This window comes from Amblyomma americanum, chromosome 3, assembly GCF_052857255.1.
Source record: "Amblyomma americanum isolate KBUSLIRL-KWMA chromosome 3, ASM5285725v1, whole genome shotgun sequence".
In the NCBI taxonomy this organism is placed as follows: Eukaryota; Metazoa; Arthropoda; class Arachnida; order Ixodida; family Ixodidae; genus Amblyomma; species Amblyomma americanum.
Genome location: NC_135499.1, coordinates 84,154,920 through 84,299,098, shown reverse-complemented (window position 1 = coordinate 84,299,098; position 144,179 = coordinate 84,154,920). Strand labels below are relative to the sequence as shown.

The 144,179-nt window shown below is 46.6% G+C and overlaps 1 protein-coding gene across 1 annotated transcript; it reads left to right on the top strand.

The window, feature by feature from the left end:
* Window positions 1-32,484: 32,484 nt before the first annotated feature.
* On the top strand, window positions 32,485-123,208 carry LOC144123868 (alcohol dehydrogenase [acceptor]-like). Its single transcript, XM_077656594.1, has 11 exons — window positions 32,485-32,611; window positions 53,387-53,589; window positions 62,256-62,442; window positions 80,341-80,472; window positions 93,789-93,913; window positions 94,093-94,260; window positions 95,559-95,703; window positions 96,376-96,530; window positions 99,235-99,412; window positions 103,254-103,473; window positions 123,070-123,208. The coding sequence occupies exons 1-11, from the start codon at window positions 32,485-32,487 to the stop codon at window positions 123,206-123,208; spliced, it is 1,779 nt and encodes a 592-aa protein (XP_077512720.1).
* The last annotated feature ends 20,971 nt before the right edge of the window (window positions 123,209-144,179 follow it).

Genomic DNA, 144,179 nt, shown 5'->3' with positions numbered 1-144,179 from the left:
AGCCTTCAATGCTTCAGCAAAGCTTTCGATGGCGCGTGCCCAGCGCTCACTTGCGGTTGTCCATGCTGCATTTCGCTGCTGCACTGCTGGCTTCACTCCTGCTGTCTGGCGTTCTATAGCCTGTATCAGTGAAAGATTGGGATGCAAAAAAAGATATGTAATTGTGTAAATGAATCAAGTAAGCATCAGACCTCCAATTAAGTGCATTTACAAATGCAAACAGAGCAGCCAATTAAGTTCGGTCAATATAACACAGTATCTTTGCAATGCTGGACAGTACACATATGTTAATTTGTGCGGGGATGGCTCACTGTTGCCGAAATTTTTGGTGAGTGCTGCTCTTTTTGTCAATGGCAAACATTATCGAAAGTTCTGGCACCAGCTAAGGCCCCTCTACACCCTCCTTTCGTAATATTTCTAGATTAGTTTCCAAATTCCCCATCTGAACCGGATAGTATTGAAAAATATGCATATTAGAATCATCTACGCAGCTTGCGATACTTTCCAGTTACAAATGCAGGATACGCAAGGCGATGTGTTACTAAGCTCAGAACATTCTCCACATTGTGGCTTTAGATTTTCTTGATTCACTACTGTACATCAGGCACGATTGTGCCGAGGTGTTAGCAACATGAAAGGCACAAAGAAGGCCAACGTAGTGCCCCTTACAAGTTACACTAGTAACCGAAAAGTCCCTAGGGAGCATGAAGGCCTTAAAGTGTCGTTCCAAAAACTAAACAAATTGCTTGCTTGCGGATTGGTTTGCAATTGAGCATGGTACATGCCTATGCAATATTGATCCGCTGACCCTCCACTGCCTGAGCCAATCTCTTCTGGTCTTAAGCCGTTGTTTCCAAAGTGTCTGCCTTTGATAGGGTAGATGTGGCAGTGTGATGGCCCCTTATTGTCTTTGTTGTATCCCGCGGAACTGCAGTTATACTGCGGCACTGCAACTAAGGCTAAGCACGAACTGAAAGGAGATGGGATTTGTCTCCGTGCCGTGCTACTGTGCTAGGTTTTTCGGCTAGTAAATGAAGCTTGTCTCCTCAGCCGGAAAGCGGAGACCTGTATTCCACCTCACGAGTACATTGAAGCAATGTGGAGCCAACAGCTCTCTGGTCCTATCAGGGCTGCAGGAATACGATATAAATTTCCTGGAATACATGAACAGTGAAGAAATTATTTTCGGACAATTAACACGGTAGTTAGTAACAAGTTAGGCTTGGCGTTTTTCAAATACAGCGCACGATTTAATCACACGCTTAAATAACATAGGAAACTCGCACGAACATAACTCGGTGAAGGCTTGCTGCTAAGTGGTGCGTGCCTATTCGTAAACGTGGCATGCACCGAGTCGGCAGTGTCTCCTGCGCGTCGCCCTTTCAACAGTTCAGAAGCGCAGTTTTCGATAGCAAGCAAGCCAGTTGTCCTTGAAAGTCTTCGATTTGTTTTGCATACAATTACTTCGCATCTAAAGGAAACTGTAGAGACTCCAAGCACTAATTGCTGCGAATGTATAGCCGCTGACTACTGGTGCTGCGTCCTCCTCACAGATGAATCCACCAGTCAGAAGACATCATAGAGTTGATATACTGACTCATGCGGAAAAGATGTGCATTGAGCTCCTTCTTGTAAGTGGGAAACGTGACTCCGCAGCAATGGTCCAATGGTTTGTGTATTAGCAGCTGCTAACACGGTTGATAAATGTGGGCGTATGGACAACCCTATGGCCGTGACGTCCAAGAGATGCGGCGGGACTGGCGTCAGCAGTGACTTTAGTTTTTTAGGCAAAAAGCAGGACCGTCCGCACTGAGTGCTCCACGTTTGCGTGTTTTTAGGCATAATTCACGGCGTGACGATAAATTGTCGTGCAGTTGGTTGAGCCGCAATGAAGAAAGGAAGCGGCATAAGTTTGCACACGTTCATTGCACTCAGATAGGCTCTAAAGCGGTGGGCAGGAGTAGACGAGAAAGACAAGTTGGGCGGCGGATCGGCTTCGCGGCTACAATTGCGTCTTTGCATTGAAATCTAATCAGTCGGTTCGCGTCTTCTAATCCCCATCGCTTCTCTTCGGTCGTATTCCAAACAGAGCAAGAATCAAGTAACGCCTGCAACAGGATCACTCTCATCCCTTCGGGCTCTCAGCATAAGTTTTGGCGCGATATTTATTTATTTACATTACCCCTCAGGGCCAGTGGTAATACAGAGGGGGAGTGGTAAATATGCAAACAACACAGAGAAAATATTGTTGGTTACAAGAATCTTTAATTGCATCTCAAGTGTCAGCTAGTGCTAAGTGGCACTGCTCATAATCTACGATGCCAGCAACTTCTGCAGGAAGGTGGTTCCAGTCGCTAGAGGTTCGCGGCAAGAATGAATGCGAGAAGCATTTCCTGCTGCTTGACACAATTCCGACTTTGTAATTATGATCAATGCGGCGGGATACATAATTTGGCTGGGGGATGAGGTGACCATGATTAGTGGAATGATTATACAGCTTGTGGAACAGGGCGATACGAAGCACTTTTTTACGCGATGTCAGTGTTGGGAGGCAGAGATTAGACTTCACAGCAGTTATACTCGCTGTGCGGTGGTAGCTAGCAAGGATGAAACGTACACAGTTATTTTCCACCATCTGAAGATCATTAAGTTGTCTTGAGCAGGGTCCCATACAGGTGTTAAATACTCGAGTTTAAATCGTATTAGTGTTTTATAAAGCAATAGTTTCAGATTCGAAGGAACATTAAAAAAGTTGCGACGTAAGTAGCCTGGCATGCGATCAGCATTTTTAATTACGTTCTCGGTATGAAGAGACCAGTTAAGATTTTAAGTAATATGAACGCCTAGGTATTTTAATCACGAGACTGATTCCAACCAATTCTTATCGATATAGTAGTGTGGCGGGGCGGAAGTTTTTCTAGATATACGCTTGACTTTGCATTTGTTAGTACGAAGCTGCATCAACCAATCTCTGCACCAGTTCCCTATTGTGTTGAGGTCTGACTGAAGTAATGTAATGTGGTTAGCGTTGGCTATTTTTCTAAAAATGACGCAGTCATCAACGAATCGGTGAATATGAGAGTTCACAAGAAAGAGAAGATAATCAATGTAAATTAAAAACAGTAGGGGTCCAAGAAGCTGAACCTTGTGGATGGATGGATGGATGGATGGATGGATGGATGGATGGATGGATGGATGGATGGATGGATGGATGGATGGATGGATGGATGGATGGATGGATGGATGGATGGATGGATGGATGGATGGATGGATGGATGGATGGATGGATGGATGGATGGATGGATGGATGGATGGATGGATGGACGGATGGACGGACGGACGGACGGACGGACGGACGGACGGACGGACGGACGGACGGACGGACGGATGGATGGATGGATGGATGGATGGATGGATGGATGGATGGATGGATGGATGGATGGATGGATGGATGGATGGATGGATGGATGGATGGATGGATGGATGGATGGATGAATGGACGGACGGACGGACGGACGGACGGACGGACGAATGGATGGATGGATGGAAGGATGGGTGGATGGATGGATGGGTGGATGGATGGATGGATGGATGATGGGCGGATGGGCGGATGGACGGATGGACGGACGGACGGATGGTTGGGGAATCAGGTTGGCTTTTCTAAAAATCGAGAAGCTTTTTACGAGCCATACACGTTCCGACTGAACAATCTTCAGTAAGTGTGACCTTGCTTTCTTTGTGGTTGTAGCGCTTGGAGAAAATCAAGTTTTTGTTTTAAAATTTCACGAATTTCGCACTGATCAGGCGACATTTGTCAGTACTGAAGGTTCCTGAAAGCTGCGCGCGTTGAATAGCATGGGGCGAAGCGGAGTCAGAAAGGCAGTCGGTAAGAATAGCAGTTCGTTTTTCCTCAGTGCCCTGCCAGGTTTCATCGGCACCTGGAATGCCGTAGAAAATTAAGTTGTTACGCCGTGATCTGTCTTCAAGCTCATCCTGTGGTGACGGTAATGACCTGACCTGCGTGGAAAGTTCATCTGTTTGAGTTCGAATGTTTGAAATTTCCTCGCTCAGATCTTGTATTTTTTAATTTTCCTCGAGCACCCCTAAACGGTTCTGAATTGCAGTGATTTTGCCTTTTGTTCATTTTTTATAACTTTAAAGTCAACTGCCAATTCTGTCTGAGCTTTCGAACTTTGCAGCGAATAAGTGTGAACGTTCATTACAAACTGAAATTTAACTTTCATCTGTTCCGCGGGACTAAAGGTTAAAGATTCAATGTCTTGGAGCAAACCTGAGCGTTTGGCTTGGCGCCCAGGGTTTCTCTTCACATCACCCGCACACAACAGCAAGAGGATGAAAGAAAAACATTTACAGAAAACCTCGCACCACACTTGTGGACACGGGAGCAGTACTAAGCAGACGTTATTTTTCTTAGCATATAAAAGAAGGGCAGTACACACCTGAATAGCAAAATGGAAGCGGTTCGCTGCCAGATAGCAAGTACTGTCGCCCATGACCACTGAAGCGGAAGTTTCCTTGGGGGCTTCCTAAATACTTGGACGAGGATGATGTTGCTGTTCATCCGAAAGGTGGTTTGCAGGCGAGTTGTACCAGGCCGGGTGCGTCCAGGTAGGGCGTGAAAGCAAGGTGCGAAGAAAGTACCTCGTCAGACGCACAGACGCCGTAGAAATCCACTGTCCGTGGTGCCGAAGGATGGCATATCAGTCCGCACGAAGTGGCCGTTAGCCACGGCACGAAAAATGCAAGCAGGGCCTGCACAGAAAACGGGATGCGGTTCAATGCCAGATTAGAAGTACTGTCGGCGTGTCCACTGGGGGCCTGTGTATGGTCAATGCAGTTGGCCATTTTCATATGCTAATCAGCAGGACAGCGTCTTGAGCCTCACTTCGCGCAAAAAAAAAAATAAAAAAAGCGGAAGCTTTGCCGGTCGCCTTCAGCGTACAGAGCGTGCACGCTAAGTGCGCAACGTTTGAAGCAGCATTTGACTAGGGTAATTGTGCTCACGACGCGTAGTTTATTCTGTTTTTATTTTCGCACCTTCAACAAGTGTGCCGCTTCAACACCGGTCCAGCGACGCTTGGCGCAGTGTAGGCATGCTGTGGTTTTGCCTACACCCTTCGTCGTTGCCGACCGCAGCGAGACCTTTGTTTACAAAGATTATGCTTGCCTATAAATTGCATTAGAACATAGTCGAATCTTTCGCTGGAGATCGAAATCTCATGTCAACATCCCAGTAATACCTATAACAAGAAAAAAAAGTGTCTCGACGTTGTGTTATGAGCACGAAGCATATAGCTCTACTATTACTCGGAGGCTGGTGGCCACGCGCAAGGAGATAAAAGTCGAAATCCAGTTTCTTCTCCGCCACGGCTGTGATACTCAGCTGGGGGTTAACGACACAACTATCTGATTCGTTTTCTGAGCACGCTGTTCAGAGACTTTCTCCCCGAAAGTACATGCCCTCGGGGTCCTACACAAAATTAAATTGTGATGTGCTGGCGGCGGTCTACAACGAATACTGTTTTAGGGTCATGCGTAACAAAACTAGTGCAAAATTTTCAATCTCAAGCTGTTCGAGCTTGCTTTTGTACTGCGTGAACATAGCTTCTTTCAGAAATTTTGATTGTAACTGTTAGAGTCTCTTGTTGAAATTGGAGAAGCTTGCCCACAGAGATAGCAAGCTTTGTCGTCAATAGCAGCACATGAATACGCCCACTGCAGGGCAAAGGCCTCTTCAACGTCTCTTCAATTAGCCCTTTCGTTGTCGTAAGGTGGCACAATTAATCTTAAGTGTATACAGGGTGTTTCCCATAAGACTTTAAACAACATTAGAAATAATCTTTTTCATTTAGAAGATTGTTTTTCTGCCATAGCAATCTCAGCAGTGTAATACATCAGAATACCGTTAATATGTGCTAGCTAGCAGGTTGGTTAACTATTATTCGATGCTTAACTTTTAAGCTATTACTGTTGGGCCTCTCACTATTGATAGGCTCTATCCCACTATAACTAGTATCCATATGAGTTTTTAGACCATCGTAAACGTAGTTACTGTCCCTGCTGTGGCCCAACAAATTCTGGCTAAGTCGCGCCAAAATGCATGCGCTTTCGAAAAGCTTGCAGGAAAAACAACGTCTATAGTGCACGTAATTCGTCGCAATAGGCAAAATTTGTTGGGCCAAAGCGCCGAGGGTAACAGCGTTTTCAAAATCCTAAAAACTGCTGTGAATATTATTTATGGTGGGCTACATGCCTCTTAAAAATTATCAGCCTAACGATAATAGTTAAACATAACCAATCAATATTAGTTAGCAAACCTGCTGGTTAGCAAATCCTAACTCTATACTGATGCACTACACCTCAAACAATGCTTTGCCGAAAAAAGTGTTTATCGAACAAAATTTCTCGGCCAGAAATTTTGTCAGTTGAAAAATCGTAACATACTTTTGCAGATATATTGACGGTAATGGTTCATTTTCCTATAAGGGAGCAAAATCTTCCTTTTCAAGTGTTTCCATCGATCACATCGAACAGTTAACACTGCCCTAGAAAAGCAATGGGGAACGAATTTTACGATATCGAAAACGTTTATAGAAAGCAAATTTAAGACGGCTGTCGGATTATCTGAGCACATATTCACTGTTACAGTGAAATCTTGCATTATATGAAAAAAAAACTGCGTTCCTAAAAACGAATTCCCGCTAAAAAATGCTTTTTTCCAGAATTATTGGATATGTGTACTTTTTTTTTTAGTTCAAATATTTTTTTGTCGAGGTAATGTGTTTAACAATGTTAAAGTCTGTATCTTGTATCCTCCCACACCCCGCCCCAGCCTTTATTTCTCACGGACGATAATTAGGCCACATAAGTAAAGTACACAATGCCGCTTTATAAGGCTTGCAAAAAGTCTGGTTCCATACGCGTTAGAATAAAATAATATGAGGACCTTTGACATCATACGCTTAGCTGAGGGTACCCCAACACTCATCAGCATAGAATTTAATTAGGCCCACCAGGCGTTTCGTTTGTGGTACAGAAGTATTCTAAGAGGTAGCTAGCGCATATTTTCAAGTTCTAACCTTCATGGCTAAGCCATATTTCCACTACGAAAGGATATTAGCGTTACCATACGTGGATTGTAAAGCGGCTGTTTTTCGCGTATGCGCCATCAACATCATCATCAGCCTGACTAGCCCATTTCAGAGCAAATTCCTTTCCTATGTCTCTCCAATTAACCCTGTTCTTTTCAGCTGCAACCATCGTATGCCTACAAACTTCTTAACCTCATGCGCCCGCCCAACCTTCTGCCACCCCCTTCCAAGCTTGCCTACTCTTGGAATCCACTCCGGTCACCTTGCCTTCGCATTTCATGCCCTGCCTAAGCCCACTTCTTGCTCTTGATTTCGACTAGAATGTCATTAATATACGTTTCTTTCCTCACTTACTCTGCCCGCTGCCAATTTCTTTACGTTCATCAATCAATCAATCAATCAATCAATCAATCAATCATTTTTTATTCAAGACAATAATACAAGACTATTGTCTTGGGGGACGTGACAAAAGGCGGAAAAGTGCCTGACGAGGTCACGCCACCCTGTGGCAAGCAGCGGTTTGACACTCATGCAGAGTTTCAACAGAGTTTACATGCAGAGAAATGTCTTAGATGAAACTGTATCCCCCAACCCCCTTATTATATATTTTTTTTTTTACAGTGCAAGAATATGTACAGGAAACAGAGTACAAGAATAAGTGCAGCAAACTTCTGCTAGCAATACATGTTAACAAAACACTTCCAAACATAAAATACATGTAAACTATCGAACTTGAAGCACATGGAACATAAAATTGAAAACAAGAAGAAAAACATGAAAACATAACACACTAGTCTTCCGTTAAGAATAATCCCTTGAGTGTTTTCTTAAACCTGCTTAATGAAAGATTTTCAGTTAATAGGTCGTGAATGACGGGATAGTTGTTTAATAAATCTGCTATCTGACAGCTTAATCTTTGATGTCCATAGTTTGTTCGAGCTCGGGGCTTGACTATGATGCTTTTTCTTAAATCGTACACACTTCTTTTTTCTTGGTATTTTGTTTCAAAGGTAGATTTATCCAACCGGTATTGGCGGTAAACTTCCAGGCTTAGTCTGTATTTGTAGAACTGAGGCATTTGGAGTATTCTATGCGATCTATAGTAGGGCGCACAACTAGAGGACAGCTCTAAGTTACTGATAGCGCGTATTGCTCTTTTTTGTATTGATAGTAAGGAATCTAAATTTGTTTTCGTTGTGGTTTGCCACACAAGAGAACAATAGCTAAAACGTGAATGTATAAGGGAGTAGTACACTAGTCGTTTGATAGAAGCTGGCAGGTAACACCTCAGTCTGTTTAAGATGCCTAAGGCACGAGAGAGATCAGTTCTAAGTGTGTGGATGTGAGCATTCCATAAGAGATTTTCGTGGAATGTCACACCTAGAAATCTGGTAGTAGAAGACTGTTGTATGTCCAGGCCATTAAATTTTAAACACGGAATTGTATACATTTCTGTACCTTTGGAACGAAAGAGTACATACTTTGTTTTGTTTATGTTTAATGCGAGCCGGTTACTTCCCAGCCATGAGGTTAAGCCCAACATCAAATTGTTCGCCTTTCTGAACAGCGCATCTAAATCCCTACCCGAAAAGAACACATTGGTGTCGTCCGCATATAAAACCAAATTCGAGGCACCCGGTATATTTACAATATCATTAATATAGATGAGAAATAAGACTGGCCCTAGGATGGACCCTTGTGGTACACCATACAACAGAGTGTTTGTCTCTGAACATTCACCATTGATGACAGTATACTGCTCACGTGAAGTTAAATAACTCATGAGGAGAGTACCAGCTATACCCCTGACACCGTAATGCTGAAGCTTTTTTATAAGTATATCATGTTGGACACTGTCGAACGCTTTTCTAAAATCGAGGAATATACCCAGAGTTAATGCCTTGTTTTCGATATTGTGCAGAATTTCATCTTTTATTCCAAGTAGTGCTGTTTCTGGAGATTTGTTTTTCTGGAAGCCGAACTGTTGCCTTACGATAATATTTTGCGAGGTTAGAAATCCAACAAGCCTTTTGTTTATAATATGCTCAGCTATTTTCGAAAATACAGAAAGCACAGAGATCGGCCTGTAATTGTTTACGTCATCGAAAGAGCCTCCCTTGTGTATAGCCGTCACACGAGCAAGTTTCATTTTGGCTGGGAAAACTCCCTGTTCCATTATAAGATTGCAGATGTGTGCAATAGGAGTACTAACTATTTGACTCACAGCCTTCAGTGGTTTTGGTCTGATCTCATCAGTGCCAGATGCACAACCGTCTTTTAGAGACATAATTATATCTTGCACCTCGCTGAAATCAGTGGGGGACAAAAATATTGTATTCGGATTACTTGCAGTGACATAATTTTCCCAAGGTGTAGAAGAAGGGACATTTGTTGCGTCGGCTAAAGGAGCACCAGCAGCGAGAAAATGCTCATTAAACAGGTTTGAAACCTCTGCTTCAGACAGATCGGCATTCCGAAATTTCACTTTTTTTGTTTCTGCATTCTTATAGATTAACTCTCTCATGGTTTGCCATATCAGTCGTGTATTACCGTTCACCTGTGTAAATTTATGTGTGTAGTATTTGAGCTTTGCTTTTTTTAAGTCTGAATTTAGCAAATTTCGTACTTTCTTGAATGCATGAAAGTCACTTTCATCTTTTGTTTGCAAGAATGTTTGGAAAAGTCGGTTTTTCTGTTTGATTCTTTGAAACAATTCACGAGAAATCCAGGGCTTTCGTACTTTTTTGTTCTTTTTTCGGGGCTTGAGGGGAAAACATGTGTTATAAGCAGATACAAAGCATGAAAGGAAAGCGTCGTAAGCGGCATCGGGGTTCGAGAGCTCCAAAATTATGTTCCAGTCAACATTTGTCAGCATGTCCCTAAACTTGTTAACATTGTACTCGGAGTAATCTCTAATTAATACTTTGTGTTCGGGGGCGACTGTGTGTTTGCAGGGTAACACACAATATATTGGCAAATGATCGCTTAAACTGCAGACCAGGGTGCCTGATTTTACATTCTCACGAGGGAAACTTGTAACGCACAGATCAAGAATACTTTGGGAACTTGGTGTAATTCTTGTCGGTGTGGTGATTACGTTGGAGCAACCATAAGACTCGTATAACTCTTTGAATTGTAAGTAGGCTTGATTGTCAAGGGAAGCATTCAGGTTGAAATCACCCACAAGAACGCTTTCAGACTTCAGCTGAACACTGAGTTCAAGTATCTTTTCAGTAAACTGCATAAAGTCACGGAGAACGCCTGATGGAGGACGGTACATGACAGAGAAAATCATACCACGACACTGTATAACTATGCATTCATAATTATCGCCAATTATCTTGAACTCCGGAAGTACCTTATAATTAAGCTTTGATCGGATGTATACAGCGATACCACCACCACGCCTCCTACAGCGACATGCAGATACAACATCATATCCGGAAAGTGAAAAACTCTCGTCATCACATGAGAACCAAGTCTCTGTAAAACAAATGATGTCATAGGAATGATTAGGTTCCGACAAAAAAGAAATTACTTCATCATACTTGTTGCGTAAACTCCTGGCATTAAGATGAAAAACTGAAAGTGTGGGCAGGTTTTTCATTGTGGAAGAAAATTTCAAAGAAAAACAAACTTGCCAAGAATAATCACTGCAGATCATCAAGATCCTGAACCGTGCGAATCACCACAGCATTATCTCCGCTCTTCTTCCGGACTAGTACTTTTCCGTTCGTGTGCCATACGAAAGCGTAGCCTGCGTTCTTCGCCCACTCCTTCGTTTTTGTCAGAAGACTACGGGAAAGCCTTGTCATGTTTTCGCACATAAACATCTCACCAGGTTCATTCCTTAGTGTCTGTCGCTTTGCCAGCCAGGCGTCACGATGTTCATGACTGACGAAGCGAGCAATGATGCCCCGTGTTTTGCCTTGTTTCGCAGGAAGCCGATGTAGTGCGGTGATATCTTGCTTAGTTAGTGGCTGAATATCCAGTCTATGGGCTAATTCATTTATTTTTTCGAGCAAGTTCTCGTTTTCAGTTTCAGGAATGCCGTGAAATTCAATGTTGTTGCGACGGCTACGCCACTCCAGGTTATCTACATCTTGCATTATCTGTTGCAGTTCACTGGAAGAGTCGGCCTTTTCTATCTGATCCATGCGTTCGGCTAGTTTTTTTGTCGCTTGCTCTTGAATTTGAAGACGATCCTGAAATTCATCGAACTTGTCTGACAGGAACTTCACGCTGGAGTCAAGTGCGTCTACCAGTTTAGGGAGAGCTAGAAGAGTATCGAGTTTGGTCTGAATTGCTAGCAAGTGCGCTGCTAAGTCGCTGTCTAAGTTGGGGCTCTCCGAGTCATCGCTTCGTGAACCCTTGCTACACCGGTCACACTTCCAAGATTTCTTGAAAGAACCGCGTTTGGAATTCCATGTTTCGTCACTTATACCAGAACATGCACCCAGATGAAAAGTAAATTGGCATTCTGAACAGGTCATATGCGGCCCATTGTCGGGAACCCGCGATCGGCACGCACAACAACGCGACATGGTTAAAACCATGGCAAAGCAGAAAAAAATAACAAGAGGTCTTTGGCAGCAGCGGCATAGGCGGTGATAAAACAACAAAAAGAAAAAAGCAGTACAGAATAATATCAACCAACCTGTAAATACACAGAGGAGAGGCTCAGATGCCGTGCACGAGGGTTGATGCCGCCGCTGCCAAATGACGAACGACGCCCCTCGCGGGACTTGTTGCCGGTTGTCGCTGTCGGCGCTGGTGCAATGGCGATGGGTATTCCCGGGTTTGCCGAGCCGTCTCGAATATGTCCACAGCAATTTCAGGCCGATGTGGCCGCGTGTGAAAGTGTGAAGTCGGTGGAATCAGTGCATTGCCGCAAATTGCTGTCCTTCAGGTTCCAGAACACCGGGTCGGGGAAAACTGTAAATACACAGAGGAGAGGCTCAGATGCCGTGCACGAGGGTTGATGCCGCCGCTGCCAAATGACGAACGACGCCCCTCGCGGGACTTGTTGCCGGTTGTCGCTGTCGGCGCTGGTGCAATGGCGATGGGTATTCCCGGGTTTGCCGAGCCGTCTCGAATATGTCCACAGCAATTTCAGGCCGATGTGGCCGCGTGTGAAAGTGTGAAGTCGGTGGAATCAGTGCGTTGCCGCAAATTGCTGTCCTTCAGGTTCCAGAACACCGGGTCGGGGAAAACTGTAAATACACAGAGGAGAGGCTCAGATGCCGTGCACGAGGGTTGATGCCGCCGCTGCCAAAATCATCATCCACATCCCCCTCCCTACACCAACCACAGGGCAAAGACATCTCGCATGCCTGTCCAATTAACGCTGTCTTTGGCCACCTTCGAACACCGTATCCCCCCAAACTTCTTAATCTCATCGTCCATCTAACTAACTTTCTGCCGCCATCCGCTACGGTTACCTTCCCTTGGAAAGTTACAATTATTATTTTTCTTCCTAAAGCTGGATGCGTTTTCCTTAACTTAAGCTTTAGCCATTTTGTACAGTGCGCACGAAAAGAGAATACTGCAACCGAGGCTGTGGCAGTAGGAGATGACGACACGAGGTGCTGCAGTCGCTGTCGGTGTTGGGTTGCTGGATATGGTCGCACAGGGAGAAGAGTTACGTGGAGCTAAGACGCTATGTTCCAAGCTCTGCGAGAAAGCAGATTCATGGAAATCTGCCCATGCGAAGAAGCAGCGCTGCACCAATGAAGTCGCCTGAGCCGGAACTAATAGATTGGCAGTTTGAAGGCACCCTTCCTCCTCCCAGAGGTGGCTGTACAGTAGCCCCTCAGTCAGATAACAAAGCAGAATGCGCTCAATGTAGGAGCCGCTGGCACTATCCGGCTCATACGTTGGGTACTTTGGGTTTGAACTGAAACGATCTGGCACATTTGACATCAGCTGGTTCATGAGTTCGCCGCCCCGCGATTAGTGTTACGAGCGGCGCAGTCGAACAGTCCCGCAACTCTGCTCTCTGCGAGAGCACATACAAGAACACAAGAACACGGATGGAAACCGCCGCTTTCTAGCGCACAGTGCATAGCCACTGCGGAACATGGTTTCTCCACCTACCATGCCTGACTGCTCACACAAGCTCACAACTTGTCTTCTGTAGGCAGCCGCATTAATCACTGTTTTACTTATGGTGAAGGGTTACACGACGCTTAACTGCCTTCTCTGATACAAGATAACATCCAAGGATGACGCTGCAAAAATGCAGTTGCATTTAATCACCGGGGCACTTACACATTACGACATACGTAAAGCTTGATCTCATTCGGGACATCGTTTCATACGAAAATAATCGCTCCTCAAAGAATTTTCGCGGCAGACTGTTGTCTGTCGAAGCCGCGACACATCCCGCCTCCAAACAACAGCAAAAAATGTGGGCACAGCTCGCTCACCCTCATATCGCTCTTTGCGTTCCTCAGTTTCCTCAATCCGGCCGTCGATTACTTGTAATCTTTTTTCTTGTGCGCTGTTCGCAGTGTAAATATCTGTACTTCGATCGATGTTTATGGCAGCAATAATAAAAAGGTACCACAGTGCGGCTTCGCCCGCAAAAACGGCAACGCTACGGCCGCAGCGGAAACTGCACACTTGGTTTCGTGAACGGCTCGAAACAAGCGCCACACAGCTGTGCCTTAGTGCTTCTTAATCAGTGTGTAAATGCCTCAGTTCTGCAGAATCGAAGCTTCTGCTGAGTGGAGTCTCTTTCTATAATGTTTTTAATCTGTCCTGCCAGCGCATCCCTAGCGCAAAAATTTTGGGCTGCTGCTAGAGTAAATGCAATGAGTGAGTGTTTTTCTTATTATGTGCTGCTAGTATATCTGACCTTTGGCGCCAGTTTTTTCCTAATTTTAACGGGGCGTTTTAAAAACTTTCGCCATTAAAAAGCGGAAACTGTACACTTGGCTTCGTTAACGGCTCGAAGCAACCGCCACACAGCTGTGCCTTCGTGCTTCTTAATCAATGTGTAAATGCCTCAGTTCTGCAGAATCGAAGCTTCTGCTGAGTTAGTCTCGTTCTACCAGGATTTTTTTTTTTTGTCGTGCAAGCGCATCTCTAACGCAGCCATTTGTGCTGCTGCTAGGGTAAATATGTTCAGTGAGTGTTTTTCTTATCATGCGGTACTCGTCCATCTCAGCCTTGGTGTATATATTTTGCTAAATTTAACGGGACGTTTTAAAAACTTTCGCCTTTAAAGATTTCTTCCCTACTCTACACCCAAATAAACATTTAGAAAGTTTAGAAACATTACGATATAAATAACAACACTTGTGAGATCACGTTTCCCTCCATGCGAGGCTATATGTAATGTGCTTCGCCCACTGATTTTTCCGAACGTGTGCCCCGTGGCCATGTTAATAGAGATCTACGAATAGCGAACAACAATGCGTCAACAACGCCTCGAGCTTGGCGTATGGTGTCCTCATTTGCTGATGTGCCTTAAAACTCAACATAACGCAACGAACTACGACGCGTTAGAGTTGAACACCTTTATGAAATAAAAATGCGTTCCATAAAGCATCTCTCACGCATTACAGCAGGTCCCGAACTATATAGTGTCCTCTAATGCGTCATCCAATTGTAATAGGGATAGATAAAAATCAGCGCAGAAACAAATGTATACTTGGATTATATTCGCAATGGCCAGCAGGTAAGGCTGTGCAGAGGCACGACATACTATGACATAATAGATCTAGGCGTCGCCGTTAACTCTGAATGTGTTAGCTTTGTCTGCAGCTTAGTGCCTTCAGGTGCAAGGTGAAGAATACTAAAAGAGTACAGCTGCCCATTCAATAATTTGAAGCGCCGCACAGGCGTCCGGTCGCCGGTGGAGCGCGCCTTCGGAACAATGCAGTGAATTTCAGCGCATGCATCTGTCTCTGTAAATGGCGTAGCTCGTTCCTTGGTTGTTCTAGATTAGCGCAGTAAGTGCAGCGCTTCTCCCCAGAGGTAAACGCTAGGGGCCATTTCGATGTTGCGCCGAGAGGTGAGGAGTGAATGAGATTTCGACGCTGGCTCGGGGAATACGCGTGCTGCGCTCCGTTTGGACTGTCAGGATGTTGTGACCGACTTGATGGATGATAGGAGCCCATATCGTGACAAGCTTCACCCCACTAACAAAAGAAGAGATTCAGACTGCTGACCTGCGATAGGAGCGATACCTCATCAGCCATCGACCGTAGGCATGAGGCGTCGACAATTTCAGTAGCAAACACAGACCTTCAGGTGGAAATCAATAAAGAAATATTTCAATACTAAGCCTACCAAGAAACAGCAGGCCAGGAGCCAGGTGAATAAATAGAACATAACTACGACCCCAAAAATCCGTTATTGTGAGAAGAAAACAAAGGGGTAATGGCTATACAACTAGACATCACGAATAAAGAAATTAGATACATCAGAACAAAACGCGAGAAAAAACGAGCGACGAGGCAAAAGGAGTTCGAGAGAGCGGATAGAAACTGTGGCTTAGCTGTGTAGTGGTTGTTGAAGTGTGGTCACTGGTTGTGGGGCTGACGGGGTGCAGTGGATACGGGTGACCTTGGACCACGCGTTTACGGGGATCCCGTCACCGCGCTCTACGCGTCAGACCGCCGCCGAAGGCTCGCGTGCTGACCACACCCTTGGCTTAGCCACGCACATCCGCCCGCACTGATTTCTTCATTTAAACTGCTCGGCTCGCGTTTCTGCCACCACCGCATCATCGTGACATGCATAGCAGCTCTTCAGGCACCACGCACAAACGAGACGCAGATGTTGAAGGGAAAAGAACGCAAAGAAACGAAGAAGGATGGCGCGAGGAAGCCTCAGTCCAATTTCGTCGAAAAAAAAGCCTCTGTCCGAAAGGAAGCGTATGTGGAGAGTGCCGCGGCCTACATCCTCAAGTGCCACGTTCCTTGATATGGCCCCCCTCTTCGGCCGCTTGTATGGCCATTTCTGACCGCATGAGGCTGTATAAATGCCCGCGACCGGGCGACAATACGGGGAGGGGTAGGAATGGCCTTGAGTGACCCCCAGCGTCGCGAGGGAAACGGTCCACGCTGGAGCTTGGAATCGTCGTCGACACGGCTCGGTGTGTTCCGGAGGAACAGAAGCGCCTGGTTACCTCGGGCCCAAAAGTGAATGGAAGATTAGGGCAGGCAGAAAATTCGTGACATGGAGCGGGTCATCTTTTGGCGAGTGAGGCTTGCGGAGAGTACGGCGCTGTTAACGGAACGATGCAGTCGCTAAAAGGTGGAAGATGGCCGTGTCGAAGTTGCGGCTGCTGAACGCCGACCACTTTGAGGAAGCGCAAGTGTCATTCTCTTGTACACTTTTTTTTTTCGTAGCGCAGATAATAAAATCCAGATTGATTTCGATCACATAGTCCCACTGTGCTCTTCACCCCACTTCCTGCCATGCTGCCCGTCTCGACACGATTTTTTATTAATGTTTGTGTGCAGTGCGACCGAAATAACCGCAGGATCTGTGCCAACAAATGCGCACGTGCGTGTGACCGTAAAGCTGCTAACAACGGTGAGCATGTGGCCTTTTAAATACATAGTTAATTTAGGCTGGAAATCGGAGAATCTTTTATGCAAGTACTCAGGGCTGAAAAATGCACTGTTTAATTTTTTTTTCTATCAACAGTCTCCTCACCACTCTGCAACCCCCTAACGGTACACGTCACCGGGGCCCAGTTTGTGCCGATATGTTGGGCTGCTAATATTTATTGTTTGGAATATTGGTATCTGTTCCGTCTAGCATGTTTTCTTTCAAATCGCAAAATATTTCTCATTATTCTCACCATTTCGCTACCACCTTTCCTCTGTGGTCGCTTCCACCTTTCGCATGTACATGAGACACTCAGCACAATTCGAAGAAGCGGACAGGCCGCCGCTGACCGGCAGATTGCGCCCACAAGACTACAATGACAGTCTGCGCATATTTATTGCTAGAGTAGAAAGAAAACACCTTCGACAAAACGGATACCAATATTCCAACTAATACTTATTAGCAGCCCAACATTTCGGTGCCAACTCGGTCCCTTCTTCATGAATGAGAGATGACAGAGCAGCAGCAGGGACCGGCCATCTCTTCCACTTTGTTTTTATGTGGCGAAGGCCGTTAACATGTGCGAGAAAGAGCATTACCGAGGACCTATTTACTATCGCCTTTGTTAGCTGGATGTGCCACGACCCGACGGGACGCCGCTTGAAGAGATTATGTTCTACGACTAACTTTCCTAGTTCTTCAAAGATGATATTGTAGTGAGAGCGCCCGCGGTGCGCGGCGAATTGATTGCTTTCTCTGTTCATTTACAGAATGCCATTTTTGGACTGCGCGAATCTCTGATTCAGTTTAATTTTCTTGCCGATGTATGACGTCCGGCCCTCGCAACATGGGGTTTTGTAAATGGCGCCCAACTAATTCGCTTTGTGGACGCTCTCGTTGGGCTTGCGTAGAAAGCGGATGATCGTTACACCTGCTTTGTGAGCCACGCAGATGTGTTTTCGTATTATCAGTGCCAGAGCCTCGCTGGCACTCCTCTCGCATTGAAGCACAATGCGGGTGCGTTTCATTGTATCGGTGATCCCTGGCCTCCCGTCCACTACGCCTAACGACGGGAAGGGGGTTGAGTAAAACAATGTGTTTATCCGTCGTTCTGTAGATCGACTAACACAGTGGCTTCTTCCTTTTCCCTCTCCTCTTCGGTGGAGCACACGGGCTTCGCCTTCATCAAAAGATTGGAGTCGACTGATGCCTGGTGCTTAATTGCACAGTGAGAATTTAAGCTGAGAATTTAAGTTTAAGCTGTGGCCGGTATGTGTGTCCTTCCTATAGACACGGAATATGTCTCAACCTTGTCTTCTTGTGAACACGACAAGCAATGGCAAAACGTTGTCCTCTTCTCATGCCCAAGAAATGCACGGGGGCCCGTCCCGAGCTTGCCAAACTCTATATGAGGGCATCCACAATAAACTCTGCCCGGAAGGTGACAGGGTTGCAAACATTGTAATCAGGAACCTGAGCACCGACCACCTGACGGACCTAACCATGTATGTCAACGAATAACTGAGGGAGAAGGGCCTGCTCCCATTGGCTTGGAAACACGCGGACATCAGCACTATACCTAAGGCAGGAAAGCCTCCAGCTATAGAGTCTCCGTCCAATCTCCGTCACTTCTTGCTTGGGAAACCTCTATGAACGTGTAACGCACCTGGCGCTTCAAAGCTGCATAAACGTAAACTACTTTTTTTCTTTCCTGCATGCTGGGATTCCGCAAACAGAATCTGCACTCAAGATGCCTTCCTCTGTATTAATGAAGTCATAGATACCCCCCCCACACACACACGACGAAAACCTCCCACTCTCACTAGACTTGAAAGAAGCATTTGTGAATATCGGCCAGCACGCCTTATTACAAAGATTAAACAATATCAACTGCTTGAAGAAAATCTTAAACTACGTGAAGGCATTCCTATCCGATAGCACAGCCACCGTAAGAATTGGACTGATTCGGTCACCCACGGTACCCATGCCCATCAAAGGCACCCTGCAGGGCTCTGTAGTCTCTCCAATGCTGTTCAACATAGGAATGCTAAACTTAGACGAAAAGTCTTAACCCGCGAAGATATCGGCTTCACCTTATACGCGGACGACATCACCATAGGGGCTACACAGGGATCCTTGCCGCAGAAGGAAGCAGCTCTGCAAGCAGCTATAGGTATGGTCAAAGAATTTGCCGAAGAGAGCGGTCGTCAATGCTCCCCGTAGAAATCTGAGCTTATCAGGCTACACAGGAAAAATTACAAGCCACCAGGAGAGATTGAACTCGACATAGGAACCGAAAAATAGAGGAAACAGAGTTTTAGGGTTATGGTTAGAAAGCAATCCGAGAGCAGATTATACAATCAAAACTCTGTAGGACATGGTCAACCAAATATCAAGAATGATTGGAAGGATGACCTGGCACTGGAAAGGAATGAAGGAGGAAGACATCCTCCACCTAGTCCCAGCCCTAGTCGTAATCAGGTACCTACTGGCTTCGATATCAAGATATTAGTATAGTTGATAGAAGGGCCAATGATACCATTATAAGAAGAGCCTATAAAATTGCCCGAAATATCCCACCAACAACATCAACGGAACGTCTTTGGGGACTCGGAGTACACAACACTTTCGAGAAACTCAGGGAGATGGTCCTGGAGGTTAAAAAAATTGATGATGGCCTACCTCTGTTAGGCCAGGATATACGTAGCGAAAGCGCGTCGACATCTGGTTCGGAAGAGTTAATATTTGAAAGGCGCGAATTCACCACATGCGCCTTTATTCACGGTTAAACCTTGAGCCATCGATGCGGAAGAGGAAGCCGTTCTGAACGGATGTGTGTTGAAATGCTTCTAGCTGGAAACAGCGCATCGGCCGTTGGCTGAGGTCTCCCGACACCTTAAGTTGCCACGGACTCGTACAAAGTTGTCCTCCCTCGACTACCTACCGGTAATGTTGTCCTCAACACCATCTTTCTGCATGCTGACCTCAAGGGTCGCGCCACAACGTGCTCCCGACTTCCGAGACGCGCTTGCGCAGATTGTGGACCTCCGTGAGATAATGTGTATTTGCCAGTACCAAATGAGCCACGTTTGGATGTTTACCTGCGAGAGCAGTTCCTCAAAACAGAAGCTTATTGACAAAGCAGAGTTCCACGTCAAAGGTCTGAACTGTATTGTGTTTGACCCCGACACCGAAAATGTGAAGCTCAAGCTTCTTTGGCTCCTGCGCAATATGGAGCACAGGAGGATTGCCGAAGCTTTGGAGCCTTTTGGAACTGTACAAACTATCGAGCATGAGTAGTGGCGGTGCCCCGGAATGGAGTACATGGAAACAGCGAACCGTGAAATCTCGCTCACGCTCAAGGACGGAGTGTCAGCAAGTACAATACCTCACACACTCAACGTTTTTGGGGTACAAGCTTTAGTTGTGATATTAGGCAGGCCTCCGCGGTGTCTTCTTTGTAACTGTGTGGACCATGTACGGCGTCAGTGCCGTACGCCTCGATGCATCCAGTGCCGACGCTTTGGGCACACAGCAGACAATTGTGTTATGAGTTATGCTGAGGCTTGCGCCGAGTAAAATGGGCACATGAGGACGAAATGGTGTCAAAGCACATTATGGATGTGTCGGATGTTATGGAAGCGTCGGGTGAACTGAGTCATGAGCTCCATACAGAAGATGGACCAAATGCTTCTGCACCGAATAACGGCAAGGGTCCGCCTGCAAGTACGGACAAACAGGAATCCCCGTCTCCAGACCGAAAGCCACCGGACCCAGGTCTGTACGGGTCTGTTACTTTGATTCCTGTGCTTGCCGCTCAGGAGCCACCTGTCACCCTACGAACACGAGAGCAGAACACCCCTGCTGTAGTCAGTGGAGGTGCTTCAGCCAGTGAATGTGTCACATGCCTTCTGCGCCGGCGATGCCTCTTCGTCGCCGGAGTGCAGCAGCGTGTCGCCTGAAGTGTCAGTTTCTAGTGTGTTCCGTGCCCCGTCGGCTGTCAGCGTGGTTGCAAGTGACGTGGTCCACCCGGCTTCATGCGCCGAAGCCTTGGATGCCTCGGAAGAGGCGATGTACAACAGCGTACCTTGGAAGCGTCCTGCTGATGAGGTGTGTGTCGATGGCAATGTGCAGAGGGCACCTGGTGTGGTGGCATTGGGAAGGGTCACCTCAAAACGCAGGGCGATGTCTGCCCTATAGGCCGCCAATTTGCAGGCCGGCCGCCCCAGTACAGGGGATGGCCTTCAAAAAGCGAACACCAAAAATAGCGGGCGTCTCAGCATTTCAGGTCGCTACCCTTAGCATTAGGTGTCTGCGTAATTGTCGAAGGCAATATCAATTACGGCGTCTTTTAAGTAAATGAGGTGTGAGTGTGGCAGCCATCCAGGAAACCAAGCTGTCCTCTGATGAGGAGACTGAAGCTGCTGTCGAGCCTTTTTTGTCAGAATTCCATGTTATCGTTAGTCACTCGATAGGCTTATCAGGTGGGTGCATGCTATTCCTGGCCAACACACTGGGCATTACTGCCGTGTCATATAGCACAGATGATGACGGGCGACTTATCTTCTGTGACCTCGCAATTTCGGGTGTACAGTGGCGAACTGTTTGTGTTTATGCCCCTGTAAAGCAGAGCGATAGAAGGCTATTTTCCTGTCATTAGTCGTCCATTTGTTCACCGATCGTAAAATAACGCTGTTGGGTGATTTCAGTTGTGTTCGTAGAGATGAAGACCGAGCAGCGTTAAGTAAACGAAATGACCATAGTGCTGCCTTACTCCCTAATTTGGCATGCGAATACAGCCTGGTGGATGTTGGGTAAGATAAAGGACATAACATCTATTTCACTCATTTTCAGTGCTCCTCTAGTGATCGGCTTGACAGGATTTACGTTTCAGCAAACATGTTATCCAGCGTTTTTGGTTACTGGGTGCTGCCCATGTTCTTCAGTGATCACTGCATTGTGTCTCTTCAGATAGTGAGGTACAGTCAGCGCATACTCCATCCTCGATGGGAGCTGTGGAAGCTGAATAGCTGCCTGCTCTCAGTTGAAATCTTCAAACATGCTGATTCTAATTGCTTGAAGCACACGTGGACACGCGGGAACCTCTCAGGTTTGCAAAAAATGGGGCTTATTTGAACAAGAAACAAAAAAACATTGCTATTGAAGCATCTGCAAGAATCGTGTTTTTGAAGAGACATCACCTTCGAGAGCTCGGCCGTACTTTAGTTGAGCTACATGAGTTAGAGAGGATTAGTCCAGGTGCCTATATAGAAGATATCACTGCCGTAAAAGCAGGGCTTCAGCAGTTTGAAACCGAAGGATACAAAGGGTCCTTGATTATATCTTGGATCCGTAGAATTATTGATGAGCAACCATCTCGTCGGGCCCTGAGTGATGAAAGGCAGACTGCGCTAGCTAAAGAAATATTGGAAATTCAGTATGGCGGTTGCACATAGAGTGACAGTTCTGATATCACTGAAGCTTTCTTTGACTATTATCTGAAGCTGTTTGGTGGCTGTGCAGGCACAAATGCGAAATCAGATTACAGTCGCTTATTCGAAGCCTTGCCCCGACTTGACAATGAGCAGCGTGCTGTAGTGGAGGGGCATATCACTTTGCACGAAATTGAATCTGCCGTATCTGACCTGACGGCTCAGAAATCTCCTAGGCCAGATGGCATTACTAGCGAGTTCTATAAAACATTTTCCACTTGCCTAGTGCCTGTCTTGACGGAGGTTTTCCAGGCCTCTTACGATGTTGGTTTTTTCCCCCCACCTTCTATTCTGGGCGTACTATATTAATTCCAAAAAGCACAGATTCAAATCGGTTGAAAACAATTGAGGGATATCGTCCAATTTTCTTCTGTAATGTGGATTACAAACTTTTTGCAAAGGTCATTTGCAATCGTCTGCAGCTAGTCGTCGCTCATGTAATAGGCACGCATCAGGTCTGCGGTATCAGAGGCCGCAACAACCAAACCCATGTTCATATTGCACGTTCAGTAGCGGAGACAGCATCAGATGAGATCAGACAAGTAGCTCTAATTCAGATTGACGTTGCAAAGGCCTTTGATGAAGTTCGTCACGATTTCTTGTTTGCGGTCTTAGAGCATGCAAATAATGGAGATGTTCTGCTCAGGGGCATAAGGCTATGCTATAAGGAGTCCTATACAAGGCTAATTGTTAACCAAGAGCTACCCAAACCTATTCCTTTGAAATTATCTGTCCTCCAAGGCTTTCCCTTATCGCCTTTGTTGTTTGCTCTATATCTTGCACCCCTTTGCCTCAGTATTAATAACTGCACATCTATCCGTGGTTTCTCCCCGGCGCAGTGTGAAATTAAGATTTTAGCCTATGCAGACGATGTCGCCCTCTTTTGTTCTGACAAAAACAGTGTGCTTGTGGCATTGCATTTGACTGAACAGTTTTGCGAGGTATCAGGTGCGGCTCTTAATCTAGATAAATCCAAGGGGTTTTGTTTGGATCATTGGGGTACAACGCCAAGTCATTATGGTGGCATAAGCTAGGACTGCGGGCCCCTCCACTACCTAAGGGTTCCTCGTCACCAAATTCGCAGCAGGGGCGCCTACTGGAATTCATATATAGTCTCCATGAGACGACAAACCCAGGGTTAGATGGGTAGGGAACTACCAGTGTTTGCTCGGGCTCAAGTCTGCAACATTTCTTTATTTGCAAAACTTACCTATGTGCGCGGAGGTTTGCCACTGTGCGAGGAAGAAAGTGCAGGTGATGCACAGAACATTTGCTACATTCGTATGGCATTCCTAATGGGAACCCATGCGTCGCGATAACCTATTTCATTCTTTAGAGTCTAGTGGAATCGCCCTTGTTCACTTATTCGTGCATCGGCTTGTTTCGCGTTGTTCTTTTTCAAATCGTCATATCACCCTTTTTTAGTAGCCGTGCTTATTAGGCGTCTCAGAGCTCATTTACCTTTTTTATTCGAACCGACGGAACGGACTCGTGAGGGGCCTTTATGGAGATTCGTTAAGGAAATTGCTGACACCGTCAATTTCCTCACTGTGCACTTTTCTATAGACTACCTGTATAGCCTCTCCAGAAGGCAGATGACTCAGACACAGAGTATTTCTTCCCTCTACCGTTGTATCGGGAACTTTTTCTGAAGTTCCTTGACGCCAGTGTTTTAAAACGTGTTAGGCGAATATGCATATCTTCTGCCGCGAAAACATTTTTTTAAGCTGCACGCTTCAACACTGCCTGTGAAGGCAAGGCTTCATGCTAAGAAGTTGCTTGCGGCGTGATGGTGAATTGTCGCCTATACAGGGCAGGAGGGAAGAGTGGAGGGCTTTTGGTGCTCGAGCTCCCATCGGAAAAAAAAGCAATAATACGGCGACCGCTCGCGGAGGCTTCGAGTAGTACTGAATTTGTTCGGCGGTAGGTTGGCGTAGCTGTTACACAAAAAAGTGAAGGAACGAAGTAGCAGCGAAAAAGCAAGGCTCCTACTTTCGGAGACATTTGGCCGTGGTGGAGCTGAGAAAGCTCGGGCGGAAAATAAGATCAGCAAACTGAGGGAGACGGTTCAGGGGGAAAACGGTGGCAGCCGCCGCAATGCGCGCCATGCATAACAAAGCGCACTGCTTCTTGTGTCTGGATACATGGATGCATGAGCCACGAATGCATTTCTGAAGGTAAACATATCCAACAGAAATCTCGCTGGGCAAGTAAAACGCAGGGCATTCAAAGCCTCGGTAGTTTTAGGCTTATTCCCTGAACAAGCCCACTTGCACTATACTCGTGGTCAACTTACTGTCGCACTGCAATCAAGGCTAGGCACGAACGGGAATAAGATGGGCCTTTGTCTCAATAAAGTGCCACTATTAAAAGTTGTTCGGCCAGTAAATTATTGTCTCTTGTTCACCCGGAAACCAAACAACTATATTTCATCACACGAGTAGTTTACAGCACTGTCGAACTTACAGCTCTATTGTGCTATCAAGGTTGAAGGAATACAATGGCTCCACAAAAATCCGAAGAATTTAGAACAATTTTTGAAGAATAAATGCTGCAATTTAATATGTATTTCGGTGTGGCGTTTTTCAAGTACGGTGCAAGTTTGCATCACCGGTTTAAAAAACTTAGAAATCCCGCACAAACACATTTCAGTAGAGGCGTGCTGCATAGTGGTGTGCTGGCATTTGCTAACTTGGCATCCTCCGTGTCGGTCCTGTCTCGTGCGTATCTTCCTTTGAAAATTTCGGAACTGCACTGCTTCCAATAGCAAGTGAAACAGATAGCCTTGAAAGTCCTCGATTCACGTTTGATATACGTTTTAGGGGGTCTAATGACCCAAAGCGACTCAGGCTGTGGTGGACGCCGTAGTTGAGGGTTCTGGAAATTTCGACAACCTGGGTATCCTTAACGTGCACTAACGACTCAGGCTGTTAGGTACGCCGTAGTTAAGGGTTCCGGAAACTTCGACCACCTGGGATTCTTTAACGTGCACCGACATCGCACAGTACATGGGCGTCTAGAAATTCGCCTTCATCGAAAATTCACCGACGTGGCCGGGATCGAAACCACGTCTTTAAGGTCACCAACTGAGCAGCAAAACCACAAGCCACCGCTGCGACACGCGTTTCGCATGGAATCACTTCGCATCGAGAAGCTGAGGAGACACCACCTGCGAAAGTATAGCAGAAAGAATTGAAAATTCTTTTTTGAGGAAAGGAAATTGCGAGTGTTTTGTCTCACATCTCAGTGGACATCTGAACCGCGTCGTATAATAATTGATTTTTGGGGAAAGGAAATGGCGCAGTATCTGTCTCATATATCGTTGGACACCTGAACCGCGCCGTAAGGGAAGGGATGAAGGAGGGAGTGAAAGAAGAAAGAGAAATAGGTGCCGTAGTGGGGCGCTCCGGCATAATTTCGACCACCTGGGGATCTTTAACGTGCACTGACATCGCACAGCATACGGGCGCCTTAGCGTTTTTCCTCCATAAAAACGCAGCCGCCGCGGTTGGGTTCGAACCCACGTCGTATTGGAAGGGATAAATGACGGAGTGAGAGCAGAAAGGAAGAAAGATGTGCCATGGTGGATGGCTGGGGATCACCTGGGAGATCTTGGGCTGGGAGAGTTGTGCTCACACCACACAGCACATGGTTTTTTTTTTACGTTTCGCCTCTATCGAAACACGGCCGCCGCAGCTGGGTTCGAACCCTCCACTGCGGCTTAGTAGCTGAGCACCTAACCACTGAGACACTTCAGAAGATAGTGAAGCAGCTCACTGCTGGTACTGCGTTCGCTTCAGAGATGAAGCCACCAGTCAACTGACACCAAAGATTTAATGTAATGAGTCTAGAGGGAATTTAGCCCATGTATTGAGCCCTTTCCCGTCAGTGGACAACGCGAGAACGCCGCCGTGATCCAACAGTTTGTGTGTTGCCAGCTTTTGAGACGCTGGTAAATGCCGGTAAAGAACTGAGTTTGAGCCTGGCATCGTAGTTTTTGAGAAGATGGCACATGCCGTCATGCTGCAAAAAACTGCAAAATCGTTGTGTTTGGAGCATTTCTGGTGGTATGCAGCGTCGCATACCTAATGTAAGTATACAGGTTCTTGTTTCTTCTAAATTTTAAAGGCGAGTACTGCTGTTCTGAGCGCTTGGACTGTATTTCATCCGTCGATCACACGGGATTAAGCGCGTCCTGTTTTCTCGATTGCAAATACATGGCTGAAAATTGCTTTGGCACAGCAGGGCGAGCACAATACCCAAAATAAATGGTGCCGATGTTCTTAGAAACTGCTCGGAAGGGTTGGTTTTATGTGATCAGCGTACTGCCACAATAAATGCTGAAGATTTCTTAAATTGCAGTGGGCCTCACGCAATTTTAACGATATATATAGCGTAAGGCTCCCGTTGTGCAAAAAATCTCCTGTCCTCGACGTCGTCATTGTCGGCATTGTGCGCGATAAATAGGGTGGCGCAGGGCGGGCCAGGCGGCCATCCCCGGAAAAGCAGCCTAAGTCATAACACATTGTACCTGCTCTGGAAGAGCAACTTGTGTCGCGCAAGACCCACTGGTGGCAGCACCTGCCATCGCAGGGCAGTGGCACATCCCCTTGACCACCAATTTATTCCGAAAAGAATGCTATGAGGACTTACTGGGACATATGAATATAAAGTTGAGAATGACGTTTCAGTTCTGTTATATGAGCATTAGCTACCTAACTCTATCGCGTCACACCCATAAGGCGGTCAAGTGTCCCCTCATTTCTTTTACCTTTTTTTTACCGATGATGACATTGCCGAGTCTTTTCTGGCACGGGACGAGCTCATAATGGCATTATTTGTCCACAGCAACTCTGACAGCATCGTCAGGAACGATTGTAGCCGCATTTTTGTCGGTATACAGTAAGAGTTAGCTGGAACCAGAAATGCACGCAGCAGTGTCACCTTTGCTTACCGCTTCCATTAGAGCTGCAATACGTAATCTGAAACGCATTAAAGCGCTGTTGAGAACGCCCATTTACTTTTTTAAGTAGCATAAATATGTACTCCGCAAAAAAGACTGAGGCTATGCCTATAAGAAAGATGAATGCGATGAAAAAGTAAACGGCAGCAAGCTTAATGCGCCTGGTGTCATCTGCGTCTAGAAAGAGTTCAGAGTCCAGATTTTTGTTCACGCGCTTTGTAGTGCGTAGTTATGTAGCAATTGTCATGGAAAATAAACCATGTTGGGAATGGTTTTATAGGCTTTAAAGTCGCAAAGCGACGTTGGCTATAAAGAACGCCATAGTGAAGGTCTGAGGATGATTTATATTACCCGATATTCTTTATTGTGCATTGACATCTCAGTGTACGGGCCTCTACGATTTCGCCTCCATCGAAATGCGATGGCCGTGGCTGTTACCGAAGCAGCGTCTTTCGGGCCAGCTCCCGAGAAGCATACCCTCTGCGCCACCGCAGCCTTTCTCGTGAAATGAGACGTGTCATTTGGCCCGTTTACTCACAGGTGATGCCTCATGTCATGTACGTTTGGAGCTTTCGCCTTGCATACAACACACGAACGTGGCATCGTGGTGCATGAGAGCGCGAGCGACGCTGACATAGGCGGCTCTTTGCTTTAAGTCCTTTGTTTTAAGTCTAAAGCTTAATCTCCTAAAGTAATCAGAAAGCATGCCCAAAAGCAGAAGTTTTAAACCAAAACTCCAAGAGCGCTTGCTCGTTAACATCGCTTACATTCATCTGATATTAAATGAAAGCGCAAGAATCATTATGCTAAATATACTTAAAAACGTTCAAAAAACGCGTAACACTTTCATATAATTATTTGCTCCCAAGTTTTCGCGGTTAAAAAACTACACACACTTCATTTGATAATAATAAACTGTGCTAGCCACGGTGATGTGTTGCAAGGTGGCGCAGGGTGACTGGCGACCTATTGGTGCGCACCACTTTGATGGCGCCGCTTTAGTCCCTGGCACAACGCATGCCTAAAGAGAACTTTGGCAGTTTTTACAACCAATCTGGCAATGAAATAAGCTTTATATGGCTTAATACGTTGCTAACGTGCAACAAATACTATGTTCTAAAATTTTATATACAAGTTGGGGAGACAATGTTCAGTTTTTACTGCTGCTTTGGGGACCAGAATCACATTTACGATCCCTCATTTTTTCTCGTCAGAAAAAAAAGTCTTAAACATCACTGTAATGCTATACGAGAAAAATATTGTAAGCCACACACACGCACACACACACACACACACACACACACACACACACACACACACACACACACACACACACACACACACACACACACGCGCGCGCGCACGCACACGCACACGCACACGCACACGCGCGCACACGCACACACACACACACGCACACGTGCGCACACGCACACACGCACACACGCGCACACGCACACACGCACACACGCGCACACACACGCACACACACACACACACACACACACACCGAGCTTCGTCGTTTCGCACTCGCGATCGATCCATAAGAGCAGTGGGTAAGCCTCTCAACTCTCTGAAGGCAAGAAGTAACATTGGACATTACGGCGCCGCGTCGGTCAACGCACTTCTTACCAATTTAGGCTCGTCAGCCGCGTCGTGATCCCAACGCGATCTGCTCAACAAGTCGGAAAGCGCTTCAGCTTAGACAACGTGAGCAGCTGCACTCGACACATCGGATATCTCGGCGCCGAACGGGCCATTCACAGTTCTAGCTTTCGGCCGCTTAATTTCATTGAGCGCAGCGGTGTTAAGCGCGCCATAAAAATTGCGCTTATGTGCGCTCACATCGTGCGGCGGGTTCCTTTCTTGCTCGGTCTATATCGGCGTAATTAGCCTACGGCTGACTGTCACCTGGCGCGTTGTATGTTGCGAACGACATTTCGAGGTCCGCAAACCACCATTGGACGTCCGATTTATCCGGAAATTTAAGTGTGACTGCGCGGGCACGTGAGGACCTGAGCCCGGTGGTGGCCACATCCTTATACCTTCCCGCTTCAAACCTATATTTAAATGTTCGACGCGATTGTAAAACTGATTCATTTTCTTCCGCTTCCTGTTTCTACTCTTCAGGCATCTGCTTTTGCCTTTTCAGTTTCTACTTTTAGCTCAACTTCTGACCTTCGAAGCCGCTCTTCAGCTTCTAGCACCCGAGCCTTCAACTCTTGTAGCATCAGCACGTAATGTAGCAGCCTTATTATTTAGTTGCGGGTCTACTCGTCAAGACCTCCAACTCCCGCTTTTAATGTCTGAGCTACGCATGCCAACGGATGCAAAAAATCCCGCTCACCTAATCCATCATTGCACCTCTGTCACTGTGGGTGCACTTCTACACTTTGATGCCTCGGGCCGTCACCCATTGTGGTTCCTGGGTCACTTGAAGTTCCGTTACCTTCCTGAACGACCGGGAATGTCGATGAGCGCAGGAAGAAGCTGCCCTGGCTTGCGTGAAGGGATGGCCCTTGCGAAGTGCTGGCAGTCGCCAAATTTTCTCGTCGTACTCAAGTGAAGATTAGCTTTTTTTCTCCTATCTCGCCACTTCGAGGTTCGCGGTGATTTGGCGTAGGACCGTGTAGCATACAGTCTCTCAGACGCAGTATGGGTGATACACAGACACAGAATAATGGAACTAGATTTCAAAAACAGGAGTGGAATACTTCACAAAAGGTACTCTAATAGATGCACAAAAAAGTGACAAAAACTTCACTCTGGTACCAAAGCTGGCTAAACATTCAACTCTGAGCTACCAAAGGTAACACTCAAGTTACACTTGAGCATAACGCTCGCTCTTGAAGACCTGCCGGAAGTGGGGGCCGCCAATTTCGCTGCGCGAATTTTTGACCTAGAACCGCATAACTCTACGCAACACCGTCTTAAATGACCAAGAGCGAAATTTCTAGAAGCGGGCGGCGGCACTGAGAGAGGAAGCAGTCGCCTCTGCTTGAGTCAAGCTCCGTCTTCCTCCCCCTGACTTCTCAGCAGAGCTCCAACCAACTCGAAACATCTTTCCGCGCATGCCGCTTCGACAAGGTCGCAAAGTGAGGAGGACCAGAGCCTTGACCTGGGACGCGCTCGCGATCCCTTTTCAGTCCGCAGGGGAAATTTCTCTTTCTCTTTTTCCGGCGTTAACGCAGAAAACCCTGACTTTATCCATTGCTACCTTATAGCGACAAAAAATGCTCTGGAGCAGAAGAAGTAATTGAATTCTTCACTGTTTTTCAATTTGAGCTGATGATAATAAGTAAAGAGTTTTGCTTTTATTTTGAAGAAAGGCACTGACAACTCGATGGGACTAAAAGGTACGCATCAGGTCGAGAAATTGGACGGTTCATTCTTTTGGAAGCTGAAACAGTAAAACCAGCCCATACCCGCTCTCCTTGAACACCTTCGTACTGTCTACCGGACGTCGATTGAAATCACAAAAGTGAGAAAATGCTAAGCAACCACCGATATAACAAAATATGTGTTAGTGAAGCCCACTCAGGTTGGCTTCCAGGGACCTATCTTCATGACTGAGGTAAGTCTTACAATCACCTGAGGCAGCACATGAACAAATAAATACGCCATAGAGTTGAAGACACTGTTGGCCGATCCAGTACTGTGTGCAGCAGCTAAAAAGACAAACGCTAAAGATTAGCTTCAAAATGAATCACACATTCCAATAATTACAACTGCCTTCTTAATGTAGTTCGGTGACTATCTCAAATAACATCTGCGTTCAGCAACATATGTTTTGGTCGCTTAAGCGTACATTTTGGAAGAACAATTGCTACGCATGCATAACAGAGTGTGTACCATGTAAGAAGGCGTTCAGACGGGTTACATACTACTGAGTGTGGACGTGTTTTTCCCATGGTTGTTTTAAAACCAAGCAAAGCGGATTGCACTTTGGCTTCAAAAACGACAGCGATGCATTTAAAGCTGCGGGCACACAAATTGCTCATTCCATCGTTTATATATGAAAGCTTCACAACCAATGAAAGTCATCACTATGCACCTGATACTTATGAGGTGATTAGCCATAACACACCATTAAACACAAGATCACCAACATACAGATGAGGCAAAGTTCGCTGAGTCGGAAAAAAATAGCTGTAGTTTAGCTTTGGTTAAACATGGAGTCACGCGATAGCTACAGCTGGCCAAGTGGAACTTGTTCAGTCGAATTGCAAAGTCAGTCTGCCGCCGCTCCGTTTCGCTGGGCGTACCTCTTCATCTTCATCCCAGGACGCGGATTCACTCTCTCCCCTCCATCTCTCGGCTCCCCCCCCCCCCCTCCCAATCGGCTTCGCCAGCGCGCCGCCAGCTGCTCCGCACCACGTGAACAACCACGTGACCAGCCACGGCGCCGCCACGGGCAACGGGGCGGCCACGCTGAAGGGTCGAAATGCTAGCGTAATGTAGCTATCGCTACAAAGCAGTCATGGAGACGCATTTCAGTGCAAATCTGGGTGATAATAACTTCCTATCTCAATAAACCGCTCAAGTGTGTGTTTTGATTTGTTTTGACTGGTTGCCCTTTATCTTTTAACACCTTCTAAAAATGCTAAGCCAGCCTTGAAGATGTAACAGACAATGAGCCATTTTTGTAGTAAAACGGCAAGTGGAAAATTGAGATGCTAGACCGCTCTGTAGTGTGTCGAAAGTGAACTTTCTCATGCTTAGCCTTGCGTGAGATATTTAAGTCCATTAAAATGCTTGTCCTCCATAACCTGGCGTTTCCTGTGCGCCTGGGGCATATTCGAGGTTTTTCACCCGGCGCGAAGACAAAATAAATTATGAGGCCACGAGGCGCATAGCTGTGCTGCACGCGCGACAAATTCCCCTGTTGTTGCAGCGAAGGAGACTGCTAAACTGTACCGACTTCGGCCGGTTTGGTCTTTCTCTTTTTAGATCATCGGTCGGAAATATAAGACAGCAATGTGTGCGTCGCACATAGACTTGTCCGGAAGTGTTATAGTTAGGAGAATAGAACTGTAGAAAGCTCGTCATTTATAATCGGACGTCACACAGACGTTTGTGCCTATACCACGCAGCTCTTTAAAGCGTCTCTTCCATTGACACTTGCAGGAATTAAAATATAAAAACGAATAAAACACAATATACAACTGTCGGGTTTTCGCCACGATTTGAATGGCTCGACACCGGATGTCTTTTATGCCGCCATTAAAATTCAGCGCCGCTATTAAAGTTTACTGCTACATTCAAAGAAAACGTTGCCTGCCACTCGCCTAAAAACTGGAATAGATGCATCAGCTGCAGATGCATCTATTCCTGGTCAGATTCAGTTGCAATGCACCTAGTCCCAAATATCTTGCTCATCTTTCTGAATATTGTAACAGTGCTAGTCATCTTTGAATTACCGGACCCGATTCTGTACGATACTCTCATCTTGGAAAAGGATTACGATTACATTGTAGGTAAGTCAATCGTTCAGAAGCGCAAAGTTGTTTTAACACACCTCGATTCCGTAGCACGCAACTTCGCTTCTGCATTATGGATTAACCACAATTAAAGAGTGCAGTAACCTTGAAAGCAGTCTGGCAGCAATTTTATACTCGCCCCCCTTCAGGATCTAAACGACTGCTCAGCGAACATTGAGCATGCGCAGTTTCAATAACTGATCCCACACTAAATAAATGTAGTCAGCAGGAACTAAAAACGCAAGTACCGCAATTTAAAACTGGGCTATCTGCAGATACGCGAGTTTCGAAGCTTTCCGCAAGCACCATGCTGTTCCCAAGTTAAATACTAACTCAATGAAGTTCTTAATGGTTGATTTTTCAAGGTACGTCACCCAGAGGTAACCTAATATTTTTTTTATATAATTTATAAGGGTACCGAAGCACAGGCGCAGTCTGACGGAAACAATAGAAATAAAGAAGGGTTGGTCAAAAAGCAAAGCTGAACAATTGGCACTAGCAAAATGAAATTTTTAGGAGTAATAATTGGCGCTCGATACTCTAATTCATACCTAAATTTTATTCCCTTTTTTCACGTCAGCCATTATGGATGATCAATGTAACACCCTACAATGCCAGCGTGCAGTGATGGAATTCTTCCACAACTCCGCAAAAAACTTAGAAATATCATTTCGGTGCAAGCTCTTGGCAATCTATGGGCCCCACAAAATGCATCGAAAAAATGCGTTCCGACGGCTTACATTTTTGAACGTGATGATTTTAAACTCCAAACCCTTCCATGGTCATGTACGTAGGTAGACCTTCAAATGCCACAACGAATTGGAATACAGAAAAATTTGTGCGCACTTGGTCCCAATGCTCTTGACAAGGGAGAGGGTGCAAATCATGAGCAGTGCTTGTGATGATAGGCAAATTTTGGAGGAGCTTTTCCACAACACTTTCATCAAATAATCCGATCTTAGAGGGCTATGAAATTTTATCTGTTTGCATTATTTTAGACTTATCTGCACGGCAAACAGGTTTGAAAGGATTCCGTGTTCATTGTGCATGTGAAAGAGGTTGTAATGACAAACATCAAGAGATTCACGAACGCATCAACGTGTAAAAAAAAATCACTGCCATGCAGTGATTGAGATGCACAAAATATTCAGTAGTATTTCCAAAGAACCAGCGCTTCAGTCCCCCTACCAACAATATTTAGTTTCTGTGGTGCTCACCATTACCGAGTTACACTTCATTGTGCGTTACTTTTTGAACAGCCCTTGTTGTATTGTGTCGTAGTGGTGACTGCAGTTCGGAGAGCAGGAAGACACCGAAAATGGCTTCTAAACAAAAGTTCATTTGGGGTGACGCGCCTGCAAAGAACTGAGTGACTCGGCGGCGGCGTAGCAACAAGCGTGCTCGGCGGTCGTCGAACAGAATGTCCGCCGCTCTCGGCCGCGCTCAATTTAAACCTCATAGTGAACTTTTGAGCTACAGCGTGCAATGTTACTGCAACATTCAGGAACAATGTAGAATAGGCTGCACCTGGATGCGATCAACGGAGATAACTCTGGTCGCATCTTGCATCCCAAACAAAGCGATAAATTGGTGTGCGGGAACCTAGACGAATGAACAAACCATACAAAGCTTCGCGGTATTACTGCTTTCTGGAAGAAGAATCCAGAAGATGGCTTGAAACAAATTAGGTGACTAGAAAAAAGTAACACGGACTCTGCTCAATAAACACCGAGAGACGAAACACAGTGTTCCTTAGAACGCATAATAGGGCTTTAGACGCACGACATGGACACTTATGGTCGTACGCGGAGTCGCTGAATTGCAATCATATCCTCAGGGACGACTTCATAGTCAAGATTGCCTACCCAACTAAGAACCTTGTAAGGAGCAAAATAGCAGCGCAAAAGTTTTTCATACAATCGCGACAGGCGGTCGGCGTCAGAGTGCTTGCGTCCGGACTTGTAAACGACGGTGACGTCAAGCTCCAGCACGTGTCGGCTCCATCGAGTGAGGCGGCTGGAAGGGCATTTCCACTGGCCAGCCAGCACAGTGCGGGTCGATCGCCAACAACCTAGGACGGTCGTCCGTCCAAGTAAGGTAGGAATTTCATCATTGCCCCGATGATGGCAAGCCACTGCCTCTGAGTTGCAGAATAGTTAACCTCGGCGTTTGACAGGGAACGGCTAGCGTATTCGATTACTTTCTCCTGTCCTTTGCATTTCTGAACGAGGACGGCGCCTAGGCCCAGGCTGCTTGCGTCTGTATGAATTTCACTCTCGGTGCTTTCATCAAAGCGTACCGGGATTGTTGGGGACTGTAAACAACGCTGAAGTCATTGGAAGGCTTCTGCTTGCGGCGCTTACCATTTAAATGCCACTCCTGCCTTTGTAAGTTGGGTCATGAGGCTAAGCGATGCGGGAAAAGTTCTTGACAAATCGTCGGTAATACGCGCACAGTCCGAGGAATCTGCGCGGAGCTTTCTTACCGGCCGACGGTGGAAACACTGCGATGAAGCGGTTTCCTGTGGGCCTGGGCGTACTCCCTCCTTGAAAACGATTTCCTAGAAACCGCCGCTCTTCATAGGCAAAGTGGCACTTCTCTCCTTTCGACTTGATTGCCCCTGGTGCTGTTCGAAGCCTTTTCAGGTGTTCTTCATAGTTCGATGCGAAGACAACGACGTCATCTAAATATACCAGACAAATTTGCCACTTCAGGACTCCCAGCACTCTATCCATTCCTCGCTGAAACGTCACTGGTGCTGAACAGAGACCAAATGGCATCACCTTGACCACGAAAAGCCAGTCCGTAGTGATGAATGCGGTCTCCCTGTGCTCGCTTTCATCGACCTAAATTTTCGAATAGCCGCTCTTAAGGCCCATCGATGAGAAACACTTAGCGTTACAGAGCCGGTCCAGTGTGCCGTCAAAAAGGAGGAAATAGATGTCGTTGTTTGTTATGTAGTTAATGAGGCGGTAATCGAAGTGAACTGTCTTTCTCACTAGAACAACCAGTGTCACCCAGGGGTTCTTTGATCGCTGAATGGCGTCGTCGCGAAGCATATGGTCCGCTTGGCTCCGGATGGCTGGTTGTTTTCTCGGCGACACACGGTAGGGGGTCTCGCGGAAAGGTCGGGCGTGCTATTCGGCTTCAGTGTAATGCTTGGCAATCGGCGTTCTTCGACCTCCGGCAATGACAAGAAGCACTCACTGTAGCCTCGAAGCAGGTTTGCGGATAAGGTCTTGTTTTTTTCGGGGCACAGCTTCGTTTATGTCGAAGACGTGCTTGTGACCTTCCTTATGTGAATATTCTGGGAGTCGATCGTAGGGAGCGAAGGAGTCGCGAATGCCGGATAGTTCATGGTTGAATGCAATCGTCGTTCCTTTGATAACGTGCGGGATTCTTCGCTTAAGTTCGTCAGCAGCACTTGAGCTTGGCCATTGCTGAAATGCGCAATGCCCCTTGTGATGCCGATTCCTCACTTTAGAAGCACCTGCGTTTTCGTCTAGATGAGAGCATTCATTTTTTTGAAGCGATGTTTATTGCCTCAGGGCATAAAAACTATGAAATGAGAGATGAGCAAGATGCTTAAATAAATGAAAAAAGCTGGGCTGATCGGAAGAAATCAAGAAGTGAACAATGACATGGACCCTGTGTCCAGGCATTATAGGAATCCCGATTGTCAGGTGAGAGACCAACTGCCGCCAGGTGCCGGATTCTCGTCGGCTTCAGCGCCGGGCAGTCCCACAACAGGTGGTGGATATCCGCCTCACAGTCTCTGATCTTGCAGTCTGGACACCCGGGTCGGGGATATAAATCTTTGAAATACGGCCACTTGCGTGTCAAAGCTAGAGTTAGGGCAACACTGACCCGTATCCTCCGAAGCGCAATCTCCTCTACACAGGTAAGACCACGGGGGAGGGTTACCGAACACGGAGGGATTAGTGCACGTGTGCGGCGCCGGAGGTGTTCCTTTCTTGTTAAAAGGAGGGTGGTGTCATCCAGAGCGAGGACTCGAGGCAAAGACGAGAATTCATGTTCTTGGCATCTGTGGTACCTCTGGGGTGGGATGCTCACTTGCTCATCCAGGACACTCCGGGAAACAAGCCGCTTCATGATTGTCATCGAATAGATGGCTTCGTCCATCGAAAGCGTCATGAGCTTGGATTGAAGGTTGATGACCGCCTGATTTTGTTTGTGGGAGTTTAACGTCCTAAAGCAACTCAGGCTTTGCGGGATTCCGTAATGAAGGGGGGCAGAAATTTCGATTACCTGGTGTTTTTAACATGCACTTACAACGCAGACTACACCAGCCTCCAGAATTTCGCCTCCATCGAAATTCGACCGCCGTGGCCGGGATCGAACCCGCGTCTTTCGTTTCAGCAGCCGAGCTTCATAACGACTCATCCAGCGCGGCGGCTTCATGACCGCCTGATGTTGGTTTAGTAAACCATGCCCACTATGACGTGGCGGGAACATTACTGTATCATTATGCAGTGCGTATTTGTAGGCCATCCTAAGTGAAATTTAACAGAGTATACTGAGGGGCCAGTTGGTCAGACATATTATAAACAAAAACGTAGCATATGGACGGGACGAAGAAGGGCAAGGACAGGACGGTTGCTACACTTACAACTGAATAGAATGAGACGGTAAACCACACCCCATCCCAGAGCAATAACGCGCATGCGCATGACTTAAAACAAGGTGAAAGCAAACTGATAATCTTAAAACGTGTGGAAAAAGAGCAAAAAAGAAACGAGAAAGAGCGATAGATGATAAAAGGTGCTAAGAAAACTCAAGTGCGTTTTAAAAACTTCAGTTCCTTCTCCATCAGATACACAGATGGGGTACTAATGCACGTGCCTTCACTGTAAGTCGAAATTTCCTGGGCTTCTAAGAGTTCCCTAGCCGATAGGTCTTTACCATGCCCGACAGTATTAGTACGATTAAGCAGGGGAAAACAACCATTGCACTTCTTGCAATGCTCTGCTACGTGTTCCTCAGTTTGTTGGCGAAGTAGTTGCATTGGGTGAAGTGTCACCCCTGTGCTTTGTGAAATTTTACTGGTTACGTTTGGACGATTGCTTTAGTCTCAGTTGAGTGACGAGCACGTTGTGCGTATTTTTAGATATATCGATGATTTTCTTGTTGTCCTCAAATTATCTCCTAGAGATGACTTGTTGTTAGTAGCAGACTCGATCCTAACTCCTTTCAAAGGGATCATGAATTTATTGAACATCTCCACTGAACTACCGGCTCATGATTCCATTCAGTTTTTAGATATTCAAATGTATTTTAATACTGGTGTGAAAATTTGCTCGGCTCACGAACCTCGATCCAAAAAAGCGCTTCTGCCTTGCGACTATTCCCCTTCGAAGCTTATGAAGCGAAGCATAGCAGCTACGTGTTTTAGGTCAGCACTTCTATAGTCACGCCCTCACAGAGTGGGAAAAAGTTTTGACATTCAGGTCCAGAGACTTTAGGAAGCAGGCATCCCTGCCGATTTTCTTGTGGCAGTTGCAGAGGCTCTCAGGACGAAACTGCTAAAAGAAAAACAAGAGCTCCTGTTACGACATATCACACCAGGTGTACAAAAGAAAAGGAAGTTTGAGGTTATGCCATACGTACACAGGCCCTCCCACAACTTGAAAAGAGTGGCAGCGAAATTTGGGGTTGTAGTGTTTTCTACGCCCCTCAAGCTGGCAATGTTTGCTTTAGCAGATCGAGAGAGAGAAAGAGAACCAGGTTGTGGAACAAAACATATAAAACTGCATGTCTCATGCGCAACAGATATTCTTTATCAGTTCCCTCTCCATTGTCGGTCTGCGTACATTGGGTAGACGGGGAGGTGTATAAACGTGAGGCTGGGCGAACATGCCTCTTCACTTCGCCAACAAACTGGGGAACATGTACAAGAGCATTGCAATAAGTGCAATGGTTGTTTTCCCCTGCTTAATCGTACTGAGATTGTAGGGCGTGGTAAAGACCAATTGGCCAGGGAAATTTTGGAAGCCCAGAAAATATCGATATGCAGGGAAGGCACGTGGATTAGTACTCCATCTTTGGATCTGATGGAGAATGAATTGAAGTTTTTAAATCGCACATGAGTTTTTTTGCACCTTTTATCATCTACCGCTGTTTCTCTTTTCTTTTTTGCTCGTTTTCCTCACGTTTTAAGATTACCAGTTTATTTTTACCTTGTTTTAAGTCATGGGCATGCGTGTTGTTGCTCTGGGATGGGGCGTGGTTTACCGTCTCATTCTATTCAGTTGTAAGTGTAGCAAACGTCCTGTTTTCGCCCTTCTTCGTCCCGTCCATATGCTACGTTTTTGTTTATAATACATTCTAAGTGGTCGTGGCGTTCCTCAGCTATATGGTGAATGCTCTATTTAACACATAATAGGTAGCTCATATATCTACCAGAACGATAACTGCGTGGCCGTCTACAGGCGACTCCAAAACCGGATATCCTGGCTCTTGGCCTGCACGTCGTCCTTGGCGTTGGTGAAGACGCCGTCGAATATATGGATCATCGTTAGGGCGTCTTGTGAGTGTTTTTCTGGGAGGCGTCCTTTAAACTTCGGTTCGCATCGTGGTGGAGGTTGTCATTGTATGCGGCGTCGGCGTTTCGGGGGCAGCCTCTTCAGACGGCGTGGTAGTTGGGGGATCTTCTTTCGCTTCTTCTGTCGCTTCTTTCACCTCCAGAGGTTGCTGCCCTTAGTTTATCCTACTTGCTCAGAGACTTTCCTTGTACCTCTGCTGCGAAGCTGCGGCGTTGCGACGCAAAACGCGAGGATGACGGCGATGGTGAGTGTGAGAAGCGCTTTGGCCCATATTCCTGTCGACGCAGATACTCGCTGATTTCTTGCGGACGTTTGCCGAAGCGCGGTGTTGGAGCGTCAACGGCAAAGACATCAAGAGCTTTACGCCGGTATGGGCAGTGACGAAGAATATGACCGGCTTCACCGCAACGGAAGCACAGAGGGCGTTTGTGTGAAGTCCTCCAGTCACCGCATTTCCTGGGACTTGAGCGGTGTTCGTTGGCTGGGCGGGTGGGAACATGAAGCGGCGTTCGGCAACAGCTGATTCACGTCGAAGAGGCTGCCTTAGAGTGTCATTGGAGCTTAGTGCTGCGTACTGCAGTGGAGTAGGTCAAAGTTGGAGCTTCAGCTCAGACGTCGATGACGGGGAGCCAAGCGCATGCTCCACTTCTTCGGGGACGATTTCCTCCAGGGTCTCTACTTGAGGCTGTTTCGAAGATGGTAACAGGTGACGGAGCTCTTGCCGCACAACATCGTGGATATCATCCCGCAGGTTGCCTCCGAATGTTGTGCCATCCGAGAGAGTAGTTTCGGTCACTTGGAGCTGTTGAGGGAAATTACGGGCTCGTGATTTCAAGGTTTGCTCTGAGGTGGCTGATTCACTGGTCAATACAGCGACCGTCTTCGGTGGATTAAGGGTAAGACCACTGAAATGTCTCTCTAACACAACCCATCAAAAGCTCAACCTTATTCTCATCCGTCATCTCTGGATCGACACGTCGAAAAAGGCGCTTCATGTTTTTTACGTATGTCGTTATTGTCTGATTTGGGTTCTGGATGCGAGACTGTAGAGCCAGTTAGGCTCTTCATTTCCGGACGATGCTTGTGAATGCCTTCAGGAACTCTCGCCTGAATGATTCCAAAGTCACCAGAGAAGTGTCCTGGTTCTCGAACCAAATTCAGGCTGGTCATTCCAGGGCGAAGAAAAGGTGGCTTACTTTCGGTTGGTGATTTCAACTGCTGAACACGGCGGCATGGTCAAACTGTTCCACCCAATCTTCTGGATCCTTGCCCAGTGAACCGCTGGACGTTCGCCGCAGTCGGAGCTCGTGCAGAAGAATGGGGGCGGTTGTCGTAGGCATGGTTGACGCCGGAATTGAGCATTCCTTCCTTACTCGCGTGCGGTCCGGTAGTAGTTCGCACTCAGGTGAACGCCTCTGGAGGCCACGGGAGATTCGTACTTCGTCTTCGGTTGAGACGGCTTCTGCGGCTTTCTCCGGGTAGCTTGGGCGACTCCCAGAGGTGCAGGGCGACAGGAACACCCGTTAACACCTCCACCAGATTTAACAGAGTGGAGACTGCAGTCTGAAGAGCAGGAAGACAGCAAAACAAATTTATTTATTTGGGCTACTTGCGGCAACAAAGAACATAATTACTCAGCGGCATAGCATCAAGCGTACTCGGTGGTCGACGACCAGAATGCCCGCCGCTTTAGGCCGTGCTCAATTTAGACCTGATAGCGAACTTCTGAGATACGACGTGCAAAGTTACTCCAACATTCTGGAACAACGTAAAATCGGCTCCGCCTGGATTCCATCAATCGAGATAAATCTGGTCGCCAAGCTTACAGGTTCAAATGCTTTTATGACTGAAGATGTAAGCGCGCCTACAAGGTGCGACTGAAAAAATCTTGAGGAATTTGAGAATCACACTGCGCCTAGCGCACTTTTTAACTTGAGTCATGCAGTGAACAGGAAAGGTTACTCCCGCTGCTCTCCATGCTATAGCATACATGAACAGGCTACTCGCTCCTTGATTACAACGCCATGAGTCCTTCTGATGTTTCGAGCTAGCGGACCGACACCCTAGTTTTTTTCACCAATATACGCACAGTTCGCCATCGCGGTGACGTTTCCTAAGCCGTCGACGCCGCATCCGATTACAGAACCTGGCCGAATGTTACTTTAGAAAGCACTGCAATGTTCACCACGCAAAGTGCTCCGCATTTCCTTGCAATCGCAAAAACACGCATGAGAGGAGTCTCAGAGCATGCGAATAGCATTTACATTCACGTTCCGTCTGTACTCGAGATTGCATGCAAAGCACTATTAACTAATAAAAAATAAAATTATGCACGTTTTATCTTTCGCCCTCTACTCCTCTTTTTTTGCAGTGAACATAAGATGCGCGGAGTGTTTTCTAGGTATCAGATACTTTTAGCAATGCGCGTACCGCTACCACTTACGGAATACCGCCCCCCCCCCCTCCACCAAGCATGCGCTCGTTGGTCCCGAAGTGGCAGGCGGGCACGCTGTTGAGGAGAATGTGGCGTCATCTGGCGCCCTCAGGGCGACCTGCGCATGTACAATGGTGGGGTGCGGTAGACGATAAGCGGTAGCGGTACGCGCTATGCTAAAGGTTTCTATCAACTAGCTTTGCACACCGCGAGACACAGTTAACTGCTGCTCTCAGTTCTCAAACTTCGAAAACATTACTTTCGACTTTTGTTTAACTCAGCTATAATCAACCAGTACTCTAGCCTCACGAGTGCAGTTTCATATGCTAAACTTGTCAACCACAGCCTCTGATATTGTCCCTAATATTGTCTATCGGCTATAACCTACACCCCTTTACTCGACGTTAGTCGAACTTGCTCCAGCCATCTTATAACAATGCGAAAGTAATATATGATTATGCTAAGAGGAATTATTCAGCAAACAATAACGTGGTTCACGACCTCATCACGAATTTCTGGCAATCACTGGTGGTGGTGGTGAAAAGCCTTTAATGAAAGAAAGAGGTGGGGCTCTCTAAAGAGCCCCGCAGTGGGTGGAGTCCTTATTCCGGGACCCCATTGGTCGAAGCCGCCAGCTTAGCCCTCTTGACCAAAGCCTTTCGGGCCGGAAGGTCCGAACAGCCAAGCAGGGCCGCCTCCCATTCCTCTCTGGTAGGATTAGGGTGGGGGGAGAGATCTGAGTTGCGCTGGCAGGCCCAAATCATGTGGCAGGTGTCAGCGACCTCCCCCCCACAGTGTCTGCACCTGCCAGTGAACGCGGGATCGAAGTGTTTTAGTACTACAGGGCACAACATTCTGTTCGTGAATAATCGGATTAGAACGGCTTCGTTTGATTTCCACAATCCCTTTGCAGGGGCCGGGTAGAGGCGATGCCTATCCTTATAATAGGATGTGATAGCTTTGAAGGAGAGTAAGCAGCTACCTTCAGATTCCAGGTGCTCATGAGCCAATGGGAACGCCAGGTGAATGAGTGCTCGTGCCGCCGCGTCTGCAGCTTCGTTTCCTGCTAGGCCCTGGTGGCCTGGAGTCCAAACCAGGCAGCGGGAAGTATGATCGGTATCCCGGCTGCAGTTCCTTAGTATTCGTTAAGCTAGTAGAGTTATCCAGCATAATTGCGACATGCCAAACGCGAGACTGTTATTGCTTTTTATTTTGAATCAGAAGCAGCTAGGGCGATGGCAACCTCTTCAGCTTGTGTTGTGGCTGGGGCTCGAAAGGAGAGCCTATCCGCCTGTATTTCTTGATGTATGACCGCGGCCGTGTACCGCCCCCCGTGGGTCGGCCCAGCTACATCTACGTAAAAGACACCATGTTTGTTGCCATAGTGGTGCGCTAAGGCCCTAGCCTGACGACGACCACTATGATCCTCCTTGTCCATCTTAGCGGGGAGGAGTCGAACTCTGACGACGCGTCTCCAAAGTTCGGGCACTCGGACCCGCTCCTGAATGTGAAAATCTGGTTGGATGTGAAAACGGGCTAGCAAGTGCCGACCCGACTTCGTTTGGGCTAGCCTCGTGCATTGATTTGTGAGATGGGATTCCTTGAGCTCCTGAAAAGTGTTTACCACTCTCAATGCAAGAAGTCTCGCATTTGAGGTGGACACAGGAATGTCAAGCGCCCTCTTCATCATTTTGCGGAGTATTACCTCAACTTTGTCTTCGTCGTGTTCCCGCAAGTGTAGATAAGGCACCGAATAGAGGATTCGGCTGATTACGAAAGCATGGGCCAGTCGCACGGCATCCCTGCTTCGTAAATCCCTTCTCTTGTTGGAGACGCGACGGACCACACGGCCTACTTGGTCTCCAACTTTGCGGAGTTTGTGCAATGTGGTGTCTACTCTTCATTGGTTATGGATGAAGAGCCAGAGTATTCGAATCTCTCGTGTATGGGGCCAATTGTTAAGGAGAGATGTATTTGGGTTGTGTCCTTAGGAGATGCCCTAAGGTGCACAAATTCAGACTTGTTGGGTGCGCATTGGAGACCACAGTGCCTTCCATAGTGATCCACTACGTGAGCGGCTTTTTGCAGGCATTCTTCCATGCGGACTAAGTTTCCCTCTGTGGCCCATATCGCAATATCATCGGCATACAGCACATGCCGTACGCCTTCGATACCATTCAACTGGTCCGGGAGATGGAGCATCGCCAAATTAAAGAGTAGGGGGATAGCACCGCGCCTTGTGGTGTCCCCCCCGTACCCATTTGATATGGACCAAATTCTGCCTCTTGGATTCTGATTAGTGCGGCTCGATTGGTCAGGAAGTCTTTGACACACCTGAAAGTGTTGCGGCCACAGTTGGTTTCATTGAGGTGTGTCAGTATGACGCTGTGTTTGATGTTGTCGAAGGCTCCTTTCAAGTCCAAGGCCAGGACGACCTTGTCATTATGTGGGTGTTCGACTGGTTGTATTATGTCTCTGTTGAATTGGAGGAGTACGTCCTGTGCCGACTTATGCGGGAGAAAGGCGAACATACTGTCTGGAAATGTGTTTCGTTGTTCCAAGTATTCGGAGAGCCTATCGCGCACCATGGTTTCCACCAGCTTGCCCATACACGAGGTGAGCGAGATAGGCCTCAAGTTGTCTGTGTTGATTTCCTTTCCCGCCTTGGGGATGAAGGTTACGAGAGGTGTTTTCCAATCAAGGGGGAGCGGGTTCTCGCCCGTCCGTATAGTGCTGATGTATTTCAGAAGGGCGTCATACGCCTGGTCAAGGAAATTAGCCAGCAGCTTAACTGTGCCTTGTCCCGTCCAGGCGCAGTGCCTCTCCTCATTTTGGTCAGGGCTGCCTTAAGATAAAATAATTGGAACGATTGGTCCAACTCATGATTATCTTTGCCTGCGTAAAGATACTCCTGACCGCGAGGGTCCTGATTGCAGCAGAGATACTTGTCCCTGAGTGTCTCTGCAAGTTGTGTTGTGCTGTCCTTGAAATTATGGAGTGCTCGTTGTAAGTGGCGCTGTGTTTCGCCCCGGGTCTGCGCAGGGTCTATAAGGCGGCGGAAAAGCCTCCAAGTGTTCTTGCCGGAAATCTATCTGGCAGCCGTATTACAGCGATCTATCCAGTTGGCGTCAGCAAGCTGGGAGGCATACTGAGCTGCTTTGTGAGTGAGATCTAGGATGCGCTTCTTGAGTATTCTGTTATGTTTCTGTCTTTTCCAACGTTTGGTGAGGCTGCAGCGGGCTTCCCAGATGTGTAGTAGATGGTTTTCTACTGCCGGGCAGTCTTCCGTGGTCTGAATCTGTGTTTCGTGTTGCTTTAGTGTTGTCATAAGTGTTTGGGCCTAATTATCGTATCCATCTTTAATCAGGTTGGCTGAGGGCAGGGACTTTCTGAAAGCCTGCCAGTCTGGGAGTCGAGCTTGTGTGAGCGACCTTTTGAGGGGCCGCGTGTGAATAAGTGTGTTAATGATGCAATGGTCACTGCCTAGTGTCTCTTCCGTGTTGTTCCATTCCACATGTTGGGTGTGTTTCGAAAGTGTGAGATCAAGACACGTGTCCCGAGTCACAGAGTTTTCCATTCGTGTGGGATGCGCTGGGTAGGTCTGGAGGATGATGCCTAGCGTAGAGATAAGCTCCGCTAGCTTTCTGCCTCTCGCCTCCCCTTTTTTTTAGCCCCATAATTGGCTGGCGGCATTGAAATCTCCCACAATCAAAAATGGGTCCCGACCTGCTATCTTCAGTGCCCGGCTGAAGATATCTGCGAAAGTAATATGTTGGAGCTTGGGCGGACAGTATATGTTCAATATGTGTACAGCGGGGTCAGAGAGTCGCAGAGGTAAAACGGTGACCACAGTGTAAGAGTATGTTATCTCTATGTCGAGATCTGCCTCCTGTGCTGTGTACGACTTATGAACAAGAATACAGGTTGATGGGTCGCGCTGAAAAGTGTTGTATCCAGAAATTTTGGCCAATTCCCCAGGTTCTTGAAGCGCGACAATGGCGGCGTGAAAGTCCAATGTTTCAAGGTAAAGGCGTAGGTGTGCTCGTTTCGCGCGGTTGCGAATGCCTCTACAATTCCATTGTATTATGCCCAAAGGCTCCTGTTTTATTTTACGAGGTGTCCGCTTAGTGCCCTAAGCCATGATGAAGGCTAGAGGCTGGCTGGCTCACCCCAGCCACTGCGCTGGGTCCCTGCATGGTAGCTAGCGGTTTATCCTGATTTTCTTCCTCAATAGTTTCGTGGCAAATTTTGGATGAGCGGCCTACTTTACTTACGTGTCCTGCCCGCCAAAGCAATTTTGGGTTAGCCTGCATCCAGGCTTCAATGTTTTTGGTGACTTGCTGCGTAGCGGACACAGTCAGTTGCTGAGTAATGGTTGTTAATAGCTGCTGCATTTGTGTTTGGATGACTTGTGTAATAATCCCCGGCAGTTGGGTCATATGATCGGCCACATTTTGCTCAATATCCTTGATGCGGCTTTCCAGATTTGCAGTGAGCGGAGCACCTGACAACGGAGCGACGCTCGAGCACGCAGACGCCGTCCTCCATTGTTTCCGAGAAAGGTGGCTCGTCCCTAGCGTTTTTTAGTGCTTCAATTTGCATTCTAGCTGAGCGTTCTGGTTTTTGAGAAACGCTAGCTCTTTTCTCAGCTCAAGTTCGAGGGGGGAAGGGGAGAGAGAGGAAATAGAGGCGACGCCCGCCCAGCTGCTTACCTTTGATTTTGAAGTTGGGCTGTTGCCAAGGGGGGGGGGGGGGGGGGGAATCTCCGGCTTAGAAAGCTGGCGGTTTGATACCGGTCCCAGATTTCGCCTTTTTCGAAGCGGGAGGTGGTTGTTTCCTGCTGCCTTGTTTCCTGGCAGCTTGGCCGGACTTGCCCGTCTTGTTCCCAGGGGACTTGCTTGACTTGTTTGGTTGTTCCCCTTGGTGCTGCTGGGCTAGCGGTCTCGGTCGTTGGAGAAGCCGAAACTTGCCCTTGCAGTCAGCGGAGCCAGTCAGGTGGGCTTGCCCCCAGATCACGCAGCATAGGGTACAGTCATGTTCGTTTAGACCCTGCTCGGAGGCGCCTACATGTTGCCCGCAAACTCCACACCTTCCGATCTCCGGGTGTGGGAAGCTGTCAACCCGGTGGCCGATGGTCCCGCAGCGGAAGCATGCAGAGATCGTCCGTTTGTATTCGAGCACAAGTGTGCATTCACAATTGTAGTGCACGTAGCGCGGCACCTTGCGGTCCACAAAGGTGAGCACCACTAGATTTGATTTTCCCAGTTTGCGCACATACCCGCCGCGTTGGCTCAGTGGTTAGGGCGCTCGACTACTGATGCGGAGTTCCCGGGCTGGAACCCGACCGCGGCGGCTGCGTTTTTATGGAGGAAAAACGCTAAGGCGCCCGTGTGCTGTGCGATGTCAGTGCACGTTAAAGATCCCCAGGTGGTCGAAATTATTCCGGAGCCCTCCACTACGGCACCTCTTCTTCCTTTCTTCTTTCACTCCCTCCTTTATCCCTTCCCTTACGGCGCTGTTCAGGTGTCCAACGATATATGAGCCAGATACTGCGCCATTTCCTTTCCTCAAAAACCAATTATTAGCCAATTGCGCACAATGGCTATCTCACCTTCGCGCCCCTTAACCTTGTTCTTGAGAATAGCCGTCGTCTCATCAGCCCGCACCCCGATCACTCCTCGGCACACGTAACATTAAGCTTCACGTGACCCCGAAATGAATGGGAGTCCGCTCCGGTTTTGAGGTCAAAGTATTTAGTCAGCTTATTGGCTGCTTCGACGTTTTGGGTCCCACAAACGACGAGGTTCTGGGTCCAGACTGCCCATATGCTGAGCGCGGCGCCAGCGTCTCCTCCCACGTACTGAGCAATAGCCGCTCCCAACTCGCCGTGCTGGGAAATTGCCTTGAGGTCCATGGTTTGCCTTGGCTTGAGAACCACGATTATATCTCCTGAGCTCATTTTTGGCGTCTGTCTCGGGCGCCATAAAGCAGTCTTGTTATCCAGTGGCAGCGCAGCGCGATCGCTGCCGGAGAAGAGGCGGCCGGTGCGCCCAGCTTCCTGTGTTTGCTTGAGCGACGCCATCGTGGTACCGTCCTTGGATGTCTTGGAACGCTGGGTCCGCTTACGCATAGAAATCAGCGTAAAGAGTCCTTCATCTTCAATCGGTGGAGACCTGTCTTCGGGTTGTTGAATATCGATTTCAGCCCACGCCATTGCAGTGGGATCGTAGCCGCGATGAGTAGTGGTCGCCTTAGCATTCTGCGGCATGGCGATGATGAAAAAATTTCATAGAACAGCCAGTTTCGGGCCTACCTTCTCAAGACCAGGACCAGCAGGTTCCTCTCGATGTTGGGAAGGTGATAGTGACGGTTTCGGTGGGGTCACACGAAAACTTCCGCGGTTCCTGGGGAAAATAACAGGAGCCGATACGCCGTACGTCTGGTCGCTTCGCGCGCTCGCAGCGCCCCCAATCACTGGCAGAAGACACCTAGATAGCAATATATCTGCTGAGAAAACGTTTTGCGAGCCGGTGGACTTATATTGTCACGGGCGCTGACCAATTCGTTCATGACGCAAAAGCCGCTCACCACCTTGCTTGACTACGGATTCGACAGCTGCAGAAAACTGACGTCCGGCGTTACAACCTCTGCCACAGGAAGGCGGTTCACAAACTCGGCGAGCACGTCTGGGTATGGAGCCCAATAGGTTTGCGCGGGCGCTCTGGAAAGCTTCTGCGCCGCTACTTCGGCCCTTACGAGGTGCTACATCAATTCAGCGAGCTGAACTCTGAAGGGTTGCAGCAAGGAGTTGCCCGCTCTTCTCGACCACCCAAGTCTGATGTTGTCCACGTTTCTCGCATCAAACCGTATCACACCCGTTAGCCCCTGCCGGGGTTCACATTCAGTTCCGACGCCACACGCGCCTTCACAATTTCAGTGCCTCCATACTGTTTTTCATACTTGCCGTAGGCACCGAGGCGATGCCTCTTGAAAGGAGGGGGGCAATGCCGCACTGCATGGATGGATGGATGGACTGACTGACTGACTGACTGACTGACTGACTGACTGACTGACTGACTGACTGACTGACTGACTGACTGACTGACTGACTGACTGACTGACTGAGGGACGAACGGACGGACGGACGATTGGATGGATGGATGGATGGATGGATGGATGGATGGATGGATGGATGGATGGATGGATGGATGGATGGATGGATGGATGGATGGATGGATGGATGGATGGATGGATGGATGGATGGATGGACGGACGGACGGACGGACGGACGGACGGATGGATGGATGGATGGATGTATGTATGTAAGTATGTATGTATGTATGTATGTATGTATGTATGTATGTATGTATGTATGTATGTATGTATGTATGTATGTATGTATGTATGTATGTATGTATGTACGCACGCACGCACGCACGCACGCACGTACGTACTTACGTACGTACGTACGTACGTATGTATGGATGGATGGATGGATGGATGGATGGATGGATGGATGGATGGATGGATGGATGGATGGATGGATGGATGGATGGATGGATGGATGGATGGATGGATGGATGGATGGATGGATGGATGGATGGATGGATGGATGGATGGATGGATGGATGGATGGATGGATGGATGGATGGATGGATGGATGGATGGATGGATGGATGGATGGATGGATGGATGGATGGATGGATGGATAAGGCTGAACCTTTTAAATAGGGCGGTGGCTCAAGCCACCTAGCCATGACTTATGAAATTTTACTCTTGTCTTGATTTTAGCCACCAATCAGATACCGTCGCTTGGTTACTTCTACCCGCTTAAAATCTACTTTCACTTCACCGTCCCTAAACCCTAACGCCTTGGATAAATCAGTCCCGCTGCATTCCACTGCAGGGTGAAGCCCTTTACAGAAAAGTATCAGGTGCTGAGCCGTTTCTTGCTCCTCTCCGCACGCAATGCACGTGTCTATCTCGTGGTACCTGACTCTATATGTCTTAGTCCGCAAAACTCCTGGCCTGGCCTCAAACAACAAAGAGCTTCCCCTAAAATTATCATAGACATTTTCTTTGGCAATTTCCTGCTTAAATATGCTGTATGTTCCCAGTGCCGATTTCGTAAGCATCCCTGTTTTCCACAAAGCTCTCACTTTTTCTTTAACCTTTTCTTAACCGATAATTGCTATTTGCCTTCTAATGCTGTCCAGATATTTCCTTGTCAATTTTCAAGTTGCATTTTTAATATCGTGTCAACATTCCTTAGGTACACGTATCTGAACACTTTCTAAGCCCACTGCTTTTCCCCCAATTTTCTCAACCGCTTCTCAAATGCTGGCTTACTGCTAGCTTTTCTGCTCTCAAACGACGCCCATCCCATGTCACCCTGTACCGCCTGATTTGGTGTATTGTCATGTCTTCCCAAAGCCAGCCTCCCTACGTCGCGTTTTTTTTTTTCATTTCTAACCTTGCTTGAACATCTGGTCTCATGCACAGGAGCGCATTACCGAAAGTCAGGCTAGGAACCATCACGTCTTTCTCGATCCCGCTTACCACTTCATACCTATTGTAATTCCACAGTGCCCTATTTTACATGACGTCTGCATTCCTACTAGCTTTATTCATTACATATTTTTCATGCTCTGGCAGGTACTCAGCACCGTTATTTATCCACACCCCAAGAGACTTGTACTTATCCACTACTTCTAGCGTGAACTCTTGTATTCTATGCAGCCGCCCTCATCAGTAAATATCAGACTGCAGATTTTTCCTTACGAAAATTGAAACCTAAACTATCTCCCTCTGTACCACATATGTCTATCAACTTCTGTAAATCTTCCTTGTTGTCAGCCATTAGCACTAAATCATCCGCGTATATTAGTCCCGGTAATGACTGTTTAATCCATTCCCCTTGCTTGATAAAAGAAGGGTTGAAGCCTAGTCCTCTCCTCTCTATCTTGGTCTCCAACCCTTGCATGTACAACATGAACAACAAAGGAGACAGAGGACATCCTTGCCTAAGCCACCGCTGTATCTCTACAGGCTCTGATATATATTTTGTTCTTATTTTATAAGCATTCTGTTACCTTTATACATATCTTTCAAAAGTTAATTGCTCCATCTTCAACATCCAATGTGCGTGTATGTCCCACAAATACACTTGAATAACGTTGTCGTAGGCGCCCCTAATAACCAGAATTGCTAGCCATATGCGCCTGTGTTCCTTTTCAGCAATCTCTTACACTGCGTCAATGAAAACCGATTGTCCTCCAACCTCCTTTGTTTCAGGAGCCCATTTTGTAGCTCCCCTAGCACCCCCTCGTTCTCCACCCAGGCCTTCAATCTGTCCTTTATAATCTGGATCACCACCCTGTAAACCACAGATGTCACTGTTATGGGACGGTAGTTACGTCAGCTTTGTCCCCCTTTTCCTTATATATCATGTTCACTCTATTTAATCGCCATTCATCGGGGACTTTGCCATCCACTATCATTTTATTCACTACCTGTATTAATATTTGCTTGGATTTTGATGCTATCTTCTTTATTAACATAATCGGAATACCATCTGGTCCTGTTGAGGTGCCACTAGGAACCTTCTTCTCTGCCCTTTCCCACTCTCTTTGCTCAAGTGAAGCAATTGCCGTAACTGGTCTATCCTTCGGTAAATTATGTGCAACATTTCTTTTCCTTGTTCCTATCGTCGTTCCTATGTGTTTCATTGCTTCATCCCCTTTTAGTCGATACCCTGATCTACAACAATAAATGTTTGCTCTAGCCTAATCTTATTACTCATTGCATTTAGATGTTTCCAGAATTTTTTAGCTGCTTTTCTATCCTTTTTATTTACTTTTGACATCCATTGGGCACCCTTTCTTCTAATTTTCTCATTCATCACATGAGATGCTTCCCTTCTTCACTTTATGAAGGTATCCCCTTTTCTGTCTACATCAACTTGTGGTTCCTCCCTCTTCTTGGAATATTTGTGTTCCCTGGACACTTCCAGACGTTTCTCTATCGCCCTTTTGAGCTCATCATCCCACCAACTCTTACGTTTGAGTCTTTTCCCTTTTGGCTTTACTCGCACCTTAGGTAGCTCTAGCTCAAGTATTCGAGTTAATTTGGTATAAATCCATTCTGTTTCATTATCCTAAAAAATTACTTTCTCAATTTGTTTGGCTCCTGCTTCCATTTGCTTTTATGAGTAAAACTTCCTGTCTGATTGTTCATCTCGCTTCAGTCCTACATTGGTCACATTCAGTCCTACATTGCTCACATTCTGTGAGCGCCGCAATGCGGCGTAGCGGCATGACTTGGCTCGTGACGACGGTGCAAGGGTACCGTGCTCGTGATGCAGCCAGGAAGACGACGCTTCCGCTCCGGTGCGCGCTGCTGGTCTACTTGGACGTTCAATTAAAAAGCTCCTTTTGAGTCGCGCTACGTTTGTGAGGATTTGAACTAATGGCCACTTTTCATGCTACAATCACCCTTTAAAATATGCGGGAAACAATAAAACAACGCTTCCGTAAAACTAACCCTTCTGAAAAGCCTGAGCACTCGTCAGCACTGCAAAAAATTGTGAACAGTTACGAAAATCATTGAATCATTCTAAATATTAGTAGTTTTTGTAGCCCCCGCTGTGGCTGAGTGGTTATGGCGCTCGGCTGCTAGCCGAAAGACCCGGGTTCGATCCCGCCCGCGGTGGTCGAATTTCGATGGAGGCGAAATTCTAGAAGCCTGTGTTCTGTCCGGCGTCAGTGCATGTTAAAGAACCCCAGTTGGTCGAAATTTCCGGAGCCCTTCACTACGGCGTCTCTCATTGCCTGAGTCGTTTTGGGACGATAAATCCCCATAAACCAAACCAAAAGTTTTGTGGGAATGACAGCGCTTATAACAAGCAAGCCGGAACGTTTTGTAGCTCTGTTAATGAACGCGAGTAGCAATTATATCTCTTTACTTAGTCAAACCCTAGTCCAAGCACTGACGGCGTTAACATCCTTAACGAGACATGCAGTGCAGATTTTTGAAGTACCCTAATTGACCTTGCGGAAATTAGAGGTTATGCATGCAATTTTAACAATCCAAGGTATCCTATCACATTTAGTTAAAGCCGAATTATCAAAATAATTGTCAGTTTGAAAATCTCATCATCTTAATTGTGGTACCGGCAACGCTGACATGAAAGTTTCGAAGGACACTGAAGTGTGCTCTGCAATATTCTTACTGAAGTTGAGCAGTCGCTTGAAGCCGGAAGTATGCGTGACAAATGGAAACTGGATGAAGTGATCACTCTCTAACAGTCTGCTTACATTCTCTTTTCATTATGTTCGCGTATGTTTAACTAGAATTTCCTGTAAAATGAATGGGGCATATAATGTTGTTTTTTTCATTTAACATGCTATCTTGACACCTTTTCTTTCTTTGCGCATACGCAACATGGCTTAAAGAAGATATCTATTTATTATCTTTTAGTAACAGAATTTATCTCATTCTTGGTCAAAGCTTCAAGGTCGATGAAATAGCCACCCAGCCTTGGTTTCGCGTTTGGCGTAATAATTTAGTGGCACGTCTCTCTATAAACACCGGGTATGTTACCACTCAAACAGCGTGGAAAAGGTTTCCTCTTAAAATTCTGGTAAAACCGCGCTCTCCAATAACAACATTCAATAAACTGATGAGAAAGGTTCTGTTTCTCGCCTGATAAGTATTTGTTTTTTTTTTGCTGTTTTGTAGATGCCGGCCTATAGTGATTTCTAATCGTGATTCCAGTGGGCGCAGGCTCCGCGGGGTGCGTCGTCGCCAATCGGTTGTCGGCGGACGGCAAAGCAAAAGTGCTCCTCATCGAAGCTGGAGGTCTCGAGGACGTTGCTGCACGGGTTCCATTGTTCTCGGTTTTGCTGCAGCGCACAGACGTCGATTGGGACTACACTAGCGAGCCGCAGCAAGACGCAAGCTTGTCACTGGATGGTCGTGTGAGTTTTTCTGCAACAGGAATGGCGCACTGTCTGTGCTTACGAAACACACTTAACGAGAGGAACTTTTTCTTACACTGGGACTCGGGGAAAACCGTTTATGCACATAAGATTGGCAGGAGAGTTTGGGAAGGAGCAAATGTGGGAAACTTTAAGGAGCTCAGCTTGTCAGTGGATAAGCGGATTCAAGGTGATCTGACAGAGCCATCAGGAGAATATGGACTACGCAAGACCTCTCATGAGCGGTGTTTTTAGCTTAGGTCTCCGAGCGCGGCAAAATGAAATGTACATTCCAAAGGATTAAGATTTAGCTCTAGGGTAGCTGGATGGGAGTGGGTGGGGGAGTAACACGGAATGAAGTTTGTAGATTTCTGAGGCAATCGGTCACGGCAGGTGATAGGCAAGCCTATAGAGAGATTAATGTTGAGTTCTTCTATGGCTAATGATTTAAACCTGACTAAGAACGATGTAAGCTGAATGGAAGCCAGAGTCAAAAGTAAGTCATTTCCTAAACAATAATAAAACGAACATATGATAGACAACGCACAAGAAGACCTGAAGCGAGCTACTTTTGCTCGTATGTCTCCTAGGCGAAACTGCAATAACTACTTGAGTTCACAGATAATAACTAGGTCTTTGCATTAATAAAATGCATAAAAAGGAAACTTTTCCAGTGCAAAGCTAGATAACAATTTTTTTTAAACATATTCTCTCCCGTAAGTATATACTGTGTGCTGAGTAGCAAACATGGAATCCAAGTTAAGCGATTTGCTGCGCGTCTTCTGGCATTCAAAACGGAACGTTTCCAAAAGACCGCTCTGGACATTCCATGAAAAATCTGAAGCGTGTGTTCGTAGAGTAACTGAAAATTCGCCGTCCGCAATCATTTATTCGTCTCTTTGAAAACAACGGCCCTTTTGAACAGAGGCCTACAAACACCTTTGGCTAAGTGTCAGTGTTGTAGCAGTAGTACTAGTTGGCCTAAACTGAAAAGGTAACGAAGGTTAACACACGGTGAGTGGTTATCGCTAAGGAAGGAGAAGGAGGGTAGCACTGACATCGCTCATGGTGTCATTAGAACTCTCCGCGCTGACGTACTAAATCCGAACCCAGTTGCAACATCTGCGACATCATAATTATTCTCCATCAATACTCATTTCACTACCACAGCGGCTTTTAGAAAGATCTGCATATACCTATTTTCGCAATCAGCCACTGGCCCAGTACCTCGAACATATCTGCCATTGCTGTTCAAGTCACAAGAGTTTCTTCATGGCCATCAAACACTGTTCGAGAAGTGCTACATGAAAAGTATGGGCGTCAAAAAGTGAAAAGAGTGGCCTTTAGGTGTTCGCACACGCATGTCGCTTTCAAATTCTTCACGTCCATATAACTAGTAAAAAAAATACCGCGACAATTGTCGCTAAATCAGGGGTTACGCAGTGGTAACCGTCCCGTAAGTTTTGTCATGATCGTTCGACTCATTGTACTGATTTTTGGTTTTCCGTCCTTAAGGTAATACCACTGCTGGAATATATTTAGGAAATAAATTGAACTCATCTGAACGATAGAGTGACAGTATTTTTGGCGTGTGGAACCTGTGCTGTCCAGATAGCGCTTGTACTGGACGACCGCGCAGGTAAACCTGAAAACCGCAAGTGTTTGGTGTTACTAGGGATATGAGGCAGCACTATGCGTGACGAGGTGCGCATGACGAGATAACTCACAGTGTTACCATCCTGGCAGACTGAAAGGTGGTGAGGAAACGAAGTGCGTTCTGTCGCCTCCTCTGTGGACACCAATCCACTTTGCATGGCGAGGAATGAATCAGGCCGAAATGCCAGAGAGAGAAGCGAACGGAACTAGAGGCTCTGTCAGATGTACTCACTCCAAGAGGCTTTTTAGCCCTGTAAGTTAGCTTTTTGACACTTCTGGAAGAGACTAAACACCAGAAAGTTGGGCACACAAGCTACTGGCATCGTGGAGAGACTTTAGCACTGACAATGTAGACTGAGGCACCCTGCATGTCCTTGAAGAAATCTCAGAGGACTTTGCATTTGTTTCGTAGACTGCAGTGACAAAACCCACTTGTGAAGAATTAGTTCTTTGGTCTCATTATATGTTTCGCCATGCTGGACATCCTTGTAAAGTTGGAATTTAGGTGTGTAACATAAAGGCATTTCTTCATTATTTTACCTCGAATGTCCCATTTCAAGCGCCGTCCCTCTGATGTGACGCCGATCTTTTGTAGCTACACTGGCTACACCAGGGTAGCCAGCGTAGCGTGACTCCAATTATTTTTTCCTGTGTAGAAAATTATAGCCGCACCCACCTCCACACACACTTATCTTTTACGCAGAGGATAGTACCAGCGCTACATTTTCTGCGCTGCTTTTTTCGGAGTTGAACGCTAGTGGACGAAAAAGGAAAGCGGGCGTTTCAAATGCATGACATAATTTTCAAGCCGCAGATGGTGCTATGGAGAAGGGTTGCTGCCTTATTATTCCTGAAACTGCCGTCCTCTGGGCAATAGAAAAGACGTAGCGCGAATTCGCGCGTTGCACACAGCGGCAAGATTATACCCTACGAAAGTAAAATCGCCACTCTATTTAAAGTGCGTATTTAAGGCATCTGTACGTTACAAGGCTTGTCGATTAGATGCTGTGCGTTGGGTGCCTTGTTGCTGTTCGTGCTGAGTGACCCACGTAAAATAAGTAACCCTCAGGACATGTGTCGTCGTCTGCATGGTCAAGTTTGTTAACCTGGAGGCGTAGGCTCCATCGAGGGAGGTGCACAGAGGGGTCCTTCAAATTGGCAAGCCAGCACTGTGCATGGTGAACGCTGATGACTACCTTTAATTGTCGTCCGTACAAGTAGGGACGGGACTGACGTAGCTAAGATGATGGCAAGGCACTCCAGTCTCGGTCGTCGAATAGTTATCCTCAGCTTTCGACAGAGAACGGCTGGCTTACGCGATTACCTTTTGCAGATGTCACTATTGTCACTTTTTTGAACAAGGACGGCAACAAGGCCAACGCAGTGTGTGTCGTACGATTTTGATTGACAGCCTTTGCATCAACGTGATAGGAGACCAGATGGGACTGTAAACGATGCTGGAGTTTCTTGAAGGCTTCTGTTCGCGGCGCTTTGCGCTTAACTGCCCGTCTGCCTTTGTCAATTGGGTCGCAGGCTCGGCGAAGTGCGAAAAATTCTCGACAAATCGTCGGTAATAGGTGCACAGTCCGCCAAATATGCGCACAGCTTTTTTTGACCTACGGTGGAAACTGCAATAGCAGCCATTTTCTCTGGGTCTGGGCGCACATCCTCTTTGCTTACAATATGGGCTAGAAACAGAAGTTTTTTGTAGGGGCACTGCCATTTTTCTTGTTTCAAGGTTAGACCGGATGACTTGATTGCCTCCAGGACCATTTGAAGCCTTTTTTGGGTGGTTATCAAAGTTCGAGGCAAACATAACGACGTCATGTATATATACTAGGCAGAATTGCCACTTAAGACCTGCCAGCACCGTATCCATTACTCCCTGAAATTTCGGTGGTGCGGAACACAGACCAAAAGCTCTCATCTTGAAAACAATGAGGCCATCCGGAGTGATGAACGCAATCTTCTCACGATCTCTTTCATCGACCTCAATTTGCTACCAGCCGCTCTTGTGGTCTATCGATGAGAAATACTTGGCGTTACAGAGATGCTCCAGTGTGTCGCCGATGCGGGGAAAAAATGGATATCTATCTTTGGAATGTTCTTGAAACGGTGGTAATCGACACAAAATCAAAATGCGCCTTCTTTTTTCCTCACCACCACAAACGGTACCGCCCAGGGGCACTTCGATAGGCGAATTATGTCATCCCAAATAATTTCTTCAGCTATGTTCGAATGTCTTGCCGATCTCGCGGCAAGATACGGTAGAGACATTGGCGGAGATGTCGGGCTGGCAGGTCGGTTACAATGCGATGTTTGGCAATAGGCGCTAGCCGCACCGTCGGCGATGACGAGAAGCACTCGCTGTAGCTTCAAAGCAGATTGTGGATCTGATCTTGTCTGTTCCGTGGTAGGCCTTGGTTTATGTCGAAGGTGCGCTTGTGATCTTTCTTAGGTTAATGTATGGGACTCGGTCGGAGAAGGCGAAGGCGTCGTGAACTTTGGATAGGTGGCCAAAGAAAGGAATCGTCGCTGCTTTGTTAACATGCCGGTATTCTTCGCTGAAGTTCCTCAGCAGCACTTCACCTTCGCCATTGCGGAAGTGTGCAGTGCCTTTGGCGATGCCGATTCCTCGCTGTAGGAGCAACCCCGTGTTCCCTTCGATGAGAAAGCACATGTTCTTGGCATACGCGGCCCCCAGTGTGACCAAGATGCTTGATCTGTATGAAACGCTGACTGCATCATGCAGAGCACGCAGGGCAGCCGATTTTCCATGGTTTTTATCGAAGGAATGGCTTCGTCCGTCGAGAGCGTGGCGAAATTAGATCGAAGGTTGATGATCGCCTGACGTTTATTTAGAAAAATCATATCCAATATGACGTCGCGGGAACATTACTGTAACACTACGAAGCTCGCAGGATAGGTATGTCCCTTGACAGTCACAAGCGCTGTGCATCGTGGCGATGGCGTAATGGGATGGGCTTCTGCGGTGCGAATCTTCGGGCCTTCCCAAGCTGTCGTACTCTCTAAAGTTGCACAGTGAGTGGTCATCACCGAATATTCGGCTCGCATGTCGACTAGTGCAGTAACTATCTGGCCGTCGATAGCCACTTCTGAGTCGGATTTCCTGGCTGTTGCGTTGCATGTCATCCTCTGTGTCAGTCACAGCTTCTTCGGGTATATGAATGAAGGGTAGGGCGTGTCCTCGCGGATGTTCTGGCTGGCGGCGTCCTTCAGAAGTCTGGTCACGTCACAGTCGAAGACGCAGTGCGGGGTCGGCGTAGTGGGTGCGGCTTCTTCATGCGCATGGTCGATGCACATGGTTTCGTCGTTTAACTGGCGAGCAACCTCAACTCCAAAGGATGCATTTCTTTGATTCTCTTGCTGAGGTCGGGAGACCTTCCGCGAAGAACCGCTGCAAAGCTGCGGCCCAATGACACAAAACATAGTGTGGATGATGACTATGAGCAGGACAGACGGCTCGAGGACACGTAATCCGGTCGGTACAGATACTTGTCGACAGCGCGTGGTCGCTGCACGGGGTAGGATCGTGCGGCATCATTTGAAAAGCCACTCATGCTCATTCTCATTTAGGGTCAGTGCCGAAGAATATGGCCCCGTTCATCATGGTAGAAGCAGAGCGGGCGGCGCTGATCGGAAGTCCTCCAGAGGTCTACCTTTCTTGCCTGTGTTTGCAGCATATCTGTGCGGGCGTTTCATTGGGATCTTTGAAACGATGCACATGGGCCCTGGCGCAGAGTGACAGAGCGCCTTTGGCAGCGTACAGCGGAGGCGTAAATTATTGCCAGCGGTTCTGTGGCCGTCAGAGTGGGTGTGTGAGGTGTTCTTGGATTTCTTACCGTACTACATTCAAATGATTCACTGCTTGCGTTTGGGGGACGATGGCAGCAGTCGTCGTAGCTGCTCGCCAACAATCTCGAGGACAACTTCGTGCAAGTTGTCGTTGGTGGTTGTCATCCTGTCGGGAGGAATTTCACAGACATCAACAGGGCGGTTATACTGCCGAGTCCGGAAGTCGAGCGACTTCTCGATCGTGGAGGCTTCTTGCGTGAACTCATTTGGCGGCTGATGGACGAGGCTGACAAAGAGTCGCTCTTTTACGCAGCGCATTACAAACTGAACTTGCTTCTTCTCGTTCATCTCAGGATCAGCGCGAGGAAAAAGGCGCTTCATTTCTTTATGTATTCGTGGACGAAATCGATAGAGAACTGGGTCCTGGACTCAAGGAGTCGATCGCCTCTTTCTGTCCTCACGACGCTCGTGAATGCCTTTAATAGTTCATTCTTGAATGGGCCTCATGTCGTTTGAGAAGACTCGTTGTTTTTATACCACGTACGTGCTGAGCCCTTCCATGAAAAAAATGCGTCCGATTTTCGACGCATCATCCCAATTGTTAAATGATACCACGAGCTCTAACTGGTCCAACCATTCTTCGTGGTATTCGCCTGGGGAGATATTTAATGTTGGCGGTGCCCACGAATGCTGCAGGATGATCGTGATAGGCGTCTGTGGCGAGGTCACAGCGGCTGTTTCTGTGGTCTTTACGCTATAGGGTACGATCCTACAGGATCCCGAACTCAGGTTGTGCTCCTTGGAGACGTCGACTAGCTCGGCGAACTGGTGGGAGGTCTTCTGGTTTGAGCGCACAGAGCTGGCATCACGACTTGCCGTGGTCTGCAGTCCATAGATCAATAATGCGTACCTCCACCAGATGTCACGTAGTTCTGACAGCCGTCTGGCGAGAAGGAAGACAGCCAAAACGGCTTCTGATAGAAATTTATTGGACAAATCTGCGCACGCAACGAACTCAATGACTTGGCGGTGGTGTAGCAAGCATGCTTGGGGGTCGTGGAAAAGAATGCATGCAGCTCTCGGCTGAGCTCAATTTACAGGTGTCTACGAGTTTTCGAGATGCGGACGAAAATTAGCCACAACTGTTTGGAACAATCTACAATCAACTTGAAATAACTGAATGAACTTGAAACTAGTGAAAGAAATCTGGCCGTCTTGCATCACGAACAGTGTCAAAGCCGCTTGCTGGTAGATTTCAAGAATGAACAAACTTTAAAAAGCTTTGTATGAATATGGGCCACTTAGGTCACATGACTATTTGACGTCATCGCAACCTGCCCGTCAGATAGTACGCAAATCGCCCACCGTGGCATGTTGCAGTTAAATTAACTATTGGTCTTCCGGAAGAGCAACCTGGGCCGCAAAAGGCCCACCGCTGGTAGCATCTTCCATCTCGCGCATCGCTTAAAGACTTGGTCGGCAACAGCACTCCCAACTGCTTACCTTAGACTTAGTCCTTTGACTTAGACAAACAGGCTCTTTTTTAGCTCTATTACAGCGTCTCGGCGCGAACAGCCCTTCCGGGTAATTATCTTAAGGATCTGAGTTCCCTGCGCTCGAGAGGAGCAATTGGAGGAGTTTGCCACGTAGGGCACACCGCAAAGGCAACCCTTCTCGTTCTGCTCATTACAGGTGTTCGTAACATGAGCGTCCCCACACTTGCAAAACCGCAAGATGGACTTGCAACCACAGGCGCTATGGCCCCAAAGCGAGCAATCGTCGTTGCACTGCAGAAATCGAGGGGATAATGATTTTACACGAAAACGAAAAGGGCGTGCCTTGATTTCAGAGGTGCAAGAAGTGCCGGGAAAAGTGTCAGTCGCCGACTCAGTAGGCAACCGCACGTTGTTGAAATCACGGCTACAGCGGCGCACTGCAACAACGCCTGCTGCGGACAGAAGTTCGTCAAAGCTATAGTCAGACGAGAATGAACGCCTCGAACAATTCCTTTCGTACAGGCAAAATGGGAGGGAATAAACGAGCTTACACGAACACAGGAAAAGGATTAGGTGTTTAGAAGATCTCTTACACAGGCGAGATCTGGCGAACCGCAAATAATCTAGCCTCGTCCGAACTCACTTACCTCAGAGATTGCTTCGTAGCGAGAAGTGGCTGACTGAAGCGTAGCCCGAACAGCCCCAGGATTGCACATCTTGATTGCTCTGCCAACCTTAAGCGCGAGCGCTATGGTAATGTCGCTGACGCCGCTGCGCAAAAAGAAAACCTTCCAAAGGCAGGAGGTCAGGGGATAGGGAACCCGAGCAGGAGTTCCCCTGGCAGGGATTCTGAGTAGACATAACGCGGGTTTACGACCTTACCGCGTGCGTTATGCCCCCGATCCGAGAAGCGCAAAGACCAAGGGAGAAAAAGGCCACAACCAGCCACCCAAAACTTAGCCGATCCTTCCAAGAACGGGTCCTGAAGGCGGGTCCAAAGCACAGGTTGGGCACAGCTTCACTTTTCAAAGAGGTGCTTTGGGGCTGCCGCGTGCTTGAACGCATTTTCTTCTTCCTGTTATACGTAAGCCTGTTATACGTAGTGGCACAGGCAGGAGCTTATTGGTTTACGTTTTTTTATGGCAGCTCCACCATACTTTTTGTACAGTACGCGGCTTGTTTTTTTCTATCTATCTGTATTAGACTTCATCCTTCTCAACTGCGTTTATTCACCGTCATCTCTTGGTGCTGTTCGCTTGGGGCGCGCTGATGTCCGCAGGTTGGAATAAGCCCGGTTGGTTAAATCCTGCCTTAAAAACTGTTCCCATATTTTTCGGATGGACCATGAAAGTTTAAAGAATGATCAGCTTCAAGGCTTCTAAAACTTATCAAAGAAATCGCGCAAGAAATAGAATTCATCACAGATGGTTCGCGTGCCTCAGCAAGTTGACGTGATCTCTAACGTGTCGGCATTGAAAAACAGTAGACACAGAATTAGTGTCTACTATGGGTTAATTGGAGAGACGTGAGAGAGTCCTTTGCCACGCAATGTGTGTCGTGAGGCTGATTATGATGATGCAAGCAAAGAAGTAGTGCCGTACACTACCAGCCGAACATTACTTAAATGGATCACATTTTGTATGACACCCCTTTATAACTATAGCCCTACTGGTGACCACAAGTGACTTCCGTTTGCAGATAAACCGACTCCCGCGAGGTAAAATCCTGGGTGGTTCAAGCTCAATCAACAACATAATTTACGCTCGTGGAAACCAGAAGGATTACGACAAATGGGAATCCGAGTATGGCGCAGAGGGTTGGGCCTTCACTGCGGTCCTGCCCGATTTCAAAGCCATCGAGACTTCGTACCTCGGAGTAAACAACGGTAAGAAATAAGTGCAAACCTTGTGGCACAACCTGCCCGTCACAAGAAAACAGCGATTCAGAGGTCGCTACACATGCTTTTCTCTATCAGAGGGCGTACTTCTTTCAAGCAACAACCGATTTCACCCGAAGAACAATGTAATCAGCGTTGGCATTAAAAATAGGGTTCCGGTTAATATCCAATATTATAAGTACAGGATGTTCTACGTCTCAAATAAATGGTAAACGATGGTGGGTATTTCTGGGGCGTAATTCGGACGACTCAGATGCTAATTTTCCGCCTGACGTGCGTTTACTGAAATTTACAAAGAACATCTCGGAATAATAATGTCTTGCTTCGAGCTCGCAATACCAGCATGTTCGTAAGCCAAATTGTAGCAAGATATATAATACGTATAATTCAACTAATAAAAAAACTAACAAATTGCACTCTCCGTGATTTGACACGACTGTACAATAAAGCTACTTCGATTACATTTCTGACGGTTCCAGCTATTTCTTCTTAATTACCTTCGTCGTCTTGTCCGATAACCTGCAGAACACATTATTCACTGTCGTAAAGAATTTAGCTGAAAGCCGCGGTCCACGCTCGAACTTGGCCCTAAGATTTTAGTACTAACGCAAAATTCAGCGACAGTGGTTGAGCCACAGGACTGTGGTGAGCTCGGGAATCACAGATGCCTCCTATAACGCACAATGCGGAGGTGATGCTAATACCGCTTGGTCGGCTTGGCATCGCATCCTATCATAAAGAGAGCAGTTGTAAAGAAATATGTTATCTAGGAATCGTATGTGAAACACTGTGCTTGCCACTTAGAATTTAGTCTCGCGTCTACGCCTGGTTGTTTCGGTGCTTGCGTTAAGCCCAGCGGGGTCTTGAGATCGATTCCCACTGACATTCACGGGTCGTCACGAGCTTTGCACTTTCTCTGCTTGCCTTGTGCACCCTGAGGCTTGTGCAGGAGAAGGTTCATCGTGTAGCTTGCTTTCTCATTGTTTCTGAAAAAGGGCACGCTACGCACCTGGTCAACTAGACAGGTATCGCTGCAGCAAGCCTGCACATGTCGCGCTTCGACAGTGGGGTGCTCGCTCATATGTCAGTGCCTCCTTCCACAGCTGCGCATGTCTTTTGCTTGTGAGCTTTCTTTTTCGATGCCAATCTATGCAGACGTCAATGAGGACACCCCAGCTTTCACAGTAGAGGCATTAAGATATGTCAGCGTTATTATTGTTTAGCATCAAGTACAAGCACAGCGATAATAGTATTTTCAAATCGGACATGTACAAAATTTCTAAAAATATTGGCGGAATATAAGCTCGAAAGAAAGAAAAGCACTTGTGCACGCAGTACTGTGTGCTCAAAATGTCGTTTAAAACACTTCAAAAATTCATATCATCAACACACGAAAGCGTTTTTGGCACTTTGGTTATACGACCAGGGCGCCGACATAAAATGCAGGGTGAGAGTCGCCTCAATCGCCCTACTTACGTAAAAAGTCGGACACTTACGATTGCTTACGTGCGAGAAAGCTCAACCTGCCCACTCACTTCGCTAACGCAGTCGCCGCGCGCTGCGGCGTGATGTAGCCCTATGCCACGCAGCTGGCTTTTCCATATAGCTCCAAGTAGCCACCGCCGCGACACCATCACACCCCTTCTGATCTGCGCGCTAACCCCGTGAAGCAGCCGCCGCTGTACTGCAGCCTGCGCTCCGCCTTAAGGGTATGGCGCGATAGCTAATGGGTTAATATCACATAGATCCCTAGGAGTCATTATACCAAACCTGGTCCAGTGGTGCAGCGGTTAAGCGGTGCGCTACTGCCTTGGGATTGCAGATGCTGCGCCGGTGCGACTTTTGCGATCCAGGTTATCCCGAGAAACCTCGAGCGACCAATCATTAATTTTACTCTCAGCTGCCGGGTTGCACGAGGGGGTCATCTTTTTATAGGTTGCGTCGAGTGTACATATAACTTCATGGGCAAAAGTGTACCTACAACTTCATGGACTTTTCGGTAGCACAACCTGCTGTATCGTTTGTCCTGGACAGCACTGGAATGATCGGAATAAAATTCCGTCTTTGGAGTGAGACGTATAGGCGGTGTTGTTCTTGCTAGGATAAGTATCGCCGACTTTCTTCCGGCACACACCCAATGTTGCGTCCTCCTCTCGTTTCCTTCCGAACGTAGGTCTCGACACATAGAACGAGCTGATGGACGCGCCCCTGCACGCCATAGGAACCTACGCCGTCCCCAGCATGGCAGAGCCTTCAGTCTCTCCCATCCCATTCGGGACAATCAGATGTCTCAGTGGCACCGTCCACCTGATGGAGAATGGGTCCTGAGTGCCTGGTACATTTCCAATGATGACGTCGTGCAGTGCAGTCTTCAAGCACCGAGCGGTGGACTTGCTCGAAAAATATGGCGACGAGATCGGGACCTCCACCTCTGGGACCTCCAAACTGCTGCCATCCGCCAGGAGCAGAGTAGTTCCATCACCAGTAAAAGCTGCTTTGGGAACCAGGTCCCTACGCACGACGATACTGTTGGTACCGATATCCCGCAAACCAGAAACCGGCTGCCCGAACAGCTCGCCTTGCCGCATAGGCATGCTGACACTGAAGACCGTTGGCCGGTAACCCGCATCCACACTGGTGACATCAGGCGCACTTCAACCGGAGGACTGGCAGGATGCATACAACCGGCTGACGCCTCGCGGTCTCCTGGGTTCTTGCTCCTGCATGACTGTGCATCGTGTCCTTGCTTGCGGCAGAACGTGCAGTATGGTTGCTTCGATCGAGTCCGGCAGCCTGACGCTTTGTGTCCCACTTTATCGCATAGAAAGCATCGCACCTGTGATTTGTATCCCGGAGTACGGTCCTTCGCCTTCGGGATGTTTGGTTCTAACTGATCCTTGAAAATTAACAAGTTAGTTTGCCTCTGGGCCTTCAAAAAATTATCCGTGGAAACCGCGATCTCGTTGAATGTCTCACAGTCGCGCTCGCGAATGAATATCGCAAGCCTCGTGTGGCAGTGTTTCAAAAATTCTTCGGCGACAATCATGTCGTGAACCTCGTCGAACGTTTTGCCTCGTCCCCTCATTTCGCCCCAATGATCAAAAAAACTAAAGAATCTCGTAGCGTACTGCCTACCGGTCTCGTCGTCATGTGTCTTACTGTGCTGAAATTGTTCTGGATACCCCTCCGCCGTTAAACGGAACCGTCGCAGGGACGCTAGTTTAGCTTTTGCGTAATCCACAGAGTCTTCCTGTGATAAGCTTCCGAAAACACGAAGAGCTTCTCTTCCCAAGCATAGACTCAACGCCGCGGCCCACTTGTCTCTTGACCAACCCTGACCAGTGACCATGTGCTCAAATCGCGTAAGGTACGTGCCAAGATCATCGCGACCTTCGTTGAAAACGGGAATGAGCCCATGAGGGTTGATGGGCCCAGACCATTCGGGCCTGGGAACAGTTGGTTCAGCATCTACAAGTCGCTCCCTCGCCCTCCATAAACCTCACTCATAACTGTAAATTATGTGCCTCTTTCTCCAAACGTTGTTTGGAAGCTTCCTGCTCAGCGGCCCTCTCATCCCGCGATCTCTTGCACTCCTCTTCTACTCAAGCACGCAAATCTGCATCTTGTTGCCCCATGCGCTCTTCTGCCGCCACAAGCTCGGACGCGCTCACTCGGTGTAAAAAAAATCGGTAACAAAGTGATATCAGCCGGCCTCGTCCTGTCGTGAGCGCCAAAATTTGTGATTGAAAAGACTGCAGGCTAAATTTACCACGCGTTAAAAAGGTAAAATAAATAAACTAGGTGGCATGTAGAGTAAAATAATTCTAATTTAAGTCATGAGAGGACATGAACTAACAAACAAGAAAGGCAAATCAAAAGAAAAAAATTCGCGAGAGGTAAAGGACACAGCTTAGTAAAAAGAGGAAAGGGCCCCTCAAGTTTTTCGTGTCCCAGTGATGGGCCTGGTAGGTGGTTGCTGCGTCGAGCGAGGAGGTGTGGCGGGGCGTCGGCGCAGCCTGTAGGCTCCGATCGGTGCCCTGAAGGAGACGTAATGTGGACGGCTGTGTCCACGGCAGGCGTCAGCGTCACAGCGTTGGCGTACGGTTGACAGCGCTGTCCACGACGGGCCTCGACGCTGCCGCAGGAAGCCGTCACACCTGTGGGATCCGGGCGCGGCCCCCAGGTTAAGTAACCCGGGCAAGCAGCGGTGGCGACGGAGGAGGCCCGTGTTCAGATGCTGCCGCACAGGAAGGGAACAGCGGCGTCTAGGTCTGGTGGCTACGGCTCTCGACATGCCACCTCTACATGCCGCCTCGTTTATCTGTTTTACGTTTTTAACGTGTGGTAAATTTAGCCTGCACCCTTTTCCGTCCCAATGTTTTTGTCCAGGTCTGATAGCCCGGACTTCTGCGACTGAAGCCCAAGCCTGGGAACGCAAGGAGCCAGCAGATATCGTACACATCCGTCGCAGACCGCGTTCTTCCTGTTCTCTCTGGCATGCTCTTTACGCTACGTTCCACTTCCAATTTTACTTCTTCGTCCGCCATCCCGTGCGTCTTCTCTAGCCGCAGTGTGGCGCTGGCTCCTTACAAGGGCACCCAGTATAGTATACTATCTTATGAGCAGTGGGTCGAGGGAAGGCTGGGCACTGAGGCCCTTTGGACTGACGCCGAGAGATGGTGCTGCCGATGCCTTCACCAAAAAGCACGTCCGCAGGGATAGACGAAATTCCAGTCAAGCTAATTAATGAAGTTAGCCCAAGAGGCAAAAAAACACTGATGAAAGCATTGGAGGCAGTCATAACAAATAAGCAAATTCCGCACAGCTAGAAACAGAGTAAAATAAATTTGATTTATAAAGAGAAAGGCGACAAGATGAACATAAAATCTTCCGACCGATTATGATAACATCATTCATATACAGGCTGGCGATGTAGGCGGTGAAATTAAAAATGCAGTCATGGGTAGAAAGTAACAGAATACTCGTAGAACTTCAGAACGGGTTCAGAAGTGGTAGGCGCTTTGATAATAGCCTGTTCGGGCTTACCCATTGCATATAAATAGTTGAGGCGGAAAACAGACCTCTGTATTTAGCCTTCCTGGAACATAAGCGGTCCATACGACAACAAGAACAGGGAACTCCTGTGGATTATATTAATAAATGAAGGCGTCCCTCATGAGGTAATTGGTTTTCTACAGGCAATATATCGAGAAAACACAGTCGAAATAACATGAGAAGGAACTACAAGTAGGACCACTATCAATGTACACTAAAGATTAAGGCAAGGTTGTCCTTTATCACCTCTGCTGTTCATGCCTTATATGATAAGTATGGAAGCAACCAAGGTTATAATCTGCCGTACAGAATAGGCGGAAATGGTATTGAGCAACGACTACGAGGCTAAATGTATGCGGACGATATTGCACTGTTAGCAGATAGCCAGGAAGACTTGCAGAATCTGGTTAATTGATGTGGAGACGAAGGAGGCACTTTAAGATTAGGTAAGGCAGGTGTTATGATTTTCAACGATACAACTGATCAGGTACTTATAACAAAAGACCATGAAATATCCCGAGTGGCCGAATACAAATATCTCGGGGTATGGGTAAACGAAGGGCAGATGTACACGGAAAAGCATGAACAGTCTCCTATAGCAAAAGGGCGAAGAGAGGCCGAGATAATGAACCATAGGGCATTATGTTGGTACAACAAATATGAAGTACTGAAAGGTATTTGGAAAGGAATAATGGTGCCTGGACTTACTTGCGTAAATGCTGTTCTGTGCTTAAGGGCAGAATTTCAGTTGAGATTAGAAGTAATCACAGAGCTGTTAGAAGATTAGCACTAGGTGTCCACAGCAAAACCACAAACGAGGCAGTACAAGGGAATATGGGCTGGGCATCGTTCGAAGCCCAGGAAGCTCAGAGAAAAATGCTATACGAAGAACGCCTGAGGAAATTAGACGATAAAAGGTGGGCAGCTAAGGCACTTAAATACCTATTCAGAAAAAGCGTTGACTCACAGTGGCGGAAGAGATCTAGAAAGCTAACCAGTAAGTATGCCAGACATTGAGGACGGAGAAAGAAAAAGCATTAATCTACTGACAGGTTAAAAATGCGGAAAGTAAAAATTGGATAAATTCAAAGGAAAAGAAGCACAGTGTAGAACTAGAACTATATGGATACTGGAAAAGGCAGGTCAGGAAGAGAGCATTTTATAACTCAAGAGTCAGTGCCCTACACTTTGAAGCCTGGTCAGGATATCTTAGAACGCGCAGCTATAAAAAGAAATTTAACGAAGAAGGTGACACGTGTGCCGTGTCTGGTAAATGTGTAGAAAAAATAGAAAACCTCGTACTAGGATGTGATGGCGTCCATCCTGATGTCGATGCTGACACAGTCACTCTTCCTGAGGCCGTATAGTTTAGAGGTAACAACAGTCATGTAAACAAATCTGCGGTGAAAATTGGCCAAAAGCGATTGGAAGATTATTGGCCCAAAAGCAGAGACGTGGCATAAGTTTTAAAATGTAGGAAGACCTATTTGAAGAAAATGGTGAATTTTAATAACTTGCAACAGAGTTGAACCAAAAAAGAAAGAAAACCAGAGCATAGTGGCAACAGCCATCACCCTGTTTCAAAGGGGACGCTCCTACTTTCCATCCATCCATCCTGACATGCACGCGCGCGGTAGGAGCAGCGCAGTGAGTAGTCTGCTTGCCGAGATGGTCATTCGGACTCCCTGAGGTATAACCTTGTCTCAGATAGTTGCGAATGAGAGTCAGACACAATTTAGTCATTTTTTATAGAGACAAGATCTCGATTGATGTGGTAGGCGTTCGAGCAAGTTTCTTAGTTTGCTGCGGATTTCATGGGCGCGCAAAAAGAAATCATATGAAAACCTTGTCGTTGTGTTGGGAAAAATATGCAACAATTTTGTTGCCGGTGAAGAAAACTTCTTTACGTGGTAGCGCGCAGGTGCATTGGGTGAAGATAATCACCGCGTGCCCTCAGTGCTCACGATCGCAAGCCATGCTGTCCGGTGTGTTGCGCATATCTGCGCTATTATTGTGCCTTCAGACGATCATACAGTGCAGGCACGCGAGTACTCACAAGACCAGAGTTAAGCTTATCGGTTCCCTTTGAGTAGCACACCCAACCATATTTGAATGAATATATATTTTTTTTACGACGGATCGAGACGTACGACGCAGATACCAAATGTGATATGCGCTGCTAGTGCTTGGAAGCTGTCGCTATTCAGTATATTTTTCATAGCGGTGATTTTTTTCTGTGATAACTGTGAGAGACCAGGATAAGCGACGCCGTAAAGAAGCTGTTCAAGGCTCCGGCGGAAGTGAGAGGTGGCGCTAAGCGCTGTGCGAATTCGTATCGTAAGCGCCGCATCATAGCTGAGTATAAAAAACGCAGGTACGGTGCGATATACGTGCACCGCTAATACGCGCGAGCATCTCCTAAACTATGCGCTGCTGCCACTGCGAACGAAATGTATAGCACTCGTCCTTTTATTGTATCCAGTTCACGCAAATCTGCAGACCTAACGCATGCGACATGTACATGTCAGGGGCTTAATTTCTTTGTCTTGGAAGGAAAACTCCTTATTGAAGCACTAAATAATGAAGTCGAGCTGACTAATACTGCATTAATCGGTATATGGCGAACCATGTATTGAGTAAAAGTAGTCACATTGAGGTATAAATTGTTTTAAATGATGCACGATATATTCTCGCGTGATGTTCAAACGGAAACTCCCTGAAACCTTTGCAGTGGAGTAACGTTTTCTCACATTTTCCTTGCGTTAATCATACCATTCTGATATATCGTTATTTATAACCGTTAGCAGGTAATTGATCATATTATACTAAGAGCAAATGCCGAAAAAATGCTTGTCTTACAGTTTCAATAAAATTATGACAGTTCTAGGAATCGGCACATCTGCGATATGTGCGCAGCAAGAGCAACGGCTTCTGTTTGTTTTATTATGATCCTTTTATCATAGTGAGAATGGAGAACCCTGAAAGTCACTCGGGGATCGCTCCTCTCTCATGTTTCCAAACGCGTATTGATTACAAGGGGATTGAGGCCAATCCGCTGGTAGTAAAGTTGTTCTGGCTTGGAAGGCGCACAGGTGTAGTTGGCAGGATAGCTGCTACTGCGTCTGATTGAAGAAAAAGGTGCTTGCTACGCTGCTTGTTGTCTACTATAGTGTACAGGTTCTCTGAAAATATATATGCGCTTTTGATGTGCAGCTGGCGCTAACACAAATCGATCCGCAAAGCATGTTCGAAGTCGCTCCGGAGTTTGGTGTCTCTTCATCACTGAAGGAGAACGCTCTACTAAGAAGCATATATTTGAATCATTTTCTCTTCTCTGCCGAATCTCACATCAGCGGGAGGCAATTCTGGTTTCAACGAAGTTCGCTTACTCGACACACTGAAAATGCACTTTAAAGTACAGCCAGGTACAGCGCGTTCTCCATGTAAATAAGCCGGCGACCAGCGCAGCGCGCTCAGGAGGTGGAGACGGCCGCCAAGTAAAAGGCGCAGCAGCGCCGCCGGGCGGCGGCTCGAGATTTCGGCGCTTTCTGCCTGAAGCACTCCGCTGGCGCGAGCCTTCCCTCGACACACTACCCCTACTCGAGTACACTATAGCACAGACCCTGTCAAGCTGTCTTTATCAGCTTTTTGTCTGTGCTCCAGACCTCTCTAAAGATGTCTAATAAAGATTAATGAATGAGTAAATTAATGAACAATAGCAATGTAGGAAGCGAGCAGGGATACAGGCTATTGGGTACCCTGAGGATGTTGACAGAAAGATCGCGGTCAAATGCCTTATAGCTCATGCACGCCGCCATCAAAAGAAACTAACACATAATAGGTGGACTGAGTGGCGCAGGAGTTTCGGAAAAAGAAAAGATAGCAGATCCCTTTGCAGTACGTTTGGAGGCTTGGAAAAAAGGTGGCAGTTTAAAGATCATGCCGAGGGTATCCAGCTTGCCTTAGAGTTGGCAGGGAAGAAGTTTGAAGGTAAGGCACCCCTCCTTTTCTTCTGTAATAATGCGTAGCCTCCCTGCCCTAACGAATCTCAAGGACACGTGGACTATACGAGAATTACATCTTCGTTTAACACAGTGATGGTGATAGCTGCTCTAGAAGAAGCAAACGAAAAACAACGCCGGGACATGACAACATCGAATACGAAGTCACCACGAACTTAGGAGGATCAGGTGATGCCATTTTTCTTGTTATAAATGAGGCATGGGAGAGAAGAGAAATTCCAAAAGACTGGAAATACTCAGTCGTTGCCTCGATAGCAAAGGCTGAAAAACTTTGCGTGATTATACAATAATTGTTGCCTATACCAAGGTATGTTGCTGGGCGGGTTGGTTTGCAGACATTTTTAAGACATGCAGCGCTGGCAGATGTAGGACGACAGAGTGTGAACGCATCTGTGCTCAACAAATTTCATTTCAGAAAACGTCTAACCACACCTTTTATAATTTGGTTTAAATATAACAAGGAAAGTTGGGAAGAGATGAGCATGCGCATAAAAGTCGCAACCATCCTACCTTTATAGTCCCAAATACGAGACGTAACACTTGCAAAAAACAGAATACAGCAACAATATACAAAAGTGAGAAGAGAAAGGGGAGAGCTGAAAAGCTCCATCGTGAACAATTCTAGAACCCTAGATTGAACAAAGTGATTGGAAGTCAGCCATCAGCCCAGCAGAAGACAATAACCACTGAGCAAAGCTACAGGCAAAAGTGTGAAAAAAAAACAGCAATGCGAGATACAAGACAGTGGAATGCATAAAATCCAGCATAAACAGCGGCAAAACAGAAACGAATAAAATAAAAACGCTAAAAATGACCGAAATTCGCCAAACGCGAGATGCATGGAGATGATGAAAAAGTCAATGCGAAAATTGACATGCGCAAAAACCAACAAACAAGGCTTAAGATGCAAACACTATTGATAAAAATATTGGCTAAATTTTATAATAGAAAAATTTATGGGATGAAAACCGAATCGAAAGGGGCGATGTCATTAAAATGAGCGCAACCAAATGATCAGGCAAGCTTTCGTAAGGAATATTCTACAATATTTATTTATTTATTCATTCATTCAAATACCCTAAAGGCCCTCCGGAAGTGTATAACATAGGGGTGAAACAAGAAGCAGTTTGACAACACTTTACTTGAAAAGGCGCCGTAAAGAGAGAAAAAAAAATACGGACACCATTTTGAAGAACAGTAAAAAAACAAAATTAACAACAACAACAACAACATTGTAGCGCAAACAAAAAAGCGTGAAAATTCAAAGAGCTGGCATTAAGAATACAAAAACAACAAAGAAAGCAAATAAGAATGGAAAAGAAACATCTTAAAGACGGTAGTGGTATTCGAGGGAGCGCAAAACAAGGATTACTAACTCTCTAAAAGTAGAGTGGTGCACAAAGACGCCACATTCTGACTTGAGTATGCAGCATTCTGTGAAATTTGTCTGGGCGAACCTCGGTAGCAATCCCTGATGGTAGGTTATTCCAGTCACTTATGGTTCCAGGTATGAATGATTGCGTGTAAAGTGATGACTGGCAGACTGGGCGATTGACTTTGTAAAGATGATCACGGCGAAGGAAGATGAGGAAAGGTGGCTGAAAGAAGTCAGGCAAAACGCCATGGCGTTAAAGCTTGTGAAACAGAGATAGGCGAGCGTGTTTTCGTCGTTGTGATAGTGGATCTAATTCGGCACAATTTTTAAAGGTGCACCACTGGTGTAAGTGAAACAGTCCGAAAAAAATGGAGCGAACAACACGGTTTTTCAGGGATTCAATGTTACCTATGATGTAATCCTGGCTGGGGTCTCAGATTGCATGGTGTAGAAACAGCGCTAAGAACAGGACAGAAGTCAAACATGGAAGCACAGGGACGGGCGCTGACTATCAACTGAATCTTTATTTCGGAGCACAAACATATATAAGGTGGCAGCAAGGGGGTACAATCAGGTATGCGCAGTCACATGGAAACAGTGAATAGTCACGTCAAACAATGAATTTAGACATCTGAGGCTGAGAAGGACGGAAGGGAAGAAGCGATATAACAGACTAAAACCGATAAAAATCTGCACGGTGTAGAGGGCCATCACGCGAACTGAGAAAAAATAGATGAAGGATTAAACAGGATGCGAAAGTATGGCGAAAAAATGGGTTTATAAAAGTTTTAAAAATCGTGGAAACGATAGTGAAAGAATAAAACCATTAAAAACATTAAAAATTGCTGTGTGCGGCTAAAAACATGTAAAGAGGGCGTTCAACATTTCTCAAGTTTAACAGGGGCCAAAAATTAAAAAGACTAAAAAGTTTTTTGAAGGCAGTCAACTAAAAACGCCAAAAACCAGAGCACCATGAACCCCAAAGAACAAGAGAGAGGGGAAAAAATGTCTGCTAGAACACAAATACCCCGAGTTAAGTCACCTCTCAAAAGGTATGCCCAGCTGCCTTTAAGAACATCAATTCTCTCTCAGAAAGGCAGATGGACGGAGTGCTCACACAGCAGTCCTTGGCACGCCGGATTTCGATGGCTTCGATTATTTCTCTAGATAAGCGATCCCGTCCTTTGCCAATGATCGCGCACCCGTCGTAAACAGGGGTGCAGGTGTCGTAATTACACTTTTTGCAATGTTTTGCAAGGTTCCCGGTGATAGCTACCCTGCTCATATTATTGTGGTGTTCTTGTAGCCTGGTGTTTATACATCTCCCCGTTTGGCCTATGTATTTCGTTCCGCAGGACAGGGGAACTGAATATACAACACCTGTGGCGCATGAAACGTGGGGATTGCCACCTTATATATGTTTGTGCTCCGAAATAAAGATTCAGTTGATAGTCAGCGCCCGTCCCTGTGCTTCCATGTTTGACTTCTGTCCTGTTCTTAGCGCTGTTCCTACACCATGCAATACCTACTAGCTCGTCAACTCGCTCTCCTAAACTCGCTTTCAGATTGCACATGCATATTCAATTTTAGGTCGGATTAAGGTGGTGTATGGGTGTGAGGGTGCTTGCCTTAGTCTGTGTTTCATGATTAAAAGTGAGCGATTAGCATTTGCAAGAGTAACATTGATGTGATGATGCAATGTTAGATCCACTTGAAAATTTACTCCTAGGTTTTTGTATTTGGTAGTAGCTCGACAGTGTTGTTATCTGTAAAATATGCGGTTATAATGCAGGAAAAAGAACGTGTAAATGACATGAACTTAATTTTGGTACGATTTAGGGTCCTTTTCTAGTCAGAGCACCACGTATTAATCGCGCTTAGGTCTGATTCCAACGCTTCTTGGCCAGTTTCAGTACTAACTTTATGGTTAATGACACAGTAATCGGCGAACAGTCTTACACGGGACAAGATACAGTTGGGCATATCATTAATATATATTAGAAAAAGCAATGGACAAAACGCGCTCTCTTATGGAACGCCGGACGTGACTGGAATACAAGAGGAAATGCAGTGGTTTATATTGGTGAACTATGTTCAAAATGACAAAATATCTGTTGCCCATAAAATGATTTGTGTTCAAATGTTAAGATGTGTTAGTTTCGTTAGTAGCCTGTGTTGAGAAACGCGGTCAAAAGCTTCAGAACAATCCAGAAATATGGCATTCAGCTGCATGCCGACGTAAATACAGGGTAGCAAGTCATTAGTAAATCCCGCTTACTGCCCATCGCATGAATATGCCTAGCGAAAGCCATGCTGGCATTTGAAGAATATGTTATGCTCTTCCAGGTATGTTATCATTTGCGATTGTATGATGAGCTCCAGTAGTTTACAGACGGTACTAGTGAATAAAATGGGTCGGCAGTTAATAGGACATGTGCGATCGTCAGCTTTGAAAATTAGTATGACCTTGGCTGTAGGCCAGTCATTGGGAAATCCGTCTAAATGACAATGACAGTGAAAAAAATGCGCATAAGATTCCCGAAATTCTTTCTGATGTGCTTTTTAACAACTTCTTGAAGCCAACGTGGTCAGATGCAGACGACAATTTTCGATTATTAAGTAGTGAAATGATACCGGACTCGCTGATAGTAATCTCCTGAAAAATAATATCTTAAAGTGTACCTATGTTTGCGCATGAAGAGACGTCCTCGCGGTTGAATACAGACGAAAATGCGTTGTTTAATACCTGTGCGCATTCTGACTCCGGAACAGTGGCGCCTAGGTGATCAGTAAGCGTAACTTCCGGATGACGGCTGGGGTTTTTTACTTGCCAAAATTTTTTACAGAGCATAGATGATACGTTATGGTTAAAAAAGTCTCGACAAGAGGATTTAAGTAAAGCGTGGTATTCTTTGTCGCACTGCTTGTATTTAAGTCAGTCACGAAGATGTGTGATTGCTCTTGACGGCTTCCCTGTATATTCGATTTTATTGTTGTTTAAGGCGGAGAACACATTTTTGAACGGAATCCAGTGTCCTGCAACTGTACGGGACGAGAAGCTAGTAAGAAACACGTCAGTAAAGAGAGATATTTCAGCATTCATTCCATCAAAGTTGGCTTTGCTATAGGATTGAATTTTCTTATTCGTCACCTTCCTACCTCTCTCTGAACAATGTTTTCAGTAATGATGTCATGATCGGAGAGCCCATCAGTATAACTGATGTTGGTGCAAATGTCAGGAATATTAGTAAGTATTAGATCAAGTATGCTGGAGCATGTGGCAGTGCGCCTTGTGGGTTCCATGGTGAGTTGAGATAATGAAAAATCTAAACATGACTGAAGAAATGCGTTCCATTCCCTTTCACTCGCCGCGACAGATAGAGTAGTTCAATTAATATGGAGGTAATTAAACTCGCTAAATATCTATAAAGCACAATTCGGGACCGGTTGCACCCTTCGCTTAGAATGCGATAAAATTCTCATGCGAAAACACTGCCCGAAGCTGGAGGCCGATAAAAAACACCAATAAGTATGTCTCTAGTACTGCATTTTAGCAAAACCCATACACATCCAAGAAACGTAGTAACTATAATGGGTGCACAGGATAAGCCTTTGTTTATTGCCAACAGAACACCGCCGCCTCTCCGATTCGCCCTGTCGCAGCGAAATATACCGAAGTTGCCTAAGTAAAAACAAATTTGTCTTCAGGAACGTTATTCGTGAGCCACGTTTCTGTGAGCGCGATTATGCAGAACATGAGTCGATGAGCGAGGAAATAGGAACAGCTTTCGATAGGATACTTCTGACCTTTTTATAAAGTAAACATAATGCGTTATCACGACCACGCTTATCAAGTGGCGGCAAGGAAGAGTTACTTGATTGTGGTAAGGCAGGTAGGTGATTGGGTCAGTCATCGGGACTTCCCGGGGTCTGAGCTACTTGTGGCACATCATTTTCGGAGGTTTCCAGACGAACTGCGCAGTTGCCTTCCGTGTCCCAGACGTAAATATCACCGTTTAAACAGCTTGTTGAAGACAAGGCAGGGACGATCACTCTCCTTTATGGATTTCGAGAAGTGCCAAAGTTTTCGACGCTTATCGCGCACATCAACCGAGTAGTCACGTGCTATCCTGAAGTCTGTTTCTTTAAGCTTGTTGCCGTTGCTTAGCAAAGGGTAGATTTCTTTTTCATTGTTTAATTCCTCTATTATTGGTCAATTTTTATTACTTGAACAGCGGCCAAGAGGGTGGACCCTTGCAATAGACTGAACTTAAACACCTAACTTATTTTAACAGATTTCACGAACAAGAACCTCGGTGTCTTCGCACGTTTCTGAACATTCGGTATTTTTAACACCAAAGAACAATGCATTCGACCTTTTTGAACGGTTTTCGTCGTCATCAATTTTCTCTTGGAGTTTGCGAACATCACTGCTGCAGGTTTCTGGGAGCTGCTTACAAGGCACAGGGACAAGCTTGCTTGTCATTTCATCGACACGTTTAGTTAGCGTATCTAAGTCACTTTTAAAGGTCTGGATGTTGGAAGGATTAGACCTTTCCAAAATTTCCCAACACGGAGCGCCAACGCGGCCTCTGAGGTAATTGCGTACCGCTGCTTGTGAGTCGGACATAACCGTTGCCTCGCTGTTCTTTGATATCGCTAGTGCGATAGCTGCTTCTTCAGCCGATGTGGTATCCACCGCTTGGATAAGGCTGCTTGCAATGATATCTCCCCGGGGTGAAACTGCTGCAATTGCCGCGACTCCGTTAGCGCTTAGAGAGGTGTCTAGCTCTGGCTAGTCTCCGTCCTCTGTTATATTCCTCATCCATGCGTTTTGGTATGGGGTGAGTCGTAATGTGTGATCTCATCTGCATGGGCATGTCGATCTTGTCAGCGACTTCCCGGGGTGGACTGATTCTCAGCTTCTGTAATATTTTCCTGCCAGGCTTAGATGTTGAGAGCCTGACAATTTGATTTACACGGTGGGCCTCTATTAGTTCGTCGATGGTGTTATGGATCCCCAGCTGTAGTAAGCGCTTAGTGGATGTGCATAAAGGGAGTCCCAGCGCCGTCTTAACTGCCTTTCGAATAATAACATCTAGTTGGTCTTTTTCCTTTTTGCTAAGCCGTAAGTACGGGGTGGCGTATGTTAGTTTAGAGAGAATGAAAGCCTGAACTAATCTTAGGGCCTCCTTCTCTCTTAGCCCATTTCTTTTCTTGATTACCCGGCGTAGCATTCTAGAGACTTGTTCGGAATAGGCTTGGAGCTGTCTGATTGTAGTGGTGTTAGTGTTGCCGCTGGGTATGATGGCTCCCAGGATCTTGATCTCTTTCTTGATCGGAATGCTCATACCCTGGACCGTAATGGCGACAGAGGGAGTGGACGGCAAAAGCCCCGTATTCTGCCTCTCACCACGGTCGATCAGGAGTAACTCTGATTTCTCGGGAGAGCACGTTAACCCATACCTCGCCGCATGCTGGCACACGACATTCGGAGCTACCGAATCGTCCAACGAAATAAAAAACAGGCCGAATTTATCGTCCATCCAATTTGTTATAGGCAATACAAGACGAAGCTGAAGTCCCGTATCCAGTTTATAGCCACTTCACGGGCCGAAAAACGCAGTTACATCGACGTGTTCACTTCGAAGCGAGAGGCTCCACTTTAGAGCGCGCCGCCATGTTGGCTGTCGAGCATCTGCTTCGTACGCTATGTGTCTGACGTCACCGTCCGGTTTCTTCGACCGTTTTCGCTGCATCGGAACCACCGCATTCGCTTCCGGCCTTTCAACTAATCAAGTGTGCACGTTGCGGCTGATTATGATGCTTTTCATTATGGCACAAACTCGGAATAAGGACCCAGCTGTACAAATACGAATGGTGAGAGCAACATCCCAACGGCGGTGGCGTGGCCCGACGTGTCGAAGATGTTGGCGCCCTTTTCACTGCACTGATCAACTGGCAGCGTTCCAGGTTGCCAAACGAAGGGTGCTTCTGTGTTCAGAAGAGGCGGTGAAGGTTGCGGCCGGCTCGAAGATAGGAAGCATGCATCCATTCCAGACGCCCCTGCCATCGTTGTTGCGTCAGCACACCATCCGTCCGGTGTCAGGGAAAGCCCAGTCGATGAAATGATCAATGAGAGAGAGAGGCGGAGCAGAACGCTGGGTCTAAAAATTAACATCCAGAAAACCAAAGTAGTGTTTAACAGTCTATCAAGGAAACAGCAGTTCACAATAGGCAGCGGGTGGCTGGAAGTGGTAAAGGAATACGCCTACTTAAGGCAAGTAGTAACAGCTTGTCTGGATCATGAGAGTGAAATAACTAGAAAGATAAGAAGGGGATGTAGCGCATATGGCAGGTTATCTCAGCTCATTACTGGCAGTTTACCAATATTTTTTAACGCCAGATTTATTGCCACGGGGCATCAAGATAGGCGAAGGTGTGATGAAGGATGTAGTAGTATTAAATTAATGTAAAAAGGCTAGCTGATTTAGTGAAGTTCAGTAAAGAACGATGGTCTCTGCGTCCAGGCAATATATGTTACATGCTGTTTAGCCGGTGTGTTCAGTTTACCAATATCCCTCACGTACGGGGCAGAAACATGAAGGCTAACGAAAAGGGTTCAGCTCAAGCTGAGGGAAACGCAGCGAGTCATGGAAAGAAAAATGATAGGTGTAACGTTAAGAGACCGGAAGCGGGTAGAGTGGGTGAGGGAGCAAGCGCGGGTTAATTACACCCTAGTCGAACTCAGAACGAAGATATGGGCTTGGGCAGGGCATGTGATGCAAAGGCAGGATAACCGCTGGTCCTTAAGGGTAACGGAGTGAATTCCAAGAGAAGGCAAGGGGTCGGCAGAAGGTTAGGTGGGCGGATGAGATTAAGTAGATTGCAGGCATAGGGTGGGCGCATCTGGCAAAGGATAGGGTTAATTGGAAAGACATGGGAGAGGCATTTATCCTGCAGTGGGTGTAGTAAGGCTGATGATAATGGTGGTGATGATGATGATGATGATTATGTTGATGACCCTTGGATGTCCACTCCAAACATGAGAAGTACCTCTCGTGACACCTAGGCCGGGGTCGACCAATGACTGCCTATTCCGAGAGGTTTGATCACGGCATGAAGTTTTATAATACCAGTGCAGTTGGAACCCGTCCAGGGCACTTCAAGCACAGTAGTTGAGAGTTGAGCGTCAAAGTATTTGAACCTACACCACGCAGTGTAACCATATTTTAAGCGTTTCTGCCCTTCAAGTAAGTGCACAGCCTTCGCACCGCTGCTTTGCCCGCACATGACCCCCCCCCCCCCCCAGCACGCGGACCTTGGTCACGAAATAGCTTTCTATGTCTCGATACCCTCCCCCATCTCTGGCTCACTTCTACCATCATGCTTTCTAACATTATACCGACGTGAAGCCTTACTTTCATTCCGCAGGCTACCATGGGGACAGCGGAGAGGTACCCGTGTCTTACCCAACGTCGCATACAAAGGCAACTGACGTATTCCTAGAAGCTGGCCGAGAGCTTGGCTACAGCAATGATGATTACAACGGCCGCAACCAAACTAGTGAGACAAACGCATGCTTTTCTCTTCTTGATGCTAGCGAAAAAAGGTATTTTCAAAGCCGCGGAATTAAAAGTCCTAAGATTGCGCTTTACTCTCCGACCCAATGCAATACTTGACAGCCATGGCTGTTTGCCACACCATCACGAAAGCGTCCTGTTCATTTTGGGTAGCTGGTGAACGGGAGAGGTATTCATTTCTACATACTGACACACTGAAGCCACAAGCGACCTTGGCAACATAATGTAACCTTTTTTGTAATTATCTATTCTGTTCATTTTGCACCTTTCCAACCCACTGATCTTTATGCGTTCTCCTATATCCTTCAAACAACAAGCTAATCGGTTTAGGAGGTGCATGAAATCTGCGCAGTTCACTTCTCTTTATTTTCTTTAAATGCTTCCATGTAGAAGTTTTCCATTAGGCGTCGCGCAATACATCCGCTGTTTTGTTGAACTAAGTTAAATTACTGGGTGGGCGATTTTTAGATGCCATGTAATGGCCGCAGCTTTGTGGGGAAGGCCGTTAAAGCCTGCATGCTCTTGAAATAAAAAATATAGAGTGAGAATGTAAGAGTGTAGGTCCTTTGGCGCAAACCTTGATGCAGAAGACCGGTTCATTATGATATAAGTGTCTCATATAACTTATTGTGCCCGGTGAAGCAAGCTACAAAATAGTATATAGAGATTGTAGAAGTAAAGCAGCATAAAGAACTAACGCCATCAAGTGAATTTCTCTTTTCAGAAACGCTCTGACATCGTTGCATTTCCTCAAACGGCCCGTGATAGGACATTACACGAGGAATGTGCGTTATAGTTACAAGAAAACGGTGTTCTTGAAATGGATGATAAACATATGGTGTTTGGCGTCCAGCTAGCGGATCACTGAAAACCAGAGATGACGAGAAATGATCGGAGATGGGCGGAGATGTGCGGAGATTCTTGCTACAGTAGCGTAGACGGCCTTGTGATGGGTTTTTGGCTAGTGAGACGATGACCTTCGGATATGTTTGACATTCATAAAGTGGTACACTATAACAAAAGATACAATCAAGACATTTTCAGCCGCGTTTCAAGATTACGTATTTTGGCTTTTCGTTGAAGGCAGACATTTTGTGTAATATGAGTACTCAGAATACATGAAGCGATTGGCGGAATTTATTATGTTTCTAACAATAAAGGGAAAAAAAAGGTAGGTGAGGGCCCTATTACCCTGACCTATTTTTTGATTTAGGACAGAGGTCTCCAAACTGTTCGATCGGAGGTGCAGATTGTTGATTTATCAAGGCGATGAGTGCCGAAAAAAAGTTAGGGATAACTTTCATATATATTTCTTACACATGTGTGGGAGCGTTTATTGTATGACCCGAGAGAGACCGAGGTGCTATTTAGGATCTTGCATCGTACTGAAGCGTAGCCAGTACCCAGAGAGAGAGGTAACTTCGTCGTCTTCAGGCACAGGTGTAGTGTCCGCGCATTCCGATAGCTGAACCCGTGACAGTTGGACACTACCGTTTCCTCCGGTGAAAAAGGAGCCAGTCTGGCGACTTACGCGGAAGATAGAACTGGGGAGTCATTCTACTGCTTCTATCAGTTGACGCAGATAGTTTCGCGGCCACGGCATCGGAAGTCCGCAGAGGGTGGAGCGGGCCCAACGAAGTAATTGACAGGAGAGGTTTGCTCGAGAACCTGTTAGGGGTCATAATATCGAGCAAGCAGTTTTCTCGAAAGGCCAGGAGGTGTAGGAGGCACTCGGAGCCACACAAGAAATTCGGCAGGACCAGATGTAGAGGTCTCGTACGTGTCGCAGTCATGCTCCTGCTGATACTGGTTCTGCGTGGTAAGCGAGCGAGCCTGCTGACGGCATTCTTTTCGGTACGTGGCGGCGTCGGCGAGGGACGTGCACCCAGAAATGTCCGGTCGGTAGCAAAAAACAGTATGCAGGGGGCAGGGGGCTTGCGGCCGTAGAGAGAAAGAAAGGAGAAAATCCAATGGTGATTTTCGTCTCAGTGTTGTATGCGTACGTTACGAAGGGAAGAACCTGGTCCCGGTTGGAGTTATCGGCGCTGACGTACATGGCCTGTACTACCACTGAGGGCGCATTTAAAATTTTCTGTCAGGCCGTTCGTCTGAGAGTGGTAAGACGAAGTGGTTAGGTGGGGAATGCGGCAATCCTTGAGAAGGGTCTCAAGAGCGCAGAAACAAATACGCGTCCACGGTCCCTGACAAGGTCTTAAGGAGCACCATGGCGATGAACCAGGTTCTTAAAAGCAAAGGAAGCAGTGTCACGGGCGGATGCAGACGGTAATAAAGACGCTTCAGTACGGCGGGTTGGATGGTCTATGGCCACTGTAATACAACGGGGACAAGAAGGAGAGATAGGGAGACGGCCGTAGAGGTCTATGCCAACGCGGTCAAACGGGTGGGCAGGTTAGAGTAACAGCCTCAACGAAAGAGGCGAGTTGCGAGGAGCAGTTTTATGCCCTTTACAAGAGGGGCAAGACCGCACAAAGTGGCGAACAAAGCGGTACATGTCACGCCAGTAGAACCCCAGACGCAGAGCGCGCAGGATTTCAAAACGCCGCCGTATGCGCACTTGAGGTGAACATGGACAGCAGCGCAAATGTCGGTGCGCAGATGGCGAGGAATGACTAGGAGTAATTAGCGTCCGTCAAACAGATAATTGCGAAGATATAGCAGGCCGTCCTGAAAAAAATTTCACGAGCTTGACGGAGGAGTGAGCGGGACGAATGATCTGTAGCGGGACTCGAAAAAAAGCCTAGGAAGGTTTTTCCGCGGCTCGGTAGACATATCGACAGTGGCAAGGGAGCAGAAATCTTAAGTAAGCACAGGGTCAGCCGATGAAGCACTAGGTAGTGGTGAGCAGGAAAGAGCGTCCGCGTCACTCTGCTTCAAGCCAGAGCGGTAAATGGCATGGATATCGTAGTGCAGTTATCGCAGAGCTCAGCGAGCGAGGCGGCCTGACGTGTCTTTAAGAGAGGCCAGCCAGCACAAGGCACGGTGGTCGGTGACTATACAAAACGGGCGGCTGTACACATAGGGGCGAAATTTTCCAGTAGCCCATATAATGGCCAAACATTTTCGGCCGGTAACAGAATAGTTGGCAACCTCTTTGCATGAGTAGGCGACAGCATACTCACGGAAACAAGGCTTGCGTTGGCTGAGAACAGCACCTAGTCCAATACCGCTGGCACAAGTGCGAATCTCAGTTGGCGCAACCCCGTCAAAGTGGCGCAAGATAGTATACGAAACCAAAAGTCGGCGCAAATTGACGGTGTTTTCGCAAGCAGGCTTCCAAGAGCAGAGGTTGGAGCAGCCGGAGACTTGCTGGCTCAGAGGGCGGTGCTCGAGGTGGAATTCAAGATGAAGCGGCGATAGTAACAGTAGAGGCCAACGAAGCAACGGAGCTGCTTCGGTGAGGTTGGCTTCAGAAATTCGGCAACTTTACTACGTTCGAAGGGGTCCGTAAAAATACCATCTTTATAAAAGACGTGTCATAAAATGGTGTGTTGTCCGGCAGCAAAGCGGCACTTTTTCAAATTAAGCTGAAGCCCAGCGTCAGTGAAAAAAACTGCGGGCGCGCTTCAGCCGGATGAGATGACAAGGAAAGTCCGCGTGAAAGGCGACGATGTCATCGTGATCGCAATGACAAGTCTCTCACTTGAGTCCACTGAGGACAGTGTCCCTCAGGCGTTCGACAGTTGCCGGGTTATTGCAAAGGCCAAACTGTATGACGTTGTACTCGTATTTATTAAGGCGGTTTTTGAGCAATCAGCTTCAGCTACTGGCAAGTTCCAGTTGCCTCAGCGCAAATCCAGCAAGGATATATACATGGCTCCCTTCAAGCAGTCCAGGGCGACATCGATACTTGGCAGAGGATGGACGTTCTTGCGCGTGATGTTGTTGAGGCGGCGGTAATCAACGCAGAGCCTGATGGAACCATTTTGCTTTTTGACCAACACAATCGGAAGCGCACAGGGAATATGCCAGGGCTGTATGATGTCCTCACGAAGCATTTCGTCCACGTGATCGGGAACGACGCGGCGCTCAGAAATTAACCTAGACACAATAGGGGCGCTGGCGCAGAGGGGCGTGTACGTACCAGTGCCAGTTCTGTGCACAGTGACAGACATGCCGCCTAAGACCGTCCAGACAGATCTAGGGAAAAAGTGAAACTCTGAAGGAGGGCGAAGAGTTCATCAAGTAGCGCGTGCGGCTGGTCGGCATCAATGACACGCTGGAAAACGTCGTTGGTTGCCGGATCGGTCGCAACGTCACTGGAGTTGAACTGCCGACGTCAAAAAAAAAAAGCTGCAGTATCAAAAATAGGCTATCATTAGAGAATGAAGATGGCTTCGAGACGTAAAAGTTCAAAATAGGTTTTTGGGGAAAGGAAACGGCGCAGTATCTGTCTCACATCTCGGCGGACACCTGAACTGCGCCGTAAAGGAAGGAATAAAAGAGGGACTGAAAGAAGACAGGAAGAAAGAGGTGCCGTAGTTGAGGGCTCCGGAATATTTTCGACCACCGGGGGTCTTTGACGTGCACTGACAAGGCACAGCACACGGGCGCCTTGGCGTTTCGCCTCCATCGTAACGGTGCCGCCTTGGTCGGGTTCGAACCGGGGTACTCTCGATCAGTAGCCGAGAGCCCTAACCACTGAGCCAACGTGGCGGGTAGATATAAACTGCACTTTGTGCATTGTGGAACGTGAGAACAGTGAAGGGAAACAGAATGAAAGGTTGGCGGGAGGCTGTTTCGGAAGGCTTGAAGAAATCCTCTGGATGAGTGACGCCCGCACAGGAGAGAGTTACGAGGGCGGCAGAAAATCGAGGAATGTCGGTGTCAATCACGACAAGAAGTTTGACCGTCTGCGTACGTTCGTCGCACAAGGGGGCGCCACACAACGGAGAAAGGCCAATTTCCGGTCCATAATGGCACAGTCCATAATGGCACGATGAGTCGAAAGGAAGTCGCATGCCAGGACGATGTCGTGTGAGCAGTGAGACAGAGCAATAAACTTGATGGTGCACAAAACATTTTCAATGAGGACACGGGCCGTACACGGGCCGTACACGTGGCAAAGGAATTAATACGCTGTGAGAAGGCGGTGCCGAGCTAAAAATCAGAAAGCGGGGTAGTCACAACTGGTGCAGGTGGTGGGTGCATCTCCCACCAACCTAGAACTTCGGTGCCGTACGCTTCCCCCTGCGTCAACCATGCTAGATGAAACTGCCTCAACACTGGCAGCCATTTCAGCCGCGGTGCTTTGTTCTGGCGTCATCCGGCAGCGTGACCCTTCCCTTTATTGACCTCGGAAAGACCGCGCCGCTATCACTGATCTTGCAGCATATTCAGGCGTAGGCAACAGCAAGAGAGCGGGGAAACTTTGTCTTCAGGCGCCGCGTAGTGTAGCCGCATGCCGGTAGCAGAACCAGTGACAGTTCTTGCGCTGCACACATAACATACAACATTATCGAATTTAAAATATGAATAGATATAATGAAACACATAAATAAATAGACACAAAACGATGCCACTGCAAATTTTCGAAACAGGCCTAACGTTGTCGACACCTCCGAGGGTGGGTTCAGATAATCCTGTACTCTTTGATTTGCATTGTCAGTGAGCCTGTCACTCAGTTTCTGTTAGTCCTGAGCAATTGAGTAAGCAAAGCACAGTAAGCAATGACATGCTTACCGAGATGCAAAAGTGCTCGCTCCGACCGCCAGCGCACAACCTCTCGGGAGAGCTCAGCAGGCTGTCGTTGGTTCGCAACAAGGACTGATCGGGCTAGTCGGTATTTCATAGCCTAAGGAAGGACGAGAGCAAAAAGGCGCAAGATTAATGGAGAGACTAAAACTACCACGCTGTCGAGCGCAGACCTCGACTTGGGTAGGTGGTGGGTTCGACCTCCGCTGGCGGCAGGATAACTACCGCATATTAAGTTTGTTTCAACGCTATTCCCCCAACGTGTTCTGGGCTTTTCAGGGTGGATGGCGTGGTAAAAGAGCCTGCGCGTTCAAGTCCTGTCACTGTGATCTTGTATGGCCACAAATGAACTTTTAACGCGCAAAGCTAATTTAAACTTCTGCGCACCAACGAAACGTTGAAGCCGGGGCAGGCAAAAGGGCCTTCTTAATTAGAGTTTCACTTATGAAAAACAGAGCGGAAGGCTGGGCCAATGGCATTGCTTGCGCCCTATAGAAACACAGGCGGGTACTCGGCGGCATCGAGGATCGAATGCCGCACCTCCGGCACGCGAGGCGCAAGCTCAGACTGCTAGGCCACCGCTGCTGTCATGAGAAACACCACAGTGACGGTTTCTTCTTTATCCCTGTGTCTACACCGCTGTTTTTTCTTTTCAATCTTGACTTCCATTGGCTCGCCCCCTCCCTGATTCCGGGAGCGGAGCAACGTTTATTGAGCATGCAGGCGGCAAAACTTCACCCCTTAGCCGCCGGTGCACAGTAATCATCCGCAAAAGTTTTCGTGCGGACCGCGCTCTATTTGGCGCCGCTATCATTGTCTTCAATTACAGTGTTTTCACTCGTCATGTTGTGATGAACGTTTGGTGAACTCGAGCTCTTCCATACTACTGTTATGCTGCCAGTTCTTCAGCCAGAAAGCATGTTCGCGAAAAATATCTGACGTCTGGCAAGTAATATCCCAGGCTCATACGCTTCTCTAGATAAGACCGCATTCAGTCTCCCCCTCAGCCAGGCGTCGGGCGTTGGAAACTGACCACGCTCGTGTAGAGATTGTAGGTGCAATCCGCGCGGATAGAAGAACTATGTGGAGTCGTTGTCTCGTTTCGGCGTTGTGACCAATCAGTGCATTTAAGCTGTAGGACAATAGAATACGAACTGTCCTGTTTTGCAGCCAAGTTAACATCAAGAATGCATAGCTCGGGTTACATGGTCGCACATGCAGATCAGAAACGATCCTCCAAAGGTACCCGGCGTGATGCCTGTGAGAGGCCGAGCTCAATGGTCACGGCGGACCTGTGTGCGGACGTCGTTGTGGGGATTGTGCCCCACCGCCAGGCGATCGGAACGGCTCTGAGGGTTGGATGTCGGCTCAGGAGTCGGGAATCGGCTCTGCGGGTCGGATAGGCCATCCGGGCTACGTTGGACAGCAAATGACTACTGTCGTGCATGGACAACCAGCCCGGATTCCAAATCTACAAGATGCAAAATTTCTCCTGCGAACGCCCTTGGGCAAGCCCGGTGCTGCGCCGCAAGGCAACAACGCCCTAACACTCCCTTGACAAGCTAAGATGCTGCGCCGCCAGCCAGCGGCGCTCTCTGGAGAAGCTTCAGCGAACGACATGTCCAAACGTGCAGCATATTGCTAGACAGCCAGGCGCCGGTTCCCGTTTCCCCCGGATGTCACCGCGCGCGGCAAACTTGAAGCGGGTGGCCAGCGCGGTCGCTGGTTGGACCTATCGGACGGCTGTCAAGTGCTGGCTTTTTATTGGTCTATTTGAGTGACAACCGTTTCTCGGGGCTATATAAGCCTCAACGCTGCCTCCTGGAGAGCACTCCGTTCTACCGAGCCCGTTCTACAGAGACCGACCCACCGTGAGCCGAGTGCCGCTCACGAGTGGAGTGAGATGTGTGACGCGTTGGAGTCTCGCATGACGTCGCTGTGCGAGAACAGTCGCGTTTGCTGATAGCCCTCGGCCCCTGTGCCGCTCTCGTCCTGTATAATGCTCTGTACAGAATGTATAAAATCCCTTTTGTTATTCTCACCGACGCCTGACTCGGAGTATTCGCTACCGACTAGAGAGCGGGCAACGCTATGTCACAAAACGGGTGGCGAGCGTTACGGGACCACCTCAAAGTCGCAACACTACTTTCGTGAAGGCGCCACCTTTATTGACATAATGCAGGTCAGCTTATCAACCTGAATTACTGACGTAATGCAGGTCAGCACAGTTCTGTAAGAAAGAAACATACATTTTCACCGCAACATACAACGGCATTGGCTCCACCTCGGACGTGGGTGCCATTTTCGACGGCAAAACTTTCCTTTTCAGCTGCTTACGGAAGCATCTACTATTTTTATCATATCTAGTATCTGAAGAATGACAACAAAAACAAACAACTTCTAACTCTCATCGTGCAGATACCAATAAACATCAACTGGTTCGCTAAATGGTTATCTCATAGCGTCGCGACACTATGGAGATTTCTGAAGTACCAAAGATTAGACTCTGAACTATCAATCTTTGAACTACCGAAGATTAGACACAATTATACGCAGTGGTCAACGACTGTATGAGTGATTTGGTGGATTCATCGCTGAGGGGCAGTGTAGTCGGCGCCATGGTCCAAGTTGGAGTCTCAATGCCGAATTTGGTTGCCCATGACAGACTTCGCTGCAGCCTGGGTGCTAGGGCAAAGTGTCCCCATCCCTGATCTGGCGGCTTTGTACACAGCTTTGAACACACACAGCTGTCTCTTTTGTTCTGTACAATGGGCCGCGCTGAAACCAAGCGAACTAGTCTAAAATTCTTTCTGCTTTAATAGGCGCATTCCATTCGCCCCTTCTTCCTTCCGGCACCTCCGGCTCCTGGAGCCCAAGTGGCATGGACCCACCTGGTTCAAATCCCCATGAAAGACAGATTCTCATTATCCACCAAGGTGACACCGCAACTCTCCGTCCTTTGTAAGCAAACTGTGATCACGTGGCTTTTGCGACTCCAGACAAAGACTAAAACCGGGCTGTTAAATTCATAATGTCTATACCTCAACAAGCATTACTGTACTTATCTTCCCAAAGAAGGTCTGAAATTTACAGGATACTTCCGGCCACATGTTTGATTTTTTTCAATGTGCAAGGAAATCACGGCACATTCCCGTTTTTGCTTTTCCTTGCAATCATAATGCCACAGCCGCGGCCGGACTACATCCCGCGATGTTCCCCTTGTGGTTTGTAGAACAGAAAGTTGGGCAAGTTGATTGAATGCATAGCTGGAGAAAGCGCTAAAGGAAACGCGTAGATGGAGAAGAATATCTACAAGTACAGGCTAATACGAGTACAGGACAAGCCTATAAGCCTAACAAGTACAGGCTGATAAGTTTCGTGCTTTACACCAGAACACAGATCTGACTGCCATAATAGCATCATTGAAGTTGAAGTGCCGAAAAAAGAGCCCATTGCACGGGAAATTACAATTAGAAGAACGAAAAGTTGGGCAAGTTGATTGAATGCATAGCTGGAGAAAGCGCTAAAGCAAACGCGTAGATGGAGAAAAATGTTTACAAGTACAGGATAATACAAGTGCAGGACAAGCTAATAAGGCTAACAAGTACAGGCTAACAAGTTTCGTGCTTTACGCCAGAACACAGATCTGCCTGCCATAATAGCATCATTGAAGTTGAAGTGCCGAAAAAAGAGCCCATTGCACGGGAAATTACAATTAGAAGAACGGAAAGTTGGGCAAGTTGATTGAATGCATAGCTGGAGAAAGTGCTAAAGCAAACGCGTAGATGGAGAAAAATATTTACAAGTACAGGCTAATACGAGTACAGGACAAGCTAATAAGGCTAACAAGTACAGGCTAATAAATTTCGTGCTTTACACCAGAACACAGTTTTGACTGCCATAATAGTATCATTGAAGTTGAAGTGCCAAAAAAGGGCCAATTGCACGAGAAATTACAATTACAAAAAGAACGGAAAGTTGAACAAGTTGATTGAATGCATAACTGGAAAAAGCGCTAAAGCAAACGCGTGGATGGAGAAAAATATTTACAAGTACAGGCTAATACGAGTACAGGACAAGCTAATAAGGCTAACAAGAACAGGCTAATAAGTTTCGTGCTTTACACCAGAACACAGATCTGACTGCCAGAATAGCATCATTGAAGTTAAAGTGCCAAAAAAACAGCCCATTGCATGGGAAGTTACAATTAGAAGAACAGAAAGTTGGGCAAGTTGATTGAATGCATAGCTGGAAAAAGCGCTAAAGAAAACGCGTGGACGGAGAAAAATATCTACAAGTACAGGCTAATACGAGTACAGGACAAGCTAATAAGGATAACAAGTACAGGCTAATAAGTTTCGTGCTTTACACCAGAACACATATCTGACTGCGAAAATAGCATCATTGAAGTTGAAGTGCCAAAAAACAGCCCATTGCACGGAAAATTACAATTAGAAGAACTGAAAGTTGGGCAAGTTGATTGAATGCATAGCTGGAGAAAGAGCTAAAGCAAACGCGTGGATGGAGAAAAATATTTACAAGTACAGGCTAATACGAGTACAGGACAAGCTAATAAGGCTAACAAGTACAGGCTAATTAGTTTCGTGCTTTACACCAGAACACAGATCTGACTGCCATAATAGCATCATTGAAGTTGAAGTGCCAAAAAAAGAGCCCATTGCACGGGAAGTTACAATCAGAAGAACAAAAAGTTGGGCAAGTTGATTGAATGCATAGCTGGAGAAAGCGCTAAAGCAAACCCTTGGATGGAGAAAAATATTTACAAGTACAGGCTAATACGAGTACAGGACAAGCTAATAAGATTCGTGCTTTACACCAGAACACAGATCTGACTGCCATAATAGCATCATTGAAGTTGAAGTGCCGAAAAAAGAGCCCATTGCACGGGAAATTACAATTAGAAGAACGGAAAGTTGGACAAGTTGATTGAATGCATAGCTGGAGAAAGCGCTGAAGCAAACGCGTTGATGGAGAAAAACATTTACAAGTACATTCTAATACGAGTACAGGACAAGCTAATAAGGCTAACAAGTACAGGCTAATAAGTTTCGTGCTTTACACCAGAACAAAGATCTGACTGCTATAATAGCATCATTGAAGCTGAAGTGCCAAAAAAAAGAGCCCATTGCACGGGAAATTACAATTAGAAGAACGAAAAGTTGGGCAAGTTGATTGAATGCATAGCTGGAGAAAGCGCTAAAGCAAACGCGTGGATGGAGAAAAATATTTACAAGTACAGGCTAATACGAGTACAGGACAAGCTAATAAGGCTAACAAGTACAGGCTAATAAGTTTCGTGCTTTACACCAGAACACAGTTCTGACTGCCATAATAGTATCATTGAAGCTGAAGTGCCAAAAAAAGAGCCCATTGCACGGGAAATTACAATTAGAGGAACGGAAAGTTGGGCAAGTTGATTGAATGCATAGCTAGAGAAAGCGCTAAAGCAAACGCGTGGATGGAGAAAAGTATTTACAAGTACAGGTTAATAAGTTTCGTGCTTTACACCAGAACACATGTCTGACTACCAAAATAGCATCATTGAAGTTGAAGTGCCAAAAAAACAGCCCATTGCATTGGGAAATTACAATTAGAAGAATATATATATATATATATATATATATATATATATATATATATATATATATATATATATATATATATATATATATATATATATATATATATATATATATATATATATATATATATGTATGTATATATATATATATATAATTGGTTTTTGGGGAAAGGAAATGGCGCAGCATCTGTCTCATATATCTTTGGACACCTGAACCGCGCCGTAAGGGAAGGGATAAAGCAGGGAGTGAAAGAAGAAAAGACGAATAGGTGCCATAGTGGAGGGCTCCGGAATAATTTCGACCACCTGGGGATCTTTAACGTGCACTGACCTCGCACAGCACACGGGCGCCTTAGCGTTTTTCCTCCATAAAAACGCAGCCGCCGCGGTCGGGTTCGAACCCGGGAACTCCGGATCAGTAGTCGAGCGCCCTGACCACTGAGCCACCGCGGCGGGGCATTAGAAGAACGGAAAGTTGGACAAGTTGATTGAATGCATAGCTGGAGAAAGCGCTGAAGCAAACGCGTGGATGGAGAAAAACATTTACAAGTACAGGCTAATACGAGTACAGGACAAACTAATAAGGCTAACAAATACAGGCTAAGAAGTTTCGTGCTTTACACCAGAACACAGATCTGCCTGCCATAATAGCATCATTGAAGCTGAAGTGCCAAAAAAAGAGCCCATTGCACGGGAAATTACAATTAGAAGAACTGAAAGTTGGACAAGTGGATTGAATGCATAGCTGGAGAAAGAGCTAAAGCAAACGCGTGGATGGAGAAAAATATTTACAAGTACAGGCTAATACGAGTACAGGACAAGCTAATAAGGCTAACAAGTACAGGCTAATAAGTTTCGTACTTTACACCAGAACACAGATCTGACTGCCATAATAGCATCATTGAAGTTGAAGTGCCAAAAAAAAGAGCCCATTGCACGGGAAGTTACAATTAGAAGAACGGAAAGTTGGGCAAGTCGATTGAATGCATAGCTGGAGAAAGCGCTAAAGCAAACCCGTGGATGGAGAAAATATTTACAAGTACAGGCTAATACGAGTACAGGACAAGTTAATAAGGCTAACAAGTACAGGCTAATAAGTTTCGCGCTTTACACCAGAACACAGATCTGACTGCCATAATAGCAGCATTGAAGTTGAAGTGCCACAAAAAAGAGTCAATTGTACGGGAAATTACAATTAGAAGAACGGAAAGTTTGGCGATTTAGTTTAAGCGCACAGCTAAAAAGAACGCAAAGATACAGAGTCTAAAGAATCAAAAGAATTGCAAGGACTGGCGACTATCGTTGTAAATCTTGTTATTCGTTTGTCTTATTCTTTTCGCGCTTTTTTTATCAAAGGGCTCCTCTTGCGGCGTTTCCTGTCATTTGGACATTTACCCTTGCTAAGAGCTCAAGGGTACATTACAGATCTCTGCAGGCCATTTTTTTTATCTGCGTGGGAACCACACAATAGGGAGGGAGAATTCCGGCCTTCTTATATAATCCGTTCAGGATACTAAACTGGGCGCCCATTGCTCACAGCGACATTAAGACTCGTGTGAGTGCTTGCGCGCCAGACTAAGCCTCAGAACATTGGAACAAGGTCTTGTCAAATTAATTTTATTGCGACAATATGGAGTAGCCACTGACGGCCGATGTAGCGCTAAGTTTACGCCACCTGTCGGCGACCACAACCCCAACCTCCAACTTGCAAACTCGCGCTCAAGAAGCCCCTGCTGTAGCTAGCAAAAACCGCGGAAGGTGCAGTGCTTCTCTCCCAAGTCATCGTGCTAAAGCGGAATAAAATGAAACCACTAGCGGGAAAGCATCTGACTTAGTGGTATCTTACTAATTTGAATGATTAGCCTTAGTCAGTATTACAGAAGCACCTCAGTGTGGCTACAGTCTGCCCCATACAAAAAGGCCCATAGCTGCTTTTGTGTGCTCGGTTGCGTGTGATGTTGTCGGGATACTATTTTTCATTCCAGGCTTTTCCCTCGTTCAGAACAACATCAAGAACGGGGAGCGCTGGAGCTCCAGCAGGTCGTTCATCAACACCACGGTCCGGAAGAGAGCAAACCTAGACGTCGCACTTTACTCGCACGTGACTAAGGTATTGGTTGCGTGCAGATTTTTTTTATACAAGTAGGTAATGTCTCGACATGTAAAAACAGCCAATAAATTACGCCCTGAGGCGTCTCATAAGCAGCCACACTGTCTATTGTTGTTGGGCACAATGCGTCTCACACTTGAGAGGCACCGAGACCGAGTTGAGATGAACTTTCTCCGCAGCTTCTGTTCCAAGAAAAAACTGCCGTTGGAGTCGAGTACAAGCGCTACTTCACAACGCACACAGTCCGGGCCACAAAGGAAGTCATCCTCTGCGCCGGCGCTATCGCTTCCCCGCAGCTTCTTATGCTGTCTGGCATCGGACCTCGAAAACATCTCGAGTCTCTTGGGGTAAGACTATGTCGAAAGTTCGAGCATTCAGGAATAATCACCGCGTAATTTCTCAGTTATTCGTGAGTGTTGCGCGGCCTACAGGCAAAGTTTTCAAAGATTACGCACGAGAAATAAAGTAATATCTGCACCACCGCATGTGTCATGCCCTGGAACCAGCGTTCACAGTGAATTTCTTTGCATCCGAAAAAAGTAAAACAGTTCAGGTCAGTACTTTTCTTGTAACCTAAAAGCGCGTTCATTGTCTCATTTCTGTATGCCAGACCTCTTTGTACTATAAATAGGTATGTTGCAAATGCTCTTGTCGGAAAGTATCAGCGCTTTGTTCACAGTTATGGCTGAATGTCTATGCCTCTTTCTCTTAAACATTAGCCCCTCGATGAGACGTGAACCTCATTTCAGTATTCAGCTTCATAAGTAAAAAAACCGTAACCTGGGTTAGAATTCTAGCCGCGCCGAAACGGTTTCAGGCACCATTGCTATTCACCCACCGTGGTGGCTCAGTGGTTAGGGCGCTCGGCTACTGAGCCGGAGTTCCCGGGTTGGAACCCGACCGCGGCGGCTGCATTTTTATGGAGGAAAAACGCTAAGGCGCCCGTGTGCTGTGCGATGTCAGTGCACGTTAAAGATCCCCAGGTGGTCGAAATTATTCCGGAACACTCCACTACGGCACCTCTTCCTTTCTTCTTTCACTCCCTCCTTTATCTCTTCCCTCTTACGGCGCGGTTCTGGTGTCCACCGATATATGAGGCAGATACTGCGCCATTTCCTTTCCCCAAAACCCAATTACTATTAATATTATCCCTATTCATTTGCACATCAAACTTCGTCCTGCCGAGAACCATGAAAAGAAATTCTATTCGTACGGTAATTGCCCTCTTCGAGTGAAAAAAAAAGGTGTTCTAAAAACGCGATAAATAAATATGCGATAAAAGTGCTATAAATATGTCTACGCAGTGAGCTATGCTTGCATAAAATCCAGCCAAAGGCGTTGCCTAAGTCTTCTTCCTCCCAGTCATGGGCTGGCTTGGTATGGTTGAAACTCTTCTAGATATTCTGCACTGAGCTCGCGCTCATTTGCCGACCCTGTTTTTTTCACAATACGCGTGCGCGAACAAAATTAATGGTATCTGTAATTTTAAAACGCACATGCGAGCGTTACGGCGAACGCAGGATTGATCGCCTAGCTGCTTGGAATGCTTTCTCCTGACACCCACTGCTGTTTTCTTGGCCCTTCATATCAGCCTACTTTATGAAGCAATTTTTTATGCACTAAGCGTGCGCATGCTTTATTCCAGATAAATGTCCTCGCCGATCTTCCAGTAGGCGAAAAGTTGTTCGATCACGTTACTGTAAACGGAATAGCGGCAACGAGCAAAGAAGATATCGAGCTCAACTATTATGATCCATCGACAATTCCTGATTATGCATTAAAAAGGACCGGTAGGTGCCATGATTTTTAGCGAGATTTAAGGAAACGCTGTATTAGTGCCGCTTCTAAAACATACGCGGTATCACACAGTGCCGGCTTCTGCGGTTCCAGATTTACATTAAGTTATCCGCCGTTTGCAGGCTTGTGCACTTTCTTACTCCATGGCCTAGTTTTAAGAATAGCACACACAAGCACGAGCCGCACGAGCAGCATTTGTATTCTGACATATGAGCTGAAAATATGCAAAGCACTTTTTCTGAAGAATATCTACCCACCGAAAAAAGTTTCAATGCTCAGTGAGACTCCAGAGGGTTCCGCCTTTCTACAAAACACCGAAGGGCAAACTGGTGATACATGCGGCGCCACTCTTGCAGGCATTCATTCATCTGAAGTTCAGAAACATGACATCACGTTAGCTTGGGCTCTTTATCAGGCGTCAGCAAAAAAACAAAAATTCAAAGTTAGTGTTTTCAAAGTGACTAAACCATACGAAAAATGGTTAAATAACACTGCCTTTAATTACTTAACCTCGCATGCGAGTAAACTGCTACGTTTCTTGGGGCTAGAGGGCTAGTTCGCAGTATGTTATTTAGGAAATATGAAATGATCCTGATCTGGGGTTCCATACCCTGCCAGATGACCTTACGGACGGTATATAACACAAGTTTATTTTCTTCTTTCAGGTCCTTTGACACACGCCTATGGCGTCGAAGGCGTGGCGTTCCTCAGTACACCGGGCTCTGATCCCACACATCCGAACATTCAGTTTCTTTACGTCACGCTCAATCCAACTAGCGTTGAAGCTGAGTACATTGCTGGTCAAATCGGTATTTCGCAGGTCAGTTTTCAAACCTCGTGGAGTCAGAAAAAGGATGAAGGCGCGGTCACGTAGACAGACGTTAGTTTCAGCGTCATCTCTATGTGTGAGGTGCACGTGACAAGAGAACGTCGTGATTAGTGGTTGACAAGACACATCAAAAAGAGTTGGCATGAGCTATAAGTATGCCACGCTAGAAATGGCAGTATAAGATTCATATATTGTGATATCACTACATGCGGGCGACAACCACGAACTCTCGGGGTGGGGTGGCGCCACGTCTGACAGTTTATGCCGTCGCTCTCGTGATGATGATATCATTTCAGGCGAAGGATGCGATCCCCTCATAAAAAAAAAACCTTTAAAGCTAAAGCTGCAGCAGACAAAATAGAAGAGCGTATTTCAAAGTTACCAATAGTGTAATAAAATTCCGGGACTGTTTGCACTGCCCTAAAATTTCAAAATGGCGGATAATGGTACCTGGCAGGGAGTCTCGAAGCGCAAGTTTCGCCAAAGGGTCGAAAACTCGAGAGACCGGTCACTCCTCTCAATTTAACCAAGTGTCCTTATTATGCAAGCCCTGGTCTGTGGCATATACGCTAAGGACAGCGGTGCCTCCCTCTGCTACAGCCTGACGTCTCTGATCCTTTCACCGCAGCGACGAGCTGACCACTGTAGCGGTACTGAGTTTCTAGAATTGAGGAAGTGATTGTAGTACTTTATCTCTCTATATATGCAGGTCCGTTATACAATGCTCTACCATTATAGAACTAGGACTGCCGATGTTTCATATAGTGAGTCGCCTACTCCAGAAGCAACAGGTGACTCACACATAGACCTGTTGTGTTCAGTTGCTGCTTTGTGGTCCTTCGTGGTCCTCCATCACGACTTCTCTTTCACAGGTGCTTGATGGGCATGGAAATTCACTACCATAAACAGCATAACTTTATAATCCTCGCGCTCTTAAGATATTAAAATTTACGCCCAATCAAAAGTACTGAAACTGAAGCTGACGATTTAGGCCTCTAAATATTCCGCAACCCGCTTATCAAAATGGTCCTAAGCAGGATATATTAAACTGAGAAACACTTTTGGCGGTAAAGGAAATTTTCTTTGAAAATGCAACTAAAGCTCATATTTTAGTGCAAGAAAGTGTGCGATCAACACTTTTCGGATTTTGCGTCAGGTCCGAAAATCAGCACCGTAGCGCTTCCTGCGCTTCCACCGCAGAGCAAGAGGGGAGAGACCGAGCCCGATTGACTGGAACCAATTGATGCATTGCTTCGCTGTCAGGAAAATAGCAACTCCTAGTAAAAGAGAATGTTACACGAAACTCTACAGGCCTGTTCTGGCGATCACCCCATTGTGTCCGTATTGTGCTGAGCCGGAAACAATAGAGCACTTTCTTCTCTTTTGTCGTCGCTACTCATCGATCCGGAGGCGACTATTAGAGGTCCCACTGCAGAATCTCAATTTGCGTTTGTGTTCTGCGGTTGTTCTGTTCATTGGCACTTCTATGCTTGGCCATACCAAAGGGAATGTGTGCTCTGCCGTTCAAAATTATCTCCTAGAATCAAAACTTCTAAATTCATAAGCTTTCGTACTGCCCATACCATCATAAGCTTTGGTGTTTGGGTAACTATTTTTTGCAATTCCTTCTCTTTCTCTCTCAATCTCTTTCTTTGATTCCCTTACCTAATTTTCAGTTTGTCAGGCCGCTCTAACCTCCTGCAACCTCCTCTGCTACGGAAACAGAGTTACACAATTTTTGTTAGGTCATCCCACGCTTGCCATATGCAATCTGCAATTTAAATTGTCACCGCCTGGTTATGGCCAATCCCCCTTGTGGGTATATGCCATTTTGTGAGGAAAACAACAACTCCGCAGGCACTGTGCGTGTCGCATATATTAAGGTAGCTTCATGCATTTCGCTGTAAACGAACCGCCTCCCCTCGATCCAGTAGTACGAGCGTTCTTCTAAGCTGTGCTGTCGTTGGAAATGCGCACTGATGCTCAAGTTCCAGTTTGTAAGAGCGTCAAAAATCTCGCTATCATTTTGTTCAGAACTTTATTACACTGAAGTTTACTTCTACCGACTGCAGCAGTCTTTGATATTGTCTATGAATTTGGCGGAGAACGCCGATAGATGGACCGCCCGCTTTCAAATAGGATTACTTGGATGCGGCGGTATACCATGAAATCAAAGAGCGAGGCCAGAAGGACTGCAGTGTACCGAAAAAAAAATTAAGATAGCTTTGGGAAAGCCAGGCGCGTGCGAACGCAACAGTGAGTCTCTCGCGATCCCGCTGGGCCGCGGAGTGGAACTGTTGCAGGATGTAGGCTAGCCTTTGCGTGATAGTTACCACACCTCTCTCAGTTTCTCTGAAGGGAAGTTCCACACAATTTAACTTAGAGGACCCAAGGCAGCTCTCCCAGTTCTCCCTGCGGAGCAAGCCGCGTATATAATCTGGTTGCCTAATTTTTTTATATGGAGACAGCCATCTGAGGCGGAGCTGTGCAATCATTGCACTAGGCATGGTACGCAAGTTAAATTATTTACTGAGAACTTAGGTGCTAACATTGATTACAGCCAGGTATCATCTGACACCAGGCGTTATACTTCTACATTTTATCAGATACATTGTTCATCGTAAATAAATTGCAATTTGAAGTAAATATCTTATTGGCACCATTTTTAAAAACACGTGTACCACACATGTTTCAGATGTTTGACGGCTACTACAAGCCAAAACGAGGACAGCATGTTCTAATGATCGTGCCCGTACTTTTACGGCCAAATTCTTCGGGCTATATTTGGCTCAAGAGCACTGATGCCAATGAATACCCCATCATTCAGCCTCGATTTCTCTCGGAAAGCAGTGACCTGGACACTCTGGTTGAAGGTATGTACCATCACGTAAACTGCTTAGAATGTTGCTCTCCAAGGAATGTTTTTCTGTCTTGCCCTACTGAACTTCCAATGCGGTTTCCAGGGTGTTCAATTTTGAAAAGGCAAATGTTTCAAAATACAAAGGGTCTGGATTCGCATGTCTCTGCCTGATTAGCTATCAGATTCATTATTCCTTGATATTTCACAAACTTTATGAAAAGTTAGTGAAACATCAAGCAAATAAAAATAACACCTGTGGTCTATCAAAATTAACAATAGTAAATCGACTGTATGTCCTGAGCGTAACGGTCGACTTTCATGCACCAAATCATTTCACATCTTGCTCGACAAAACTTGAAATGTCTTTGAACATAAGGCTTGCAGTTATTTTATTTTCATATGCACTGTTGCCATATACAGGCATTGATATTTTCGCGAATCTCAGCAGTGTTTGTTTGTTCATTCTTCAAAGCTGCCGGCACGCCGCTTTAGCGCTTTGTTTGAGATGCGACACACGACCATATTTACCTCGATTGATCGCATCCAGACGGACCCGAGTATATGTTGTTCCAGAACGTTGTAGTAACTACATGCTTTATCTAGAAAGTTCACTATCAGCTTTAAAGTGAGCACTGCCGAAAGCGCCGGGGATTCTGTTAGACGACCGTCGAGCACGCTGTCGCTTCGCCGCCGCCGAGTGATTCAATCCATTGTGGGCGCAAATCAGCCCGAATAAAGAGTGTTGCTTAGACACCGTTTTCGCTGCCTTTCTTCTCTCCCTACTGCAGTCACCACTTCCTCAAAGAATAAATGTGAAACTTTTCATCACAGAAGTCTCATCAGCTATGAATAATACAGAATTCGAGTAATTAATGAGGGTTCAGAATTTATAGCAGCAAGTAAGGTCTATAGAATAAACAATTTATCGCAATTTGTGCATTGTATAGAGACTTCTATGGTACTGTGTTTCAGAACGGCGAGTTTCTTAAGACACGTATTAATTTTTCTCGTGAAGAATTCATGCATAAGGCAGGACAGATATATAAATCCTACATGGCGGTAACAAGTTCAGTTTGTCAAATATTAACCGGGAGTGTGCATCGTAGTCAAGCTTGTGAAATTATGCGCACGGCTTGTTATTTTAACCTGTGCATTTTAGTTATATTGGCAGTTGTTGTAGCGGCATAGATACAGGGACGCTATCTTAGCATTAAAAAAGAAGGCACATTGAAGCTGCAGTAATTTTATCCTTTTCGGAACGATGAAAACTTCATAAGAGCCCGACGCTACGTTTTTCTTTCACGCATATCATTTCGGCCACCGCGGTGGCTCAGTGGTTATGGTGCTCGGCTGCTGACCCGAAAGACGCGGGTTCGATCCCGGCCGCGGCCGATGAATTTCGATGGAGGTGAAATTATAGAGCCCCATGTGCTGTGCGATATCAGTGCAGGTTAAAGAACCCCAGGTGGTCGAAACCTTCGGAGCCCTTCACTATGGCGTCCCTCATAGCCTGAGTCGCTTTGGTACGTTAAACCCCATAAACAAGCCAACAAACATTTCGGCATGGTCACCTCACGACATGCTCTCTTGAAAAATAACACCAATGACGGCAAAGTTTTTGTTCGCTCCAGCTTGACTGAGATAAAAGTCTTATTTATCGAATCGTTTTCGGGGCAGAATACAACTGCCTTCATCTCAGAAATATGTATAATGTAGGCAAGAAGATTGGCAGGCTCTAATATGTTACATGCGCATATACATTATTTGCGATAGATTCGAGATCGGGAAATCTATCTCCTGGGAAAAGTAAACTCATCTCATCGCACACATCATGAATTAAATTTCTACAATAATAATTACCATGTGATGTATGTAAATGTGTAATATTAATGTTCCGAAAACGCTGGCATGAGGGACACCATTTTGGAAAAATATTTTATCCTCAGGTCAGGTTTCCACCGCGGCACCTGGAGAAAGTAAACATAAAACCTTCACCGAGTTCTTGACTCGTAAGGCCGTCGTGATCCAGAATCAAGTGGACTGCACATTCACTGCGCCACCTCACTGGTGATTTAAAACAGTAGTCAATCGTCACCAGATAAGGTCAGGTCTTTGGTTTATATCATTTAAGCAGGTATTCAATGTAACGGTGTTTACGGCTTTCATAAGTTTGTTTGTTTTGTTGCTTTGTTTTATCATCTATATGAGCATTTGCTAATTTTCGCTCTTTACCATCCCCTCAAAGAGAACTCCTTTGTGTGTGTAAATAGACCAGAGATATTCAAAGATATCCGAAGGCTTACGAGATTTTAGTATTCGCCTTTTTCCCACGTACGCCATTTAACCTCACCTTCTTCTTCACAAGAAAATACTTTCTGCCAGTTAGTTTTAAACTAAAAGCTAGAAAAAGTTTTATTTAAGCATTGCTATGTCTCTTAATGGATTTTAATGAGTTTATCAGCCTTTCATTTGGAACGAGCAGCCTTTCATTGGGAATACCAAACAATTTCTTAAGTGATCGCTCTCAACTACAGCTAAAGTACCAGTGAACAAAGAAGCATGTTTTATGAGTTTGTAATAAAATCGTTAACCAGCGTCGTTCTGTTGAAACGAACACTAGTTCGATGCGTAATAAAGTTTCAGTTCATATGGGCTGCTAACAGTTTATAAAGTTTAGAGCAACGGCATGACTTGTTCAGCAGATACATGCTCATGTTGCCTCCCGATATAAATTCCTTCTTATTAACACTATTCTAGCAGAAATGGGCACCAAGAAATGAAAAAAAAAATCCGCATTCCGGTAAGATATTTTGTATGTAGTCGAATGTATGTCGAACAGGCTTTCTAGGGTGATATTGTTCGTGATTTTATTTATTCACAGGCGAGTGAGCATCTAATTAAAAATGTTTTATTAGTGGCCTAGTGCCGCTGCCTTTTTTTCACATTGATTGTTATTTATTGATTGATTAATTCAATACTGCCAACCTTTATAGACCCAAGCAGGAAGGGAACAGCAATATGGAGAATGATAATAATAATAATAATTGGTTTTTGGGAAAGGAAATGGCGCAGTATCTGTCTCATATATCGTTGGACACCTGAACCGCGCCGTAAGGGAAGGGATAAAAGGGGGAGTGAAAGAAGAAAGGATGAGAGAGGTGCCGTAGTGGAGGGCTCCGGAATAATTTAGACCACCTGGGGATCTTTAACGTGCACTGACATCGCACAGCACACGGGAGCCTAAGCGTTCTGTCTCCATAAAAACGCAGCCGCCGCGGTCGGATTCGAACCCGGCAACTCCGGATCAGTAGCCGAGCGCCCTAAGCATTGAGCCACCGCGGCGGGTAATATGGAGAATGCAAAATCAATATTTTTGTGTCACTGCAGTCGCGTATTTGGAACGAAATATAAGAGGCCTGCACTGCGAAAGTTGCTACCGTTTCTAGTGCGTTCTTTCATTCGCTGAGCTTTGCATCCTTTTTGAGTCCGTGAGATTTTTGCGGTTTCTTCCTGCAAGACCAAGATCATTAAATTCAGACAAAGATAGAAAGAAATCTGGGCGCTGAAAAAGACGTCTTTACAGGCTGCTTTTCGTTTTTCGGTGTTGTACCATTAGCCGTTTTCAGGGGACTTGTTTGCGATCACCACAAGGATGAGATTCACGCTCAAACGTATCTGCTTTTGAAGCATTGGTGGCAGTTGGAATTCAGAACGCTTTCTTGCGGGCAGTTTTCTCAGGCATGAGGGGAGTTACATATTTTTTCTACCGATATCGCCGCAAATGCAATTGAAGCCTCGTGCGTGTTTGATTTCGGTCGTCGCGTGATGTCCTCTAAACATGGCCACCCTTTCAGGCTCCAAGATCGCCCTGAAGACCTTACAAAGCGAAGCGATGAAGAGGGCTTACATCACCGTGTGGGACATACCCTTGCCGGCGTGCGAATCCTCTGGTCCTCTGTGGAGCGACTCCTACCTGCGATGCTTTGTGCGGCACACATCGATGAGTGGGTGGCACCCGTGCTGCACTGCTCCCATGGGGACCCACCCGCAAGCTGTGCTTGACGCCAGACTCAGGTGAGGACGAACAAGCAAGCGTGTTGCTAGAACCTTTCTTCCAGGCTACATAAAAAGAGTAGCCGCTTCTTTAAACTACACTTATCTTACGTTTGGGGCTTGCAAGAAGACGCGATTAAGCGAGCGCAACAAATACAGGCTTCAGTTAAATTAGCCGTGTGATGCAGAAGCATCCAGTGAAATGAACTTATGAAAAATAAGCAACAACACACATGACTGCAACGAATCGGAAAGGTGTCCCGATGGTTCTACCGCGCTCATAGCGTTCTACAATATCCCTGCCAGATGCTCTCCGAGAGCATAGTGAGGTACCTAAACTACACAGTGGTGCGCGATTTTGAATGGTTTCGTCACCTAGCCATTGTCATTGCTGATAAATGCTGAAAATTCTTGAAGGAAAACTGTTCTTTCCTTAGACATCTTGATGGTGATCGCTCTTTAATGCGAAAGGCAGGTTTAGCCAATGCACGCAGTATCATGAGGTGTTTCGTCAGCACAAGATGGAGTCAGAACCAATTTTCCTAGCATTTTACTCCAGTTGAGCCGAGCACGAGGCCAACGCAAATCCTGTACCTCATGTGTCACCGGCGGGTACCAAGCGGCACTTGGGATCGGAGCGCGTATCTCCCGCACGCGAGACGGTTCCTTAGTCATCGCAAAGAGCATCTCTTATTGCAGGTATTGCGCAAAGCTTAACATGCAATATTGTAATTTTTAGCCAGAATTTAGGCGGTAAACACTCATAGAAGCGCAATAGCTGTAAAACTGAACATGTATTAAATATGAAACAAAACTCGTAAGACCTACCGACAATGAACGAAGCTGAATGCACTTTTCATGTAAAACAAATGCCAACATTGATATCTTGCCATAAAAAATGAGCAACTGTTTCTAGCATCTGTTGGCTTTGAGACTTCTGTAACTATTTCGAACCTGGATAAAATTGTGAGGGTTTTGGTTTTTACAACCGCGAAGTTTAAGAGCGAGCATGATGCGTGTCTGTGCTAGTGGAAAAATATGTTTTAATCGATGGGGTAACTGCCCAAGAACAATCAGTTTGGCCCACTCACCCCCAAAGAAATGCTTGGTTTTGGTTCTAAGGGATTTAATATCTTAAAGCGACTGAGACTACGAGCGACGCCTTAATGAAAGGCTCCGGATAATTTCGTCCACCTGGGTTCTTCAATGAGCCCTGATGATGATGATGGTGAGTCCTCATGTTTAATGGCACATACAAATGGCGGGAGACTGGCCAGGAACGGGCACTCACATCTCACAGCACACGGGCCTCTAGCATTTCGTCTTCATCGAATTGCCACCACCAGGGCTTGGATCAAACCTGCGTCTTTCGGACCAGCAGCCGAGCACCATAACCGCTCGGCTACCGCGCCAGCTTAATAGGAATGTCACATCTTGTCCGGGACTGAATGAAAATAGTTACTTAATTGCACAGTAACACAGAACGAAATAATGCAGGTGCTATCCTCCAGATTGTAATCGGTTTTGGTGTGGAAAAATCTGTGAAGCCTGCAAGAACGAAGAAGAGCAAAAACATAAGAGGACAATTGGGATTTTTTCTGCTTTGTTCTGCACCAAACCCTGGCCAATCCCCCACCGTGGGTATATGTGCCATCGTTCTTGAGGCAACAGCAACAACAATTGGGCTCCGCCTTAGCGGTATGGCGCGATAGCTATAATGAGTCCATTCAGCGACCTGGGTTCCTCTTTCTGTACGACTTAGCCCAGATGGGCCCTCTTCTTTTCTTTCGCCATGACATAGCACTTTATGACTCACCATATATCACCACACGCATTCCAAGCCTACTACTTCGCATCTTGCGTATTCGAAGCGCACCCTTTAAACGCCATGTCTTGGCACTGCTGCGTATTCTGCCGCGCTCGTAGTTCCGGCGGCCGCCGCATGCCGGCAACACTGAAGCACGTCAAGTAGCATTCAGTTTCCCCTAGGTACGGGCCTCGTTATTTAACGGCATTAACTGGTGACACAAATTGGTAACCTTAAAAAACTACTTGTTGCCTGCTGTGTAGCCTGCTCTTCGCTTCGAGGCTCTCACAAAAAACCTCCTTTTCTCGCTCTATACAGTCTTTCCAGAAGACAGATAACAAAAGTTCTGATTGAGACGTCACTCCCTGTACCGATGTATTTGCATCCTTACCAATCCTTTCTAAACAAGTGTTTCAAAGCGGGTACAACGGATGTGTGTTGAAACTGCCGTAAAGACTATTTTTTTTTTAAACTTCACACGTCAACGTTACCTGTCAAAACGTGTCTTCGTGAAAAAGGAACCATTGTGCCATGGTCTACGATTTTCTGCCTCATTCAGCAGCCAGAAACTATTGACCATTTCTTGTGTTTTGTCGTGATGCCTTTTTTTGGGGGTGGGGGGGGGGGGGGGACAATGTTCAATGGGCTCTCAAAAAGTACATTGAGATTACGCCCTATACTATAAGATTTATGCCTACAATGGAAGATTCTAAGGTTCCATGTGATCTTTTAGTGCTCACGGGACGGTTTAGGCTGTTTAAGAGCCGCATGGTGGATCGCCACGCAGAGCCGCCACGTTAATAAAAGTCTCTATTCAGAAAGCAGTGTGCGATGGAGGAGGGGGGGGGGGGTATATGCTGCGCAGGACCGACCTCATGGCTGGCTGCGTTTACTCGATGCGTGTGTGCGTCTCCCAGAATTTTGATGTGCTGACAAAGTGAGAGCAGGATGCTGGTGTGTCCGTTTATGACGGGTTGTGGGATGCGACCTGGTTAATTCGAGGTGGAAGCCACTTAGGTTGGGTGTACTTAGATGCGATAAAGAAACAAAAAGCTCTTCTGTGGTCTAGATGTAGCACGCGTGGGTCACGACCCAAGGGACCGCTGTAGAAATCCCTGCTCGATCATTTTTTTTCTTTCTAGCGCAATTGCTTTTGTTTCTTCAGATGCACTGTGTAATGCCGGTGTAGTGACGGGGCAACCCTGAAGAAATGAAATAGAATTGGTTTTGGGGGAAGGAAATAGCGCAGTATCTGTCTCATATCTCGGCGTACACCTGAACCGCGCCGTAAAGGAAGAGATAAAGGAGAGACTGAAAGAAGAAAGGAAGAAAGAGGTGCAGTAGTGGAAGAAGGCTCCGGAATAATTTCGACCACCTGGTGATCTTTAACGTGAACTGACATCGCACAGCACAAGGGCGCCTTTGCGTGTAGGCAAATGAATTTCGCTATGAACGTGCGGTCTTCGCTGAACATCCGCTCTAACGTGATTGCTTTAAAACGAGCTTAAACTCTCCTCGCCGCTGGTGAGACATTTTCTTTTTGCTCTGCTTTGTTGGTCTCTCCACCCACTTTCTTCATCGCCATCCCTTACCGGACAGAACAGCTCAGGAGTTGACACTGAATCAGGCCGTTATCACGCCTTTCCTTATAACCACCTCGTCCTCCTTCGCACGAGGTCTCTCCATTATCTTTCTTAGACATGCATAAACGTCGTGCCTGTATCGTAGGTAAGATCCACAATGCAATGCTTTGCCTTTCTGATTTTCGTCTCATGGATTGACGGGTTTCGAGCCCAAGCAACATTTTCGGCTTTAAGGCCCACTATACCTGGATTAGTCGGGAATCGAGCACTTGATCCTTGGGTTGCCCGTCAAACATGGCACCCGTAGGCCACGCAAGCACTTTCTTACGGCTTGGTTAAAGTGGCGCTTTATTTGTATCAAGTGGGCTCTTTCTATAATGTGGAAATAATTACCGTGTCTGCGCGGACAAGAGCCGCCGCTGCCGGCACGCTTAAATGCTATTGCATGTTACCCTTAAAGTACGAGCTCATGTATCCCTCAAATTGTTTTAAGGCGAAAGCCTTACTAACGCCTTTAGACGGAATTCCGTCGGCGACTGGCACTGAGGACGAGAGATGGACCCAAAAAGATGGCATTGCAACAGCCGTCGTCTAGCCACCGAAGCGGCGAGCGCGACGGCGACATGCACTACTGATACCAGTAGCAGCCATCCTCTGCAGTAATTTCGAACACCTGCTGTTACTTTATGAGCGCGGAAATAACACTACAACACTTCACTCGCGTTTCGACATTTCGCGTTGAACAATATATATAGGTGCCTCGGCTAAAATCCTCTGGCAGCCATTTAGGCAGAACTGTTTGCATTTATTCATGAAGGAAATAGCCCACTTTAACATATTGGCTTTTGTACGCGAAGATGCTGACAGCGGGATGGGGAGGACTCCCATTGGCACGATTGCTGGGGGGGAGGGGGGGGGGGGAGGAGTCATAGAATTCTGGCTTATCACCTTTTTGCTCGTTCATTCATAATCACCATTCCCAGTCAATGTCTGCATGCCCTGAGGAGGTGATTGTTTTGATGCAGATATGCACTTTGCGTCTGCATCTTCGACTTCGTAACTTAACCTCTCTATGCGTCCGCACATTCCTTCGTCCGAATAAATACCACACTCCAAAAGCCGTTAAATAAACCACAAAAATAAATCACTCTTATCGCATGTGTAGGACGAATTACCAGCTCTAGGTAAATTGAGAAATCGTGAACGGAATGTTGACGCCACGGGTGACGGTACATCAGTTGCGCTTATTTATATTATGGCTGGGTTACACGTAGACCCGGGCTGATCTCCGCCGAGGCCGCCGCGTTTCGGTGGCACCGAAGTGCAAGGCACCCGTGCACTATGTGATGTCAGTGCACGTTATAAAACCCCAGCTGAGCGATATTTATTCGCAGCCTTCCATTACAGCCTCCCTCGTAGCCAATTTTTGACTTAACTAGGTTAAACTCTATATACCATGCCATACCAATGAGCACTTTATTGTCTCAGAAACCTGTGGGCCGAGACCAGTGGACTTCATTGGCCAACACAGTACTAGGTAGCGTCACGACCACGTCCTGCCTGGGAAGTCTTTTAATTCTGCGTCTACTGCGAATTATTTGCGATCCATGATGCTAACGCTGTTGCCTCTTTCTTTCTATGCTTTTTGTAAGTTGCGACTTTATAGAGAACCGGCGCTGCCAAAGGGGCGCTCTTTGATGAATGGATGGAAGGTAGGAGCGTCCCCTTTGAAACGGGGTGATGGCAGTTGCCACCATGCTCAGTTTTTTCTTTCATTTTTGTTTAACTGTGTTCTGCGTTATTAAAATTTGCCATTTTCTTTAAAATACGTCTTCCTACACCTTTAACTTTCCGTCACCTCTCTGCTTTTGAGCCACCAGTCTTCCAATCAATGTTTTGCTAATTTCCACACCAAATTTAATTACATGACTATTGTTATTTCTAAATCCTAGAGCTTCAGGAAGAGTGACTTTGCGTTCATCGACAGCGGGATGTATACCATCACATTTTAGTATGAGGCGTTCTATTGTTTCTACAGATCTACCACATACAGCACATGTGTAATCTTCTTCGTTAAATTTCTTTTTGTAGCTGCGAGTTCTAAGACATCCTGTCTTTGCTTCAAAGAGCAGGGCACTGCCTCTTGAGTTATCATAAAACGCTCCCTTCCTGATGAGCTTTCTCCAGTATCAATATAGTTCTACATTATGCTTCTTTTTCTTTGAATTTATCCAATTTTACCTTCCGTGCTTTTTAGCCTGTCGCTTAATGCTCTTTCGTTCTTCGTCCTCGTGTCTGGCATACTTACTGGTTAGCTCTCTAGTTATCTTCCACCACTGTGAGTCAACGCTCGTTTAGAATCGTATTTAAATACCTCAGCTGCCCACCTGTTTTTGTTTAATTTCCTCAGGCGTTCTTCATATAGTATCTCACCTGAGCTTCGCAGGCTTGAAACGATCCCTAGCCCATATCCCCTTGTGGTTTTGTGGTTTTTCCGTGGCCACCTAATGTCAATCTTCCAAAAGCTCTCTGATTTACTTCTAATCACTATTGAACTTCTGCCCTTAAGCACGAAACCGCATTCCCAAAAGTAATGCCCGGCACCATTATTCCTCTCCGAATACCTCTCAATACTTCATACCTGTTGTACATCGACAATGCAATATTTTTTTTTATCCCGGCATCTCTTCGGCCTATTGCTAAGAGAAACTGCTCATGTTTTTCCGTGTGCATCTGCCCTTCGTTTACTCGTACCCCGAGATATTTGTATTCGGCCACTCGGGGTACTTCATGGCCTCGTATTGTAAGCTCCTGATCAGTTGCATCGTTGAAAATCATCACACCTGACTTAATTGCGCTAAAACTGAAACCTAGACTGTCTCCTTCGTCTCCACAGCAATTACCCAAAGTGTGTCAAACTTCCAGGCTATGTGCTAAACGGTACAATATCGTCCGCATACATTAAACCCGGTAGTCGTTGCTCAGCAACCCTTCCACCTAATCTGTACGACAAATTATAATCTAGATTGCTTCCTTGTAGCCTTCTATCCATACTTATCATATAAAGCATCAACAGCAGCGGTGATAGAGGACCACCTTGCCTTAATCATTTGTGTACCTCGACAGTTGTACTCCGAATTCCTTCTCATATAATTTCAACGTTATTTTCTCGATATATTTCCTGTAGAAAATCAATTATGTCATGACCGACAACTTCATCTTTTAATATGTTCCACAGGAGTTCACGTTGTCACGTGTAACGCTTATGCCGACGTAGGCTAAATAAAAAGGTCCGTTTTCCGCCTTAGCTATATCTATGCACTCGGTAAGCACGAACAGCCTGTCATCTACGCGCCTACCACTTCTGAACCCGTTCTGAAGTTCTCCGAGTATTCTGTTACTTTCTACCCACGACTGCATTTTTATTCTCACCGCCTGCATCGCCAGCCTGTATATAACTGATGGTATCGTAATCGGTCGGATGGACTTTATGCTCGTCTTATCGCATTTACCTTTATAAATCAAATTCATTTTACTTTGTTTCCAGCAGTGCGGAGTTTACTGATTTTTTTGTGGCCTCCAATGCTTTTATCAGCGTTTCCTTGCCTCTTGGGCCAAGTTCACTAATTTGGTTGATTGGAATTTCTTCTATTCCTGCGGACGTACATTTTGGAATATTTGCTTCCACTTTTTTCCAGTTGAGATTGGTCAGTTGTAAGCTGTTTCCTATTGGGCTGTCCTGTGTTGCTCTGTCATGTGAGGTGATTACCCTATCATCTTTATTAAATGACCCAGCTATAACTGATGCAATGTAGTTCACAGCGTCATCTCCCTCAACATTTTCCCTCGGCATCGTGAATCTGTTCGTGCTTTCTGTGATTCGCTTTGCCCATCCAGCTTATATGGTTCCAGACGCCCAGCGCCATCTGGTTTTAAAATGAGCAATCACATAGTAGGACGGAGGATACGATGCCGTTGGAGCGTGGTTGGCGTGATCGTTAGCTCCTCAGCTTTCTGCTACGTTCATGGACTTTGTCTAAGCTTTACTGTTCCGAAGAGCAACAGATTTTCGAGATTAGTTTAGCAACACGTCTTGATCGCCGTAGTTGCCTAGCAACGTCGACACCGGATATGGTTTCGCAGCTCTGCGGGGAACATGGCATCGTTGATGCTGCACTCATCATCATCATTATAATTAGCCGGACTACGCCCCCTGCAGGGCAAAGGCCTCTCCCATGCCTCTCCAATTAACCCTGTTCTTTGACAGCTGCACCCACTCTATGCCTGCCAACTTCGTAATCTCATCCGCCCACCTAATCATCTGCCGCCCCCTTCTACGCCTGCAAGGAAGGGCCTCTAAGGAGCCCCGTCGAAAGGGGAGAAGGGGCCGGGCAGGAGCCTGCTAAGGGACAGGGGCCAACAAGGAGTTGAAAGGCCAGCCCCGACGGGATAAGAAAATGTTTGAAAGAACAAGGGCTAGAAAAGATGAAAGGACTTTCAGGGATATTCGTCAATATTTCGTACAAAGCACGGCCCGGGATTCCCCTCTTCTTTCCAAGACTAACGTCGCAGAAATGGATGTTGTTTCCGGAAGCAACCGCGCACGCGTCTCGCAACCACGGCTAGAGCCTCAGCCGCACTTTCTAAGGACAGGTTCCACAGATATTTCTCGAGTCTCGCAAACCAAAATTGGCCTACTAGGCTTATTTCGTTGCGGCATACAAAAGAAGACCGCAGGTCCTGGCTGTCATGGATGTTTTCGTGGCTTGCAGCAAAATTCGCCCCACCGTTCTCTCGCTAGATGCAGGACAAGGCCGCAGTAGATGGTTTTTGCAGGCATGCTGTGCTCATCTGGTGACCATGTTCCTTTAGAGCGTGAAGCTTAATACCTCACTTTAACCTTGATGCACTGCACAAGCTTGAGATGCCGCGGTCGCTCAGTGGTTATCGTGCTCGGCTGCAGGCCTGAAAGACGCAGATAAAAGACAATGCGACCGCGGAGGTCGCATTGTGATGGAGGCGAAAGGCTAAAAACCCGTGTACTGTGCATGCGTTAAAGAACTGCGGGTGGTCGAAATCATCCGGAGTCCTCCAATGCGGCGTCCCTCATAGCGTGACTGACTTTGGGACGTTAAACTCCATAATCCGTAAACTACTTCTCAGCGTCGCGAACACGTCGCATCTGGGCGGCTGACTGCGGCTGATCCGACGTGCCTGCGCCTGCCATGACGGTTTATAGGTGGGGACATAGCGGCCCGGGCCCCTCTTAAAAAATTCCTCTAGTTCCTTGAAACGCCAGGAGATCACCGTTCGCTCAGCGGCCTGTGACGCAATGGGCGGCAATAATTTTCTATTCAAAATACGCGCTTTTCGAAGGCCATTTTTTTCCAAAACTGTAGCTGACGAGCAGGAGAAAATATCTTTACCGCATTGTTTTCGTTTAGCTTCGCTATTTACCCCAGTTTTGTGAAGCAGCAGCTTCGTGCACGTTTAGCTGAATGCGTAGAAGTCGAAGAGTTATGGCGCTTTTTTTTTCTACCTGCTAGACGAGTAAACGCTGGCGCCTTAATAACCAGCAGTAACCGTCGCTCGTTTCGTTGGTTCTCTTGGCCAATGGCTCGTTGTTTCTTGCTTTAGTTTGCCAGCTGACCCGTTCGCCAGCTCCAACGGCCCACTCTTTTGTTCCCTAGTTTGCTCGTTAGACAATTCCTTAAATCACAGCAACATTTGTTCCGTCTTTCGTACACTACGCTCGTTCGTACTCTCGTTGAATCTCTTGTTGTCTCGTTCGTTCAATCTGTCCATTGCTCGTCTGTGATTTGTCCACTCGTTGAAAATTGAAAATTGGTTTTGAGGAAAGGAAATGACGCAGTGCCTGTCTCACATATTTCGGTAGACACCCGAACGACGTCGTGAGGGAAGGGATAAAGGAGAAAGTGAAAGAAGAAATGCAGAAAGAGGTGCCGTAGTGGAGGTCTCCGGATAATTTCGACCACATGTGGATCTTTAACGTGCGCTGACACCGCACAGCAAACGAACGCCCTTTACCTTTGTCCACTCATTCGCTTGTCTTTGTCTTTGAATTTCTCCTGTTCGCCAGCTCGAGCAGGCGCGTAGTTTGCGATATGCCACGCCCAGTTTTCTTTCGTTAATGTAAGATGACTAAAAATTGAGAGAACTGTTTTCCTAGCGCCTACAATATAACAACCAAGAATCAATGGTAGGGTGATATGCTCCTTACTCCACCGCATTGAACCATCAAGCGAAATATCAATCTTCTTTTCCTTGCGTTGTAACAAATAAGAGCCTCAACAGTATTAACCCACAAAAAGCAAATTATTCTGGTCTTCACTTCTGCAATGGCATAATGGGTGCTCTCAGACTTTAACTGTACACCACTAGGTGCACTAAAATTAGAAGATGATGCTGACCTTTGATTTAGTTTTTCCTGCACGTCTCATTCATACCACACTATTTTGCGCGTCACTTTTGTGTTGCTAGCCGCTGCGGTGACTTAGTGGTTATGGCGCTCTGCTGCTGACCCGAAAGACGCGGGTTCGATTCCGGCCGCGGGAGTTGAATTTCGATGGAGGCGAAATTCTAGAGGCCCGTGTACTGAGTCGCTTTGGGACGTTAAACCCTCATAAATCAAACCAAACCAAACTTTTGCGTCACTGCATCTCTCTTGTCTTTCCTTTCCCACACATGCATGCAACTCGTGGCACTGCTTTACGGTACTTTTGCTTGTGTTTACAAAGGCAATAAAATTGCTGCTCTCCGATACTAGACAACGCTGACCACCAACGACTTTCTTTAGTAATACAAAGCTACCGCTCAAAATGCATAGAGCCAGAAAAGTTGGATTGTTAACTGTAATAAATGTTTGTACATTGTTGCTGGGAAAGCTGCAGTTTCAGCCAGTTAGAAAAAAACACTGAAAGAAACACACATGACCTCAGCGAAAAAGTTCTATTTTTCCACCGCTCATCACGTCTTCAGCAGAGCCCTAAGCTGGTGTAAATAGTTTCTCCACCGAAACAAAAAGAATACGGACATGCAATGTTCGATAAACGTGAGTGGAATTATGCTTGCGCATAAGGCTGCAGGAGTCTGGGAGGCCTTCTATCGGTTACAGCTGCAGAGCATGCTACTGGCGACGACGCAAGAAACACTTCAGTTCATGCGAACGGCTTGTGCGACTGAGACGAACCGGGCGATATCATCTTACTGCTATCGCAACGAGGGCATTTATGTATGTTTTTGTTTTTGTAGCGATAGCTAATTTACGGTAGCATTGCGAGCCTTCAGCGTGGCGGCACCGCCACGCTGTCACGTGGTTGGTCACGTGGTGCAGAGCAGCTGCCGGCGGCGCGGTGCCGTGCCTGATCACGTGGTTCGTCACGTGGTTGGTCACGTGACCAAGTTCCACTCAGCCAGCTGTAGCTGTCGCGTCACTCCAGGTTTAACCAGAGCTAAACCACCGCCAATTTTTTTCCTCGAAGTTTCACCGCTATAGGCCAAACGCTGAGGTTGCGATCGGTTCAGTTCGGAGGAGGGTGGCTGGTGCTTTATCTGGTCGCTTTTTCCCAGTATACGTAGCTCACGCTGTGTCCCCACCTTACACCGTGCCAATGCCATAGGAGGTGCACTCCCAGAGCGAACTGCGCTTTGAACCTCAAAAAAGACGAAGCGGTCACTAGCGCGTGCGGTGCGCTCGTGCTGCGCTGCAGCTGGACGTTTGTTCACGCGTCAACGAAGCCTATCGTGGTTCAGCTCACCATGGCAACTTTTCGCTCAAACATTCTTCTTCGACGCTCTCTTCTGCATGGCACGCTCAAGAGGACGGAGGCCCACGCAGTCGCAATCCGATGCTGACGAGCAGACACTGCCGAACTTCCGCTGCTCATTCTTCTAGTGCGAAAGTGCTATTGCGATGAGTAAACCCTGAGCAAGATCTTGCGATGGTTGTGTAAACCCCGAGCAAGATCTTGCGATGGTTGTATGCTTGCGGTGTTTGTTCGTTTGTGATGAGTGAACTAAATAATTTAAAATAGATAAAATAGATATCCGCGACTGGGATCGCAACCCACGGTGGTACGAACAGATCAGCTTCGCTGGCCACTGCACGAGAGCAGTAGGCTATCACGGCAGCCGATCGCGCCTCGTGCTAAACTGCAACAAACTCACGTGGTGTCCGTTGCACATTGTCTTCTTCATCAAATAATACTCCGTCTTACAATATTCGCGCTTTGGGCTATGTGGCGGTACTTACAGAGAGATTCGCGCTGCATGCGTTGGCGTGCATTACGTTGTGGCAGATGGCACAAGAGCACAGGCTGCCAGTGTACAGTACTCACGGATTGAAATAGGACATTCGGAGCGCGTGGCCGTCGCTTCATGGAGCGCCGCCCGTAGACGCTCATGGAACCAAGGTGGTGCATTGTGGTATGGCGTGAGAGGGAGAACATCTACAAAGCAGAATTGTTCCTTCCAGTAGCCAATCAGCCGGCCTGTGGTTTACCACATGCCTGCGTGGCACTGCAAGGCTAGCGCTCCGAATGTCCTATTTCAATCCGTGAGTACTGTACATTAGGTAAATTGGCATTGACGATGAAAAAGTTGAACATGCGCATTACTGGCTCCCTGCGTTAGTCGATACCTCAATCGCGCTTTTAGGTATACGTGGACGCGTGGTGTTCACATGCAAAAATGTGCTTTCGCAGAATATTTCGTGCTTAGCAGTGTTAAACCGACAGCATTTTTTATTATCAATTTCCTTTGTGCCGTCGGCTCACTTGCTTGGAAAGGGAAGTTCTTGCTTCCCCAGCGAGAGGCAGCTAATGCCTTAGGACACTGTTTTCCACTTTTTAAAATTAAATCAAACCAAACCATTTTATTCCAGAGCTTTTCCTGTGGAGACAGAAACTAGCCGCTAACACAGCCTGACGAGGTCCCTGCCCCCGTTCAGATTGCACAGCATATTTAATAAAATGCAATGGGGCGAGCTTTAAATAAAAATCGCGGCGGCTTTCACTGCATATACAAGCGAAAAATAAGAAATTAGAGTGCACCACATAAATGTAAAAGAGCATAGGCAGTAGCATACTTATACACATTTCACGCATCAGAGATCTCTCGTACAGAAAACCTTAGTAAACCTGAACGCGTAATAAGGTTTGGTTTATATGGGTTTAACGTCCCAAAGCCACTCAGGCTTTGAGGGACGCCGCAGTGAAGGGCTCCGGAAATTTCGACCACCTGGGGTTCTTTAACGTGCACTGACATCGCACAGTACACGGGCCAAAAGAATCTCGCCTCCATCGAAATTCGACCTCCGCGGCCGGGATCGAACCCGCGTCTTTAGGGCCAGCAGCCGAGCGCCATAACCACTCAGCCACCGCGGCGGCTGAACGCGCAATAAGTATTCCTTAAATGATAATGCAGTTGCACACTGTGCATACAAAACATAACAACAGTATAGGAGAAAAGACGATGAATATAAAGAAAACAATATGAAGCAATCAACATAGCACACGCTGTCGTGACAAGAAAAGTTTTGTACATGCTTTTGATGTACCCAGGCTATCTGTTCAGTTTATTATATTTTCATGCTTTTCTCCCGATCTTGATACAACAATGACTGCTTCCCATAATTGGTTCTAGTTTTCTGAAGCCTCCTTGTTTGGTGCCCAAAGCCACGTTGATGATCAACTATCAGGAAAAAATGGGTTTAATATCAGACCGGAATGAAACGGGAACTAAGCCTGTGAAGAAAATAGGATATTTTGCCCGCGTACTTTTAGCTACCGTATAACCAAGTCTGATTCATGTTTTGGGGTAAAGTGTCTACCAAAGTACTTATTTATAAGCCGGTTGTAAACCAATGTCTCGCTACAAAGTGGAAACCTACGCCATACGCCTGTTCGCGTTCAATTCCAACAGGATTGTACATATTTGTGGGGCTAGTATGTTGGATTATTTTCTATAAACAAATCTTATTGGCCATGACGATGTCATGTAACAAAAATAACTCTCTGTTGCGCAACTCCCGGTCACAAACACATATTTTTCCAAAATACATAAGACAAGCTTTCGTAGTACCATTATTGTATTGTAATTTAGCTGCGTAGTAGTTCCCCATATTAGCGAACAGTAGGCCAAGTCTGAATAAATCAGTGTAATAAAGAGTGTTTTTGATCAGAGATAGCAATGAAGAAATTTTTGTAATAAATTCAATTGATCGGGCTATATCAGTGGTCAGATTTTCTACATGACCTGTCCATGCCAGGAGACCGCGGAGGTGGCCGAGTGGCTGAGCATCCGCCTCGCATGCGGGAGGTGCGGGGTTCGATCCCCAGTGCCGCCGGGTTCCCACCGGTGATACAATGGGTACAAGGTTCGCCTGGCCTGGTGCTCGGCTTATTTAGGGTGAAATGCTTGAGAACTAGTCTTTGGAGCCCACCTTGAGCAAACGAAAATACCTTGTTCTGTGGCGGTTTTGGCCGCAGATGCCATGGAGCCATAAAATTTCGCTATCATCATCGTCATGTCCGTGCCAGAATATCTTCGAACCAAACATCTACGAATTTGTGCTCTGATGTTTGCTGTATCCTCGTTATTTTATGCGCAATGTGCATCACATGTTGGCCGTCTATAATTGGAGGAGAAAATGCGATATATTTAGTTTTACAAAGCATTTAGTAGCTGAAAATTTTTATTCATCCATTCTAAAAGGTTGTGAAAGTACTAATTAGTCATCTCCTCATGTTAGTGCTTTATCCGCGAAGTAAAATTACGTTAGTGTCGTCCGCAGAAACTACTGTATCAGGAGTGTCGAAAGTTTCAGCTATGTCGTTTACGTATCAAAAGAAACAGGGTAGGACCTAATAGTGATCCTTGGGGTATTTCATTTCTTCTGTTTAACCAATTAGAGGAATAACTGTTAACGTTCGTATATTGGAAGCGTTTGTCAAGACAATAGTATTAATTTTAACAGCGTGTGACATATTCCATAGAATTGCTGCTAAAGTCTAGCTAGCCGAGTCAAACGCTTTTCGCGTCAAAAAAAATTCTAGCGACGATTACGATTCCCCTCAACGCAAAATTGCAGCGCCGCTCTGTCCGCGTGTCAGCCTCTGCAAGCCGATTGTTTTGCTTTGCTGGGTTTGCGGCACGTCTTGAGGCGATATTAGTTCGATAGTGATATTAGTTGATCAAGAGACGGCGATGAGCAATGCACAGCGCGCGATAATGTGTATATTAGTCTAATAGTGGTGCAATGCGCAGCGCGAGAGTGTGTTGCAGTTTAACACGAGACGATATCGGCTACGGTGATAGCCTAGTCAATAAAGAACAAAGAAGCGGTGATAGCCTGTCTGAGGCGGCGTGGGTTTAAATCCCAGTTGCGTCAATCTTTATTTATTGACACCGACGGCCACAGCGGGGTTCAACCCTCGAAAAGGAGATTAAGAGCAAGGCTATAAAACTGCCCGAATGTATTATCGATGTTTTTGATACCTTGCATCACTTTTCTTTCACATGAAGTAGCACATGTTCACTTGATTTGCTATTTTGAAATAAGAACTGTAAGCTAGATATATCAATATTTCTCTGTACAAACCTTGCCTTACGGTCATTAATAGCCAACTCGAAAATATAAACAGAACAAGTAATTAATTGATAGTATGCAAGCGCATTTATGTCTCCTTATTATTATGCAGAAACAACCCTTGCTATTTTCGTCTGGTTGGGGAAGATACCTGCGTTGAACAATAAATTATTATTATGTGCGTGAAAATTTGTTAAAACCTGGGATATGTGCCTACTTGATTCGTCCGGAATTTCATCGTAACCAGTGGCAACAACACTTTTATTTCTACCAATTAAGTAACTGTTGCGTGCGCAACTGTCAAACATGGTGGAAAACAATAAAACTTGACAAGGAACTAATGCGTCTTGTTGGTTGCTTTTTGCCTGCCGTTACTTTATCTGGCTTATCTACTTCTATAAAATATTCATTCATTGTGTTAGCCAAACCCGCCACGGTGGCTCAGTGCTTAGGGGCTCGGCTACTGATCCGGCGTTCCCGGGTTCGAACCCAACTGCGGCGGCTGCGTTTATATGGAGGCAAAACGCTATGGCGCACCTGTACTGTGTGATGTTAGTGCACGTTAAAGATCCCCAGGTGGTCGAAATTATTCCGGGGTCCTCCACTACGGCACCTCTTTCATAATTTCTTCTTTCACTCCCTCGTTTATCCCCTCCCTTACGGCGCGGTTCAGGTGTCCAACGATATATGAGACAGATACTGCGCCATTTCCTTTCTCCAAAAACCAATTATTATTATTATTGTGTCAGCCACACACATCTCTGCCATCGCATTCCCATCTATCTAAACCTGTTCTTATCTTTCTACTGCATTTATCCTGGCCTTCAGTCGGTTAACCATCTCCCATATTCATTTGCGTTGTCATCTTAGACGGAAAATCACATTTGATGATAGTTTTGTTCTCATTTCTTTACATGAGAATTAAATTCATTTCAACCTTTCCGAAATCCTTGAAAGGCTTATATCTCGTGTAGCAATAATAGTTTGATAGCTCTTAATTTTTTCTCTTATTCTATAAAATACAACGTCAAGCTATGCTTTTCTTACGTATTTATTATTTTTCGGCCACAAAGGAACGGGAACGCATCATCGTAGCACACTTTTAACTCGCTGTGAAAGCTTTAGTAAGCATCATTATGATCACTGCAGTTTTACACACTGGTCCAGTTTATAGCGTCATCCAGACAAAAAAAAATAGGGTGATTTGCCTTCTATTATTCGATACTGCGTCACTTCAGGGTATTACCTTTGTGCGAAGTGAGTGGAAACACAAAGCACAGGCAGATGATCACTTATATCGCCAGCTATCACTACACCCATCAGTTCTGACATGCTGATATTCGTAACACAAATGTCTATGGTTGTAGCTGTTATAAAGCTAATGCGGATGAGTACATGAACTAAATTCCCACATTCCTATGTCGGATTAAGTGATTGTGTTCAATTCGTACTGGCCATTGCTAGCTACATTCACGTCACCATCGACAAAAAAAAGGTAGCCTACTTGTTTGAAGAAATTGCTGCCATTCCTGCAGAAAGCCCAAAAAGTCACGTTTTAGAACCAGCTGGTTGTCTGTAGTTGGCAACAAGTTTAAACTGAGATAATTTTATTACAATGCATTAAACATTGTTCTTCTATTGTGTACTTACTCCTCGATAATGCAGTAAGCATAACTTTAACTAAAATATGCCGCAACATCACATCCGCCTATCTAAACGTCAGCACACTTGATTTTCAATGACTGGTGTATCATCTGTGTTTGTTAGCTGTCTCCGTGCAAACAATGGCTTCAAAGCTCAGCGCTAGGCAGCCTAGAAATGTTTGCAAGTTGTGAGTTTCTTTCCTACACTTCTGTTGTTAAAATGTATCAACGAGAAATTAGACTGGTCGGATTTAAATTTGGTGTTAAATAATTCTGGCTGCATGTACACGTCACAGCTACTCACCTATCCGGAAGAACGAAAACGACTTGCATGATATTCTAATTGGCCTATTTACGCGTTACTGGTGTTTTAGACAAACTCTAAATTGCTCGAACACTTGATCACCCTGCTGTACATGCGCAGAACTTCACTTCGGTCTCGTCCAAAGATGCCATAATGCAGTAAACTATTGCGTTACAGCCCTCTTCAACGACCGCACTCTTTATAATACCCTTGTTCCATCTTACTCCCCAATTCCTTCCCCTACGCATACTAGCAAGTCAGCGAATATTCACGCCGGCTAAAATCTCTGTTTTTCATTAGAGTTCTCTTTCTCCCTCCCCCTCTCTCTCTCTCGCTTGAATCTTACTTTATGCGTTCTTTAGACCAGTATTTTCAAGGTCATCAGTACTCTCGATTCGCAGGATGCTGCTCTCATCATCGCTCCTCGCCACCAGCTGTCCACGGATACTTTCATTTAAGCTCTTTTTTTTTTGCGGGTGTGGCCCCAAGCGTTCGAAATGTTCAGTGAGGAAAATTGGAGTGCGGTCACTAGTCAGGGCTATGTATTTTGTGCCATTTCTTTTCTTGGCCTTAGCAAGTATGTGGTGACCCTCTGTGCGTCTCATGAAACGAACGACAATGTTCTTGATTCTTGAGTTCACGGTCAGAAATATCGTTGGCCATTTCTTCGACTAATTCACAAAACATTCGAACGGCTATAAGAGAGTCACACTCGTCTGGAACACATTTGATCTCAAAATTATAACTCCATTGATACTGTTACATTGGTTCTAACTTGAAAGTCAGTTTATCGTTTTCAGCTTTCCGTTTCTGATTCCCAGAAACCAAGCCTCTTGGCTCGTTTATTAGTGCCTTGAGGTCTTGGTACAGTTGGGAACAAAGGTCTCAGGACCACGTTATCCACAAACGAAACAAATACCTTTATTATTAACAGTCGGCTAAAGTCCACAATTTTAGAGGCGAAAGAACACGATTTTGGCACTCACCTCTACAATTGCGGCCTCCATACTGCCGCTAATTATAAAGCTATTGACGTGTTTGAATATCACGCGGTCCACAGAATTTTGTCCCCACTGTACGTGTTTTACATCGTAACGCGTGTCGCTATAGTGCTAAACAGGCATTTTCAATTCCTTAATTAGACAATACAATTTTTTACCTGCAGTAAGATGCAGTTTCACGAGAGTGCGTGCACCGTTCGATGCGCTGCCGGAGAACTGGATGCCTGGGCTGAGGGGGCGGTGAAGGGGGGGGGGGGGTATTTATGCTGGCAGTTGTGGAGCGCATACCCATATTTTCGCAGCAATCTCCGTCATGCGCTAGAGCTTGGGTGGGTGTAGCAAAGCTTGGCTGTGGCTCTGGTGATGCTTACTCGGCCGGTTCTTGCGATGGCTGCAAGAGGCGGCAGTTTGAAAAAGCTGCAGTTTGTCGGGAGCATGTGCACCGTTCAATGCGCTGCCGTCTTACTACTCTCGAGTTTCTTCCCTTTCGTAACCACTCGCACCCAAAATATTATCGTCTTTACCAGTCATGTTATAGACCTAACGCCAAACAGGTTCTCCTGTTTTCGCCCCCTCCACAAAACGTCGAACAGGTGACATCGAAGATTTACGAGACACTCATTCGCTGTGTACGAAAACAGTCCCGGAGGAGGAGGAAGAAAGTAAGTCACTATTCTCGTCGAGAGCGGATTCAAGGAGGCAAAGCACTGCAGAAAATGCACATCGCATTCTAGGACGGCCATAAGTGGTGATCGCTGTATTAAATCTTTAAGCCTCTGCCATAAACCACTTGTCTTTTTCTAGCTTTTCAAAGTGAGCATTATCGTTAATTATCTTCCGTCTTCGCCGCTTTAGGCGTGTGATGACCCGCATGACCAGCCCCGGCCTCCGAATACGCTGCAACGGGAACACCACCACGGGTACACCTTTGGCCTAACTGGTGTGGTTAAGCAGTAACTTCTCAAGTGTAGATTTTGTCTTTGTACAGCCAAAAACCTTGTTGATATATAGGTTGTTCACGTTGTTTAAAACATATACATCAAATATCAATTTTTTTATATGTTCACGATATATGTTCTTCTAAAGTATCAGTGTTTTTCTTTATTGCTAGCATTTTTTCTGAGAACTGTGCTTAATTCAATGTTTCTGTTGAAACCGTTAACTCAAACGTTTCTTTTAGCGCTTAAAAGTTAGCTAAGCATAGACATTGTTGTGCTCTTTCTGCTCTTTTTTTCTGACCATTCCTCAATTGTATCGTTGCCTGAAGTGTGAATCCACCATATAAAAAAAAACCTTGTTAATTGTGCTCTCGCATTTTGTCAGCACTTACACATAGACGCGCTGGCTTCGTTTTCGTACTAGCAGTGAGCGAACCTCTTTTTACGCTGAACGTGTAAGTGCAGACAGCTTAACTTTAACCCGGACGAATATTTCCGACAAAACGCACAAGATTTGAACAGTCAGTTTACTTGCTCATACGCTCGCCATATATGTGCGGGATAGGAGCCGTAAAATTAATACAGCATTTAAAAGAAATCGTTTCGTTTCTGTTCCGTTGAAGACAACAGAAATGAATTAGACTACTGAAGTGCGCAACAACAATGGCGATAAAATTTGTTAAATTTATAAACGCGAAAACCAATCCAGTAATGTATTTGATGCTTCTTTCAGAGTCCTTGGCGGCGTGAAGAAACTGCGTGTTGTCGACGCTTCGGCAATGCCTTACCTCCCGTCAGGAAACCTCAACTTCCCCGTTATGATGATGGGACATAAAGCAGCCGCCATGATTATAGAAGACAATCAAGAGTAGTGATAAATACAAGAATATAACCTGCAATTCCAGCCAGCTACTAATCTGCTGTGCGCGATATCCAAGGCATTATGATGAAGAAGCGGAAGGTGAAAAAAACTCTAGTTTATTAGTGCCGCTCACTTTCGCTCACTTCACAAAATACAATTACTTTAAACAAGGCCATGACACTTCAATAAGCTTCCGCATTCGGCTGTAAAGTCGTAAGCGATTCGCCGGCATTCTTTTCTGTCGGATGGGACTACATATTATAGGCACTCCTTCCGCTAGCATCACTAGTACCAAGCGCTAAATTTTTTTGCGCTTATTGAGATATAATAAAAGTACACGCCGATTCACTTCTTGCTATAGCTCAAAAGTTACATGTGAACTTTTGGTTCAGTCTTTCGTTGAGCTAATCAGTATTCTTCGAAAGCCATGCTCTTTATGCAAAGGCGCTGCCGCCGGTTGGTGCCTGCAAAGACGAATGTCGAAACATAAGCAGACATACTCGCAGTCTTTGCCTGTGTGCACAGAAATGAAACTAATGTTTATTCATTTGTTTAGTTATTTCAGTTACCCTCTTGGTCCGGTGTGCATTATCTAGGCGAGTGGGACTTCACAAACAGAAATAAAGGGAGGAGGAGGGGAAACAGGGGTGCATAACATTATAAGTTCTGAAAGCAAAAGAGGTTTGACAATACAGAGATTACACAATAAAATAATAACAATAGCCAGAAAAACAAAAGATACGCGCGTAAGTAGCAATTTATTTGATGTCAGAAACGCCTATAGGGCGGAATCAGCAACCAAAAAGGCAATGATGTTCAAGATAATGTAATGGGACCGACTGGCAGGAGTTCAAGCAGCGCAGAAAAGAGGTAGACGAAGTGCAGCTGTGATTCTCGAGTGACGCCTGTGAGTGTGTCCGTCGTGCCGCCGTCCGAACAACGCCTACCGACCTGCGGTTCGAATAAACACCTTTACATTTGGTGGAGGTGCCTCGGATCCTGTCCCGGTCCTCATCCTGGAACTTCGAAGCGGAACGCTTCTCGTCCCCGCCACCATGCCGGAAGCTCCGAGCGAACCATCGCAGCCCATTCCTATACCACCGTCCTCTGTTCCGGGGTGCAGCGCCAGCGTGACCCTTCTCTATTTAGTGACGCCGACGACCAGGAGGTCGACGGTTGGCGGGCCTCTTACGAGCGCGTCAGTACTTACAATCGGTGGGACGATTCCATTAAACTGAGCAACGTCCCCTTCTACCTCATGGACATTGCCAACCTCTGGTTTCGCAACCTTGAGGCCGATCTTTCCACATGGTCCTCCTTTAAAACAAGCTTCGGCGATGTTTTTGGCCGCCCCGCCGTCCGGAAACTACGCGCCGAGCAACGCCTTTGAGCTCAAGCTCAGCTCCCTGCCGAGACATTCACTATTACATCGAAGATATCGTTGACTTGTACAAGCGTGTCAACCCGTCCATGGCCGAAACTGATAAAGTCAGCCACATCCTTAAAGGGATCGCCGATGACGCTTTTCATATGCTCCTGGCGAAGAACCCCAGCTCAGTCGCTATCGTCATCCCGCTGTGCCTTACGACGAACTCCGAAAGCAATGCGCAACTACGCGGCAGTCCGGTGCACCTACAGAGGACCTCGCTGGCTTGGACATTGGTGGCTTGTCTTCTGAGCAGTCCCGGTTCATGCAGCAGGTCAAAGACTTCGTCCGCGAAGAAGTCGCTCGCCAGCTTTCTCTGCTGCATCACATTCCCGACCCCGTCTGCCCTCCGCCCGACTTGGCGCCATCCCTCGCGCCCACTATCCGCCGTGCTATTCAAGAGCAGGTTGCTGCAGTTCTGCCACCCAGCTCCCCACCTCCCCCTGTGGCAGCCCCGCTCACCTATGCTGAAGCAGTCACCGGTACACGGCGCTCGCCCACCTCTGCCGCCTACCGTAGCAACCCGGCCTTTTATGCTCCGCCGCCGTCCATGCCACCGCCGCCAGCCCCGTATCGTCGACCCCGCCAACACCCTACGAATCCTTGGCGTACCGACGACAACCACCCAATACGCTACTCTTGCGGTCTCCCTAGCCACGTCGCACGTCTTTGCCGTCAGCGATCTGCTCGTTCTGGGAATGCCGTGCGCACGTTCCGCTACGATTCCGAGCCGCCCTTGCATAATCTCTCTTCTGGCTCATCTACGCTTCGCTCTTAGTACCCTACTCGCCGCTCGCCTTCACCTCGACGACGTTCCATCTCTCCGATGCTCCGCCGCCCGGACCCTCTCCCAGAGGAAAACTGAATGCCGCAGTTCCGGAGGCAAGAACTGCGTGTTCTGCTAACTCGATAAGTCCTCCGTTTCCTCCTGCTAACGTCATTGAGGTGTCTGTTGAAGGCGTCCCCGTTCTCGCGCTCGTCGACACGGGTGCTGCCGTGTCAGTAATTAGTGATTCCTTTCGCCGCAAAACTTCGTAAGGTGACAACGCCGCTGTCTGACTTTTCACTGCGTACGGCCACATCTCAGCGCATCCACCTCATCGCAGCCTGCACGGTCCGCGTTTCTATTAACGACGTCGCCTATACAATCGAGTTTGTTGTGCTCGGCGCCTGCGCTCACGATGTCATCCCTGGCTGCGACTTCCTCTCGACCCACCGCGCAGTGATTGATTGCGCCCGTGCTGAACTTGAGCTCTCTCCCGTGTGTAATGTGTCATTGTGTGACGTGCCTGTGCGCTCCGTTAATCTTCTAGTAGCCGCCGACACCGACATACCTCTCTTCTGTTCTGCCCTCGTCCCGCTCCACCTTGACTCTTCCCTGAGCAGCCCTGTTCTTTTCACACCCACCGCAGGCGCCACCCGCCATCAGCGCCTTCTGATTCCATTCGCCGTTCTCAAGATTTCCGACGGCAACGACGCCATCTATGTCACCAACCCATTTTCTTGCCCGTCGTTTGTTCTTCGCGGCGAATGCCTAGGCTTTATTGAAGAACTGGATCCTGCTCTTGCGTCAGAGTTCTCCGATACCCGTGCCTGTCCCCCAGTTACTGCCTTAGGCCGTTGTGCGACTGCGCCCAATCCTCTTCCCTCCGACGTCTTTCATCCTGCCATCGCTCCCGACTTCCGTCCGCTTACTGTGACCAGATCTTGGAACTACTCTACCGCTTTCGGAATTCTTTCGACCTTTCCCAGCCCTCCTTGGGGCGCGCATTGGCCGTCTCTCACGCAAACACTGGTACGCCCGCCCCATTGTCCCAGCGACCGTACCGAGTATCGCCGAGTGAGTGCCGCGTCATCCGTGTCAATGTTGACGACATGCTTCAGCGCGGCATTATACAGCCCTCTCACAGCCCATGGGCCTCTCCTGTTGTCTTAGTGACGAAAAAAGATGGGTTTATTAGGTTCTGTATGGACTACCGCCGTCTCAACAAGATCACTCGCAAGGATGTTTATCCTCTGCCCCGAATCGACGACGCACTGGATTGCTTGCAGGGGGCGAAGTATTTTTCATCTCTCGACTTACGCTCCGGCTACTGGCAAGTGCCGATGGCTACCGCTGACCGGCCTAAAACCGCTTTCGTCACCCCAGACAGCTTGTATGAATTCAATGTGATGCCATTAGGCCTCTGCAATGCTCCAGCTACATTCGAGGGAATGATTTGATAATATTCTCAGCGGCTTCAAATGGGAAACTTGTCTATGTTACCTGGTTGACATTGTCGTTTTTTCCAAAAATTTTCCTTCCCATCTGCAGCGCCTTCAGCGCGTACTCACGTGCCTTAGTGACGCCGGGCTATAGCTCAACTTTAAGAAATGTTACTTCGGTGCTGCGCAGCTGACAATATTAAGCCATGTCATCTCCAAGGACGGCGTTCTTCCATACCCTGCCAAATTTCGCGCCGTCGCTGACTTCCCCAAACCGACCACCTTTAAAGAACTTTGCAGTTTTATAGGCTTATGCTCCTATTTTCGCCGCTTCATCCGCAATTTCGCCTATATCATTGCCCCTTTAACGCAGCTTCTTGCCGGCAGCCCGAACCTCTCGTCTTGGTCACCAGCCTGCGATACAGCGTTCAGCACTTTACATCGCCTGCTCGTCTCTCCCCCCATCCTTCGCCATTTTGATCCAGCCTGTCCGACAGAAATTCACACTGATGCGAGTGGTGTGGGCTTGGGCGCAGTTCTTTCCCAGTGAAAGATTGGGTATCCGGAATATGTTGTCGTTTACGCCTGCCACGCCCTCACCAAGGCGGAATCGAACTATTCTGTCACAGAAAAAGAATGTCTTGCCATCATTTGGGTGATTGCCAAGTTCCGACCTTACATTCACGGCCGCCCGTTTTATGTCATCACAGACCATCATGCCCTCTGCTGGTTATCCTCCCTCAAAGATCCTTCTGGCCGACTCGCCCGCTGGGCTTTACGTCTCCAAGAGTTTGATATTCACGTCATTTATCGCTCTGGTCGGAAGCACTCGGACGCCGACGCCCTTTCTCGTTCACCGCTCCCATGCGATTCAGCCTCTACCCTCGTCTGTGCTTACTATTTCTCGCCGTTCGACGTCCATGATATGCTCTCCGAACAATCGAAGGATCCTTGGATCACCTCGCTGCTCACCTTCCTGAACAACTCCTCGCCGCATTCTTCGTCCCGGACCCTTCGCCGCCAAGCCTACCACTTCGCCGTTCTTGATGACCTCCTATACCGCCGTAACTACCTCTCCGACGGGCGGAAGTAGCTATTGGTGATCCCTCGACGCCTCCGTGCTGCCATCTGCGCCTCTTTCCACGCCTCTCCACAATGCGGCCACCCTGGTGTACTGAAAACATATGTTCGCCTTCGTCTGCGATATTGCTGGCGAGGTACGTACCGCTACATACGTCAGCACATTCGGTCGTGCACCGCCTGCCAACGTCGCAAGAAACTTGTTCACCCCACCGCCGCTCCTTTGCAGCCATTACCTTGCCCTGGCCGTCCCTTTGACCGCATCGGCATTGATCTTTATGGCCCGCTTCCAGCTACATCGGCTAACAATCGCTGGGTCATCGTGGCCGTTGACCACCTAACACGTTACGTCGAAACGTCGGCTCTCAAATCTGCTACCGCAAACGATGTCGCTCGCTTCATTCTACGCAGTCTTGTTCTTCGTCACGGCGCCCCTGAAGAACTGATAAGTGACCGCGGCCGTGTTTTTCTCTCGGACGCCGTCGAGGCCCTGCTAAAGCAATGTCAAATCGTTTATCGCTGCGCCAGCGCCCATCAACCCAGACCAATGGCATGGCTGAGCGGTTCAGCCGCACACTCACTGACATGCTCGCCATGTCCGTTGACACCACCCACTCCAACTGGGACCAAGTGCTCCCTTTCGTCACGTACGCGTATAATACGGCTACGCAGACAATGACGGGGTTTTCTCCTTTCTTTCTCTTATATGGCCGGGAGCCTACATCTACCATGGACACCATCCTTCCTTATCGCCCTGAGCCTTCCGAGACCACATAACTTTCCGAAGCTCACGTGTATACGCCGAAGAGTGCCGGCAACTTGCCCGCTCTTTCACTACACAGCTCCAATGGCATCAGAAGTAGCATGGGGATTCCTCGGACCCTCCCGCGTCATACCCATCTAGCGCCCTTGTTTGGCTCTGGGTGCCTTCCTCCACTCCCGTCCTCGCCACAAAACTGCTTTCTCGCTGTCACGGACCTTACCGCGTGGTGCAACAAACTTCTCCCGTCAATTACATCGTTGAGCCGCTCGCCCCCTCTGCGACCACCGTCGCCGGGGGCGCGAAACTGTGTACGTCGAGCGCCTGAAGCCTTATTTTGATCCGCCCATGCTTTCCTCCCCGTAAGTCGCCAGGATGGCTCCTTTTTTGGCGAGGAAGTAACTGTAATGAGACCGTCTGGCAGGAGTTCAAGCAGCGCAGAGAAGAGGTAGACGAAGTGCAGCTGTGATTCTCGAGTGACGCCTGTGAGTGTGTCTGTCGTGCCGCCGTCCGACCAACGCCTACCGACACGCGGTTCGAATAGACACCGTTACAATATACATGCAGGCAAGAGCACTCGATAAAGCAAAAAACGAAGCATATATGAAGTCGCCTACAATGGAGAACATGATCGGTGGTAGTCAAAAGTATACGATTTGACCTGCAAACCATTTGGCTAAAAGAATTTTTTAAAGAATCAAGCGGCGCTGCAAATGTACACATAGGTTCATTTTGAATTCCTCGACACTGCACAAACGCCATTGATGCACATCACACCATTATGCCGTCCAAGTTTACACCCGGCTCTAGAGCATTCTCGCCACTTTGGAGCCTGCACAATCCCAGTGTACTTCTTTCATTACCTGGCATCAGGAAGAAAATCGATTCATCGCCGATAGAACAAAAACAAGTCTCTCTTTAATATTTCCATGCCTACCATGTAAAACCGGGTGCAGGTCTACACCAACGGCTCAGTGAACCCTACCAGTTTTTCGGGCTCCGTGGTCATCCCCGCAAGGATTACAGAAATTAGAGATAGGATAACTCACCAGACTTCTTCAACAGGTGCATAACTCACTGCTCTCCAAGGCTTACCAGCTTCTGTTCGCCGTGGAGTCCATGAACAACTGGTCGCGAAAATCCGACTTCATCACTGTGCCATAAATAAAGGACACGACATTATCTACCAATATCTACAGGAGCACAGCGCCATAACAGGCAATCACAGCGCAAATGAGGTCGCGCGAACTGCTCACCACGACGGCAATTTTGCTTCGATCCCCTTTTCGAGATCAGACGCAGCGGGCAGGCTTCGCGCTCTTGCGCGAGACATAACGCTTGCCGCGTGGAATTAGGGCCAATTTCCCAATTCACTTTTAAAAGCCTTGTACCCAGATCTGAAGCTACGGTTTTCATCTGGCCTACCACGACGAGAACCAACTTTGCTGTATCACCTGTGGCTTGGTGTAGCTTTCACCAAGCACTACTCCTTCTTAATAGGTATGGCTGATAGGCCTGCATGTGCCATCTGCGGGAATGACCATCCCACATTCTTTGTGACTTACCTGTTTATAGCGCCGAAAGGCAGTCGCTCTGCCTTGCACTGGAGCGTCTAGATCCACGCCCACTGACAGAAATGAAGATTCTCGGTCACTGCCCGCGGCGATCGTCGGCGGTGAAGGCCTCCAAGGCACTGTTCCGCTTCTTGCGAACTTCTGGCCTGCACGATAGGCTGTGACTTTAACGAACGCTGACTTTTCATAGTGAATCTGCTTTCTCTTTCAATTTTATCCCCTCACCGCTTTCCCCCTGTGTAGGGTAGCAAACCGATTATTCTTCTGGTTAACCTCCCTGCCTTTCATCTTCTTCCTCCTCCTCCTCGACACTGCCGGCAAGCACCAGTGTTTCAAGCAGGCAGTTCCAATCTGATGCACTTTTCGGCATAAAGGAATATTGATAAGATAAAGTTCGAAAACTTCTTCTTCTTCTTCTTCTTCTTCTTCTTCTTCTTCTTCTTCTTCTTCTTCTTCTTCTTCTTCTTCTTCTTCTCCTTCTTCTTCTTCTTCTTCTTCTTCTTCTACTTTTTCTTCTTCTTCTCCTGCTTCTTCTTCTTCTTCTCTGGCTTCTAGATTCTCTAGTGTTGGTGCGCAGGTGGCGCCACCAGTGCGCGCACCGTTGCCATGACTACCTCGAGTGTGACGTCACCCTCTCCCGTCGCTATATCGAACGTCCGCACTATATCGACGAATTTGGTTGTTTTTTTTTGTCTTTTTTCGCTGTAATTGGCTATAATAAATAACTAATCACTCTAGAGTCATCACACTGGGCGTGGGGTTACATTTTGTCCCTTCTATCTGATTCTACCATTCGTTTTCTGCTATCCTGATTAGTTGCTGCGTTATTCGTGGAAGACAGCGTTACACTGGACGCGCGAGTATGAACCATTAAAGGCTTTCGCCTTAGTATAGTGAGCGCAGATGGTGCGCGATAGCAAGCGCACAATAAAAGTTCTTTGTGGTTAATTGTTACTTTCACGCAAATAAATTAAAATGAAGTCACAAGTTCACCATGGGAGGAATTCTATACGTTCAGATACTTCTATTAACACGCCACCACCACGGCCCGATGAGCGACCACATCAAAATGCACTGTAGTTTTCTTGTGCGGGTAAACGTTTGTTGTCGCGTACAGAACTACGCAGCGAAGTTTCTGTTAACACAATTATGTCAGATGACGCAGTATCAGCTGCAAAGCACCAGCAATCAATGTTACGGATGGCACGGTGTTATTAGCAAACGAGACCGAGATATTTTGCGGCATTTGTGCCAGTTAGCCATGGAGAGGCGCTTGATTGTGCTTCGCTCGTAGTATCACGTGCGCTTTTAATCTCCTGGACACTATCAGTGGTAGCGCAGTACAGTAAACGCATATTTTTTTAGAAAGAGCTTATTTTACCGCATACCAAACTTTCTGTTGGGTGCTCTTTCTTTGGGTAATTGGATTTGCTTTTTGCGCGCATGCCTGGTAGCTGGGCAGAAGTCTTCAGATATCGTGATGTCCATTTCCTTCAATGTCGCTGAATACTCTTTCTTTCACTTTACAACCGGCAAACTTAACTACAATAGCCCTCGGCTTTTCGGAAACTACTGCACCAACCCTGTGAACGCGAAAAAAATCAGTGTCTTGTATATTAATTCACATTTCATTTAGTATCCCATTCATCACTTTCTTTTCCCACTAGGCCCATGTCTCACTTCCTTCTTCTAAAATATTGCAAAACACTAGACTATCACTTCGGGACCTACCTTCAAGATAATTCAAACATGTCATGAGGGTTTCGTTCTCGTTGATAAACGTATCGGTGCATTCTTTAACTCAGACTTAGGTCACACCGACATTATTCATTTTTCTATTGCATCGAGTTTGCTTTCAACAGAATCCTGCCAACCATGAATACCTGTAGAATTACTTTTAAATTCATCCTGATTGTCGGTAAGGGCTCGAATTGAGTCGAGGATGCGCGCCTGGCTTTCCAAAATATTAGAGGTCTGTTCTTTGAGGTCACGAGGCAATGAAAAAATGTCGTTATTCTCCGACTCCACCGGTGCGTCATTCTGTGCAGCCGCTCGGGTATTTTCGCCATAATTAGCGCCTGGATTCAATACCACATCTTCCGATAACAATAGTGTTAGCAGCGAGAAATACTCGTAAGCATATTCGAAAAGCAGTTCTGGGCATCGCAGCATAATCAGAAAAAATTCGTTGGAGGCTCTTAGATATCTCCTAAAGCGGTAACGTGTTCTAGAAGGGGGTAGTGGGGTCAGGGAGTGCCCGCGGGTGCGGCACCTCACGTCGGTAGCACGAGATGGTGCCATCAGAGCACGGCCTGCAAAGAACCCTCGACACACCCGCCATACGCGCTGCATTCTCAGCGCCGAGAAAGCTGTGTGCATCTGGCGTAACACCGAAAATCGGACGTCTGCAGCTCTAATGCATATTTTCTTAAAACCAACCTCTCAAGGCAAAGAGCCCAGAAAAGGTGGAAAGGCGGACATGCCACAAGTTTGTGCGAAGATAAAGCCGACCCGACGAGTGCTGAGACAGAACCGCCATACGATGATCCGGTTGCATTTCTAAACGCAGAGCTCGCAAACAGGGCAGAAGTATAATTGTGGATAAGTAAATCGCTTAATTTTTCCTCAAATTTTCTGATGCACGTCCAGACGCAATGACATTCACTGTTAAAGTTAGCTAAACAATTGCGGCACGCGTAATTACGCATCCTGAACAGAAAGATCCCGAATCAACGAGGCTTTTATTTCATCAAATTCAGCTTTTATTTTCCAAAGCACACATTCACTTAAATCTAGAGAGATAATTCCTGCTACGGTGATGACATTAGTAGGCGGTCACGGCGGTTCCTGGAATGCGCCAAATGTCGTAATACACCTGTAAAAAAGAATTTAGGGGAACTAATGGCAGCAAACAAGTTTATTGGTACAGCAAGTGGGCAGCCACCTCCTTGTGAAGGCACTGCTTACGGCTGCTACGAGAGGACTAATGAATAACGGCTTATCTTCGTGTGCAATTCCTTTTTACGCCGTTCCTCTCGCGATTGGTTCTGTCCTTTTACATAAAAGTGAAGCCTTGTAAGTACATAGGACTTCGTCAACTCGGTTGTGAGTGCATCTGCGTGCTGGCTGCAACCTAAGGCATAACCAAAATTTGCCTTCACAAGCAGCATTGCATCTACTATGCTGTCACTGCAGAGTTTCTCGCGGCTGAAGAAAACAGTGAATATATCCTCTAACTTCTTCCCTGCCCGGAAAATTTCTTGCGAAGGATACAACAACCCTCCCTTGTCACATATCACTGGGAACTCAGAATTTCTGCTTTTTTTATTAGAGCTTTCCAATAGAAAGGCTTTGCATGCAGTGTGTTCAGTCATAATGTATCAGAAACTTTCCGGTAACATACCCTGCCATATAATCTGTAACATACCCTGCCAGAGCATCTGCTCTAGATACTCTCTGTGCTCAGCAGGAATACTCTGAAGTATGCAGAAGAACCGGAAACTGAGCGAGTTGGTGCACCTTGTGGAAACAAAAAACAGCGCAGAGACGACAGGCACGAACGAAGAAAGAAGAAGGACAATACCTCGTTAAAAGGCTCGCCATCGTCCAACCTTGAGTTGCATAACAGAGATTGCCCCTGGAATAATATCCCGGGTTCCCCCGATAAAAAAATGTGCACACCTCTTTTCCATGAAACAAAAGTGATTTACAGGCATAGGAAAAAATTAACAAGAGAACAGTGTGAGGCATACCACGTCCACGTGAATGGTAACAAATGTGTAAGCACAGCTTCGGTGCTTCTTCATGATTGTGAGATTAAGCATCTCGATTCCCATGATTAGAAGTGTTTCCGGAGAAGCATGCATTCTGGTTGTTTTTTGGAGTGTATTAAAACCTGCGTTTTTTTCCATAAACCTCAGTTGTTAGTCAGCGCTTGTCCTTCTTCTTTCTTCATTTTTGCACTTTGTCTCTGTGCTGTATTTTTTTTCCACAAGATTCTGAAGCATGCGCTCGGCTGAAGCTAGGAAGCCTTTCTCGATGAGCTGGTCGATAGCAGCAACCCTGTCTTCTTGAGCAGGAGCATCGCACGCACCCAGGAGAGAACTTATCTATCCAATACCTCCATTAAGGTCAGTATTGCCTGAGCGCACTGTCTTGGCAAGATTGTAAAACGACAAGCAGTTGACGACAATTAGAAACTGTGTCGGTGTTGATTGGTCGTGGGACTCGCACGACTGCCTGATGATGTACTTAAATCCCTGGCTGGCAAATTCGGCGTCTTTTTTCATCTTTCGGTAGGTAAACAACTACGGCTGTTTTCCTTTAGTCCACTTGTAGCCAGTTTGACACCCGGGATCAAAGCAGTGTTGTTGCCGTTGATGGTTCGGCATTCCTACTTTTCACGAAGGAAGAAAGCAGCCGGCGCAACCAACTAAAAAGAACAGCCAAAGCCGCAAACCATGCGTGAGCAAACGTGCGAGAGGCAGCACATGGGCACCACCAACAGCCAGTCCATGCGACTACAGCGCCGCCGCTAACATCCGGGTCCCGTCCGCACTCACCGCCTCGCCGCAAGGCATGGGGCGCGCCGGCTGCTGAACCCACTACAAAGACGTTTGCTGCTCCTTGCATTGATTTGAATTTGCCGCACTTGAATTCATTTAATGACAGAGGAGAAGAGCAGCTGGCGTTGACGTGGCGCCACGTGACCTAGGTGGCGATGTAACGGACGGAAGGTCAATCACGAGTATAAGCCATTAAAGGATATCGCCTTAAAAAACTTCGAACATTTAGAAGGCATGTAACTAACCAGCAAAAAGCAGATATGATCCGGGTTTGTGGTCTGCACCGTAGTGAAGCCCCATGCCCACTGAAATTGTGGGTACGGTGGCAGGCATTTATGAAGGGCGGTGTCGCTAAAGTGGATGTTGATAAAGCGGACGATCCGGAGGGGACCACGAGGACTTGCATCCTAGCGGCATAAGAAGCTGTATTGAGGCAGATATCAGGTACGGGCTCTTGGAACAAGCAGCAGAAATCATCGCTGAAACACCAATAAGGCCTAGAAACAGCGCACGCGCTGAGTAGGGTTGACAGCTGAAAAAGGCAGGATGAAAGGGGTTCGTGGTCAGCATCGTAGTGAAGCCGCCATGTCAAATGTTAGATTGGCTTGTTCTCTGCCTCTAGTCAGCATAATCCCTATCGCTGAGCAATGACATTATGCGGAAACTCTAATCTTGTGATGTGCACAGTTCAAATTATATTCGAATATATGAGGTAATTTAAGCACTCAAGAATCCACTTAAATTTTCTTTATTGGAGAAAAAATGCTAACGTTTAAAGGGCCGCACTTTTTCGAGATTTTGTTGCGATGCAAGCATTACATGGTTTGGTTTAAGGGGGTTTAACGTCCCAAAGCGACTCAGGCTATTGGGGACGCCGTAGTGAAGGGCTCCAGAAATTTCAACCACCTGGGGTTCTTTAATGTCCATTGGCATCCCACAGCACACGCAGCCACCAGCATCTCGCCTCCATCGAAATGCGGCGACCGCCGAGGCCGGGATCGCGCCCGCGTCTTTCGCGTCAGCATCCGAGCGTCATAACCACTGAGCCACTGTAGCAGCATGCGAGCCTTACATGAAAGCATCATTCTTCCGCTGAGTTTTTTCTACTAAAATGTAAACCACATTGTGCATACACTGTTTATGCGATGGCTCGCATATCAAGACGAATAAGAGTGTGTCTGGTGGACGCTTCATGGAGGACCCACAGTAAAGCAGTGGGGAACCCCAAGTTAAAAAGCCTCTTACAGCATTTTAATGGCCATCATCACGTCACCTCATGATATTCTGAGCAAAAAATGAGGCAGCGGTCACAGTCAGGTAGCTGCTTGCGGAACGTGCCGCGCAACGAAAATGTGTACTCATAAATTGCAATTGCTATGCGACGAATTTTTTTTCTTTTTTTTCATATTACCTCCTCCAGAGGAAGTCCGGAAGAGCAGCCGTTACTGAAATTTTGGCGGTAATATTATACGGCTCTTGTTCGTAATATTAAGCAGTAACATTATGCGGCTCTTGTTCGTAATGCCTGAGAAAGATATTACGACAGACTTGCTTAACGGAATAATGGCGCAGATCAAGTGACAGGACAGCAGGAGAGCACAAACACACAGAAGCGCCAATTTACAACTTTATTGTTTGGCTGCCATTATGCCGAATTTATACCAAGCAACACGCCCAAACTGTGAGCAATAATCAAACAGTGACGCACATGGACGCGATGTGCGAAGCGGCAAATCATGATATCGCACAAGGCAAACAACATGACGAATGCACTAAGCTCTAGCGCAGCACGTGGAACATCCCTGTCTCAGATGACTAACTGGAAAAAACAAGAGGTAAAAGACGGGACGACACAAGCTGAAACCTAAACTAATCACGAACATATCACCGAAGAAAAATTATGACGGAAGGCCGCGTCACAAAATCAGCGAAATGACAAAGGAGGACTAAAAGGGCTAAAAACATGAGAATGAAACCTGAAACGTCAACAGAACACGGCAAAGACTCAGTGTAAAACAAGACGCATAAAACAAAACTACAAAGCCAACAAAAACACGGCTAAATTCGATGAAAGTGAATAACAAGGAACCTGGTATAAAAGCGCGAAAAACACACTAAGCATGCTGACACGACCTCGGGGCCCAGTATGGCGCGTAAAGGACAACAAAATCAAAACCCTTCAATTAGGTCTGCCACCTCCAGAGCGCTGTCGTTCTGTGAGGAAGGTTACTTCTTTTTCGTTAGGCAGATTGATGCCGCGCTGGTACAAGCCTTCTCTTTCTGGCGTCAGCAGGCGAAAATCTCCAGAGTGGGACGCTATCTCAGTCGATACACTTTTCAGAAATTTTGAACGAATAAAGCGTGTTCTGCTGACAATTATCAACGGTATAATCGCCACCCAAATTGTACCTGAGGGCTTGAAGAAGGCGGTGGCTATCCCTATCTATAAGAATGGAGTAAAAAATAAAGTTGAAAATTATCGTGGTATTTCGATCCTACCATGCATTGCGCTTGTTTTAGAAAAACACATTGCGACGGTGATGGTCATTTTTCTTGAAGCTCATGACGTGTTCTCTGGCAATCAGTTCGGGTTTATTAAGGGTCGTGGTACGCTGAACGCGCTTGATGAACTATGTGATCTTCTAAACAGCTGCATTGAAGAAAATGAATTTGCCTGTGTTTTATTTTTGGATGGGTCCAAGGCGTTTCACACAGTTAATCATGTTATGTTGGCAGATAAACTCCACAATTATGGTTTAGGGGTCCTTTTCTATCTCTTTTGTACACTATCTATCCAATCGTTCACAACTCGTTGCAGTAGGTGAATTTAGAAGTGGCCTGCTGCAGATTAAATCTGGCGTTCCTCAAGGATCTATACTTGCACCTATTTTGTTTAATTTATATGTCAATGACTTGAGCTTTTTCTGTAAACTGTGCCGTGTTTTTCAATATGCTGATGATACACTCTTAGTTGCTAGACATAATGACTTTAAGACAGCATTATCTCTCATCCTACACGACAGCGAGCTGGTTATGGAATGGTTCAGCAATAACTTAATTAATGTTAACAATAAAAAAACTGAGTATTTTTTCACAATTATTTAAAGAGAATTCCTAATGATGTGTCTATTCGTTTGCACAGACCAAATTGTGCCCCATGCAAATGCCCTTTAATTATACCTGTGTCAACGGTCAAATACTTAGGTGTATTCTTTGATTCCGACATGTCTTGGAATACCCATCTGTCTTTCGTCTGTTCTCAGCTTCGGAAAATTGCTTGTTTGATGCACTCTATTAAGACCCTTTGCCCTATGTTTGTACGCAAGCAAATTGTATACGCCTTAGCCTACAGTGTGTTACGTTATGGTATTTGCTGCTTTTATTTCTGTTCCGACTTTTGGCGAAAGAAGGTCAACAGCATTCTGAAATCTATCCTTAAATCAGATTTATATGGTAAGGCGCGAAATGAAGGTAGTAGCGTTTTTGAACTATTACACATGCCTGACTTATCTCACCTTTTTTATGAATCAGTAGTTTTTAAGCATATTTGGACAAGCGATTATTGTACACCATATATTCCGGTCAAAGATCTGCGAACTCGTGATCGTTTTCTCGTGCCTAGATTGCGAACCCGGTACGGCCAGCGTCTGCGAAAACATTATGTTCCGTCTGTTCTCAACCGGTTACCTAAAGAAATGTTTCCTGCTAACTCCAAAAAAATAGTGAAAGCTTGCCTTGACAAATTACGTTCTTAACTCCAGCATTCTGTTTTGATACTATGATTTTACATTTTTCTTCGTTTTCTTTGTTTGTTTTCTCTCTGCTTGTGTGTATTTTTTGCGTCCGCATTTTTCGAATTCATTTTAGTTTACTCACCCCCCCCTTTTTTGTTTTTGTTTGTGTGCTCGGTGCATGAGTTTTGTGCCGTCTGCTGCCGGGCGCTGCCACTCAAGCCTTCTAAGGCCTTGGCAGGCCCGCATTTGTATTGGAATGAGAAAATAAAAAATTTTATTATTATTATTAATATTATTATTCTCGGCTCGCGCTATTTCTTGTGCTTCTACAATTTCGTGGGTGAGCTCATCTTTGTGCTTGTAAATAACAGAGCATTTCTTTAGTAGCGCCTTGCACTTGCAGGACCTGAAGTGTTCGGCTAAATGGCCTTCAATTCGGAATTGACGTAACTTCCTGCGATGTTCTTTCAGACGCTCGTTGAGGCACCTTCATGTTTGGCCTATGTAACTGGCACCACATGTTAGAGGGATCTTGTAAACGACTCCTTCAGAAAAGGCTACGAATTTGTTCTCATGGTTGATTATGCAGTCCGGCTTCGCTTTCTTGACATGACAGGATTTCTTACAAAGGGAAGAAAGTTTGACAGGAGCGGAATATACCACACTGACTTTCGCAAGAGCTCCGATCTTTTTGAGGTTGTGTGAAACGGCATGAAGCTATGGTATCACAGCAACCTTGCTTTTCTTGAGCTTCTCCCTTTTCTTGGCCTTGAGTAGACATTTTCTTCATCACTCAGACGGGCCTCTACTATTTGTTTCCTGTGCAGGCCTTCAGCAACCGATACCAACAAGGGATCCGGATAGCCCGCTGTCTTTAGGCGCGTGACCTGCATACTGAAGCTTCTGTCCATTGCATGATGACACGACTTTCTGAGAGCATCTATGAAAGTTTTGCACCACTGTTTCACCGATGCTCTCAGACCCGTCTGAGTGATGAAGAAAAGCATCGACTCAAGGCCAAGAAAAAGGAGGAGCTCAAGAAAAGCAAGTTTGCTGTGATAGCATACCTTCATGCCGTTTCACACAACCTCAAAAAGATCTGAGCTCGTGCGAAATTCATAGTGGTATGTTCCGCTCCTGTCAAACTTTCTGCTCTTTGTAAGAAATCCTGTCATGTCAAGAAAGCGAAGCCGGACTGCATAATCAACCATGAGAACAAATTCGTAGCCTGTTCTGAAGGAGTCGTTTGCAAGATCCCTCTAACATGTGGTGCCAGTTACTTAGGCCAAACAGGAAGGTGCCTCAGCGAGCGTCTGAAAGAACATCGCAGGAAGTTACGTCAATTGGCAATTGAAGGCCATTTAGCCGAAAACTGCAGGTCCTGCAAGTGCAGGGCGCTACTGAAGAAATGTTCTGTTATTTACAAGCACAAAGATGAGCTCACCCGCAAAATTGTAGAAGCGCAAGAAATAGCGCGAGCTGAGAAGACTTGTATCCGCGCGTCATCAATCTGCCTAACGAAAAAAGAAGTAACCTGCCTCACCGAACGAGAGCGCTCTGGAGGTGGCAGACCTAACTGAAGGGTTTTGATTTTGTTGTCCTTTACGCGCCATACTGGGCCCCGAGGTCGTGTCAGCATGCTTAGTGTGTTTTTCGCGCTTTTATACCAGGTTCCTTGTTATTCACTTTCATCAAATTTAGCCGTGTTTTTGTTGGCTTTGTAGTTTTGTTTTATGCGTCTTGTTTTACACTGAGTCTCTGCCGTGTTCTGTTGACGTTTCAGGTTTCATTCAATGTTTTTAGCCCTTTTAGTCCTCCTTTGTCATTTCCCTGGTTTTGTGACGTGGCCTTCCGTCATAATTTTTCTTCGGTGATATGTTCGTGATTACTTTAGGATTCAGCTTGTGTCGTCCCGTCTTTTACCTCTTGTTTTTTCCAGTTAGTCATCTCAGACAGGGTTTTTCCACGTGCTGCGCTAGAGCTGAGTGCACTCGTTATGTTGTTTGCCTTGTACGACATCATGATTGGCCGCTTCGCACATCGCGTCCATGTGCGTCACTGTTTGATTATTGTTCACAGTTTGGGCGTGTTGCTTGGTATAAATTCGGCATATTGGCAGCCAAACAATAAAGCTGTGAGTTGGCGCTTGTGTGTCTTTGTGCTCTCCTGCTGCCTTGTCACTTGATCTGCGCCATTATTCCGTTAAGCATGTCTGACCAACTTGCCCAATCATTTACGCTTCTTATTACGACACACCCTTCAGAATCAAAGAAAAAAGCACAATGATACAGCATAGCAGCAGTATTTAAGCTTCTGTGGTATTGAGAATTACTTCATGGTACAATCACGTTATCAACTACGACGAAAAGCATGCCACTACGTCCCGCGATCGCTCCTGAAGTAGCGTTGAAATTCCCAGCCCTCCCTGCACGTCATCATTTCCTGAGTTATCTGTTAGGTTCGAACAAATACCAAGAAAGCGAATGAATGTTTGTGCAACCGCGTACACTAAAATGTATATGCTAACAGCGTTTGCTGTGTCGTAAAATAAAGCTCTGTGTCGTCTAGCAAAAAATTGTTGCAAGGAAGTAGTAAACCAAAGCAGCGAAGGCGTAGAGGTAGCGCATCCGCCTCGCGCGCAGAGGACCGGGGCTCGAATACCGGAAACGCGCAATTCTGAACCGCATATGAAAAAAATTAAGAAAAAGTCCACGTGTCAATGAAATTGCACAAGGCGGCCTGAGCTCGGTGACCAGAACCGAAACGCAGCCCCTCAACAGAACAGGATTTGGCCACCCTTGCGTGGTATTTGCCTACAACCTTCTATGAACGAACCGAGGTGTTCCTGACCCGGCGGAACCTTCGCTTCTCGGTTCTTCCCCCCGTGCCACGCTATCCCTTGCGCTTTTAAAACCTTGGCTTTGGTACACGGCGTCATTGTCGTCGCTGTCTTCGTCTTCTCTTCTCCATCAATCATCTCTTCCCACCACACCGAATACTTCTTTATTCTAGGGTTATTGCACATCATGCTTATCGTCATCCTCGTCGTCTTCTCCAAACTTCTTTAGTTCATACTTCCATTTCAATTTCACATCACATGTGACAAGGGCCCCTCTCTCACGAGTTTTTCCATAAAAAACTGCTCACATCATCCCCATCTTCAAGCCTTCCAGCCAACCGACTATCTTCTGTTGCGATTCTGGACTCAGCACCCAACACACCGCCGATGTCACGTACAAACCAAACGCACACCAGGGACACAGTACACCAAATTGCACTTACGGAGCATTAACACACCACTGCCCTTGTCCGTACGGTGTGCTTAATAAACATGTTAATGTCCACAACACACTGCGTTGTATAAGAACACAACAACAACTACAAAAAGATACATACCAGAGATAGCTAAAGGTGTTTAGTTGGCTCTACTCATGAAGTGCGCTCCAGCGTTATCTCACACCTCAGTTTCAATTGATTCTTGAACTACTAGAGTTAGCGGTTATTGTTTAACACTGGGGACTATCTGTAGAGAGACGTAATTTGCAACATATGACATCTGTTTTGCCCGGCACATCCGAAAACACATCGTTTTGCTTTGCAGTAAAACCATTATCCGTGATTTTCTGCCTTCATTCATATTGGGGTTTATTAGTACCTTATCCCATCCTACAGTTTTCTTCCCACTGCATGTGGCCACCACGGCAACATGATCTGTCTCCTCTGCCGCTACTGAGCATGCTGCCTTGGGGGAGTACCGTACGGGAACTCTTGCTTCGTATTTTTCCAACATATTTGTATCGAAAGCCTTCTTGGTTTTATTTATCAATCATTCATAATCTATGTCATTTTTCTTCTGCGTCACAAGGTCAGGCCTTTTCACTGCATCAGTAACTTATTATGATCCGTGGGTAGCAGGATGAGAACCTTGCCGCGCGGATTCAGATTTCTTTGAGTGACTTTCTTGCCGTAGTAGCCCTTATAGCATTCGCGCGCCCTTTCCAGACCGTGATGTACAAGCCTGCATGTTTCCTCCAACTTGTCGCGCAACTCAACAACGTATTGTATGTTGTCTTGAGATCTGACGCAATCTCTTCATTAACCCACCAATCTTTTAGTATCGCCAGCGGATTTCTAACGGTTCTCCCATGCAACATCTCAAAGGGCGAGAAACCAAGACTTTTGCGGTACTTCCCGGTAAGCGAACAAAAGAGCTGGGAGGTGTCTATCCCAATGGGTAGGTCTCTCCTGGCACATTTTCCTGATCATACTTTTGAGGGTGCCGTTGAACCTCTCCACAAGCAGATTACACATGTCATGATATGGCGTTGTTAGTAACTGCCTTACTGACAAAGTGCGGTTAATCTCCTTTATTAGTTCCGGCGTGAAGTTCGAGCCCCTGTCAGTCAAAATTTCCCTCGGGAACCCATATCGCGAGAACATCTGCACAAGCACCTCCGCCACTTGAATACTGCCAATAGTCTTCTTGGAATAGCGTCAGGATGAGTGCCCACGTTAACTAGGGTAAGCACGTATCTATTGCCTCTGGCGGGTACTGGAGAGATTTGCCCCACAGTGTCAATAGCCACTCTTTTAAACGGTAGGTCGATGGCTGGTATCTTGCCCAGAGGTACGGGACCAACTCTTCCCTTTTTAACTGTGCGCTTGCACACGTCACACGAGCGAACAAAGCGTTTAACATCACGGGACACCTGACCAGAAGAACTCCTCGGTGATCCTAGACACCGTTTTGTGAACACGCTTGTGTCCGACCATAATGGCGTCATGTCCTAAGCGTAACACTGTATCTCGCATATCTCTCGATAACACCAGCTGTTGGACCCGCCTTCCAGAGCTTTATATGTGCATTCCCTGTCCAGAAGACCGTTTACCAATTGATATTCGAATGACGTATGACTCTTTTTTTTCACCTTTTCCCCAACTCTTTCGAAGCAGGCTGTCAGTCTCGGGTATTCTCTTTGCCTAATTGCAATTTCGCCCGGTGTCACGCTGAGACGCATCGCAACGGGAGTAGAGAGCGGACCCTGTGTTACTCGGGCTGTAACTTGAGCTCTCGTCGCCACTGCCTATGAGAAACTGACTGCCCAAGCACCCGCCTGAGCTGTCGTGGCCCTTTTCTCCTTTCGGTGTTCTTCATTGTCGAGCATCCTCCACTCGGTATCGGGGTCTTCGACACTTCTTGCACCCGTAATGTTTCCCAAAATGAGATCGTAGATGGGTTGCTCTACGCATTTTGCCACTACCTGTCCATTATGATATGGCGTGGACCCTAGAATCCTGGCTTCAGGAAGGTACCTTACTGTGCTATCTACAAGAGTGACGGCCGACGCTTGCCCTGTAATATCCTCGTCCTTCATCCGGCTTCTCCGACGCAACCTGTGTTGGCTCCGCTGTCTATAGTCAACCATATAGGACGGTCCCCTATTTGCGCAACCACCACCGGCATTGCTGCTTTCCACTTTGTTGTTCCATTCACCGCCTCATCTTCCAGCGGCGTTTGCTCTCCTTTTGGCTGTGGAACTTCAGGTGGCATGACGAGTTCTACCCGAGGGTCGACAACGCATGCAGCTCGGTCCTGCGTTCTATATAGACACTCATCCACACTATGTCCTCTCCTCT

Coding starts and splice junctions, on each gene's coding strand:
- LOC144123868 (XM_077656594.1), top strand. CDS start 32,485: ATGCACCTAGTCCCAAATATCTTGCTCATCTTTCTGAATATTGTAACA. Junction 80,473..93,788: donor CAACGGCCGCAACCAAACTA/GTGAGACAAACG, acceptor TTTTCATTCCAG/GCTTTTCCCTCGTTCAGAAC. Junction 103,474..123,069: donor GTGCTTGACGCCAGACTCAG/GTGAGGACGAAC, acceptor TGCTTCTTTCAG/AGTCCTTGGCGGCGTGAAGA.